Genomic DNA, 144,179 nt, shown 5'->3' on the forward strand with positions numbered 1-144,179 from the left:
GATTGGGTAGGGGAGGGCCCCCCGCTGCCACTCTGCAGGAGATTGATCCAGCCACAGATGTCTGCACTAGCACAATGACGCTCTCTGCTGCTACAGCGGGCTTGCTGGCGATTTAAGCCCCGCCCCCTTCCCTTACAGACAAGGAATGGATTATGCTGATTTTTCATGACTACAGTAGCAGCTTTGAACTCACCCAAGAAACAGGCGGGAAACACTGCCGTTTTCACACCCATCCATTTTGGTAAGATTCCCCCTAAGTGTCATAACAGCGTGAAAATGAGAATTCTCCGCACCGGTCTTCTGGGCAATCTCGGCACTGCAATCACCCAGCACTCTGTCACATTCTTTGACAGCTGGGATCTTTGTGCCAACAGGCAAAGTGGAGAGTAAGTGCGCCAGGGAAGCTGCTTTCAGAGCACTCGGGCGGCATTGCAGAGTGTCCCGATCTACTCGCACACCAGGAGACCTCTTCCCAACTCCCCCAAAAATTGAGAAGTCTTATAGTATTCATGTTAAAGAAATAATGGTAAATTTCAAAATTGTAAAACGAATTACTGACTACAATGAGCAATGGAAACAAAATGGACCTGAGGAGTTGGGTTATGCAGATGCGAGAGTGGACAGGCAGTCTGTGCAGGCAATCAGTGAGCAGACAGGCATCAGACTAAAACTAATCTTCTAATGGAAGTGGCACCATTTGTATTTAAAATGCATCAATATCCTTCACTGGAAGTCAATATAATATCATTTTTTTGCATTAAGGAAAATCAAAGTAAGAAGAGTGAATTAAATGACAATGAATTTCACCCAAATCATCTACAGGGTACAACTTTTAGAGTATGAAAGAAATGCATCAGTAGCACAAGTCTTACCTTCAAAGGCGATGACCATCGTCGCGATTTTATGACCTCGCTTGGACGTGTTTCATAAAAACCCGCCCCAGGCCAACAGAGAATTCCGTTCTGCAAGCCTCACCCGCCCCGATTCTGGGGTGGGCGAGGCGGTAATTTCTGTTTCAAAAGTTTAAGAGACAAAGATTTACACTGGTTGAGAAATGAATTGCTTTCGATACTTTACATAACTTTTATCACGTTTTGTATGCGGGGGGCTAAAGGTGTTTGTGAGGCAATGGATTTTTTGCGAGTGCCTTCAGTGCGTCAAGCTGTTGATCGGTCTAAACTCAATTTTTGTGCATAGCTTTATTTTTGGGGACCCTTGTCATTTGGGGCCCCTCATGATTTGTTTCACAGTAAATCTGCTGCTGAATCAACTACAAACTAAATAATCAACTCACTCAGTGAACTCAAACTTCTCAGCTCGCTAACAGAGGAAGAATACAGACCAAGTATACTTATCAATGAAACTTTTTCAACTCCACACTTTCAAATGGAGTGATCAATACAAAAGAAGCAGAACCCACAACTTCAACCTCTCGTGCCTGCAGATACTGTCTCTGCCTCCAAGAAGCATCCTGGGATCTTGACTGGCATGGAAGCTGCCACTCTACTAGTTCCAATACAAACCACTTAATGCTTAACGGCCCCTGAAGTTTGTTTAAAGCAATCTTTGCACTGATGGGAGAAGCTCAATTACCCCCAAAGATCTGAAGTGGTTCTTCCGCACTTGATGAAGATAAATTTGGTTCCCATAGACTCCTATTTTAATACTCAAAAGATGTTGTAAGCTACATTAACCAAATTGTTGGAAATGGCTAATTGATCTATAATTTGTCAATAATGTGATAAAGGTAACTCTATTGGTTCTAGCCAATTGCACACATTGACTGAAACTCTACCACCTCGCCCACGATGGAGTCGGAGCGGGCAAGGGCCCGACAACGGGAATCTCCATTGACCTCGGACGGGAATTTCAGGTATCGACCGATCAAGGCTGTAAAATCCCACTCATTATCTTATACTTAGAACAATGTCTTCCTTTATCTTGATGTCTTTACAGGAGTTATATTCATTAAGACAGACTTCATAGTTAAGGACAGTATATATTCCTCATAGGGTCGGAGTCCCAGGCTTATACCATTTCTCTTCCAGCTGTTGCAGCATTTCAATTTTCCCGTAAGAAATGTTAATAGAGAAATACAGAAATAAGATAAACTGGCTTCTAATTAGCCTGCTAATTATTAATTACTTATCCTTCAATTACCAGCGTAAATGAGGTGCTTCCTTCTGATGAAATCATCGGTTTGCCAGTTGGTGGCTGTTTTGTAATACTATTTTGAGTTAGTTTGTAGCTTAGGTTAACAACATTAAACAGAGCTTCTTTTCTGTTTACATGTTAGTGTAAAGTATTCAAGATAAGCAAGCACACTAAATCCTACTAAAATAAAATCTAAAACCTAGGCCAACTTACAATGTACATTTGGAACTTGCTGATGGAGAACTTTGGTCTTCTGAATGTTATGTGAAAGTTCCATCTTCAATGCCTCAGTGAATATATCAACAGTTCTCTGGAGATACATTTCCAACACAGTGTGTACTGCAGCATCATCAACATTATGGAGACCAATGACTGAGGTGGGTGGTCTTATTTTTTGATTGCAGTCCTCTGAGATTAAATAGTTTACCGTCCACTGGATATCTAGGCGGCACTCTATCAGGTAACTTGTCTCCAGTCAGGTGGAGCATAGCAGCAAGGAAAATCAAAAAAAGAGTGGGAGTGATGACACAACCTTATTTGACTCCAGTCTTGACCTCAAAAGGGGCTGTAATAGATCCATTGTTGAGAAGCACTTCTCCCATATCACCCTAAGGCATGCTGGGATGGTAACAGGTTTTGGGAGACATCTAAATAGCAGCAAAATGTCTCAGAGTGCTCACAATTTACAGACTGAAAGGTCTATTGCAAGTCAAAGAACACTATGTGGAGAAGCTGATGATGTTTCTGACATTTGTCTTGTAGTTGTTGAGCTGTAAAGATCATGTTGGCCGTCCCTCTTGATGACTGAAACCCACATTGAGGTTTGGGGAAGAGCTCCTCAGCAAGTGTAGCTGGTCAATTCAGAAACGTTCTTGGAATGATCTTTCCTGCAATAGAAAGCCAGAAAGATACCCCTGTAATTTCCACGGTCCACAGCCCACGGCACGGTAGCACAGTGGTTAGCATTGCTGCTTCACAGCTCCAGGGTCCTGGGTTCGATTCCTGGCTTGGGTCACTGTCTGTGTGGAGTTTGCACATTCTCCTCGTGTTTGCGTGGGTTTCCTCCGGGTGCTCCGGTTTCCTCCCACAGTCCAAAGATGTGCGGGTTAGGTTGATTGGCCAGGTTAAAAATTGCCCCTTAGAGTCCTGGGATGCGTAGGTTAGAGGGATTAGCGGGTAAAAATATGTGGGGATAGGGCCTGGGTGGGATTGTGGTCGGTGCAGACTCGATGGGCCGAATGGCCTCCTTCTGCACTGTAGGGTTTCTATGATTCTATGATATCTGACCTTTTTCTTGACTGTTACAATCGTGGTATCCTAGAGGTCATTTGGGACTTCCTCTTTATTTCAGATTGGTTAAGGGTATGGAGTTGTAATGTTAGTTCCCCTCTTCCATGCTGAAAGATTTCAGCGGGGATTCCATCATCTCTGGCTACTTTGTTGTTCTTTATTTGTATGAGGGCTTTCATCACCTCCATAGTAAGAAGTCTCACAACACCAGGTTAAAGTCCAACAGGTTTATTTGGTAGCATGAGCTTTCAGAGCGCTGCCTTCATCAGGTGAGTCACTCTGAGTAGCGCTCCGAAAGCTCGTGCTACCAAATAAATCTGTTGGACTTTAACCTGGTGTTGTAAGACTTCTTACAATGCCTACCCCAGTCCAACACCGGCATCTCCACATCATGATCACCTCCATAGACATGGCAGAGTTTCAAGGTCATCTCTAACTGGGTGTTGAGGGATAGAGTTCGAAACATTCTCATTAACAATTGATTCTCGATTGAAAAGGTCTTGAAAATGCTTCCTTTAATGGATGTTGACAGCTTCCTTCTCCTTGATTGTATCTCTTGGGTGGTCTTTGTGGCAGTGAAGAAGCCATAGGTATCATTCATATCAGTGAGATGTTGAATTTCCTTTGCATTGTCTGCCCATTACTTGTTCTTCATGTCATGGGTACATCTTTGTACTTTGGCTTTTGCTTGTTGGTAAGTCAGTCTCTTTTACTTTGAGATTGGGTCATTCCCCCAGGCGCAGAAAGTCTTGGGTTTGCGATCAAACAGTTCATTGATATCCTGATCACTTTCACCAAGCAAATTCTGATGTTTCCTGACAGAAAATCCCAGTGTGATGATATTACAGGTAAGGACATCCCAAGCACTGTAGCCACTCTGCTTCTGTTCTTTGTTGAAGTTGAAGATTTTTCGTAAGGCACTGTTGGAATTGTGCTCTTTTCATTGGAGCCTTCGGAACTTCAATGCTGCTCTTTCGTGGACACCTCTTCCATTGCAGCCATCATTTGGGAGACAGTTTGATGGACATAATTGAACAACAAAGTCAGTGATTGGTCCAGCAGTCATCAGTCCCTGTCATTGCTGTGGTAGTATGGACACCTTTGTGATTCCGGGCACAGACTATAATGTAATCAATCTGGTGCCAGTGCTTAGACCATGGGTGCTACTATAATGTTTTGTACTTGCTCTTCTGGCAGAGCAGGGTATTGGTGATGATAAGCCCATTTCTGCTGTGTTTGGTAAGTAGAGGAATGCTGTTGGAGTTGATATTTCCAATGACTTCCCTGCCAAAAGCTCAATTCCACAGATTTGAATCTCTTCCAACTGGGCATTGAAGTCTCACAGTGAATGTAACATATGCTCTTTGTGTGTTGCCCAGGTCTAGTTTCCCTTTGAATTAATCCATACATTAGAAGATTATCACTGGATTGGTTGCATAGAGAATTTTACTTACTAATAACTTATTCCCTAAAGCATACACTCTCCAACCAATCAAAGAGTAACTATCCTATGTACGGACCTACCATTACATTTTACTTGGCTGTCAATTATAGTGGCATTTAAATGAGACTAAATTGCTGAACCAAGTTCAAATTCAGCATTGCATTCATTTACAGGTTCCATTCACAATGTTCAGACCCTAAAGAGGGCAAGAAGATAAATAAACTTTGTGAATGTCTCGTTAATGACCATGAAGAACTTGGCAAATAATTTTTTTAAGTTGCAAGTAAATGGGAATGAAATAGGAGCAGAAAATGTTGCTTGTTCCCATTCAGAATTGAAATACAAAATATACCAATGTATAGAATTTATGTTTGCTTGTATGTGAGTCATTGCAGTGAATAGCATTGCAACATGTTCTGGAGCAGTGCGCGTACCTGTTGTTGGGCAAGGTCACTTATCCATCTGCTGCTTTACAATTTGCTGACCTACAATTGATACAACACCTGCTTCTTGCTACTAATAGGCTCCAACTGTGAAAAATGGCAGTCTAGTGCCTTCACTGACACACTCTTCACAAACTCATACCAGGTGTGACTGGAGGGAAGCAATTTCTGTTCCAAATGTATTTTTCTCTGACGAAAGCTGCATGTGTAATTTTCCATCCAACGTCAATAGTTATTAACAAACTTCTGTTGCCATTGCCGCTTCTATTATTTGCCTTTCAGCACTTTACCCAGAGAGAGAATTCTCAGAAAGATGTAAATTATGATGTCTGGAATAAATTTATGAAGACGTGCAGCAATTCTTTCCAGTGCACTTACACTTCTGATTTTGTTGCACTTCAGTCCATGAGGGAAATGCACCCCTTGCAACCTTAGCATGGAACCTTTTGTGCACTTCCTGCCAATCTACCCTTGTCTCCGAGCTGGAGTTCAACAGTTTGGTGAAATGTTTCTGTGTATATTGTCTCTGATGCACTATTCTGTGCTACTAAATAGATAATCTCATTTGGAAAAGTCATTGTAGACAATCAACACTAAACCTGACTTGTGAGTTCTTGTTTTGAACCATTGCTAATGAGTATTCCTTTCTACAATCCATAGCTGGTTCAACAAACATTTTGGGTGGAATTTTCCCATCCTGTCCACCACAGGAATCATGGAAAGATTCAGTGACCTTGGGCGGGATTTTCCGACTTGGGACAAGCACGGCCGGAAAATCCTGCCCTTTGTGTTTAAAGAAAATATATGATACTTCAGAGCCACTATAAACTGCCAACGTTCCAAACAGGTGTGAACCTGTTTGCAACATTTTTGTTCTTTAGTGGGATGTGAACAGTGTTGGCTAGGCCAGCATTTATTGCCACCCTGAATTGCCCTTGGGAAGGTGGTGGTGAGCCATCTTCTTTAACTGCTGTGGTCCACTGAGTGTATGTCCACCCACAGCGCTATTAGGGAGAGAGTTGCAGACCTTCGACCCAACATCAGTGAGGAGTGGCGATATAGTGTGAGTTGGAGAGGGACTTGCAGGTGGTGGTGTCCCCATGTATCTGTTTCCCTTGCCGTTCTGAATGGTAGAGGTCACAGGTTTGGAAGGTGCTATTGAAGAAGGTTTGGTGAATTACTGCAGTGCATCTTGTATAAGGTGCACAGTGGATTTCAGAGTGGAGGGCTGCTGATCAACTGGTATGCTTTGTCCTGGATGTTTCAAGTGTTGTAGGACCTGCACTCAGCGAGGGAATTGGGGAGTATTCCACCATACACCTGACATCTACAAAAATACTGAAATCTGAAATAAGAAACAGAACAGGCTGGAAAATACTCACTAGATCAGGCAGGAAATGTGATGAGTGCCAGATTTGTTTTATGTCACTTGTGCCATCTAAACGGTGTTCACTTCCACCCATGAATGATACAACCACACGATTTGACGCTGGCTGGCCACCCAGCATGAACCGCGGCAGGACGTTGGTGCAGTGCTGTTGGTGGAGGTGAGCACCAGGTTGAATGGAGATCTGGGAGGGGGAGGTATAAAATGAGTCGAGCCAGTTCCCTGAAGGCTGCTGGGAGTTGGGGAGGAGCCTAATAGAGCTGTCAACAAAGAGGTTGGAAAATCTGGCAGAACACGTTTGAGGGGAAACCAAATAGAGGTCTTAAACAATGATAAAGGGGTTTGATAGGCTAAACAGAAAGAAGATACTTCTATTTATGTGATAGGCCAATGCTATTATAGGCCATAACTCTGTTGATAAATCTAGTAAAATATGAAGGAGGCATTTCTTTACCCAGTGAATGGTTACAATTTGGAACTCACTATGGACTAGTTGAGGTGAATAGATGCTTTTAAGGGGAAAATAAGTAAGTAAAAGAGAAAGAATGGAATGGGAGGATATTCAGGCAGCTTGGGATGCAGTAAGGTAGGAGGAGACTCGTGAGGAGGCATACACCAGTTGGCCTGTTTCTACAATGTGAGATGTAATTCTGTAATATCCCATCACACTCTTGTCTTTTTAAATGGCGAGAAAAATGTAAATGTTGACGTTCAGTAAGATTTGGATGTTCTGGTACAAGAGGCACAGCACATTTGCACATGGGTACAGCGGATGTTACAGCTCTGGGCATCTGTGTGTGCTGTCATAGTAATTGGGAATCAGGAGAAAGCTCTCCAGTGCCTAGAGACAGACCACAAAGAAAAATGATTCTGGTTGTTGGAGACTAATCATTTCAGCTCCAGGACATCACTGAATGTGTTCCTCAGGGTAATATCCAAGGTCCAATTATCTTCAGATGCTTCACCAATGATCTCCCTTTCAATATACCTGATTTTTAACCACTCAAAAGCCTGTCATCTACACAGAGATAACACCAGGCCCCAGCTTAGAAATAAGTTCATTAATGATTATACAGAGGTCAGCTCCATTGCAAGTTCCTCAGACAATGGATGCAGCAAGAATTGAACAACAATAATATGTGGCAAATAACATTTGCATCATACAGGTTTTAAACAATGACCACCTCCAATAGCAGAAGAAATTCACCCCGTATTGTCATACTATCAGTTGTAGGATATCCCTGATAATGGTTTTGATTTGATTTGATTTGATTTCATTTCATTTATTATTGCCACATCTATTAACATACAGTGAAAAGTATTGTTTCTTGTGCACTATACAGACAAAACGTACCGTTCATAGAGAAGGAAACGCGAGACTAGGGTGTAGAGAAAGATCAACTTAATGCAAGGTAAGTCCATTCAAAAGTCTGACAGCAGCAGGGAAGAAGCTGTTCTTGAGTCAGTTGGACTTTTGTATCTTTTTCCTGAAGGAAGAAGGTGGAAGAGAGAATGTCCAGGGTGCGTGGTGTCCTTAATTATGCTGACTGCTTTGTCGAGGCAGCGGGAAGTGTAGACAGAGTCAATGGATGGGAGGCTGGCTTGCATGATGGATTGGGCTACATTCATGACCTTTTGTAGTTCCTTGCGGTCTTGGGCAGAGCAGAAGCCATACCAAGCAGTGATACAACCAGAAAGAATGCTTTCTATGGTGCATCTGTAAACATTGGTGAGAGTCGTAGCTGACATGTCAAATTTCCTTAGTGTTCTGAGAAAGTAGAGATGTTGGTGGCTTTCTTAATTATAGTGTCGGCATGGAGGGACCAGGACAGGTTGTTGGTGATCTGGACACCTAAAAACTTGAAGCTCTCGACCCGTTCTACTTTGTCCCCGTTGATGTAGACAGGGGCATGTTCTCCTTTACGCTTCCTGAAGTCGATGACAATCTCTTTCATTTTGTTGACATTGAGGGAGAGATTATTGTTGCTGCACCAGTTCACCAGATTCTCTGTCTCATCCCTGTGCTTTCTCTCATCATTGTTTGAGATCCGACCCACTACAGTGATGTCATCAGCAAACTTGAAAATCGAATTGGAGGGGAATTTGGCCAACAGTCATGGTGTATAAGGAGTATAGTACAGGGCTGAGAACACAGCCTTGTGGGGCACCAGTGTTGAGGATGATCGTGGAGGAGGTGTTGTTGCCCATCCTTACTCATTGTGGTCTGTGAGTTCGGAAGTTCAGGATCCAGTTGCAGAGGGAGGTGCCGAGGCACGGAGTTTGGAGATGAGTTTCATGGGAATAATTGTATCGAAGACTGAGCTGTAGTCAATAAATAGGAGTCTGGCATCGGTGTCCTTGTTATCTTGGTGTTCCAGGGTTGAGTGCAGAGCCAGGGAAATGGCGTCTACTGTCGACCTGTTGCGGCGGTAGACGAACTGTAGTGGATCCAGCTAATCCGGGAGATGATGTCCGTGAGATGATCAGCACTGTATCTAATAGATATTTGTACTTAACAGCGATTGACTTCCATGGGTGTGCCATTTCTTCTGAATAATTGGATTCAATTAAATATTGAAAATTCTGTTTAAGTATAATTTCGAGGTAGACTGACCTCTACTTAAATGAATAAAAACGCTATTATATTTTTAACAGCTTGCAAATGATACTTTGCCATCATCCCTCATTGCATGAATACACATTATAGGAGAAAAACGCATTTTGTTTAAAAATAAATCAATATACTTTGGGAATTGATTGAAGTATAAAATTATTAGTCTGAAACTGCAGATCTCTTCCGTGGGGAACTCAGGTTTTAAATTACAATACAGGTATCGCTGTCTCAAGTGATGGGAAACACTGGGGTGAATTTTCTCATTCCGCTCACCACAGGAATCGTAGCGGGCGAGGGGCGGGCCATGGAAAGGTCCGTTGACCTCGGGTGGGATTTTCCAGTTTCAGGACGAGCATGGCCTTAACTGTCTCTGAAAAAGTAATATTTAGGCTCACTATTTACAATTGCATGGAAATATTACCACAGAAAATAGTTGTACTATTTCATTTACTGAACTAAAATTAACCATACACTGAATGTTAACCACTAAAATAATCTTGACCAAAGTTTGTAGCATTTATCTGGGCTGGCCAGTGTCACTAATGGTATAGTACAATAACCTGTGCAGGGTATAATTCATATGAGGGTCTCCAGATAAACATAGTGAAGTCAGTGAGACAGAGTAACTCTTGTGGTCAATGTCAAGATAAGCCCAGAGACCTTGAATCAGTGCTATCAGAAGCTCAATAACCTCAGTAAATGCCATATCCACAAAATGCACCATCAGCGCGGTGCACTGTTGAATGCACCACACCCCCACCATTCTGCACTAACAATCTTTACTAAACAAATTCATCCCTCACATTTGCAGCTTCACCTCATCTTTACACAGTTAGCATTGCTTCAAGCCTCACAACAAGAAGTTTAAAGTTTTTAAAGTTTATTTATTCGTGTCGTGTCACAAGTAAGCTTACATTAACACCGCAATGAAGTTACTATGAAAATCCCCTAGTTGCCACACTCCGGCACCTGTTCGGGTACACTGAGGGAGAATTTAGCATGGCCAATCCACCTAACCAGGATATCTTTCGGACTGTGGGAGGAAACCAAGCATCCGGAGGAAACCCACGCAGATGCGGGGAGCATGTGCAGACTCCGCACAGACAGTGTCCCAAGCCGGGAATCAAACCCGGGTCCCGAGCGCTGTGAGGCAGCAGTGCTAACCACTGTGCCACTGTGCTACCCAGGCATGCAACTGACAGCTTGCAAAGGTTTTGCTGTAGTGGGTAAGGACTTCCTACAGAGAACATGGATGCAGAATTAAATGCTTGGCAGGTCTGTTAGAAGGGCTGTTGCCAATGTCAAATAGCAAGGAGGAGACCAGGACCAACTTGGCATGGGGTTTCATACAAAGCTTGGAGCGCACTTTTGAGCATTGAAACGGTGGCCAACTCCATTATCTTATGTGTGGACCCAACCATGCTGCCACATCTAATGGCTGATGTCTCAGCTTCCATTGCCACAGGAGCCACCCAAGACTGGGTGCTGCATTGGAAGCGCAGACTGAAGTCATGCATGCTCAGCTTGCTGCCTCACAAGCTCAGATTTTAACTATGATAGCTGGAGATTCCAGTTTTCAAACAGGTTTTCAGGGTCTCCAACACATTGCTGGGATTGTTGCAGCACCACCCCAGGGGAATGGCAGTGGAAGTGGTAGTGTGCAGTTTGAATCTGATGTCCTTTCTCAAGATAATAGCAGTTTACTCCATCATTGTCACTGTGCCTGCTGCTACCTTTCAGCCAGCCAGCCCAAACTGCTGCCCTCTAGACCCAGATGAAGCAGTCCAAAACTGGGCCTTCTCAGAGTAGACCTGCGCGAGGTCATCCTGCAAAACCATTTGCAGTCTTCTCCACTGAGTGTCAGCAAACGTGCACCAGCCATCCTTCAGCTGCTTGGTAGCACTGCATAGGTACACTAGCATAGGCAAAGGCCGGCACTAAGGGAAAGCACGGACTGGTTGGCCTTCAGATGCAACTTTCAAGGTTTGACTTTTGAATTTGTTTTGGAACTTTTATTTTGTGGTGGCTTGACGGCTTTTGCATTTGCATTGGCCAAGTAAACGTTGTGCTGGTCAGCAACAGAGGGAAGATTACTAATGAATGCTAACTCGAGGTTGCAGTTATTGATACTGCTGTGTTCATCACAGCTCAGACATAGAGCCGCTGTTTGGGTTGTCTCCTCCCTTCCTCCTCGTCCTCTTCCTCTTCAACAGACCACTGCAAACCTTGATATTTACTCTGCCAAGCACTGCATTACTCTTCTAGATATGTTCACACAGTGATAGCATTGTTTTAACACTCTTACTTTGTGTGGTAACATGATAACCAGTAACCACCCTCTGATTTGTCATGATAATTCATATGCAGCTAGTACAGCAGACTGACAGAGAGTGAAAGGCTGTCATTGCCCCACACGGTAAGTTGTATATAATCGCATACCAGCTGGACTTTGAGGGAGTGGAATCCTAATTCATTCTGCTATATCTCAGAATTGAGAGGGGCACCTGGAAAGTCACAGTCAAAGTTACCCCGCACCTTGTAGAAGTCAGCAATCCTCTTGCAGCCATGCATTCACTCTGCCTGCTTCTGTTTAACAAGAGAGAATAAAATGTAAAAAGCTATCTTGGAATGCAGAAACTGAGAGGATGGCAACTAAGAGATATTGCAAAGATCTCCTTCTCCAGGCTGGAAGAATGTGTAAAGCCAGGGTCACCATAACAGGGGAGGCAATGGTATAGTGGTTTTGTCACTGGACAAGTGGAGACCTGGGTCCAAATCCCACCACTACAGATGGCAAAATTCAAATTCAATTTAGAGCAGCATGGTGGCACAGTGGTTAGCACTGCTGCCTCACAGCACCAGAGACCCGGGTTCAATTCCAGCCTTGGGTGATTGTCTGTGTGGATTTTGCACCTTCTCCCCATGTCTGCGTGGGTTTCCTCCGGGTGCTCAGGTTTCCTTCCACAGTCCAAAGATGTGCAGGTTAGGTAGATTGGCCATGCTGAATTGCCCTTGGTGTCCAAGGTGTGTTGGTTAGGGGGATTAGCAGGGTAAATACATGGGGTTACGAGGATAGGAGTAAAGGAGTAAGTATGGAGATAGAAGTAAAAGTAAGGGCTGGGATAAGATGCTCTGTCAGAGAGTCGTAGACTCGATTGGCTAAATAGTCTCCTTCTGCACGTTAGGGATTCTACGATTTTATGATCACAGCTACTGACAATGCGGTCCTGCTGTTGCTCTAATGCTGCACTGAAGATGCACCAGGTGACAGATCTCAGTAAGGTAGTGAATTGGCTGGACCACAGACATCACACACAATTTTCCCTACTAAGGTTCGGATAGGAGAATTGCTCCCAGAGCACACTGGATTTTTAAAAATTTATTTGTTCATGGGAAGTGGGCATCGCTGGCTAGGCCAGCACTTACTACCATTCATGGTTGCCTCTGAGAAGATGGTGGTGAGCTGTCTTTTTAGACCACTGCAATCTATGTGGTGTAGATACAGCTATGGTGCTGTTAGAATGGCAGTTCTAGGATTTTGACCCAGCAACAGTGAAGGAACAGTGAGATAATTCCAAGTCAGGGTGTGTGTCCTGGAGGGGAACTTACAGGTGGTCGTGTTCCCATGTATCTGCCGCCCTTGTCCTTCTAGCTGACAGAGGTTGCGAGTTTTGAAGATGCTGTCAAAAGGGATTTCGCAAGTTGCTGCTGTACATCTTGTAGATGGTGCACATAGCTGTTATTGTGCATTGGTGGCAAAGAGAGTGAATGCTTAAGGTGGTAGATAGGATGCCAATCAAGTGGGTTGCTTTGTCCTGGATGGTGTCGAACTTCTTGGTTTTATTTGGGGCTGCACTCACCCAGGCAAGTGGAGAGTTTTCAATCTAATACCTGACTTGTGCCTTGTAGATGGTGGACAGGCTTCAGGGAGTCAAGAGGTGAGGAACTCCACAGAATTACCAACCTCTGGCCAGCTCTTGTAAACACAGTAAGAAGTCTCACAACACCAGGTTAAAGTCCAACAGGTTTATTTGGTAGCAAAAGCCACTAGCTTTCGGAGCGCTGCTCCTTCGTCAGCTATCAAATAAACCTGTTGGACTTTAACCTGGTGTTGTGAGACTTCTTACTGTGTTTACCCCAGTCCAACGCCGGCATCTCCACATCATGACACGCAAACTGCCGGCTCCAAGGGGAGAGGATCTCCAAGAAGATCGCGCATATCGACACAGACCATGCCCTGTTTGTGAACAGAACTCCCACTTACCTGACAAAGGAGCAGCGCTCTGAAAGCGAGTGGCTTTTGCTACCAAATAAACCTGTTGGACTTTAACCTGGTGTTGTGAGACTTATTACAGCTCTTGTAGTCACAGTATTTGTATGGGTGATGCAGTTAAGTTTCTGGTCAATAGTAAACCTAATAGTGGGGGAATCAGTGATGGTAATGCCATTGAATATCAATGGGAGATGCTTAGATTCTCTCTTGTTGAAGATGGTCACTTGTGTGGTGTGACTATTACTTACCACTTATCTCCCCAAGCCTGAATATTGTCCACGTCTCACTGCATATTGACACAGACTGCTCTGAGTAGTCGCAAAATGTGCTGAGCATTGTGCAATCACCCGCAAACATCCCCACTTATGATGTTATCATGGAGGGAAGGTCATTGATGAAGCCCAGACCACTACCCTGATGAACTCCTGCAGTGATGTCCTAGAGCTCAGATGAATTGACCTCCAACAACAACAACCATCTTCCTTGTTGTGTGGAAATGCCGCCGTTGGACTGGGGTAGATACAGTAAGAAGTCTAGCAACACCAGGTTAAAGTCCAACACGTTTATTTGGTAGCACAAGCTTTCGGAGCACTGCGCCTTCATCAGGCGAGTCTCACCTGATGAAGGAGCAGTGCTCCGAAAGCTCGTGCTGCCAAATAAGCCTGTTGGACTTTAACCTGGTGTTGTGAGACCTCTTACTGTATCTTCCTTTGTGCCAGACATGATTCCAACCAGGAAAGAGTTTTCATCCTGATTACCATTGACTTCAGTTAATCTGGGGCTCCTTGATGCCATACTCAGTCAAATGCTGTCTTGATGTCAAGGACTCTTGAGTTCAGCTCTTCTGTCCATGCTTCAACTAAATCTGTAATAAAGTCAAGAGCAGAGTGACCCTGGTGGAACTCAAACTGAGCATCCGTGAGCAGGTTATTGCTGAGTATGTGCCTCTTGATAGTATTATCAATGACTCTTCCATCACTTTATTGATGATTGAGAGTTGCTGATGGGGTGATAATTGGTTAGGTTGGATTTGTCCTGCACTATTTTGGTGGACGGGACAAACCAGGGCACTTTTTCACACTGTTGGGTAAATGGCATTTGATACAGCCTCCTGTTACAAGCCCTCCCACCTTTTCCTCTACCCTCTTCCAATAGCTGGCTGTGCTCTGGATCACCTTTGATTTGATTTGATTTGATTTATTATTATCACGTGTATTAATATACAGTGAGAAGTATTGGTTCTTGCGCGCTATACAGACAAAGTATATCATTCATAGAGAAGGAAATGAGAGAGTGCAGAATATAGTGGGCCCGATTTTACCAAACTTTTGCGCCTGTTTTCGGGGGCAAAATCGTGGTAAAGTTGGGCGTCGGGCCTAAAACGCGGTCCAGACCTGACCCAAGGCCAATTGCGCCTTTACTAATGGCCGGATCTGGCGCACGCCCGAATTGGCCTGCATGCATTTAAATTGGCATAATGAAGCCCGCGCCCAACTTATCCAAGGATTCCCACTTTACGAGGCTCCAATCCGATCGGCGCCCGTGCATTTACCGTGTTGCTGAATTCAAGTCCGATAGGGCTTCAACTCAGCAACTGAACCGCTGAATCGCCCCCGACCACCCTTCGCCGACCGCCCCCGCGAACCACCCCGGCAGCCCACCGCCGCCCCCCCCATCCCCCTCCCACCGGGATCGGACCCCCCGGGCTCCCGACCTACCTTGATCGCTGGTGTCCGTCGAAAGCATCTTGCAATCCTGGATCCTGGCCTTGCTCCGGGGGTCCTGATGTGTAGAATGACGTCTCTTCCCTGGGTGGGGGCGATGTGACATTTCTTCCCTGAGGAAGGGGGGGGTAGGGTAGGGGGGGAATGTGACGTCTCCTACCTGAGGGGGGAGAGAGAGGGGGGGGGTTGTGACGTCTCTTCCCTGAGCGGGGTGTTAGGGGGGGATGTGACCTCTCTGCCCCTGGGTGGGGGGTGGGGGGGGCGGAGACATCACATCCCCCCCACACCCCCCCCTCAGGGAAGAGATATCAGATCCCCCCCCTACCCCCACCCCCCCCCCCCCCCCCACCCCGGGAAGAGACATCAGATCCCCCCCCCCACTCCCCCCCCCGCCCTCAGGGAAGAGATGTCACATCCCCCCCTACCACCCCCCCCCCCCCCCCCCATGGAAGAGACGTCAGATCCTCCCCCCTATCCCACCCCCCCCCCCCCCCAGGGAAGAGACGTCACATCCCCTCCCTACTCACCACCCCCACCCCGCCCTCAGGGAACAGATGTCAGATCCCCCCCCCCTACACCACCCCCCCCACTTCAGGGAAGAGAGGTCAGATCCTCCCCCCTACCCCCCCCCCCCCCCCCCCCCGACCCGAGGGAAGAGACGTCTGATCCTCCCCCCTACGCCCTCCCCTGGGAAGAGACGTCACATCCCACCCCCACCCCTCCCTCCTTTACCAGGGAAAGTTAAAGGCAGCGCAGACAGCACTGCTGTCTGCGCTGCCTTTGACTTTCGTGTTCGGGCGCGCTGAGTGCTGACAGCTTTGAACTGCGCATGCGCAGGTCGGTGCTCCGACAGATGCAAATGCGCTAGGCCCCTCCCACTGTACCCACGCTGAAAAAAGGCGTATGGGGGCGCTGGAGTGCGGCTGCCGGGCGCGGGTCTGATTTACGACCACACCCGGCACTTAGAGCCGATTTGGTACAATCGGCCCCAGTGTTACAGTCATAGCTCGGGTGTAGAGAAAGATCAACTGAATGCAAGGTATGTCCATTCAAAAGTCTGATGGCAGCAGGGAAGAAGCTGAGTCGGTTGGTGTGACCTCAAATTTTTGTATCTTTTTCCCAATGGAAGAAGGTGGAAGAGAGAATGACCTGGCCGCGTGGGGTCCTTAATTATGCTGGCTGCTTTGCTGAGGCAGCAGGAAGTGTAGACAGAGTCAATGACTGGGAGATTAGTTTGCATGATGGATTGAGCTATATTCATGACGTTTTGTAGTTTCTTGCGGTCATAGGCAGAGCAGGAGCCATACCAAGCTGTGATACAGCCAGAAAGATTGCTTTCTCTCGTGCATCTGTAAAAGTTGGTGAGAATTATGGTTGACATGCCAAATTTCCTTGACTTCTGAGAACGTAGAGGCGTTGGTGGGCTTTCTTAACTATAGTGTCGGCATGGGGGGACCAGGACAGGTTGTTGGTGATCTGGACACCAAAAACCTTAAAGCTCCCAACCATCTCTACTTCATCCCCGTTGATATAGACAGGAGCATGTTCTCCACTGCGCTTCCTGAAGTCGATGACAATCTCCTTTGTTTTGTTGACATTGAGGGAGAGATTATTGTCACCACACCAGTTCACCAGATTCTCTATCTCATTCCTGTACTCTGTCTCATCATTGTTTGAGATCTGACCCACTACGGTGGTGTCTTCAGCAAACTTGAAAATAGAGTTGGAGGGGAATTTGGCCACACAGTTATAGGTGTATAAGGAGTATAGTAGGAGGCTGAGAACACAGCCTTGTGGGGCACCGGGGTTGAGGATGATCGTGAAGGAGGTGTTGTTGCCTATCCTTACTGATTGCAGTCTGTGAGTTAGGAAGTTCAGGATCCAGTCACAGAGGGAGGAGCCGAGGCCCAGGCCATGGAGTTTGGAAATTAGTTTTGTAGGAATAGTGGTGTTGAAGGCTGATCTGTAGTCAATAAATACGAGCCTGAAATAGGTGTGTTTGTTATCTAGGTATTCCAGGGTTGAATGCAGGGCCTGGAAGATGGCGTCTGCTGTGGACTTGTTGCGGCGGTAGGCGAACTGTGGTGGATCCAGGCAGTTCGGGAGGCTGGAATTGATTCATGCATTCTCATTCTCATTTGCTCATTCTCCCTGTCACATTGCAGACCAAGTGAGGTGATAGCTATTGCACCCATATCAGGGAACAAGTGATTTGAGCAGTGCACGTGAAGTCAGGCCAAAATTCTTCAGTAGTTATCACATTCCTCCGTAAACACATTCCAGTGACCCGAAACAGCACTGGAAACCACCAAACACTTCTATAATTATGTAAAGAACCAGTAGAAATGAATCAGTAAAACACATTGGTGGAGGTGGGGGGATGCCCTCCTGCTGCTGATCACATATTCTGCTGTGTGCATTTAAGAAAAGACTGATACCCTCACCACAGTGGTATTCAGCACCAGAATTGTACCCATGTGGTGCTAATCCCATTTTGGAGACAAACCAATGTGTGTGGTGCCAAATAAAAGGGAGCTGCAGAGCTGAACTTTGCAGCCCCAGTGTTTGATTTTCAAACTGCTTCAGAGCGATAGAAAGGTTCTGATGAAATGCCATTGACCTAAAGTGTTAACTCTGTTTCCCTCTCCAAAGATGCTGCCAGACCTGCAGAGTGTTTCCACTACCTTTTATTTTTAATCAGTGAACAGTAAATGCAGGTTATAATTGTGGTGAACCATAGTTGGTTACCAATAGGAGTGCTGAGCCATGGTTGGTCAGCACTATGGGTGTTTGTAGATATGTTACTCTTGTCACTGTTGGGGTTAGGGTTGGGCTGTTCTACCTGTTGATATTGTTCTGTGGTACACTCCAGTTGGCTCCGCCTACCTGGGGAAGTATAAAGGTCACTGCACTGCCTGGTGACCCTTTAGTCTGGGATTGTATTGTATATAGTGGCTCCATTCTTGTTAGTAATAAAAGCCTTTATTTCCCGGGTAATCCAGACTCCCGTGTGATTTAATCGCGCATCAATAATAATGAACATTTTGATTCTGAAATTCCCCAAGGATTTCACTCACCTCCTGCAGTCACTTGAGGAAAAGACAATTGGACTCCACCAGAGGCTGATGTATACAAAGTCACAATGAATCTCTGCCATTTCCTCTTCCCCTTTTAAGGTGATGGAGCTCTGTCTCTTATAAAACAAATGATGGGCCAGGAATAAAGTCAAAGGTGGGGAATGCTTTCACTGGGTGTTCCCATTCCTTAAGCTCCAGAGCATTTCAATGGTGGCCAATATGTTTTTCCAGTGGAGATGCAGTGGCCTGCTCAAGGGCCAAGAAAACTAGCCTGAGTCCCTTGTTTAAGAGATTGAGGGTGCTGTGGGATATCTGGAGGCTGGTGGCGAGTGAGGGGTTGAGTAGGCCCCACATGAACACCACAATTTCTAATCAACATGGGAAGATGACACCAAAGATACAGCTGATTGTGCCCAGCCACAATAAACAGATACCACCTATTAATCAAATGAATCCCCAGAGGGTTAGTGCTAGTGCTAAAAGGCAACAAGGGTGCAATCCTGGTGCATCTGACAGGACAGTTATCATGGATTATTGAAGTCTTGCGTCTAAGAAATGAATGAGCCAAATATCCAGACCTTGTTTCCTAAGGTTTTACAGTGAGCTGTCATACTAATGACAATGGTAAGAAAGATGTGTATGACCCACTGCCTCATTTGGCAGTGTGATATGAAATGAAAAATCACTAAATGAATTTTTAATATTTTAATTTAAATACATTTCCACTTCCACTGCCATAACTGTGTTCAGTTTATTTATAGCGGCAATTCCCCTGCCAAGATTCCCTGAATGAAAAATAATGACATTAGAATGCTTGCTGTTCAGTATTGTTGGCCATTCCGAGATGATATGAAGGACGGCTTGAAGTTGAAGCTGCCCACTGTTGGAGTACTCCAACTAATTCCCCAGTCTGGCAGGGATGAGGCTGTCCCAATTGTGAGGCCTTATTTGGATTGGACAGGCCAGCTGTGGAAGCCAAATGGAAGTCCCAATGCAGCTGTTTGCTTTTTGCCTCAGGTCAGCAGATGTCTGTATGTAGGCCCTTAGACATGATGCGGAGATGCCGGCGTTGGACTGGAGTAAACACAGTAAGAAGTCTCACAACACCAGGTTAAAGTCCAACAGGTTTATTTGGTAGCAAAATATATAGAATAGAACTTCCACTCACCTGACGAAGGAGCAGCAAGCGCTCCGAAAGCTAGTGGATTTTGCTACCAAATAAACCTGTTGGACTTTAACCTGGTGTTGTGAGACTTCTTACTGTGTAGGCCCTTAGGACAGGGTGTAATGTAAGGGGGACAAGGCTGAGGTAGACCCAGACCAGGCCAGCAGCAATCCACTGCATCTGCATCAAACCAGGAGGAGCACCGCTTCTCATTCTTACTCTAGAAAACATTCTTGAAAATGTTATGACCTTTTCCAGATAACAACGTCGGTGTCCATGGATTCAATGTGTGTGTCGCAAGCTCTGCCCATTGTGACCCTTAAGTCCCTAATTACTTCATTAGCACTCTGATTTCCATGGAGAGTGGCCTGCTGGTTGTTCTTGACAGGCTTTTTGGAATTCTGGGTCCCTATGAAGGTAATAGCAGGTCGATCATTGAGGCTAATGGGTCAGTAATGCCACTGTACCTGTTTTTTAGGTCCTTAGCGTCCCAATTAATGCTGACCATGCCAAGTGAAAATTGCCACTCCTAAAATCCATTTTCAGTGCACTCATGTTTCAAATGCTGATACACTAACATTGACGGAAGGTTTTCCATTCTGCTTCTACCTGATTTCATGCTGATCTAGGGCTAGGATATTGGCCAGGGAGCAATTCTATCACCTCCCTGTCACTTCCAAGAATTTTTACTGGAAGTTCCCTGTTAATTCCTGGCAAATATTGGCACAATAATGGTAGAATAAAATCATATTTTATATTTTCTGGTCTTCCATCGTGGCAATGCTGGTTGAAAATGACACATGTTCCGGGCATATAGAATTGCCATGATAAATAAAAGTGGTTTAAAACTTTGATCATCTTTCCAGGATTGCTGAGTAACCTTCTGCACTTACACATCCATTGATGTTTAATTTTTGTTAACAAGTTTGCTCACCTCTTTGAGTTCAGCAGTGGAGAAGTTGGCCAAGGAAGTCTGACCCGCTTACTTCACTCCGTCTTTCAACCAAAGGAAGAAATCTTATCCCCCTGAGGGCGCAGACAATGGGTGGGATATCCGCGCACCCCTCCGTTCCCCCCCCCGCCACAAACAGTGTGGTGTCCACTGGTAGAAGCGGTTTACCATTGGTTGCCAGCGGGATTTTCCAGTGCTGCCCATGTCTACGGCGTTTTGCCTGGTTCGCCTTCCCCACTGCTGGGGAACTGGTCATTAGGGGTCATTTTTGACCAGTGGGAAGGCCTGGAAAATCCTGCCCTATGTAAATGTAACTCCAGTAGCTGTCATCACATTACATTAAAAGGGACGTGACTGCCACAGGAGCTCAGTTCTAAAGTTGATATCATTTGAAATGGGGGGTGGGGCAGGGTGGAGGGTGAAACTCATCACCATGTTACCTTCAAAGTTATGTCCCAAATCTTTGCTGTTCCAATCCACCTATTTTAGAAGGCAATTCAACATCTTAATTTCTCTACTTTATGCAAGATTCACTGAACCCAGTGCAACATCTTTGAAGGATGAATCTGCTGCAAGCTATCAACATTCTCTTCACAGCCCCACAGTACCTTTCCCCGCTCTTAGTTCTACCAGCTTCAGAATCCCAAGTACATTGTAAAGCCACAGAGCCCCACAGACAATTGAGTCATTTTGAATATATTAATGGTACCAGGTTCACACTCTATCAAACACTTCCATTCAAATTCCCTCCCTCCCCAAAGGTATTTTAAATTCAAATACAGTAGAGCATGCTGATGCTGTATGCTGAATAGGAACAGAAAAAGAAAGCGGACATTTGTCAATCAACCTGCTGTTAATCCTATGACTGATCGTGTCCTCTGCTGCATTTTTCCACCGTACGCAGGGTGGTGGGGAATACACTTGTCATCAATTAAATTAGAGAAACTAATATCCCGTTTTCGCATAGCTGAGCTAATGTTCTATCTTTCAAATTAGAGAAGGCAATGAATGCTCACATAAAAACGCAATCATGCTGTACAAATACTGTAAGTGAGACTCGCAATGCTGGATCCAAACCTCAGTCGGCCACAAGGAGCAGATTGCTAATAACATAGTGATGGACCAACATTAGGAAAAACATTAATGTTTCTTGACTTAGTCCAGACCATGATGCACCCTATCCCCAAATTAGGATGCAAGCTGTTGTCTCACTTTGATGCAATTTATTCTTTCTTTCATTTTTCCATATTGAGTTTCATTGGCTATTGCTATTTCCACTTCCAAAGTCTTCCTACATTTCCTTGACTGTCCTTCCCGTTAGCATTGCATTGTATCTAAATTATACCAATTTGCATTTCTTTTGAATTACATTACAGTTTTGTAGAATAAGGATCCCCATACTAATTCCTGCATTATTTCACCCAATACATTGCCGCAACCTAACAACACTTCCTGTTTTTTATTCATTCATGGTATGTGAGTGTCGCTGGCAAGGCTTGTGTTTATTGCCCAACTCTAATTGCTCTTGAGAGGCTGGTGGTGAGTTGCCTTCTTGAACAACTGCTGTCTATGTGGTGTAGGTACATTCACAGAGCTGTTAGGGAGGGTATTCCAGGATTCTGACCCGATGGCAATGCAGTTCCAAGTCTGGAACTTGCAGGTGCTGGTGTTTTCATGCATCTGCTGCCCTTGGCCTTCTAGATGGTAGAGGTCATAGGTTTTGAAGGTGCTGTCAAAGGAACCTTTGGAGATTTGCTGCAGTGCATCTTGTATATGATACACATTGGTGCCAGTGTGCATCAGTTGTCGAGGGAATTCATGTTCAAGCTGGTGGATGGGATGCCAATCAAGTGGGCTGCTGTGTCCTGGATGCTGTCAAGATCCTTAAGTGTTGTTAGAGCTGCACCCATCCAGGCAAGTGGAGAGTATTCACACGCCTGACTCTGGGAAGTCAGGAAATAAGTTACTTGCCTCAGAATTCCCTCTGACCTAGTCTTGTAGCCATAGTATTTATATGGATGGTCCAGTTCAGTTACTGGTTAATGGTAATCCTCAGGATATCAAAATACTTTGGATTCAGCAATGGTAATGCCATTAAACATCAAAGAAAGATGGTTGGATCCTCTCTTGTTGGAGATGGTCATTGCCTAGCACTTGTGTGGCACAAATATTACTTGCCATTTATCAGCTCAGGCCTGAATGTGTCCAGGTCTCGCTGCACATGGGCACAGACTGCTTTGGCATCTGAGGAGTCATGAATAGTGCTGAATAATGTGCAATCATCAGTGAACATTCCATTTCTGAACTTCTGACCATATGATTGAGGAAACGTCATTCATGGAGCAGTGAAAATGGTTGGGCCTCAGACACTACACTGAATAAGTCTTGCAGTGGTGTCCTAGGACTGAAATCATTGGCCTTCAACAATCACAAACATCTTCCTTTGTTCTAGGCAAGACTCCAACCAGCGGAGAAATTTCCCATTTATTTCCATTGACTTCAGTTTGGCAAGGGATCCTTGATGCCGTAGTCGGTCAAATGCTGCCTCGATGTCAAGGACAGTCACTCTCACTTCACCTCTTGAGTTCGGTACATTTGTCCATGTTTGTACCAAGACTACATTGAGGTCAGGAGCTGAGTGTTCTTGGCAGACAGGTTATTGCTAAATAAATGTCACTTGATTGCATTGTCGATGACCCCTTCCAGCTGATGATCGATAATGGGGGCGGGGTGGGGATTGGCTGAGTTGAATTCTTCCTGCTTTTTGAGAACAGGGCATACCGTTGCAATTATCCACACAGCTGGGTAGATGGCAGTGTAGCTGTCTGAGAACAGCATGCCTCGGGGCATGGCAAGTTCTGGAACATAAGTCTTCAGTATTATTGCCGGAATGTTGTCAGGGCCTTTGAAATACCCAGTGCCTTCAGCTGTTTCTGGATATTATGTGGAGCGAATTGACTAGGCTGAAGACTGGCATTGGTGATGATGGGGATGTCAGGAGGAGGCTGAGTTGGATCCATCCATTTGGCACTAATGTGCTGGGCTTCCCCATCACTGAGAATGGGGACATTTGTGGAGAATCATCCTCCAGTGAGTTGTTTAATTGTCCACCACCATTCATGGCTGGATATGGTAGGACTGCAGAGCTTAGATCTGATCTGTTGGTTGTGGGATCGCTTAACTCCGTCTATTAAGTTTTAAAAAATTTTTTAGTGACGCAAGTAGGCTTACATTAACACTGCAATGAAGTTGCTGTGAAAATCCCCTGGTCGCCATACTCCAGTACCTATTCGGGTATACTAAGGGAGAATTTAGCATGGCCAATACACCTAACCAGCATGTCTTTCAGACTGTGGGAGGAAACCGGAGTACCCGGAAGAAACCCACGCAGACACGGGGAGAACGTGCAGACTCCACGCAGACCGTGACCCAAGCCGGGAATTAGACCTGGGTCCCTGGTGCTGTGAGGCAGCAGTGCTGACCATTGTGCCACCATACCACCCTACTGTTGCTGTCTGGCACGCAAGTAGTCCTATGTTGTAGATTCACCATGTTGACACCTTGTAGTTAGCTGTGGCTGGTGCTGCTCTTGATATGCCCTCCTGCACTCTTCATTGACTCTAGTACCTGTTCCTAAACTAACTACATCCTAAATTAGTACCTGGTGTTTTCTCTTTCTCAGTCAATTTATTCATCACCAGAAAGGTTTGATCACGAATCGACGCTACCTAAATCCCTGTCTGTCATCCACAGCTCCAAGATGCTTCGAGTCTTTAGACTGATTTGATCCACTGCTTGACTATATTTCAAGCTGTAATTCATGCCTGGGTGGCTCCAACATACAATGTCCATCATTTTGATTGATGCCTTCCTTCACTTGTGGGCACTGAATGATATTACTGTTTGTCTCTACTAAGATTGCTATTTTGATTTAATTGGTTATTCAGTTTGTTTTAAAGTAGATTTTGATAGGCCAAATTAATCAGGGTAAAAATAAAATGTAACGGGAGCTATTTGTTTGTGATACTTTGGAGTTAGGTCCGCCTGAACAGCTTTAAAGTAGGACCCACTGCCTTAAGTTTTTAGCAGCAACTGCCTGGAGGAAAAGGTAGACTACATCATAGAGCCTTCTCTCATGTCAGTGAGGGTCTTATCTCAAGATAGGTTAAACGGTGAGAAATTCAATTGAGTGCCACCAAAGCTCAGCTTGTTTCAAGGGAGCAGGTTGCACCACACGTCATCACCTGTATGTCCCTCCTAGGTTTTTCCACTGATATGGATCCATATAGTGGCAGCCCCTAAGTGTACTCGAATATATTCAATTTGTGCCAAGCTGACATACTACAGCTCTATTGGCTTGTATGACAACATCGTTATGGGTAGCATGGTGGCACAGTAGTTAGCACTGCTGCCTCACAATGCCATGGACCTGGCGTAAGGGAACCTTCTCGGGGCATCCCCTGGGGGGTCTTGTATTCAGCTGATCTCAGCTAAAACAAAGACTTTGTGAAAGACAGTATGCCATTAAAGATGTACTTTTGACTATTGGGAGAGAGATAGTCAGAGGATTACAACTTCCCTCTGACGTTACATCACATGAGCACAACAGATATACATTTCTGAAGATTCGATCCTCCCGCCCCACCTGTCATCCAAGCTGGATGGTCCAATTACATTAATACACCTTAGTTACTTTGGCCAATAGCATTCTACCTTCCAGCAGAATTAGGAATTCATTGGTCAACCAAACCCAGAGATCCCTCCCCCGTTGCCTAGAAACTTCACCTATGCAAATCCGGTAGGTTCAAGGGTCACTTCTAGCACCTGCAGTGCTGGGGGAACGAGAAGGGAGTCATCTTCTCTGGTCTGTTTTCTGTCCCCTTATCAGTGGAGGGTGAATATGTCTATTTATTGCTGCTAGAGGCTGAATCCTTCTATTCATTTCAACAACCGTGGTAACGTGCAGCTGCCTAGTCTGTCCCTGATAACAGGGTTTATGCTGTATGCTTCATTGTTCCAGAAGAATGCAGTCTGTCTAACTAAACTTATTTCCCATTGTGCTAAGGGGTAAATTACCTGTTGGCCAAGTCTCACAAGAAAATACAAAAATATAGTTTAAATCCATAATACTTGTTCAAAAATGATTATATATGTGCTTATACAGACAATACCTTCGTATAATATGGATGTGAGGCACACTGTGATACCTTTGATATATAAAAGGCACACTGTGGTCCCTATTCTAAACTAATCTACTTTGCTTTAATAGTCTCAAAAAGCAGGGGTTTCTGTACCCCCAGCTACACCTGGGTTCGATTCCTGACTTGGGTCACTGTCTGTGTAGAGTCTGCACGTTCCCCCTCGTGTCACCGTAGGTTTCCTCCGGGTGCTCCGGTTTCCTCCCACAGTCTGAAAGACGTGTTGGTTAGGTGCATTGGCCATGCTAAATTCATCCTCAGTGTGCCCAAACAGGCGTCGGAAGTGGTGACTAGGGGATTTTCACAGTAACTTCATTGCAGTGATAATGTAAGCCTACTTGTAACAATAAATAAACTTAAACATAAACATAAACAGCAAATTAGAGGAGTAAATTGGAAGGAGGTATTCTCGGGGAAATGTACTGAAGAGAGGTGGCAGTTTTTCAAGGAATGTCTGTCTAGAGTTCTACAGGACAACGTTCCGAGCAGACAGGGAGGTGTTGGTCGGTTAAAGGAACAGTGGTGCACGAAAGCTGTGCGGGACCTAGTTGAGAAGAAAAGGAAAGCGTACAAAAGGCTCAGAGAGCTTGGCGAAGATAGGAATTTAGAAGAGTATAAGGCTTGTAGGAAGGGACTAAAGAAGGAAATTAGGAGAGCCAGAAGGGGTCACGAGAAGGCCCTGGCAGGTAGGATTAAGGAGAACCCTAAGGCGTTCTATAAATATGTGAAGAGTAAAAGGATGAGACGTGACGGAATAGGGCCTATAAAAGGTGAAGGCGGGAAAGTCTGTATGGAACCAGTAGAAATGGCAGAGGTACTCAATGAGTATTTTGCCTCGGTTTTCACAGAGGAGAAGGACCTGGGTGGATGTACTGCGGGCGTGCGGTGGACTGAAAGGATTGAGTATGTGGACTTTAACAAAGAGGTTGTGCTGGAATCTTTGAATGGCATCAAGATAGATAAGTCGCCGGGTCCGGATGGGATGTACCCCAGGTTACTGTGGGAGGCGAGGGAAGAGATTGCAGAGCCTCTGGCGATGATCTTTGCATCGTCGATGGAGACGGGAGAGGTGCCGGAGGATTGGAGGATTGCGGATGTGGTTCCTATTTTCAAGAAGGGGAATAGGGATAGCCCAGGTAATTACTGACCGGTGAGTCTAACCTCAGTGGTTGGTAAACTGATGGAGAAGATCCTGAGGGACAGGATATATGAGCATTTAGAGAGGTTTAGTATGCTCAAGAATACTCAGCATGGCTTTGTCAAGGGCAGATCGTGCCTTACGAGCCTGGTGGAGTTCTTCGAAAATGTGACTAAACACATTGACGAAGGGAAGGCGGTAGATGTGGTTTATATGGATTTTAGCAAGGCGTTCGATAAGGTCCCCCATGCAAAGCTTCTAGAAAAAGTGAGAGGGCATAGGATCCAAGGGGCTGCTGCCCGGTGGATCCAGAACTGGCTTGCCCAAAGGAGGCAGAGAGTGGGTATAGATGGGTCTTTTTCTAAATGGAGGTCGGTCACCAGTGGTGTGCCCCAGGGATCTGTTCTGGGACCCTTGCTGTTTGTCGTTTTCATAAATGACCTGGATGAGGAAGCGGAGGGATGGGTTGGTAAGTTTGCCGACGACACGAAGGTTGGTGGGGTTGTGGATAGTCTGGAGGGATGTCAGAAGTTACAGAGGGACATAGATAGGATGAAAGACTGGGCGGACAAGTGGCAGATGGACTTCAACCCAGATAAATGCGTCGTGGTCCATTTTGGTAGGTCAAATGGGATGAAGGAGTACAATATAAAGGGAAAGACTCTTAGTACTGTAGAGGATCAGAAGGACCTTGGGGTCCGGGTCCATAGGACTCTGAAATCGGCCCCGCAGGTGGAGGAGGTGGTTAAGAAGGCGTATGGTGTGCTGGTCTTTATCAATCGAGGGATTGAGTTTTGGAGTCCGGGGATAATGATGCAGCTATATAAGACCCTCGTCAGACCCCACTTGGAGTACTGTGCTCAGTTCTGGTCGCCTCACTATAGGAAAGATGTGGAAAAGATTGAAAGGGTGCAGAGGAGATTTACAAGGATGTTGCCTGGATTGAGCGGCATGCCTTATGAGGATAGGCTGAGGGAGCTCGGTCTTTTTCCTTGGAGAGACGAAGGATGAGAGGAGACCTAATAGAGGTGGTATAAGATGTTGAGAGGCATAGATCGGGTGGACTCTCAGAGGCTTTTTCCCAGGGTGGAAATGTCTGCTACGAGAGGACACAGGTTTAGGGTGCTGGGGAGTAGGTACAGGGGAGATGTTAGGGGTAAGTTTTTCACACAGAGGGTGGTGGGCGAGTGGAATCGGCTGCCGTCAGTGGTGGTAGAGGCAAACTCAATAGGGTCTTTTAAGAGACTCCTGAATGAGCACATGGAGCGTAATAGGATGTAGGATTATAGGTAGGTCTAGAAGGTAGGGATGTGTTCGGCACAACTTGTGGGCCGAAGGGCCTGTTTGTGCTGTAGTTTTTCTATGTTTCTATGTTTCTAAACTTAAACTTAATATCCCAAATTTTGGTGACTATGATCCTGGAAAGATCTGTGTTGCCCATTCTTGAAGCATAAAGTATAAAACAGTAAGATGGGCCCCAGCAGCAGTGTTATTTAAAGGGCCAGGCACCCTGATAGCAAATGAATTAAGTACTTGTATCTGTTTCTATTGCAAGATGGCTGAAAGTATTCTGGAGCAATTATTAAGATATTTTGGTGAGTTCCTACATTTGCCAAAGATTGCATCCTCAAAGAGGTGGAGGAGGAGTGAGTGACCTGTCCACACAGAGGCTACAACAGGTACAGCAAGTGTCTGTGCCTCTGCATCGATAGCATGGCAGGACATTGGAGCAGGGGTTGTGGAGGGGCACACTCTGCATGCTGACCTCTGCTAAGTTAGAGGCAAACTTCTCCGTGCTCCTTGACAATGGCAGCAGGCCACTTGGTAGGCCAGCCAATGCACCCAGCATTTCAGAGTGGATGCTGTCGTGATGACTTGTACATAAGTGATGTCAATCTGTAATTTCATTGGCTGATAACATGTATATTGAACTGTTTAAAAGGATAATTTTACAAGCTAGTAAAGTTACTGACTTAAGATGGCTGCCAAAAGTCAACTGACACCTGGGCCGCGATTCTCCCAAATCCGTGCCCGCCACTTTTCTGGCGGGTCCGGCCAAGAGACGCGCATCTGCGGCCTTCAACGGGGATTTGCGCATGCGTGGGGAACGCATGCGCATCTCCCAGAGCCGGCGAGCAGTCGCCAGCCAGACCATGCTGGAAACCGGCGGGAAAGCAGGTAAGTCATTTAAATCTTTTTAAAATCTATTTTAAATAAGTAGATGTGTTAATTATCAGGATTTTTCAGGTCCCAATTGAATCTCCCACCCTGACAGGAGTACTTCATTCCGGCGGGGTTCAAACTAGCTCCCCATATTTGGGGAACTAGTGGGAGATGCCACCAGAATGAGGGGGGGCAATCGGGGCCCCCAGGGAGTTGGGCGGCAGTGGAGTGGTGCCCCCTGGGCATGGGCACCCTGGCAGTGCCAGCCTGTGCCCCCTGGCACTGCCCAAGGGGCAAAGTGCCCGTGCCCAGGAGGCAACTTGGCACTGCCCATCAGGCATCGGGCAGTGCCAAGGGGGCAGGGCCTATTGTGGGCAGGGCCTAGGTGCGATTGGTGGGGGTGGGAGGGTCTCGCCACCACACGGCATTGGGATCAGTCTGGGATGGAGGGAGGGCAGCGATTGGGGCAGGCTGGGGGGGGGGGGGTGGTCTGCCGGGGGGGTGGCTGCCTCCGGGGGGGATCTGACCTCGCGGGGGGACAAGGGGGGTGGTTTCTGCTGGGGTGAGGGGAGTGGGGGGATCGCCACTGCTGGGGGTGGGGCCTGGGCATCAGGATGCTCCAGGACAGGGGGGGGTCAGGGCTGGCCCGTGAATTGTTGTGGGGGCCGCAATCGGGCCATGGCAGGGGGGGGCTGGAGGGGCAGCACTGTGAGGGTCCCGGGCTGGCCAGCGATTGAGCTAGCCAGCAAACAGGAGTTTGATAGTTTGGGGCCACCGTGCATGCGCAGAGCTCCAGAATTGTCAAACTCTGGCACGAATAGGCTCCGCCCCCCTGAGTTTTTAATGAGATTCACAACTGGGACCTCTTCAGTGCCCAGAGTGTGGAGATTCAGGTGAGAAGCTGAACTGTCAGAACTGTCGCAATCTAGAACAGTTTTCCCGTCAATTCAACCCTTTTGGGAGAATCGCCCCCTTGGTTTCTGGGAAATTCCAATGTGAATTACAATTCAGACATGCCATGACATTGTTCTATGGAATTTCACACCTGCTGAAGTCAGAACTATTTCAAAAGTTTTATTGAAATGGTACTGGAGTCACATTTGCATTTCTATAAGTCTACATCTCAAGTGGGAACAGAACATCAATGAGGACAATATCTACATGGACACATGGGACATGGGCATCATTGGCTGGCCAGCATTTAGTGCCCATCCCTAATCGCCCTTGAACTGAGTGGTTTGCTGGGCCATTTCAGAGGGCAGTTGAGAGTCAACCACATTGCTGTGGCTCTGGAGTCACATGTCAGCCAGACCAGGTAAGGATGGCAGTTTTCCTTTCCTAAAGGACATTAGTGAACCAAAAGCATTTTTCTGACAATCGACAATGGTTTCATGGTCATCAGTAGAACATAGAACATAGAACATAGAACAGTACAGCACAGAACAGGCCCTTCGGCCCACGATGTTGTGCCGACCTTCATCTGAAACCAGTAGATTCTTAATTCCAGATATTTTTTATTGAATTTAAATGTCACAATCTGCCATGGCAGGATTCGAACCCGGGTCCCCAGAGCATTAGTTGAGTTTCTGAATTAATAGTCCAGCAATAATACCACGAGGCCATCACCACCCCATCTCATCAAGATGGATAATCAATCAGTCAGAAGTTAGGGGCTGGGACATTATTGCCTATGGGTCAATAGTCAAAGTAAGTTCACACATCAGCTAAGCAAATGTCTTCCTCTGAAATCATCATGGGGTGATGCTGACTGGAGTAACCATTTTTGAAATCTCTTTTAATAAGGCATTCAAACTGCTAAAACAGTACTCTGGAAAATCTGCCAATGTAGCAGTAGCGAATTCCCTCCTCTTCTATCCCAAGTTCAGAACCATATCTCTCTATAGTTTAAAAATCCAGCACAGAGATAGTGAATTTCCATCACAAGGCACTTCAGATGCAAAAATCATTGACTTCCAGAAAATTTAGATTATGTTTCAAAAATAAGTTGTCTCCAGCAATTGTATTTTACATGGGCTTCAACTTTGGAAATCTCAAGAGGAAAAATCTGCCGCAGCCACAGATAGAACATAGAACAGTACAGCACAGAACAGGCCCTTCGGCTCACGATGTTGTGCCGGGCTTTGTCTGAAACCCAGATCAAGCTATTTCCTCCCTATCATCCCGAAGTACTCCATGTGCCTATCCAATAGCTTCTTAAATGTTCCTAAAGTTTCTGACTCCACTATCCCTGCAGGCAGTCCATTCCACACCCCAACCACTCTCTGAGTAAAAACCTACCTCGGACATCCTTCCTATATCTCCCAGCATGAACCCTATAGTTATGCCCCCTAGTTACCGCTCCATTCACCCAAGGAAATAGTCTTTGAACGTTCACTCTACCTATCAGATATGTCAGAACTGCAATGGGAGTTGACTCTCCTGGCAATCTGCTCCCATTCTTTTCTGAGGATGGCTCTTGAGGATCCCCTGATTCTCTGCAGGGCTATACTTTCTCTCCTCCTGCCCATTTACCACTTCTATGGCCTTCAGTACAGTATATTTCCATTGCAGCAATCTTTTTGCGTACCTTCCCTTCAAGAAGCTGTCTGCCTCTGTCCTATCTGGTCAGAGGCCCAGTTCAGATATGAGCAAAGGACTCAAAACAGTGAACTCTCTATCTTTTCCTTTTGCATTGGACTTTAATTTTGCTAAGAAATTAACTACCTACCATATAACTTACAATGCTGCGTGTTTGTGAGTGTGTGTGTTGTGTGTTGTGAAGGTCAGGTGTGTGTTTACCTTTTAAAAGGCTTTATATCTTTATTTGAGCTTCAAACTCAAAGAAAACAAATCATTTTTTGTTTTAAACTCAAGAAAGCCTGCCAGAAGAGTATGTTCACAAACAATACACAAATGGTTCAGTGTTGATAATTGAGTAAATACTTCCATCTTTACAAATTCACAAAAAAACCCTGATAAGTTCACACATGTGGGAGTAATTTTGACCCCTCCTCACATGACCGAAATAATGCCCATCAACACTGTCCTGTGTTACATTAGCAAGATTCTCTTCTGAATCCTCTGTGGCAGTATCTGTCCACCCCTTCACCATCCGGTGAGGCAAGCAATCCTTTTACTCTGGCCTAGTTACAATCCACTCGCGCCTGATGTCTCACAGGACGGCACGGTAGCACAGTGGTTAGCACTGCTGCTTCACAGCTCCAGGGACCTGGGTTCGATTCCCGGCTTGGGTCACTGTCTGTGTGGAGTTTGCACATTCTCCTCGTGTCTGCGTGGGTTTCCTCCAGGTGCTCCGGTTTCCTCCCACAGTCCAAAGATGTGTGGGTTAGGTTGATTGGCCAGGTTAAAAATTGCCCCTTAGAGTCATGAGATGTGTAGGTTAGAGGGATTAGCGGGTAAAATATGTAGGGATATGGGGGTAGGGCCTGGGTGGGATTGTGGTTGGTGCAGACTCGATAGGCCGAATGGCCTCTTTCTGTACTGTAGGGATTCTATGTACTCATCCCAACTGTGTGCTAGCCTCAAAGCCATGCCAATGTCTGACCATGGCTGTGATTCTGAATCGGGTGATGGGGTCTCTTACTGCTGTGCCCCCGCTCTTTTTGTTCTCACTGTGGCCCCTGTGGCTGGCCAGGCAACAGGTATTGGGTGTCTGAAAGCGGGAATTCAGAAAGGGAAGGTTAATGGGAGGGATGAGAAAGAGGATGGATAGCAGAGGGTCTATGGTGCAGATTGCTCATCATGCCAGATAGCAGGATGAGAGAGAGTTGAGAGTCAGCAAGGTGCCCTCATCATCAATGATCTCGGGAAAGCTGCATGCTTTTCCTGTGGCACTGCTGCCATTTTCCTGTGCCCTGGCTCTGTTGACTCTCCTGGCAATCTGCTCCCATTCTTTTCTGAGGATGGTTCTTGAGGATCCCCTGATTCTCTGCAGGGCTATACTTTCTCTCCTCCTGCCCATTTACCACTTCTATGGCCTTCAGTACAGTATCCATTAGTCTTGATACAGCATTCTGCCTTGGTGTTGCAAATATTTCCATTGCAGCAATCTTTTTGTGTACCTTCCCTTCAAGAAGTTGTCTGCCTCTGTCCTATCTGGTCAGAGGCCCAACTTGTCCATGCCACCCTTTTTTTAAACTCCGAAGCTAGTCCCAATTGCCCGCATTTGGCCTATATCCCTCTATACCCATCTTACCCATGTAACTGTCTAAATGATTTTTAAAAGACAAAGTTGTACCGTCTCCACCACCACCTCTGCCAGCTTGTTCCAGACACACACCACCCTCTGTGTGAAAAAATTGCCTCTCTAGACACTTTTGTATCTCTCCCCTCTCACCTTAAACCTATGCCCTCTAGTTTTAGACTCCCCTACCTTTGGGAAAAGATATTGACTATCTAGCTGATCTGTGCCCCTCATTATTTTATAGACGTCTATAAGATCACTCCTCAGCTTCTGTGCTCCAGAAAAAAAGTCCTAGTCTATCCAGCCTCTCCTTATAACTCTAACCATCAAGTCTCGGTAGCATCCTAGTAAATCTTTTCTGCACTCTTTCTAGTTTAATAATATCCTTTCTATAATAGAGTGACCAGAGCTGTACACAGTATTCCAAGTGTGGCCTTGGAATGTCTTGTACAACTTCAACAAGACGTCCCAACTCCTGTATTCAATGTTCTGGCCAATGAAACCAAGCATGACGAATGGCTTCTTCACCACTCTGTCCACCTGTGACTCCACTTTCAAGGAGCTATGAACATGTACCCCTAGATCTCTTTGTTCTGTAACTCTTCCCAATGCCCTACCATTAACTGAGTAAGCCCTGCCCTGGTTCAATCTACCAAAATGCATCACCTCGCATTTATCTAAATTAAACTCCATCTGCCATTCGTCAGCCCACTGGCCCAATTGATCAAGATCCCGTTGCAATCCGAGATAACTTTCTTCACTGTCCACTATGTCAGCAATCTTGGTGTCATCTGCAAACTTACTAACCATGCCTCCTATATTCTCATCCAAATCATTAATATAAATGACAAATAACTGTGGACCCAGCACTGATCCCTGAGGCACACCACTGGTCACAGGCCTCCAGTTTGAAAAACAACCCTCTACAACCACCCTCTGGCTTCTGTCATCAAGCCAATTTTATATCCATTTAGCTATCTCACCCTGGATCCCGTGAGATTTAACCTTATGCAACAACCTACCACGCGGTACTTTGTCAAAGGCCTTGCTAAAGTCCATGTACACAACATCAACTGCACTGCCCTCATCTATCTTCTTGGTCATCCCTTCAAAAAACTCAATCAAATTTGTGAGACATGATTTTCCACTCACAAAGCCATGCTGACTGTCCCTAATCAGTCCTTGCGTCTCTAAATGCCTGTAGATCCTGTCTCTCAAAATACCTTCTGACAACTTGCCCACCACCGATGTGAGGCTCACTGGCCTGTAGTTCCCAGGCTTTTCCCTGTAGCCCTTCTCAAATAAAGTCCCAACATTTGCCATCCTCCAATCTTCAGGCACCTCCAATCTTCAGGCATTTCACCTGTGACTATTATGATTCAAATATCTCTGCTAGATCCAACAGGTCAGACCTGTTGGGTCTTCCTGCTGTTTACAACGACACTGAAGGGGGCACCAACCAGAATCAAAATCATTTAGATGAGGTGAACAGATCTGGTATACCACAAATCACAGCCTCTGCACTCAAAAATTGGTGCAGGTGGATTTAACACCCAGTTTGGTCAGGCAAGAACCCTTTCTTCTGAAACCAGTAATGCAGTTTTCTGGATTTTTTTAATGCGTGTATTTTCCTGGTTTGTTTCGGATGTTTAATTCCACTATCTTGCTCATTGTTAGTGTAAGACTAGTGATTTGTTTTGTCTCTTTTCTTTTCAAGTTAGATACCACACAACTTGCATCCCAAAAAACTCATTGGTTTGCTTACTTAAAGCATTTGCACAAAGGATAGGGCAACACAGTGGTTAGCACTGCTGCCTCACAGCGCCGAGGACCCGGGTTCGATTCCAACCTTGGGTGACTGTGTGGAGTTTGCACATTCTCCCCGTGTCTGTGTGGGTTTCCTGCAGCTGCTCTGGTTTCCTCCCACATTCCAAAGATGTGCAGATTAGGTTGATTGATCATATTAAAGTTACCCCTTAGTAACCCCACAATATATAGTTAGGGAGGAATTAGTGGGGTTATGGGGTTAGAGTCGGGGTGGGATGCTCCAGCGGAGAGTCAGTGCAGACTTGATGGGCTGAATGGCCTCCTTCTGCACTGTAGGGATTCTATGATTCATTCTATTCTATAATCTCTGAAGTCCAGAAATGTATAAATCAGTCTCCCATTACAGGTTTCATAAGCAAAGGTCTGAAATAAATTTTGGAACAGCGCAACAAGCCTGGGGCAAAACTTGTTATTGAAATAATTTATTCTCCCAAAGAGCCACAGATAAATGGAGTAGCCTTCAAATTGGCATTGTTAATACCATGTTGGTTAACACTACAAAGACAGTGTGTAATGCTCATCATTGAGATTATAAGGATAAGTCCAGTTACAAATACTGGTGGACTGTGTAGAATATATGTAATTCTGAGCACTGAAACAACAGAAATCTGATTTTAAGGAAGGTAAGATGTAAGGTTGGACGATAAAAATATGCAGAATCCTTGAGGGAGAAACATACAAAACATAATTGACTTGAAGATGGAGTCAGTCGATCTTCTTTCCTGTTAAACTTGACACACTAGGATAGAATTGTCCTACGAATTCATACATATTTCACACTGAAAAATGGGCACAATAGATAGCAGTTTAGCAGTGGGATGGCCTGCACCCAATCTGTGCAGGTGTTGATCCTATTGCTAAATTTGTGCAGCCCATTTCCTCAGCCTTCTTGGTCCAGTGGCATTAGCTCCCTTGAAAATGTTAATTAAGAGTAGCGCAATATGTGTCGAGGAGAAAATTGCCATTGATCAGTGGGGCAGGAATTAGTGCCAATGTTCAAAATTCTTCGGTGACCCAGCTAATGATAAATTTACATTTTTGTTCTGGAATAATAGCCTTTTCTGTGGTGTCAGGAGAAACAAGAAGAATGACTGCTTTCCCTTAATTATCTTGGACTTTTATTACAATGTTATTGGAAAAAAATGTTGTATCATTAACCTACAGCTGTTCGCTTGCAAGAGATCCTGCACTGCCACCTAATGGACTTTACATTTTACACAGAATGGCAGATTGTGCTTGGAGCAGAAATGGAGAGAAATTTATTTCCCCCATGGAACTGTTATAAAATTAAAAATGTGTGACCAAAGGTGGAGGCCCAAGACCTCAGGCCTTATTTCCATAAAATCAGCAATCTGCTGGCATCAATCAGATATTCCAATATCTCTGCCAGTCCAGGGGCTGAGTTTTATGTGTCTGGACTGGGCACGTGCCGGACCTGGAAGTGTATAAAATCTTGCGAGAAGATATCAGGAGTATTTCCTGATGTCATCGTGCCTGTGCGCCATTTCGAGATTGGCGGATGTGCGCCCGCTGACAGTCAAAGGGTCAATTAAGGTCATTGAAACTCCAATCGACAACCATTTTACGTTGCCCCTTTGATATTTTGTTCGTTGCACGAGACAATGGGTGGACACCCATCACGTTTTGTGCATGTCCTCATCCAAGGGCAGGATAACAGTACAGTTACAACACTGGCATCTACCCGACAATGTGGAAAATTGCCCAAGCATGTGTTGTACACAAAAAGCAGGACAAATCCAACCCGGTCAATTACCACCCTGATGCGCGATTAATTCACTCGGGAGGCTAGGTCGTACCCGGGAATATAGGCTTTTATTCACAACAAGAATAGAGCATACTGCTTAACAATACTATCCCAGACTAAGGGCCACTAGGAAGTAGCAGTGACCTTTATACTCCTGTAAGAAGGCGGAGCCAAACGGAGTGTACCACAGAACAATGCTAACAGGTGGAACACCCCAACCCTAACCCCAACAGTAACAAGAGTAACATATGTACAAGTACCCATAGTGGTAACCATCTATGGTTCACCTCACACCCAATCAGTCTACTCTCGATCATCAGTAAAGTGATGGAAGGGGTCATCAACAGTGCTATCAAGCAGCACCTGCTCAGCAATAACCTGCTCAGTGACTCCCAGTTTGGGTTTTGCCAGGGTCACTCAGCTCCTGATCTCATTACAGCCTTGGTTCAAACATGGATGAAAGAGCTGAATTCCAGAGGTGAGGTGAGAGTGACAGCCCTTGACATCAAGGCCGCATTCGACTGAGTATGACATCAAGGAGCCCTAGCAACACTGGAATCAATGGGTATCAGGGGACAAACACTCCGCTGGTTGGAGTCATACCTGGTACATAGGAAGATGGTTGTGGTTGTGGAGGGTCAGTCATCTCAGCTCCAGAACATCTCTGCAGGAGTCCCTCAGGGTAGTGTCCTTGGCCCAACCATCTTCAGCTGCTTCATCAATGATCTTCCCTCCGTCATAAGGGCAGAAGTGGGGGTATTCGCCAATGATTGCACAATCTTCAGCACCATTCTCAACTCCCAGATACTGAAGCAGTCCATGTTCAAATGCAACAAGATCCAGGCTTGGGCTGACAAGTAACATCCGCACCACATAAATGCCAGGCAATGACCATCACCAATAAGAGACACTCTAATCACCACCCCTTGACATTCAAGGGTGTTACCATCACTGAATCCCCCACTGTCAACATTCTTGGGGTTAGCATTAGCCAGAAACTCAACTGGACTCACCACATAAACGCAGTGGCTACAAGAACAGGTCAAGGCTAGGAATCCTGCGGTGAGTAACTCACCTCCTGACTCCCCAAAGCCTATCCACATCCACAAAGCACAAGTCAGGAGTGTGATGGAATACTCCCCACTTGCCTGGATGGGTGCAGCTCCAACAACACTTAAGAAGCTTGGCACTGTCCAGGACAAAGCTGCCCGCTTGATTAGCACCACATTCACAAACATCCACTCCCTCCACCATCGCGCTCAGTAGCAGCAGTGTGTACTATCTACAAGATGCACTGCAGTAATTCACCAAATATCCTTTGACAGCGCCTTCCAACCCCTTTTCATCTAGAAGGACAAGAGCAGCAGATACATGGGAACACCAGCACCTGCAAGATCTCCTCCAAGCCTTTTACCATCCTGACTTGGAAATATATTGCCGTTCCTTCGCAGTCGCTGGGTCGAAATCCTGGAATTCCCACCCTAATGGCATTGTGGGTCAACTCACCACACATGGACTGCAGCGATTCAAGAAGGTGGTTCACCATCACCTTCTCAAGGGCAACAAGGGATGGGCAATAAATGCTGGCCGGCCAGTGATGCCCATGTCCCACGAATGAATAAAAAAAATAAAATAAAAGGCCCCTGGAGCTGCAGCAGTTTCTCTGTGGTAGTGTTTATAGCTGTGAGAGTATAGAGTTCAGTTCAAATTTCCTAGTTATTGTTTAGCGTTTGATGGGTGACTTCCAGCATTTCAGGACTTCCCTGGGAGGTTTACCTGAGGATTGGAGGGCCGTGTTCCATCGTTTGCAAGGCAGTTGTCCTCTGCATCTGATCCAATGGAGATAATCTACTCTACTGGTGGGACCACCTTTGAAGGGGCAGGAGGGAGAGGAGGCATTGTGGTTGCAGGCAGCATCCCAGGCAGGGACGTGTAAGAGGAGAGGAACAGGCTCAGTTGGTGCAGGGCCAGAAGGGAGGCTGAGGTGTGAAGGGATGCCAAAGACATCACCACCCAGGGGCTAGAGTATACAAGCAGCTCACCAACTACCTCCAAATGTTTGAGGTTCAGTGCCACAGGAGGCTCCACCTCCACCAGGAGGACAGTGGCATCGATTTGTGACATGATAGGTCCCAAAATCGCCTCCAAATGCATGGAAGGTCACAGTGGCCCTGAATTTCTACACCTCGGGTTCATTGCAGGGCTCAGTGGGGGATTTGTGCTGCATTTTGCAATTAGCTGCACACCATTGTGTCGATCTGGTGTCACCTTCAGACATGCCCGCACTTTTGTCAACTACCAGCCAGACAAGGGCAGTCAGGCAGAGAAAGTATAAGGGTTCGTGATGATGACTAGGTTTCCCCACATCTCTGGTGTCATAAGCTACATGCATCTGGCCATCAGGGCACCAACAGGAGAGCCGGGAGCATTCACCAGCACCAAGGGGCACCACTGGGTGAATGTGTAGATTGTCTCTGACCACAGGTTCTGCAAGTCTGTGCCCATCATCCAGGGAGCTCACATGGTTCCTGCATCTTGCACATTCCAGGTAACAAGGCTCTTCGTGGCTCTGACAAGATTGGATGGATGGCTCATGGGTGACAAAGGCTAGCGCTTGAAGGAGTGGCTGATGACTCCATTCTGTCATGGAAGAACTGAATCAGAGAAGAAATACAATAGCTCTGGATGAGAAGGAGCATCCAGCTCCCTGGCTGGGCACTCCTCAGATGTCAAGGCATTGACAGATGGCAGATGGGCGGAGGAGTTGTTGCCCTCATCCTGAGCCCCTGAAAGCTCATCTCTCAACGTTTGATGCTTCTGCTTACCATTGATGGACGGGCATCTAGCAGAGAGACTAGGTGCCTTATTCATCTCTCGCACTGACATGGATCTCCAGAGGTCACAGCTGTGGTGCTGGCTTGCAAGTTCGAGCATGGCCCCTGGAACCGCTGAGGGCATCCCTGAAATAGCCTCTCCATGTGATTTTCCACCTCTTAGTGGAGGGGGGATGTGCGCTCAGCGCTCAGGATCAACACAGTGCTCATGTTCCGTATGGACTCCTCAGTGATGGAAGCCATGGCACACAGACCCTCCGGGATCTCTGCCAGATCCCTCCCCACATCCTGCTAGACATCCGGCATTTGCCATCTGATGGATGTCTCAGAGGTTCATCATCTACCTCAGAATCAGCATGGTCCTGGTCTCCAGCCATGCTCCCACTGTCAGTGCCCTGGGACCTCTCTGGGTCTGCCACTTCCTCATCTAAGTGATGTGTCCTCACCACTATTTGCAGAGCTGATAATCTAATGCTCACCAATGTGTGATTATCTGCGCTGGAGCCTGATTCCGAGAGAGGGTGTGCCGATGGTGAAGGAGTGATATGTAGGGGTTGAATGGGGGGGGGTCCTTGGGGTTTTTCAGCTGCTCCTGCAGATGGCACATCTGCAGAAGAAAGGAAAAAGATCAGTAAGTTCTGATAGACAGGCTGAGGAGACGATGGAGATCTGCTTCATGGTGCCATCTGCAGTGGAGCTCCGATTGCCACTCTGACTGCAACAGTTCACTTTCTGATGACAGAAACTGTAATGTTTCCAGTATCCGTGGCACACACATCTGTCGCCTGGACTCTGACCATCATTCCAGATCTCCCCTCACCACAATGGAGGAGTGAGCTGGCCAGAGGCACTCCAGCTCCAGTGTATCCCATCTCACTTTCCTTCATCCCACCAGGTTTTTTTCTCATGATTTACAAGCTGCTGGCATGATATTTCTGCTTTCTACTACTTTTCTCATCTCAGCTCAACCCTTCTATCTTCATACTTCCACACATCTAAGGCCTGCCACCTGGTCAGGCAGTGTTGAGGAAGGCTGAAGTCCAAGAGGAATAGAATGTGGATGAAGAAGAAATACTGTCATGCGATCTCACACTTGCAGCCACTAACCCAGGGATTGGCATTGAGGCAATAGGGTAGCGTAGAGGTGGGACCTGCACGTAGTGAGTTATTGAGAACAAGTGAGCTGCAAGCAGGCCAGGTGGACAGGTATCATGGGTACTAGCTCCCAGAGGGTATGTTTGCACACAGATTCTGATGCAGTGGTCTCAGATGAGGGCATCATTGGGACAGTGTAGAGAATATGGCTGAAGGGTGGGCCCACTGAATTTTCTTGGTGCATCAGTAACTCTGCCAGAATGCCTGCAGTCACTGTCAAGGAACATGGAGGAGTCCAGCACTGACTTAGCACAGGGCATCACAAAGAACTTGGAATCTATCCTTTCCGGTGTAGAAGCAGTGGCCAACTCCATGTGAGCACTTGTGGACTCACCTGTGATGTAGCACCTGATGATCAGTGTCTCATTCTCCATCACCACTGCAGTGTTAGACAGAGGTCATGAAATCTCAGCTTGTTTCCAAACAGACTCAGACTATTATGGCTTCAAGTACCGATGTTGAAAAGGGCTTTCTGGATCTTGCATGAGTCCATACAACAATGTGTTGTAGTGGATTACTCGGGGGCTGAGGGGTTGCCCCAGGGAAGTGACAGTGACTCCGTGGCATATAAACCTGCTACTCTTTCTCAGGATGACAGCATTCATTCGCCCGCCACTACTAGCAGTGCCCTTTGCTCTAGCCTCTCTGTCAGTCAGCCCGGACTGCTGCCACACATGTTGAGATACCATGGTCTGAAGGTGGTCCCTCTATACCCAGACTTGTCTGAGGTTGTCCTGCAAAACCAACTGAGATCTCCTCCATTGACACCAAGCAGCTTTCCACCAACCAAACCACAGTCCCTGCATAAGAACACTTGACAAGGTACACAGAAGATAGGTACTGAGGGAATGCGTGCATCGGGCCAGTTAGGTTTGGTTCCTGCACTGACTGAGGTAAGTCTTAGGGCCTATCTATTCGACGAGCCTCATTTTGACATGATGGCATGATTTAGCCATGATTAGCAATGCATGAGCAAAGGATGCTACATGAAGAGAGAAAGAGAGAATAAAAGACGCAAGTTTGTATGGATTGCTGGATAAAGAGGGTATGGAATGCTTGCTTTGGAGGTGATTTTTATTTCAAGATTGTGGCCATTGAGGTGCTATGATATCCAGAGCAGAGGAATGGTAAGGTGTAGAACTATTGTTCAATGGGGATCTGGCGTTGAATTCTTAGGAACTGGAGTCAGTTGAGGTACAGGCTTTCCAGAATGTGGATGTGCTGGCCATCTTCTCCCCTGCTGTTCCTGCTTTCCTTCCTCTTCTTCTTGACATGCCCATTTAGGATATTTCAGCTCCCTATGTAATCTTTTTTGTATGACATAATTTTTATTTCATTTCACTAAAAATACCTCCTGGTTTGCTGTCTGCGAGAATATTTCAACTGAGTTTATTTATTAGTGTCACAAGTAGGCTTACATTAACACTGCAATGAAGTTACTGTGAAAATCCCCTAGTCACCACACTCCGGCGCCTGTTTAGTTCCACTGAGGGAGAATTTAGAGTGGCCAATGCACCTAACCAGCATGTCTTTCGGACTGTGGGAGGAAACCAGAGCATCCAGAGAAAACCCCCACAGACACAAGGAGAACTTGCAGACTGCACAGACAGTGACCCAAGCTGGGAATTGAACCAAGGTCCCTGACGCTGTGAGGCAGCGATGCTAACCACTGTGCCACTGCGCTTAGCCTGCTTGATGACCTCACTGTTACTGGATGCCCTGATCCTTGATAGTTGCTACCAGAAAGAAATTAACTTTGGGAAAGGTAAAATTGAAACACAAATGTTTACTAAACCTTTGTGAGCAGTTTTTTCAAGGTTAGTAGAGAGCTCTATCATCTTGCAACTGAGTGTAATATCTTAACCATTATATTTCACCAATAGATCAATATTTTAAGTATATTTTACCATAGGAACAATGTGCCCCCTGTACTTACAGACCATCTGCTTGGAGCAGCATCACACTGGCAATGAAAATCTTAATACAAGTGTGACAACCTTTGAACTGGGAGCAGTAACAGAAGGAAAATTTGTAATTCATAGAAGGCCTACAATACAGAAAGAGGCCATTTGGCCCATCAAATCTGTACTGACCACAATCCCACCCAGGCCCTATTCCCATAACCCCACACGTTTACCCTGCTAATCCCCCTGACACAGCCAATCAACCTAACCCGCACATCTTTGGACTGTGGGAGGAAACCGGAGCACCCGGAGGAAACCCATACAGACACAGGGAGAAAGTGCAAACTGCACACAGACAGTGACCAGAAGCCAGAATTGAACCCGGGTCCCTAGTGCTGTGAGGCAGCAGTGCTAACCGCTGTGTCACCGTGCCGTCCAGTACTTTACTGTAAAATGTTTTGGAATACTAACTTTCTAAGGCTTAAAAATGACATTTAAGAGTTTGTATCAATTACTAAGGGATCATGAGAAATACTAGTGCATGTGAACTAGCGTCCCTTGACCTGGAAGCAGTGTCAACAGGAGAGAAGTTAAAATATAGAGGCCGTGTGACGACCACAAGAACAGGGAGAGGAAAGAGCTGGGAGTTGAGGTTCCAGAAAGAATTATGCTATTGTGTGGAAGATTGCATGGGTAGAATACTGTTTACATGGATGCTATTGCCTGAAGACAATCAGCTAAATCCTTGAAGGAAAGAGATTGGAATCCTGCCATACGAAGATCAGAGCTTGGAAGACCTTTGCGGCTGGTAATACACGTGGAATGGATCACCTACAAACTCAGAGAGACAATCTTTGTTGTATCTGCTATTCCATGTGCAATTTTTGGTTCATAAAGACTATTAATTCATGTTAAATTTACACTGATTCTGATTTGTGTTAAAGTAAAAGTTACAAAAAGTGAAGTCTTGGCTGGTAAATTGGGGGTTTTAGCTAAATTTGGTTTGTTTGGTTTATGGGTCCTCATGGGGATCCTATCATAAGACTTTCAGGTTGGGGATTGTGATTGTTGGGGTGGATATGAGAGAGAGAGAGAGAGAGAGAATGAGGAGGGGAGAGGAAGTTGCTTGTTACAGACATCTTACTCTGTGGGAAGCCATTTTTCCCAAGTGTACCAACATAATTCTACACACCCCGCAGGGTCTGTGAATCAATAGTCATTTGCTTTTCACACTTTGTATGGCTGCTGAATGTTGCCCATATTTTATCTTGTGCAGCACATAATTGTACTTTATATCTGTTGCTGGTTTCAATTCAATTCAGCCATGTGTGCCATACCATTCAACATACTCAGAAAGATCCAGAAATAGACACGATGGCAAGAATTTTATACATGATGAACACGCAGGGCAGGCGGGGTCGGAAGTGGCCACATTGCCTGCAATGGAACAAAAGCAATCCGTGATCATGATATTACCCCAGCTGGCTGCTTAAGTTTTGGCCAGCGTAAAACGTGTCCAGATGGGGTCAGTATGGTGGGCATGGGTCCACTGGTGGTCTGGTGCAAAGTTTAAAGGCAGCTACCAGAAACCTCTGAAAACAAGGGAGGAGGCAGAGGGAGGTGTGCATCATGGTGGCAGCAGCACCCAGAAGACACTCCAGGCGAGTGGGCACTTCAAGTAGGCAACAAGCCCCCAGAGGTTCAGTTGAGTGTTTGAGCACCTCAGTGGAGGTGGTGACAGCCAGGACGCACATCATCATGCCACAAGATGGAAGGAGGAGCCCACCCCACTTAACCAAGAAGGCCTAGGTAGAGGTGGCAGCTGAGCTCAGTGGGCATGATCTGGTCTGGCACACATGGACACAATGCCCGAAAAGAGCCAATGATCTTCTGCGCTCTGCAAGGGTGAGTTCAGAGTTCACATTGTCCAGTGTGGAGAACTGAGGAAGGGTGTCTGTCCCTAGTTGCACTCACGGGTGCAGGAATCAGGGAGTCACGAAACACAACTCCGCCCGTGCGTGTTATGGCTGGAGAGAAGATCAGAAACTCTGGGTCCAACAAAGGGTCAGAGGTGCGAAGGGGTTGTGAATGTCCACATGGTTTGTGGGGTGACAGGGATTGGGGTCCAGTGTGGTATGCTGCTGGAGGTGTAGGGTTCAGTACTGAATGGAACTTTGCACTTTGTGGACCCGGGTTCAAATCCTACCACGGCAGGTGAAATTGTGGCCATAACAGCGCTGAGAGAACTGGCACTGGGGTGGGTGGCTGGGGGTGGGGCGTGAGTGAGGAGGTCATGGAGATGCTGGAGTCTCTGAGGAAGATAAGAGCCCAGTGAGCAGAAGCGAGTCAGGCGGAAAGTGAAAAGAATGTCTGGGTGTCTGATCCCTCACAAGGGTTTCAGTGATTCTCCAATCCCTGAGCCACTGTGATGCCACTGGGATCACTATCATCAAGCTGCATATCATACAGTCACTCTGGGTGGAAGTTTACCAGATTTTTTTCTAAGTGTCCAGCTAGTCTGAAAATGGGAGAGTTCCAGATCCATTTTTTGGGCCAGTTTCCACACCCAATCTTGTGTACTCTGTCTCTAAAAAGATGAGCTGGTCAGTTTCTACCCAGAGAGGATGTGGGCGGGACTTAATTCTCCAGCCAGTATGTAGAGGGAGGTATTGCGCATGTGCAGACCTTTGATGCTGCACATGCACATTAACAGCATGTTCATGACATGCTGTCAGGCCCCTGCTACTGCAGGCAGCCTCAACTAGCTCCCCTCCCCACCAGCAATCATGGGGGCCCGCGGCCTGAGGTGCAGCCCCTGCTCCCACTTGCCGCTCCACTCCTGCCGCCCAGACCGATTGCGGCCCCGCCACCCAGATTGATTGCGGCCTCCCTCCCTCCCCCACTGATCGCAAGCTGAGTGGCAGCGGGCCCCCTCCCTCCATTGGCCCACCTATCATTGGCCCCGCTCCCAGTCTGCCCCATTGGCATTGCCCTATGCCCCACCCACATTTGTCCTGCCCCTGTTGGCCCTGTCCCTGGTCCATCCCAATTGGCCCCACCCCTGTCCTGTCCCTCATTGGTCCCATCTCCTGGCACTGCCCAGGTGCATTGGCAGTCTGGCACTGCCGAAGGGGCACCCCCGCCTTGCACCCGGCCTCCCCGGGGGGGCCAATGGCCTCCGGTTCCACTGGTGAGGCCAAGTCGACTGTTCCCCATTCAAGGGGAGCAGGTGTTTTCCTCGCCAGAGAGAACTTCTCCGGGCGAGGCCATAAAGGCAAGGAGTCCGGACGATTGAGTGCCGGGCTCACTAAACACATTGAAATAAACATTAAAATAAACTTAAATAAATTAATCAGCCTCTTACCCATTTCTGGCGAGAGGCTGACTGCGCCAGAAATCCGGGTGTCGTAAGATCGCGACAGACGCGAAAATCGATGCCATTTGCGCTAGCCACTTTACGCCCAATTTTAGGACATCTTCCTGCTGCAAAACAGGCATAAAGTGGCCACAAAATTCCACCCAGAACCATCCACCAGAGGCTGACGATCCTGCATTGACACCAGAGCAGGCACGGATGGCAGATTCACCTGTGTCACACCCTCTCTCTTCACCAAGCACCAGCGCAAACACTGGCATCTCGATGGGCAATAGAGCGCTGGATCAGTTGGCAGAGCACAGTGGAGAGGGCAAACCTCACACTCACATGAGCAGATGGTGGAGGCAGGTTGCCGGCAGGTGGAGGATTGCTGGAGACCAGGACCATGCTGAGTCCGAGGCAGATGATGGTCCTCTTCAATGGTGAAGTTGTCAATCAGGCAGCAAACGCTGGATGTCCAGCAGGATGCACGGGGAGATCTGGCGGAGACCCCCCGAGGATGGTCTCTGTCATGGAGGAGTCCATGCGGAGGATGAGCGCTGCGTTTTCCCTGAGCTGGGAGCGCTGAGCTTCATCCATTGAGAGTGACAACCTTCATGGCGAGGCAGCTCCAGGAACAGAATGAGGAGGACCTGGGGCTGAGCTCGGACCTGCAAACCCTCACACAGGCAGTGAGCTCAGGAGGTCACTGCCAGCGTGGGAGAAGGATGCAGCACCCAGTCTCTCAGATCAGTGACCATCAATCAATGGTGAGCAAAGAGGTCCAGGCACACCTCACCATGGCGGCCGAGCTGCCTGTCATATCTGTGAGCTCCTCTCATGACACCGCAGTTGAGGGCAGCAGTTCCTCCACTCTCTGCTAGTCACCATGTCATCATTAGAGACCGCAGCGACTAAGGAGTGCCCAGTCAGATTGCTGAGTGCACCCTCCAAGGCGGAACCTACCCAGATCCCGACTTCCTGAAGACCACCACCAAGGTCATCTGTGCCAATAGGATACTACAGTCTGCAATTAGCCTCAGTCACTGTCAGTGAGGCAGGGAGAGGGCACCAAGTTATAGCACCCGCAAACATAAGTTTATGACACAGTCAGCACAGCAATGGGTTTGCATTGGCGGCTTATGTTTATTCGTAAATATCACGTGTTTAAATCAATTCTTATTGGAAGTTCTCTGTTATTTTCACTTAAATGTCATGAAGGAAAATGAGATCTTTACTCACAAACCCTGATAGGTCTTTGCCTCATCGGTGCCTGGTGAAAGGTTTGGCAAGGAAATGTTGGTAAGGAGGTGGTGTCCTTGCTCTCAGAAGGCAGCCGATCTGAAGGAAACTAAATCAAGGCCTCTCTGGTTTACCCACCACCCTGAAAGTTCCTCATTTCTGCCTCTTTGTCCTCACCATTTGCTTACCTGGGTTCTCCATCTGACTTATCATGGATTCCTCCTCTGAGGCAGGTGCCCCCACCTCAGTGACCTCCTAGCCCAATGGTTCCTCGCTAGAGAGAGCAAGATTCTGCAGAGCACAGCAGACAACGACGATTAGTGACCTCACTCTGGCAGATATACAGGGCACCCTGGAATGGTCCTGGCATCGGAACCTCAATTTTTATCAGACCTATTGTCCTGTCCCCTACTCTCCTTGTGGAGACAGGGCAGCAATTGTAACTCTCCTCTGCCTCTGTCCTCAGTGCCTGAGTGGAGTCATCAGCCACCTTTCCAAGCAACCATTCGTCAAGGAGTCATGAACATCTGTGAGTGTCTTTGGGGATCATGGTAGCTGCCAGGGTACCTTGCACAGACTTGTACAATCTGGGTCCTGGTGACATTAGCTATCTGAACAATCATAGATCATAAAATCCCTACAATGCAGAAGGAGGCCATTCGGCCCATCAAGCCTGCACCGACAAAGATCCCACCCAGGCCCTATCCTTATACCCAATATATTTACCCTGCTAATCTCCCTGACATAATGGACAATTTAGCATGGCCAATCCACCATCCCACACATCTTTGGAGTGTGGGAGGAAACTGGAGCACCCGGAGGAAACCCACGCAGACACGGGGCGAACATGTAAACTTCCATTAAATGAAACCCCTTCCTATTGACAATATTGCCTGGCTGGCACCTTGATGGTCACATGGGTGCAATCAATGGCTCCCTGTATGCGGGGGAACCCTACAATTGCTGAAAAAATCTCTTGCTTTCTCAGCCTAGCTGGAATGGTCCATCCTGAAATGGATGAATGTACTCACCCGCCTGGACAAAGCGCTAGTCACCAGTCTGACATAACTGTGTACAGCTGTCTGGGAGACTCTGCAAAGATCATCCACTAACCCTTGGAAAGGTCCAGAGGCATAAAGGTTAAGGGCTACAGTAACCTGAGAGTCACGGGTATTGAGTGTCCACCCAGACAATTGAAGACAATCCCCAGCCCAATCATCTGGCAAGTGGATGTGATGGCTTCCCTGGAAAGCCAGAGCATCCTGCAGCACTGGACCTCTGTCATGTCAAGGTAGTTGGATCACTGCCTGTACACCCTGGCATCTTCTGCAGGGACGTCCTCCTCACCCTCCCTTTTGGCCCTGAATAACCTGTGTCTTTGCCTGTCCTCTGAGGTGATGCCTGTGACCACCTGGCCTCCTCTCTCTTTGGCTCCTGTTATCCACCTCAGAGGAGCTGCTCCCAGCTGAATAGACAAATGGGGCTGACCCTGCACTGAGGGTGCCAAAGAGTTGGAAATCTCAGAGAGATGTCACAAGACTGAAATTTCCTGACAGGTGCAGACAAATGCACAACCTCCAAAAAAAGCAGTGAAAACATTCACAATACTCCAGTCAAAACCCACACCAAACTTCCAATAACTTTGTTCCAGCCGCCTTTTATCCTGTCCTTTGAAGACAAATCGGCAAAAGCAGTTTGGCCGCCTGCCCGTGCTTCCCGCGCACCAACCTAAAAATCTCATGGACAATGTAAAATCTAGGTCAGTTGGAGTTTTTAATCCTCTCAATGAGCTTCCTAATTGTAAACGGATGCGTACCCGATTCATGCTCGGGCCTGCTAACTGCAATATTGCGCGAGTATTGTTGGGATGTACGCCTGATGTCTTCTCGCAGGGTTTCATGGCACCGCTAGGTATGGCGCACACCCACCCACCAGGACAGTGTCAAATTCTGCCCATAATTTAGCAATAAAAGGCAGGCGCACAATCTTACCTCAACTATTCACCTACCTTTCTGCCTCTTTCGGCTGCTGAATGTCCTGCTATGCATTCTTTGTATAGTTTCAGATTTCCTGCATTCAGCTTTTCTCTTATTTGTAGTCCAAATGTATACATTTATCTACCTATTGAAAATACTAATTGCAGGCTTTTACTAGATATACTTTGTATCCATTCAGGCAAACACATCCCCCCAGAGCTATTGAGTAGATTAAACATTATCTTGCTACAAACAGACCTGTCCATTATGGAGATTTTCAAGCTAAAAAGTTAGTTCAACGAGCCATATCTACATTCCTCTTCAACCCATAACTACTCATCTAATTATAATAAATTTGTTATGTCATCCTCCACTACCGTTATATCACTTACCAGCTTTCAGACATTTAACATACTTCATTCTCCTTCAGACACATCCTGTAGAGCTGGTATCATTGGACACTTATTAAAAGGTTTATCGATTTCAAGTAAGGAATTATGGAATACATTTTGTTGGTAGCAGGGTTACAGAAAAATCACCAGGCAGAAATAACAAGTGTTGTTATGCCAGAGGCCAGAACACTACGTTGTTATGGTAACTCGTGTTCCACTATAATGGAGGTTATGAATAGCCAATAACTGCTTCTTGTTTAGAAATAAGGTGAACACAAAGATAAAGAGGAGAGATTTAATGATGAATAAATAAATATCTAAGTATCTATCCAAAGCAATTCATTATCTTAATGAAGAAAGATGCTAATAAAACTACATCTATAGGGTTATGAACATAATGTAATGCCCCAAGTAACATGAGAAACTTATTCGTCTGGAAACTGGAAGTAGCAGTACACAGTTTGCTATCCCAATAAGATGAATAGGGCATTCACGCATAACCAGAAATCTCCCACCCATCATACTGGATAAAGGCTATTAAAATATGTCCGTTTAGAGATGTCCCTGCAGCTCCTGGTTGCCTCCAGTACTGAAATGCCGGAGCAGTATTCTCCCGGCACCAACTTCCAAACACTTCAACCTGATTTGCTTGTCCATCCCTGGAGAAACCTACTCCACGTTTTTATCCCGTGAGCCACCTGATAACATAAATCATCCACACGAGCCCTTCAATCCACTCCTGAACCCTTCGATCCCTCCCCGCGACTGTTAATCACCGCCCCCCCCCCCCCCCCCCCCCCACCCCGCCGAGCCCCTTGATTTCTTCCCTGGGGAAGGAGTTGAAAGGATTGTGTGTGGATGCTGGTGATCCTGATGGAACCAAAGCCTTGAGAGGTAAATCATGTGGTAACAGTGCTCTGAGCTCTGATTGGTGGAGGATGTCTTCCAAAAGTGGTCTTCAATGAGACGGCAGTGAATATCTGTCCCAGCTTTGGACCTACCACCTGGAAACCTCTGGTGCTCTCTGTGATCACCCTCATTTTCCTCGACCTCCTCCTCTTCTCGTGGCTCTCTGGTACTCTTGGAAAGGTTGTTGGCGGTAATGTTATCGCCAGATTATGTAAGTCACCATGAATCTGAGGACCTTCTTACCAGGCACTGCAGGGCACCTTCTGGCCTCCTGAATGGTAGCACAGTAGTTAGCACTACTGCCTCACAGCGCCAGGAACCTGGGTTCAATTCCCAGCTTGGGTCACTGTCTGTGCGCAGTCTGTACATTCTCCCCGTGTCTGCGTGGGTTTCCTCTGGGTGCTCCGGTTTCCTCCCACAGTCTGAAAGACGTGCTGATTAGGTGCATTGGCCATGCTAAATTCTCCCTCGGTGTACCCGAACAAGCGCCAGAGTGTGTCGACTGGGAGATTTTCACAGTAACTTCATTGCAGTGTTAATGTAAGCCTACTTGTGACACTAATAAATAAACTAAACTAAGCTAAAACTCTGAGAATCCGAATGATCTGTTCAATGAATTTCTCAACAGCCACGAGTCATGACACCTCATAAAGTGTCCTGTGCTAATGGTGGACTAATTGGGTGCTTCAGCTCAAAACCCCATTTTTGCTCCTCTATAGCCTCTTTATTGCCTAAACTACAAGAACCATGGCATGGAAATTAGCCCCCCTCCTGCCCCCACCCCCCCCCCCCTCCCCACACCCTCCCCCATCCATGTACCCACCCATGTGTGATTAGTGTCTTGTGTCTTATACAAAAAAAAGCTCTAGAACTTCTATCATAACAGCACAACGTGGTGATCAGGCAAGTGGCAGCAAGATTAAATACAAATACAAAGTGGTGAACAGATTGTGCTACTTGACATGGGAACACCCTTGATATTCTGGTCAGATCATACTCGCAGCATCTGAGAGTGCTGAAAACGCAGAATGGGACTGCGAAGCTTTGAAGACCGGGCTGAGCCCAATAAAGAGCAGGTAAGCAGACGGATCCCTCATAGTGAGATTGCCTGACAGTTCCATGAGTGGCATAGTGTGTTGAGGGGACCAGCACTGCATGGCTTAGCTCAGTCGGGACGGTGCAGCATGGTGGCACAGTGGTTAGCAATGCTGCCTCACAATGCCAGGGACCCAGGTTCAATTCCGGTCTCGGATCACTGTCTGTGTGGAGTTTGCACATTCTTTCCGTGTCTGCGTGGGTTTCCCCGGGTGCTCCACATTCCTCCCACATTCCAAAGATGTGCAGGTTAGGTTGATTGGCCAAGCTAAATTGACCCTAGTGTCAGGGGGATTAGTAGGGTAAATGCGTGGGGTTACAGGAATAGGGCCTGGGTGGGGTGTGGTTGGTACAGACCTGATGGGCTGAATGGCCTCTTTCTGTACTGTAGGAATTCTATGGGAAAGGCGAGTGAACAGTGTGTGGACTGATCGATAGGGAGCAATAGTGAATCGAACAAAAACACCCAGAAAGACAGTCATAAATATCAGGCCAGAGCAGGTAGTGATTACAACAATGGCTTTGGGAGTTGTTGAACAATAGATTGAATAAAAAACAAAGATGCCATTACTCCATAGTATGTTCCTGCCACAACTCGTCTTTGAGCGCAGAGCTTCAGCAATGTACATGGAAGTGGCCACTCATCCCAAGAAGGAAGGTCAAAGGGATAGCGTCAGAATGTGCAAAAGTTCCCCAGGATGAATCTTGAAGCAGCTGATCTAACATCCAAATTCAAAATGCTCAGGCAGCGTGCAGAGCTATGGTTTCTTGATTCAGGTGTACCTGAACCAGACAAACAAGCAATAAACATTCACCCAGCAATTGGGAATGAAGGTCTACACAGGCTGAATATGTCAGGATTAACAGCAGGAGAAGAAACCCTACAGTGCAGAGGTAGGCCATTCAGCCCATCAAGTCTGCACCGACTCTCGTTGGAGCATCCCACCCAGACCCTATCCCCATAACCCCACATATTTACCCCACTAATCCCCCCTAACCTACACATCTTGAGACACTAAGGGGCAATTTTAGCATGGCCAATCAGCTTAACCTGCACATTTTTGGATTGTGGGAGGAAACCGGAGCACCTAGAGGAAACCCATGAAGACTTGGGAGAACATGCAAATTCCACACGAACAGTCACCCAAGGTTGGAATTGAACCCGGGTCCCTGACGCTTTAAGGCAGCAGTGCTAACCACTGTACCACCGTGCCACCCCATTTTTTTAGGTTTTCAAAAACATCTGGTCAAGTGACATTTGCGTAAGATTTGCTATGTGCAGCCGCTCACTGGCTTCTTGTAATTTGGATGTTTCCCTTCAATTTTCCACTTTCCTCAGTCAGGCATAAAGTTCCATCTTGGGATAGGATTCCAAGAATATTAGCAGCATGAACACCTAATGAGCTGCTTTCATGTTTATCCCAAGATAAATTTTTACCATGAAAACTATTCCTAAACCCCCTTGCTTCATCCCATTTTCACCCAATATCCTCTCACATTTCCACTTCCAGCATGTGATAACTTTCAGGACACACCAAGTTTCTCCACTCCCGAGACAAGCTTTGGCACCTCATTGTTTTTAGAACCAAGATAGTTAATTACAAGGTTTCCACCTCAAGCTTTGCTAATGGTGTGTGCTTAAGATACCGTTCAGGTTCTGTTCAAGTTCGTATTTGAATCACTTAATTTCCTGTCAACATTGGGCATTGTGTTTTGTATTTAAAATTGCAATGCAGAAGAGATAAAGGATTTCCAAAAGATATGGACTGCATTGGAAGATTGAAAAGTGCCCCACCCCGAAAAGGTTGGACAAGTCTGCGTTCGATGGACTATACCATTCTCTCTGTCGTCACAGACACGATGCAGGGAAGGACTGTCAGTAGATCACAGACTTTCTATTACTCTACAATGGCTGTCCTCAGGATGTGGCATCTGTATCCAACTGAGCAGAGCTTGGAGAGTGCTGCACCCTCCACAGTGGCTCTCCACAGCTGTCCTTGTCTGCTCATGCTCAGTTGTGAACTGTGAATCACCAGGCAAAATACAACTATCCATTGACAGCCACTGAAGTGTGAATCTTTGAGCTGGTGTACGGTAAGTAGCAATCCAGGAATGAAGCATGTTCAGAAGGAATCAGCTTCTCTCAGCCTTTACCATCCAGGAGGTTCACCAACTGTTGCAGCAGATCCTGAAGGAAAGAGAAGATGAAGATTAATTCTGCTGCCAAGGTAAGTACCTTATCAGTTACCATTATGAAGATGATATTTCATTAACTGCTGAAATTAAGTCAGCATGACTGAGTATTGCAATGCATATGTGTTATGTATTTTGGGGGCTTAGCCCCTTTAAAGAAATTGGTTATGTGACTCTGGGTATCTGGAGATCTGCCGGGGACGTCCTGGGAGGGCAGCAGGAATTGGAGAGTGAGGCCTGCAAATAACTACCTGTGTTTCCCATCTGTCTATGGAGTCAGTTCTTGGTGTACACCCCAGGAGCCAAATACACAACAATATGATTTGAGTATATTTAATTCCCCCAACAGGTAGCTAGGAGGTGCCCATGCCCCCTGGCCAGATGATGCTGTAATGCCACTAATCTCCTGTCCCCCTCCTCTGCAGTTGTCAGTAGTCTCGCTAATGCTCTGTTCCCTCTTCTGCAGCAGAGTAAAATAATAGAACCATAAGAGACTGTAATGACCCTTATTCAGCCAAATGAATTGCATTTGATAAATCATTAGCAGGGAGAGGCATGGGATTGCACAAGGGTGAGGAGTGGTCGCATTGAATGGATAGATGGGGATGTGAGGAAATGCAGTGAAGGGGGAGGCCTGCAATGTAAATGGGTGTGGGAAGTGATGTAATAGAGTGGGCATGAGAGGCAGGGTGAGGGGGAGGGGTGGGGGGGGGGGGCGGCGGTCAGGGAATGTCCACAACAGGACATTTCCCAATCTGGAAAGATCATTAAAGTGCTTCTTGCACCAAATCCAGGTGTATGTTCATAACATTCCTGCTGCTGACCTCCGGGGCTACCACCAGTCAAACCTTCTTTATGATGGCAGCAGGCATCCTCCTCGCATTGCTTGGGAAGATTATCTCTCTCCAGCTCCTCACAGCCCCGAGCAGCAGATCAAGGAAGACATTGTTAAGGCAGTGCAGAGGCTTTATGGATCCTGACTCCATCTTCTACGATGACCGTCTTTGTGCAAAACTGATTGAAGCTTCCAAAGTTCATCTTTGTATCAGTGTTTTAATGAATCGAGTTGAGATCATGTCATGAGAGTCTGTGGGTTGCCTGCTGCCTACGTTTGCTGTCAAACCTGGAAGTCATATTCTAATGAGGTGGCTGTGTTTAAATGTCACAAACAGAAATTCTTTCCAGATTTCCCACTGGGCCCCCAAGTTAATGTCGGTGACAGTGGACATTTTAACTCCTGGTCTGCTTGCAGTTGGTGAGCAGGAATACAAGTTAAAACCTCACCTGCAGTTCCAGAAATAAAAATTGGAGTAAATTTAATTTGGGGCATTCTTCAAATGTCATTGGTTGACAGGAAGTCAATGTAAAATTGCACAGCCTAAATGCTGCTTGGTGAGAATAGGTGATAGCAGGATTAACACAAGGTTTGTTGAGCAATTATGAGCTATGCTGCCTTAAGTGTCCTCCCTTGCTTATTAATTATTCCACACACTGTACATCCTGCTCACTTGATGTGAATCCAATACTACCATCTTGTGGACAGGCAGAGTTGTACATTTTCAAATCTTAAGGATTTGTGCTCATCATCGTAAAATAAGTAACTCTATCAACTTGTGAGGTAGTATCTGTTATGTTCTTCGTTTTGATGTAAATGTATCAGTCATACAACAAGGATAGGTGAACAAATAACGTAGGTTCTTTATTTGAAAGTAAGGTTACACATAGATAGTGTTAACTGGGAGACTATACATAGTACACCTGACTCCTACTCCTGCTTATAGACTGAATACAAGTCATGGGCCTAGTACATCACATCCTGTCAAGGTGGTAAGTGATTAACAGCAGTTCATGAACACAACCTTAAAGGGACATGAACCTCATATCAAAAACATTATCCTTTTTTCTGACTAAAAGTTTACCTTTAAAGAATCAACAAATTTACATGATGACAAAATGTCTGAATAAACTATTGTAAAAAGCCGTACATTTATAAATCTCTGAAACATATCAGAGGTTTTCTTATCCATCCAGGCTTAGTTATGGTAATCTTTTCTGGAGACTGCTGTGGGTTTTCAAGATGCTGGTTCAAGCTGCCCTGTTTCCGTTGTATCACATGTTGTATTCTGTTTCTCATAGGACTATGTGATGTGGTATTGTTCTGATTTGGCATCTATTTCATTGCACTTGATGTTTGTACTTGATATGATCCTGGTTCTGGGTATCTGCTGACTATTTCTGCTGGATTCCATGTACCATCAGTTGGGTGTTGGACTCAAACTTTCTGTCTGATGTCCAGGTTGGACAATTTGTTCCCCATATGCTGTTCACTGGCATCTTTCATCTTCCCTATTACTCGATTAATGCATTACCTACTCCTGGGAGTATCAGCGAGTAATGACTGGGGAGGTTTGTCCACACTTGCCTGTCAAATAGTAATTCTGCAAGTGAGGGAACAGTCGCACTAGGCGGTGTTGCTCTAAGATGTAACATGGCCATACTTAGATCGTGTTTTGTTTGACAGCACTTTATGATTAAGTTTTTGACAGTTCGAAACATATGTTATGCCATTCCATCGAATCTGGAGGTAATGAAGTGGTGTAGTTGACAGCCCACCTCTCACACATCGTCCAGTGTATTGGGGTCTAATGTTCCAAAAAGACTGTGTCTGTGTTGGTTGCACTAGATGTTCTGTCTCATTGACAAATAATGGGAAATTTGGAAACATAATCCATTGCAATCAAGAAATTATCTTCATGATTGCTTAAGAGATCAGTTGCCTGTCTGTATGAAGTGGAAGGATGTTTACACATGCACCATAGAGCCATAGAGGTTTACAGCATGGAAACAGGCCCTTCGGCCCAACTTGTCCATGCCGTCCTTTTTTTAAAAAAACCCTAAGCTAATCCCAATTGCCCGCATTTGGTCCATATCCCCCTATACCCATCGTACCCATGTAACTGTCTAAATGCTTTTTAAAAGACAAAATTGTACCCGCCTCTACTACTACCTCTGGCAACTTGTTCCAGACGCTCACCACCTTCTATGTGAAAGAATTGCCCCTCTGGACACTTTTGTATCTCTCCCCTCTCACCTTAAACCTATGCCCTCTAGTTTTAGACTCCCCTACCTTTGGGAAAAGATATTGACTATCTAGCTGATCTGTGCCCCTCATTATTTTATAGACCTCTATAAGATCACCCCTCAGCCTCCTACGCTCCAGAGAAAAAAGTTCCAGTCTATCCAGCCTCTCCTTATAACTCAATCCATCAAGTCCTGGTAGCATCCTAGAAAATCTTTTCTGCACTCTTTCTAGTTTAATAATATCCTTTCTATAATAGGGTGACCAGAATTGCATACAGTATTCCAAGTGTGGCCTTACCAATGTCTTGTACAACTTCAACAAGACGTTCCAACTCCTGTATTCAATGTTCTGACCGATGAAACCAAGCATGCCGAATGCCTTCTTCACCACTCTGTCCACCTGTGACTCCACTTTCAAGGAGCTATAAACATGTACCCCACGATCTCTTTGTTCTGTAACTCTCCCCAATGCCCTACCATTAACTGAGTAAGTCCTGCCCTGGTTCAATCTACCAAAATGCATCACCTTTGTCTAAATTAAACTCCATCTGCCATTCATCAGCCCACTGGCCCAATTGATCAAGATCCCATTGAAATTGGAGATAACTTTCTTCACTGTCCACTACGCCACCAATCTTGGTGTCATCTGCAAACTTACTAATCATGCCTCCTATATTCTCATCCAAATCATTAATATAAATGACAAATAACAGTGGACCCAGCACACTGTTGGTCACAGGCCTCCAGTTTGAAAAATAACTCTCTACAATCACCCTCTGGCTTTTATTAAGAAGCCAATTTTGTATCTATTTAGATACCTCACCAATATTGAGTTTTGCTTATAGGTGATGCTGATCCTGCATCTGTGGACATATAATCTGGACAGCGGTAAAGGCTTCTCTTGATACCACTGTGCCGATACATTCTTTTCTGTTCACTGTGTTGGATGTTGGTTCACTTTCTGTGTTAAAGTGCTGGTCATCTTTATTAGCTGATCATACAGCTTGGTTAGATACTGAGTGAATTCTGCCTTGACACTCGATACTGGTGTATGTGGAAACATCCTTCCACTTTATACACTGAAATAGATGTACACACAGAGGTTGCACTTGATGATTCAATTAACCACTGCCAAAGATACCATAATGTGGAGATGCCGGCGTTGGACTGGGGTAAACACAGTAAGAAGTTTAACAACACCAAGTTAAAGTCCAACAGGTTTATTTGGTAGCAAATGCCACTAGCCTTCGGAACAGGCTGTCCCTTCGTCAGGTGGAGTAGAGAAATGGTAGGGCATTTCTCCACTCCACCTGATGAAGGGACAGCCTGTTCCGAAAGCTAGTGGCATTTGCTACCAAATAAACCTGTTGGACTTTAACTTGGTGTTGTTAAAGATACCATATACAGTGACTCAGAGTTTATACTCCAATGTCGTTACAAAATCTTACCCTGGTCGCTCCATTTGCTTCATGTTGTGGATACCATGGATTCTATGCTCACAGGCCTACAGCATGCAGGGATTTAACCTGGTTTCCATCCACTGCGTGCACAAATCAATGAGAAAGGCAACTGTTTGGTATATACTGTGGCTTTTGGTTGTGGCTTCCCGTGACTGATGCTATCTAGAAGCTGACCCATGGGAACACGACCACCTGCAAGTTCCCCTCCAAGCTACACCATCCTGACATGGAAATATATCACTGGCCCTTCACTGTTGCTGGGTTAAAATCCTGGAATTTCCTCCCTAATGGCACTGTGGGTGTACCTATACCACGTGGACTACAGTGGTTCAAGAAGGCAGCTCACTGCCACTTTCTCAAGGGCAGTAAATGCTGGCCTAGACAACAATGCCCACATCCCATGAACGAATATATTTTATGAATCATGTTGAACCTCTTGTTTCAGCCTTTTCTTAATGCACTGGTGCTTCCAGCATCTGCTGTGCCACATGCTTGGCACACAGCATTAAAAGCTGGGCAATTTCTTGGTGCATATGTGAAGCCATACCGCATGCAATCCTTACTAGGCTTGCCTGTATTGGCTATTGTGTCAATGGTGGATAAATTCCCACAGCGTGTAGACTCTATCTACCCATTAGTATCATTTATGTATCACTTTGTAATAGAGCTTCCAGGGTGTAATCTTTGGGTTGATCCAAGAGGTCTTTATGGAACATTTCATCAAGATAGATGCTGTCACATCTTCATTCTTCTGTCACGTACTTCTAATGCGGTAAGGTTGCAATCTTGACCCTGATTGCTGTATCTATTTCTTAATAGGTCAGAAGCCTCTGTCAGTTGCTTCTGAAAAGACATGAATTCCAGATGGTGTGTTTTGGAAGGTGAACTTCAATCGTAATTGATCTTTGACTATTGATCATGTTGTATCTGGATTTTTATGATGACCATCGGACAGATCTGATGTGTCCAGTCTGTGGAGGCCTTCACTTTCTAAAGCAATTGAAATTTTAATGGCTTGTTTATCTGGGCTCAGACATAACTGGGTCCAGAAAGCACAGCTCAATGTAATCTCAGATAGGTGGTCTGCTGCCTTCCCAATGTGAATTCAAAATTTTATTTTGTGGCTTTTTGCAGGGTTAATAGCGCCTTATCTGATACAGGACAGCTATTTTCTTTACAGCTTTGCAATGTGTAGAGTCATGGAGGTTTACAGCATGGAAACAGGCCTTTTGGCCCATCTTGTCCATGCTGCCTTTTTTTTTAAGCCCCTAAGCTAGTCCCAATTGTCCACATTTGGCCCATATCCCTCTATACCCATCTTACCCATGTTAATGTCTAAATGCTTTTTAAAAGACAAAATTGTAGACAAAATTGTAAGTTAGCTCCAAGTGACCACTGCCTGAACTGATCTTAGAATTCTGCTTGACTGCAATGGACGACCTCTTTTTAATTTTTTCTGGGTTTACTGAAGGTCCACCGACAAAACAGTGACTTTAGGCATGAAAAGGAACTGCAGACTTCTAAAGTAACAATAAAACAGCGAGAAGAGTTTCCTCTAGCCCTTAGGGAGCTGTTACTGGATGGGTTTCCTTTCTTCCCAGCTCAGCCTGCAGTGTTTTAGCTTCCCCCTCCTGAAGAGACAGTAAGCAGTGGTAATGGAGTCTCACTCTCTCCCTTGTCAGTGAGTTCTGCTTCGAGTTAGAATTTCAGAGTCAGCTGTTTAATTTCTGTTCCTGCTTATACTTCACAGCAGGTTGTCTTCTGTTGATTGCGCCAACCCAAATTTGAAAAATTTTACCCGGACCCTACCTCGATCAAGTCCGGTCCCAGAACAAATACAGTGGGCAGAACTTTTCTGTCCTGTCTGCCATGGGAATCCTAGCAGGCATTCAAAGGTCCATTGATCTGGTGGGATTTTCTGGTTTCGGGGTGAGTGTGGCCAGAAAATTCCACACAATGTGTTTCTACAGCTGCAGAATCACTGTGATCCAGTGAGTTCTGATAGTTTGATAACATGCAACAAATAGTTTGAGAGATGGGTGAAACTCGAGGGAGAATATGGTTATCAAGGAACTTCTCGACACCATGCCTGTCATGGCAGAGCTGGATGTCTCTCTGGCGCAGATGTTTTAGTACTCTAATGAATGTTTGGACTCTCAACCAAGAATACATAAGGTGGCTTGGTTCAGAGCCCAGAAATCCATTAGTCTGTTGAAACACCTGTTGCTTGATTGATAGCTCCAGCTCTTTGATCTCTGTTAATTTCACATTGTTAACTATCACAAGTTAAAGAGGTTTCACATGCTTGCAGTTTCAGCTAATGAAACTTTAAAGGATCGGGATGACTGACACATTTATTGTCAAAATGTTTTTGTTTAAAGATGAAAGATTATCAATGAATGACTTTTTAAAGAAAACATTTTTATATATCCTACTGTCACTCTGATGTTCATTACTTCTATACAGTGCATGGTGTGTAAATAGGAGCGCACAGCTTGACATGGACATGAGCAAGCCAAAGGTTGTGGGGGGCGGGGGAGGGCAGGAATTGGCAGGAAACCTTGGCCAAGAAATATCCCCAATGAAGAATCTATTTTCTTCTCTGAAGCATCTTTCAGGGTACATGTCTTGCGATCATCAGACTCTATTGAGTCATCGCTGGCAAACAAAGGCTGCGCATGTCTTTTATCCACAATCCTCCACTTTCTTCCAAAAGATTCTCTGTCATCCAGCCAACTGTGTAACCAGAAACTGATCACATAGCTCGAACATCCAATAAAATTATTTGTGAATAACGTCATTATGCTTAGTTCACTTGACATATTCCACACATAACAGTAATAAATCAAAGCCACAAGGTTAGTTCGATTGTAAATAACTTCCCTTATCTGACCAATGCAGGTCGCTTCAGATCACAGCTCCCAGACCAGAGCAACGTTACAACTTACATCTGGTTTTAATTATAAATTGACCAAAAATACCAGCATGCCTAACTCTTAGCCAGAAAAGCCGTTTTAAAGCCATGGTTGCCATTATTGTTGTTGAATCATTGGTGTAGCCATTCTTTATTCGTCCACACCCTCTTCGCTACTTTAAACACTTTTTCAAAATATTTAATCAACATCGTTACACCCTATCCATTGAAATGCCATGCTGGTGATCATCTGGAAACATCCACGGTGTTACTCACCCTATCCTTCATTATAGATTCAAGATATTGCCCAACTGCAGATATTAGGATAATATCCTCATTTTTCTCTCTTCACCTTTCTTAAAAAAACAAAGTGACATGCATGGTTTTCCAATCTAAATGAATGGTTCATGAATGAAGAGAGTGTTGGAAGATTATACCAAGTGTGTCTGGAATGTCCTCACCTACTGCCTTTACAACCCTGGGATGGAAGCTATCTGTTTGATTTACCACTTTTTAGAATCACAGAATCATAGAATGCTTACAGCACAGAAATATACCATTCGGCCCATCATGTCCATGCCAGCCAGTGGCCACGGTTGGGACTGCAGGCAGTTCTGACAAAGAAGAGATTATGGATTCTGGGCTGACAGGTAAATCAGCAGGGGAGGGTACGTCTTTGTGGAGGGTGCCTCTGATGGGCTCAGGGAACACCCCCCCTCCCCCCCTCTTTCTTACCCAACACCAGCTCTCGCAGTTAAGGCTGGTGCACTACACATCTGGTGTGGGCCTCACCCTGCTGTGGGTAATATAACAGTGGAGGCAGAATGAGGCACTTAAGTGGGCAGGGTTGCAGTGGGAAGGCCAAGCACTGTATTTCACATGCTCCCATCCCTCAGGCTTTCAATACGTTGGTGGAGCAGCTATAACAGCCAGCTCCTCGACTGGCCACCATATCATACCTTAGATTTGAATCTATAATTCATTTAATTTGTTCCTTCTACTTCATGGGTTTGTTTAAAGAAAAATATTTATTTGGGTCACACACCCAGGCCTGGCCCTTCTGCTCCAATCCTTTATTTTGTGAAAATGGGATAGACACAGTCAAGGACCCTGTCAGGATATATCCAGGATCCATAAGGGTTTTCATCGAAACAACTTTTATTTAAAGACCGTGAGTTGAGTCAGAGGAGAAGCTATTCAACATGAGAACAAATTCAGCCATGTAGGTAAAGGTAGTAGCGGATGTTCACTCCATTTCCAGTCACCTGTCATTTTAATTCCCTGCCGCACTGCCAAGCTGACCTCCCTGTGTCTGGTGTCCGATACTATTCCGATCAATCTCAGTGGAAGATAGAGGAGCAGTATCTTAACGTAGGCATTTTACCGCCTTCCAGACTGAGCACCGAATTCAACTATTTGAAATAGTTGGTGATGATGCTGCTCTTCCCATTTACACCTCCTTTCAGCTCAATATTCATTTCTTTACTTTTCCCATTACCAACACTCCTTGCCCTCTACCATCATTGTTTGAATCAAGTATTGTTTTTAATCTTTTGTTCTTTAATCTCTCCTACCTTCCATCTGATCACAGACATTCCGTTTTGTTTGTACACCACCCTTCCCCCTTCCCCACCTCAATATTTTCTCACCTCAATATTTGACTCAAACCTACATGTCAGACTTTTTCCAGCTTTTTGCTGAAGGGCTGTTCATCTGAAACATTGGGTTGAATTTTATCAGCCCTTTGGTGATGGCATGGGAGGCAAGACGGCTAATAAACTGACAACAGAAGGCGTCAAGAGATGAAGCTGATATCTTCCCGCTGCTGTAGCAATTTGTCAGAATTGAGGACCTCAGCGTGGCCACCCACTGAGTGGCCAACGTGCCAGGTTCCCACGTAAGGCATTTTGCTGGCATTGGGAGGGACCACTGTCAGGCAGAAACACCAACAGCTAAACCCACGTGGCCTCCCCAGTGACTTTTGGGCAGGGGGAACCTCTTTGTTTGTCACTCCATGGCCCATGGAAGGGCCCCAGGAAATAATGGTCACCCCACCGCCCCCCCCCCCCCCCCCCCCCCCCCCGCACCCCGCCATTACCTCCGTGGTGACATCCCACCCCCATAATTATAATTGCTGGAACTTGCCTGACTGGCCCTTGTGCCATACTTAAATAAACCTATCCTATGTTTGATGGGACCTCGACATTAAGGCTTGTTCTCCCTTCCGCAGCCTCAGCATTGGCCGTCATTATTGGTGACACTGCCGAGATTCCGAGCTGCTGGTGCTCTGATTGGCTCAGCAAATCTGGGAGGTGAGCTTTTATATTCAATTGGATTGTAGCCCCAGCAATGACCTCCAAATTGGCCAGTAAGATGCCACCCTGAGTCCTGACACTGGTCCACATGGAGTTCGGTGCTGCTTTCAGTCATGGCGACAGGATTTCTTACCTTCTCAGAAAATCTTGCCCATTAACTCTTGTTTCTCTCTCCACAGATGCTGCCTGCGTATTTCCAGAAGTTTCTGATTTTTTAAATTCAAATTTTCACATTAGCAGTTTTTTATATCAGGTTAGAGGAATGCACTATTTCACTTGTTCGGATCTTGAGACCCTCACAGATGGCATTGAAAACATGACCAGTTGTCTCCTGGCAAGATTCACTCACGCCACCAGGAGCAGTTGACACTGACACTGGCAGCCAACTCCCTCACTTACAGGGCTACAAAGCAGTGCGACAATTTCTATGCCCCCAGCAGGACAGGAAAGGAAAACATACGAGGCAGAGTTTTACATTGCCCCACCAATGGGTTTGTAGGTGGGGACAGTCTGTAAAATTCCTCTGGTGGCCTTCCCACCGAGCTCCAACCCACCACAACCTCTCTGCATTTTTATGATGGGATGGACGAGCCATTTCTCTAATTGAGGCCCTCAAGTGGCCAATTAATGACCACTTAAGGGCCATTTCTGGCTGGTGGGAGGAGGTGAGGGGCAGCCCAGAAAGTGACTCTGCTCAGGCCTTGATGGGAAGGGGGTTGGCACTGCCATCACTGGCCTCCCTTCAACATTCCATTAAACACTTGTTGGAGGGTTAAATGTCTGCAGGGAAGCCATTATCTGCAGGGATGTATTAACCACGGATTGTTTGGGTGGGAAGAGAAACTCCACCTGCTTAAAAATTCTGGCCGCAGTGTCTAATATCTTGCTCACTCACCCCGAACACCAACACACTTTCCATCTTCTGAAAACTAAACTTCCATAGTTAATCTTTCAGAATACTCTGAGATTAGGGGAATTTCCATTTTTTATCCTGCCTTGCGGCTGCAACTGCCCTAATGCCCAACTATCTGTCACCATTCCAAGACCACTCATGGTCCCATATGTCTCCCTTTACCTCTCTCTGGCCATTTGCAACACACATCTTAAATACTAGCCAGACCCTTATTTATACATCACTTTGTTTTTCTTCTGAATTTTAAAGTGTATTGGTGTCACGAATAGGCTTACATTAACACTGCAATGAGGTTACTGTAAAAATCCCTGGTAAATTGCTGGTATCATTGGCATCCAGTGCCAGCCAAAAGCAAATCACCGAGGCAGGCATTTCCACCTTGAAACTCATCACCTCTTTCAAGGCCTCAGCCACATAACTCCTGGGATTGTGCTCAGCTTTCGCCACAGGAGATGCAGGAGGTGACAGCATCTTGCTGTAGGCAGGTGACTGACTGAGCACCCGCACTCTCCCCTGAAATCCCTGTGAAACAGTCCACACGATTCGTAGGAATTGTTTGTCTATTTCTCTATCCCCTTAACCCTGAGTTTTTCCCAGGGTGGAAGAGTCAATTACTAGGAGGCATAGGTTTAAGGTGTGAAGGGCAAGGTTTAAAGGAGATGTATGAGGCAGATTTTTCATACAGAGAGTAGTGGGTGCCTGGAACTCGTTGCCGGGGGAGGTAGTGGAAGCGGATACGGCAGTGACTTTTAAGCGGCGTCTTGACAAGTACATGAATAGGATGGGATTGGAAGGATATGGTCCCCAGAAGGGTAGGGGGTTTTAGTTAAGTCGAGCAGCATGGTCAGTGCAGGCTTGGCGGGCCGAAGGGCCTGTTCCTGTGCTGTAATTTTCTTTGTTCTTTGTTCTAGATGCTTACCTATGTTTAGATTTTCCTCTCCCTTGTTGCAGACTCACCATACGACATAAGACAATAAGATATAGGAGCAGAATTAGGCCATTAGGCCCATGAAGTCTGCTCTGCCATTCAATCATGGCTGATAAGTTTCTCAACCCCATTCTCCTGCCTTTTCCCTGTAACCTTTGTTCCCTTTACCAATAAGAACCTATCTATCTCTGTCTTAAAGACACTCAATGACTTGGCCTCCACAGCCTTCTGTGGCAATGAATTCCATTGACTCACCACCCTCTGGCTGAAGAAATTCCTCCTCATCTCGGTTCTTAAGGGGCATCCCTTTACTCCGTGGCTATGCCCTCGGATCCTAGTCTGTCCTACTAATGGAAACATCTTCTCCATGTCCACTCTATCCAGGCCTTTCAGTAATCTGTAAGTTTTAATGAGAACCCCCCTCATCCTTCTAAACTCCATTGAATAGAGATCAAAAGTCCTCAAATGTTCTTCATACGTCAAGCTTTTCATTCCCAGGCTCATTCTCGTGAACGTCCTCTGGAGCCTCTCCAAGGCCAGCACATCCTTCCTTAGATACCAGAACAATGGCTGACACAGGGAGGAAGATGTTGAGGATGATGAGGGCTAAACCACTGCTGATCATTCTGCAAACCCTCAGAAAAGTTACGAGCCTTTCACATTTTCCATGACTTCCCCCATTTAGACGAACTCAGCAAAGATCAGGAATCAAATATTGGAATTTTTAATATATATGGCTCAGTATAACACCACATAATACAACACTCAGCTGTCAGGGGAGTCTATTTGTCTGATAAGAGACTTTTTCAGTATTATACAACACTTTTTATTCAGATTTTATTCAGAAATTATGAAATTCTATCACTGCATCACTTTTTAAATGCTTGAAAGTTATTTCTGTAGGAATAATGCCTGTTAAAGCTATCTATCAATGTTTTATATTACGAACATTGTATCAGTGAGAGATGATTAAAGGCACTGCTGTGTCAATTTAAAAAAATGTATGGATATTGTTGTATAACAAAAGGACTATTAAAACCATTAAGGCCATTTCTGCTGTACATTTTCTTTTAAGCGAGTATGTTATTGATGTAAAATGACTATTACAGATGAACAACCTATTACTGTAGAAAGAAACACCTGCAACTGCAGGTAATGTTCATTAAAGAATGAAGAGAACACTTTATGCTGAAACCTCCTGGGATTCTGCACTGAATAATGAAACTGCAGCAGTTTACAATATATTTTTACTGGCCTCATTGCTTATAAAAAGAGCCCACATCACATATTTTATTTGACACTTTGCTACAGATAACAAATGTGTTGATGCAGTTGCTGCCCAACACATTGGGGACATTTTATTACAAGAATGCCAGTGTCAAATATCACAAAGGCCACCTCATATTGTTAATGGATTTATTACATTAGGATGCAGTCTTTAAAATCAACTCAATATCTTCCATTTCTGAGATGGTTTACTGGAAATCAAGCTAATACAATATATGACAGCAAATACCAAAGAAGCTTAGTAAATTTCTAGACATTTGCAAAGAGTCAGCGTGGCCAGTGGTAACCCTCTCACTACTGAGTCAACCGGTTTGGAAGTTCGCAGAATCACAGGGTTGTTACAGCTCAGAAGGAGGCCATTCAACATCTCTGTGCTGGCTCTCCAAAGAAACAATTCACCGAGTACCTTCTCTCTGAAACTCTACACTTCTTGCTCTTCAGATAATAATCCAATTCCCTCTTAAATGCTTCATCTGAACCTACCCCCACCACATTCCCAGCCAGTGCATTCCAGATCCTAACCATTCTCCGTGTAAAAATGCCTTACCACATGTTGTCATTGCTTTTTTTGCCAAATAACTAAAATCCATACCCTCTTCCCAATTCTTCCACCAATAGGAACAGTTTCTCCCTGTCAAGATCCCTCAGGATTTTGAATATCTCTATCAAATCTCCTCTCAATCTTCTATTATCCAAGGAAAACAATCCAAAATTCTCCAATCTATCAACATAACTGAAGTTCCATATCCTTGGAATCATTCTCAAGGATTTATTCGGCACTGTTCCCAATGCACTTACATCTCTCCTCAAGTGTGCTGCCCAAAAAAAACCCAATTCAAGATGGCACTGGAGTCTGGTGACTTCTTGCAAGCTATCTCCAGCATATCCTCTAATACCATCTTTTACTTTCATTCTATGCTCTTAAAACTGCACTCTAACTCTTTTAAACGCTCCAATAATGCTTTTTCTCTGATTTTTCTCCTCACTCTATTGATAACTGCAACATTTTATTTTGCACCCTATCTTTTATTTCTCACCTATTTACTGTATGAACAGTATGTTTTGTCTGTACAGCTTGCAAGAAACAATATTTTTCACTGTATCCCATTACATGTGACAATAGTAACTCAATTCAATTCAATTCAGAACGGGACACAAACTCAGCTGTGGCCAAACCAGGGTCGTATGCAAGTTTAACATAACTCCTTTGCTTTTGTACTCATCGGATGCTCTATACTTTATTAATAGCTCGCTCAATCTGTCCTACCACCTTTAATGGTTTTTGTGCTTTTACACCCAGGTCCCTCTGCTCCTGGAATAAAAGCAAAATACTGCAAATGCTGCAAATCTGAAATAAAAACAGAAAATGCTGAAAGGACTTAGCTGTCTGGCAGCATCTGTGGAGAGAGAAAAATAATTAATATTTTGAGTCCAATATGACCCTTCTTCAGAACCTTGTCCCGTACCCTCTTTAGAATTTTTTGAAATATTTTATTTTGTATTGTCTCTTCCTGTTCCTCCTATCAAAATGAATCACTTCATAATTCTCTGCATTGAAATTTATCTGCCATTTGTCCGTCCATTCCTCCAATCTATGTAATCCTTCTTATGAACTCACAAAGTACATTGCTTCTAGTGCAATCTTTTTATTAGAACTGAATGTAATATGACTGCCTTCAGCCTCTCTGCCTCATGGCAAAGGTCACATGACTACATCAAGCCAAGGAGGACCTTTAGTATAAGATTGCATTTCAATCCAACATTCCCTTTTTTGTTACAAACAAAAGACAAATTTATGTGCACAATCATGTGTAAATGTGAGTTCCCCAAGTTACCCACTATACAACAACTGTTCTCATGCATTAACAAACTCATGCATTCTCATCAGTCCCTGCACAGATATTGCAGATTGCGTTGCGGACTGTCAGGCAATGCTGCACAGGATACATGACTCAAATACATTTCTGAAAGGTACAATATCGTCCCGTATGTCATGTCCAAATGATATCTACATAAATGAAGTAAAATTCTTTGCAGATGTTTTGGAGGCAATAATAGTGATTTGAGTAAAATGCTTTGAAGTGGCTTGTGGTTGGACTCCACTGTTACTTTGTCCCTCCCAAGCAGGTATTGATGAAAATGCTCACAAGTAAAAACAGCGGCCAGGCACTTTTTCTCAATCCAAGCATAGCATCATTCCCTTTGGATTAGCGCCCTGGATACAAATGTGATCAGTTACTCTTATTATATTAGCATTGCTTCAAGACCTAACTCGCTGGTGACACATTACAAGGTGATTTCATCATTGATAGCATTGTACTTACATAGACTTTCTGCTGTCAGTACATTGTCTATGTAATTGACTTCAGCTACTCTACTTGCATTTTTTTTTGTTGAGCTTCAGGTTCATCTGGCAGGCTCTCTCTTGCAGTTGCACTAGATTCTGATTGTGGTCAGCAGTAGCTTGTTTCATTGTGCTTCCACATTGACGAGTAGATCACTCACCATGCCTTCCAATCTGGGAAGATCACTGACTACCTTTTGCTGAATGCATTGATACTCTTCTGAAACCATGGAAATGTCAGATGGCATGCTTAGTGTTGTGAAATTGAGTTTGTAAAGATGCAAAGAATGTTTATAAAGATGTAAAAATGTAAAATACTGAAGGGAAAACAACGAGGCAGGGTCTCTTTAAAAGCTGATTGCGTTAGTGCCTGCAAAAACTGTTTTGTTCAATGCTCAAATGTTTAAAATGCAGTTGTACAGAGTACATAAGTGACAACATTTGTTTCAGACCAAAAGTATCAGGGTTGCTTTGGTAACCGGTTCTGCAGATTTTAGCATTTGTGTTAACCTATGTGTTTAAAGAAGATAGTCAGCTCACAACCTATCAGTTTAAAGAAAACCCTCAACTATTAAGAAATTATTGTTATTGTCAATCTCAAGCCAATCCGAGTACAGGAATGTTAATAGTCATAAGGATTATAAGAGAGGAACACAACTGCCTTGAGGGGAGTTGAACCAGAAATTCCACCAGGGGTTGAACCAGGAGTCCAACCAGAAGCAGGGCCAGACCACCTGAAACAGTTAAAGGCAATTAGATTAGCTGGAGCAGTTAATTTTTAACTCTGCCAGGTCTTAAAATATAATTCACCCTCTAACCAGTGAAAGGTAAAAATCTCAGCGGTGCTTATGGACAGTGGCCTACTATAGAAGAACTCCAGAAAGCTTACGAATTCCATTAAGTCTGGTAGTATCATTTCTTTGAGAGTTACTAGAATTCCATTATTTCTGCTTTGAGTAATGATCGTTCCTTGTATTATCTGAACAGCATTTCAGTCAAACTGTATCTTAGTTAATGTGTTGCTTGTTTAGTTAAAGTTCCTGGTTATTTAAATAAAAATACCTTGTTTATTCTTCACTTAAAGCAAGTGTCAGGCCTTGATGTTAATGCATCTCTAACCGTTAATCAAGAACAGATAACACCTTCCCAAAATAATTAAGCAGATTATGACACGAGGTGAAGGGGATTATAGATAAGGGAAATTGGCCTTAATTGACCCTTTAGTTATCTTAAGTGACCCATCACTTGCAGGTAAGTAGCTATTTGGACATCGGGTTCCTGCCGGCAGGAAATTAGATTGGGAGTCAGATGGTTTTAGAAAACTGGTTTACCAGCTGGTGGTGGGGATTTAGATATTTCTACCCTAGTATCAAGGCAAAAATCCAGCCACCTCCGTCCCACACCAATATCAGGTCTAAAATCTAGCCCAATATTTCTGAAATTCTTCAACAATTGTAAACGATTTTACAGATTCTAAGCTTGTAGAAAGTTTTATTTAAAGGCAAATATTTTCATTACGTCATAATCTGCCACTGTTTTTCATAGGATTCTCCTTTCCAGACCCCAATAAACTCAGGGAAACCAGAGCTCAGTGCATGCAGATTTCACCGCACTTACCAAACTCTAGGCTGCATCATGGCACAGTGGTTAGCACTGCTGCCTTACAGTGCCAGGGACCTGGGTTCGATTCCAAACTTAGGTGACTGTATGGAATTCACACGTTATCCCTGTGTCTGTGTGGGTTTCATCCGGGTGCTCCGGTTTTCCCCCACAGTCCAAAGATGTGCAGCTTAGGTGGATTGGCCATACTAAATTGCCCCTTAATCTCCCAAGATGTTTAGGTTAGGGCGGATTAGGAGGGTAAATATGTGGCGTAATGGGGATAGGGTCTGGTTGGGATGCTCCATCAAAGAATCAGTGTAGACCCAATGGGCCAAATGGCCGCCTTCTGCACTGTAGGGTTTCTATGATTTCTTGGATAAAACTCCAGCAACACAATCCATGACCTGTCCTCTATTCACTGCTATTTACCTGGAAAGTGATTCCAGTCACCCTGTGCCCAAACCTGGATTTCAATTTCACTGATCCATTCCTAGCATTATAAAACAGAGAGGAAGGTCAGTTTTAAAACAAAACAAACTTACAGGCGTTTTAGGTTCAAAGCAGGGATATGGTATTTGGTTTACTTCCAAGAAATTTTCAGACATCCTGTTCAAAAACAAGATAGCCCAGTCCAAAGCTCAATAGATGATACCCTCAATAAAGACTGACAATCACTTGTTTCCATCTAAATGATGACCTACTTTGATGCATGTCACTCTGAAAAATAGACACGCTTTCCTTCTGTTTCACTCATGTCAATTACAGTCCTTCTCCAGCAATGGTAGCTCTGCTTCACAAACCTCTTTGACAAGATTTGAAAACTCAGCTTTAAATTGACTTTGAAGGTTTTATGAATAATTAACCGGAACAGCTAGACTCAGCACCTACAGCTTAAGCATAAACTGAGGCTAAAGGTGGATGAGTATAGACAATAAGGGAGCTTACTTTAGACAAATTGGGCACCTACCACTAACGGGGGCAGCACAGTGGCACAGCGGTTAGCACTGCTGCCTCACAGTGCCAGGGACCCGGGTTCGATTCCCGGCTTGAGTCACTGTCTGTGTGGAGTTTGCACATTCTCCCCGTGTCTGCGTGGGTTTTCTTCGGGTGCTTTGGTTTCCTCCCACAGTCCAAAGATGTGCGTGTTAGGTGGATTGGTGATGCTAAATTGCCCCTTAGTATTAGGGAGACTAGCTAGGGTAAATGCATGGCGTTATGGGGATAGGGCCTGGATGGGATTGTGGTCAGTGCAGACTTGATGGGCCAAATAGGCTCCTTCTGCACTGGAGGATTCTATAACTCAATGCCTTGACCAGTCTTTCTCTCCTTCCACATTCAAGGGGACTGTCACTCGCCACATATTTCGCAAAGCTCCATGCAACTGAAGGTGGCAGATGTGGCCATTGACCCCGGAGAATTTCCCTCCTAGTCACCCCACTAAATGGCACCTCCAAATATGATGGTAGGCCCAGGGGATCAACAGCAAAGTTCTGAAGTCCCCACATGAAGGGAGAAGGCCTTGTAGTGTCATCCTCTTCTTCCCATTCAGACCCAGCAGCTTAATGTCCCAGACTTGGCTGTTATGTCACCAATGGGAGCTTTAATGCTGTCTTCATCTTCAGTCCCTTTTGACATCCTTGTCCACCTCTTCTGGTGCTGTGGCAACCTTATTACCTCTCTCAATTGCTGATACCCATAGTTTGCGAATTGGATGTCTTCATGATTAATGCTGTCCCAACATCAAGCTTTGAATGTTAAATGTCAAGAGGATGCACCTTTGTTTCCTCTTTTACTTTGGTGTTAAGAGAATTCCACTTGCTGGTTGTTAATCACTTCCCCCTGCCCAACAGGATATGGATTCAGCTCCTTCTTTGCCTTTCTAAAAAGCTTGTAACGAGGAAATAGGGCAAATCCGAAGAAGGCTGGACTCAGATACCTCCAAGTTGATGATGGAGAGAAATTTCGGTTGAGGTTTTGTCTCTTTGCTCACTTGTCAAGCAATAGAACATGGCTAAGAGGGTGTGACAACACTTACAATTGATGTGAAGAAGCAAAAAGTCTGAGGAATCTTCAAGTTAAATGTTGATCGAGATATTTACCATTAATATATGTCCAATTAACTGTGACTGTTCAAGCCCATGACCTGAATTTTCTTTAAAAGAAACAGCATCAATGATCTATTGTGCACAAGACAATGGCTTTGAAGGTGAGATATATTTGTAGGTAAAATAAGCATTTTAAAGTTCCAAAACCAAATGATTGGATTCTGATAAGGGTTCACTGCACATCACTGGATGACTGCATATTGACTGGGGGTCTGAGTGAGCGCTTGTGCAGGCAATCAACTAATTAGCTTTTGTTCCATTTAGTATTGTTTTTATCATCAAGTTATTTTTAGAACTCAGTTGATGCAAAGTTCAATGAAGAATGGTCTTTCTACATACAATTCTGCTGCCACTGCTGTGAAAATGATGAACAATCTACTGCAGCTTAAAACAAAAGACTGCAATTTTCCTTGAGTTTATTTGACTCCGCCCATTTATATCTTCAAATAGTATTGCTCTCTACAACGGGGGAAATATCAGATTTAAACAAATAAGACTTGGGGTTTTTATGTTTGTTATCAATGTAAATACATCTTTTCCAGAAAATTTCTTTGTAGTATTAAGCATGGTGACGTCTTGCGATCTGTCCCCAGCATACCCTCTCATTCTATTTTTTGCTTTTAAAACTCTACTTTATCTCTTATAAACTCTCTAACATTGCACTATTTCAATCACTTACAGATTTGGCGACACCCTAGCTATGACTGTAACACTACATTCTGCACCCTCTCATTTCCTTCTCTATGAATGGTATGTTTTGTCTGTATAGTGCACAAGAAACAATACTTTTCACTGTACGTTAATACATGTAACAATAATAAATCAAAACAAGCCAAATCATACAACACCTTTTCCTCTCATTGAATGAAATGGTCTACAAGACATAAAAAAACCGGACACATACCACCGAAGAAGACAATATTGGAAACAATTATTTGGGTTAATTTACTATTGGAAGCTTCAATTTATTAAAAACTATTAATTTTTCCTTTCATTCCCAAAGTTTTTCTTCATAGATTGGCCTGCAGTGTGGAAGATGAGATTTTCTAAAGTGTTGGGTGATTAATGCCGCACTGTGATTGATAGGCACAAAGCACAATTTAAAAGCACAATATAGGCAATGCCAAGACGTTTCTCTTTCTGAGGTAGAACAGCTCACTTTTGCACCATGGTCCACGGACACTCAGTGGCAACTGAGACAAGCAGGTTGAAGAGACAAGCACCTTTGGAATTCAGCTCTATGACCCTTTGATAGTAGGTGATCAATCCAATATAAATGTGATTCACTTCAATGATAATCACAAGCATTCTGAATAAAAGCAACTATCGGTTGTTTTGTGACCATCCATCAATATTGGTTTCTCTTCGAAATTATTAACAGTCATTTACTCATTTTGTTAGATGTAATCAGATTACATCAGTTTACTCCAATTTGTGTCTGATTTATGTGAGCAATGAAAAAAAATTATTCTCAGTGTGACTTATTCAAACATGGGCTATCTGTTTGGTCTGTTGACATTGTTAATATGCTTAAAATATACAGTATGAGTGGACGTGACTATGTAGCCATTTATATCATTGCGCTAACACTGTAAAGATGCTGGAATTCAGCTTTTCGATGCCCCATGTTGTTCTCTGGATTTATCTACAGGAGGTACCCAGCAATTAGTCCCTACTTAGTCACTCATTGAAGAGCAGCATTTGAAGAGGTCTGGATACAGATTCAATGTTTACATCTTCAGTCTTTGGACATTGAATGGCACAGAGAACGTAGGGTGGAATGCTCCCTAAAACATTGTAAGTGTCATAACGGTGAGAACAGTGGAGTGATCCGCATCAGTCTCTCGGGTGCGCTCTGCACCACAATCCGCCCATGCTCAGTCACTTTTTTCGAGCGTTTCGTGGCAGTACTGGGGGTTGGGGGTGCGGGGCCTAAACACGTCAGTGAGCCTGGCTTCAGAGCGCTCAGGTGACACTTCGCACTGGCGCCCTGATCTCACAGTGTACTGGGAGACCACTACCCTGTCCCCATTGATATCAATACCACCCCCCCCTCATCGGCGGCATGTTCCCCCACCCACTCCATGATGCAGGTCGCCAGCATCAGGGCATCGGGGCCATCCTGAAGGGTCCCCCTGCCTGATCCCCGACATGCCCTCCAATTGTGACTTCCAACATGCCCCCCCCATTATGACCACCCTCATGATCCATCCCTGCACAATTACTCCGCTTCTTCCACATAGCCCTTCCAATCAGACTTCCCCCCCCCCCCCCACTCCACCACCTCACACGGCGACTTCCCCCGTCATGGCCCTCACTTAGGCCCCACTCCCCCAACACTGTCCCAAGCACACTGGTAGTGTCCATCTGGCACACTGGCGCAGCCCAACTGGTACCGCCAGGGTGTCTGGTGGCACTGCTTCAGTGCCTCCTAAACCCCCCGGTGTGACCATCATGCCAGGCCTCTGCTGTTGGAGACCAGTAATGATTTACGCCGGTGTGTATCCCTGCCAGAGCGGTGGAAGCATTCTGGGAGGGGGGAGGGACACATACCAGACTCACTAATGGGATTGAAATCCAGTCACTCTCATGCAATTTGGCCTCGCACCCTTTCTGGGTGCGATCCAGTTTACATCTTTGGAAAGGGACCTGGAGAATCACAAGCTCTTTGGCACCCGGTGCAAAAGCGATCTTTAGGCCCAGATGCTATTCTCTGGGATCAGCGCGACCTCCAATCAGCACAACCACCTTCATTTGTGCCAACCTGGGGGGAAGATATTTTATCTTAAGACCAAATCTATAGGGCATCGCAGTGGCACAGTGGTTAGTACTGCTGCCAGGGACCCAGGTTCAATTCCTGGCTTGGGTCACTGTCTGTACGGAGTCTGCACATTCTCCCAGTGTCTGTGTGGGTTTCCTCCGGGTGCTCCGGTTTCCTCCCACAGTCTGAAAGACATGCTGGTTAGGTGCATTGACCCAAACAGGTGTGGCGAGTAGGGGATTTTCACAGTAACTTTATTGCAATGTTAATGTAAGTCTACTTGTGACACTGATAAATAAATAGCTAGCATAGATGACTGACAGTTTCCCTGGCCCTGCACTCAACCTTGGAACACCTAGATAACAAGGACACCTATACCAGACTCCTATTTATTGACTACAGCTCAGCCTTCAACACTATTATTCCCACAAAACTCATCTCCAAATTCCATCTCCTCGGCACCTCCCTCTGCGACTGGAACCTGAACTTCCGAACTCACAGACCACAATGAGTAAGGATGGGCAACAACACGTCCTCCACGATCATCCTCAACACTGGTGCCCCACAAGGCTGTGTTCTCAGCCCTGTACTATAGTCCTTATACACCTATGACTGTTGGCCAAATTCCCCTCCAATTCAATTTTCAGGTTTGCTGACGACACCACCGTAGTGAGTCAGATCTTAAACAATGACGAGACAGAGTACAGGAATGAGAATCTGGTGAACTGGTGTGGTGACAATAATCTCTTCCTCAATGTCAACAAAATGAAGGAGATTGTCATTGACTTCAGGAAGCGTAGTGGAGAACATGCCCCTGTCTACATCAATGGGGACGAAGTAGAAAGAGTCGAAAGCTTCAAGCTTTTAGGTGTCCAGATCACCAACAACCTGTCCTGGTCCCCCCATGCCGACACTATAGTTAAGAAAGCTCACCAAAGCCTCTACTTTCTCAGAAGACTAAGGAAATTTGGCATGTCCTCTACGACTCTCACCAACTTTTTCAGATGCACCACAGAAAGCATTCTTTCTGGTTGTATCACAGCTTGGTATAGCTCCTGCTCTGCCCAAGACCGCAAGGAACTACAAAAGGTCGTGAATGTAGCCCAATCCATCACGCAAACCATCCATTGACTCTGTCTACACTTCCCACTGCCTCGGAAAAGCAGCTGGCATAATTAAAGACCCTACACACCCCCGGACATTCTCTCTTCCACCTTCTTCCTTCGGGAAAAAGATACAAAGTCTGAGGTCACGTACCAACTGACTCAAGGACAGCTTCTTCCCTGCTGCTGTCAGACTTTTGAATGGACTTACCTTGCATTAAATTGATCTTTCTCTACACCCTAGCTATGACTGTAACACTACATTCTGCACTCTCTCCTTTCCTTCTCTATGAACGGTATGTTTTGTCTGTATAGCGCGCAAGAAACAATACTTTTCACTGTATGTTAATACATGACAATAATAAATCAAATCAAATCAAATGAAGCACTTATGATGATTAAAAAGCTCTTTTAGTTGAGAATTTAAGCTAACAATAATTTAAACTGCATAAATTTACCTTGCTGGGGGTTTGGGGTGCAAATATAGCAGAACCCTAACAATGTATGTTTTTTATTTACAGAATATGTTTGGAACTTGCTGTGGATGAATAACATTTTCCTGTATATTTGTTTATTATTAAATATTGGATGATTGCAATGCATTAATATTGACATATTAGCTCAATTTGAAACAACGATGCCACCTATGGTAAAAATGGTGGGCTGGATTTATGGAGTGGAGATGCCGGCGTTGGATTGGGGTAAACACAGTAAGAAGTCTGGTGTTGTGAGACTTCTTACTGGATTTATGGATGCAGCGGGGTCTTACCCTCCAGCGGGTGTCCCACGTCTGTCCCTTCAGAAAAGGCCCTCCACATTAAGTGCCGCTCAGACATTTAACTGAACTGCGGTGGACCTTCACTGTGATTTAGGACCCTGGGGTGGAAGTCCCCAATCAGACTAGGAAGCTCTATTGAACAGCAGCACCATGAGAGAGGCAGTGGCTGCTGCTGGTACTGCACCCATCTGAGGCCAAATGTCATCACTGGATCCCAGGTCCTTCCCACTACAGACTTAATCAGGGAAGAGGTGGAAAAGGGGTGGGGTCCCATGATTAAATGCTCCCCGCCACCAAATTTCACCACAGGCCGGGGCATTGAATCCTGCCTGGTCAATTCTATTGGAAATGTTCAATTCTTCCAACTTATATTGAAATGATAAGCATCATTTTTTTAATTAAGTTTCGTGTTGATAATATATTCTTGTGAATTTATTTTAGGAAAAAGGGAGATGTTCCAGGAAAATGAGATCCTCAAACCTTATTAAATGCTGCCATTAATTTGACAGAAGAATGTTTAATTGAAGAATATTTTACAACTGCAGCATCTATAGCTTAGGCACATTATAGATTGGAACAGCTATGCATGAATAACACATTCACCGATAGTCTTCATTCTGAAATGATCCTAGCAAAGACCATTAGACACGCCTGCAAAATAATGCTTATTTTTAAAGAACCACTATATTCCTTGATATATTATTAGCCAGTAGAATGGCTGTAGTATTGCAAACAATTGAAAAATACACCAGATGCAATATATTATTCTGTTGCTAAGGGACAGCTGTATGTAAATGATTGTAAATAAACACTTAATTAAGCATTCCTTTAATCAGTAAGGAATTAAAGGCCTAAGCTGAATTATGGTCATCGTTTCTCTGTAGGTTGCAGCAAGATCTAACTGGTTGTCACTAATGTGAAATGTCTTTAAGGGATAGCAGCATGACATCAATAGAAGGGACATATGTCACGTGATCAAGTTGCACTTTCACTTTGGCGTGTGAACAGAGCACAGCATACACAGCTCTGCTGCTGATGTCTTCCTGTTTTCTATCCATGTACATAAATTCTCCTGTGCCTAGCTTAAATAAATGAACCCACAACATGTTTACCTAATTCCCCATGAGTGATTGTTGCCTTTATATCCTTATAAAAACACAACATGATGTTCAGCGGTGGGCAAACAGCAGCCAGATTAAGAACAGGTACAACATGGTAAAGAGCCTTAGATCGTACTACATTACATGAAAGACCTTTGGTATTTTGGTCAAACCGTAACAAAGCCGCAACGCCAAAGTGTTGAATCCGTAACTTGCTGACTGTGCAGTAAAGCTTTGAAGATGCAGTGCTGAAATAAATGGCTGGTAAATGTTCTGTTTTGTTTTTTTAATGGGCCAGGAAAATGTTAAATAAGAGACAGGCTAGAATTATAATCTCTAAACTATTATAATTGTTTATTGAAAAAGAGTAAATAATATGAAAAAAATACAAGAGAAATGAAAACAAGCAATGAGTCTTATGGCCTCCTGCCCATCGGGGACCCCGGTAACGATGGCTGGTCTGGAGCTTGAGTGGTCCTAGCACCATTCACAATCATGGTCCAAGGTGAAGTCCAACATGCCAGGCCAAAGATCCCTCTTTTACAGTGAGGTGCAACCAGCTGTGTGAGACTTGGTATAAACACACTTGGAAAACAATATACAAAGATAGTAGCAGGTCAACTTGACTTGTGATTACAGCGATACTATCATACGGTGCAAAACACAGCTGCATCCCAAACTTAGATTCCCACAGCATGGATATTGCGAAGTTGGCTGGAGAATATATTAACTCTTTACTTTCTATACAGTAAGCAGGTGGATCCCTCATGGTGAGATTGCAGTGCATAGCCTCTCAGTTCTGTGAGTGGGAAGTTGGCAACTATTCGTTATTGGCCAATACTGATACAGAGATGAGTGCCAACATACCATCCCTGCAAATTCTAAACAACATGTATCTACAGACATGCAGGGCCATGGTAATAGCTACTCCTGTGAAACTTCCAGCATACCATTGTTCACTGATTTCCTGAGCTGGATCCATGATGAAATGGACACGCACCTGACCCAAACCTGCATGAAATCATGCGAGACGATGTCGGCCAAGTGTTGGCGCACACATAAGCAATGAGGCAGAAACAGACTGAAAGATTGGGTCTACTGGGGCAGTTCTATTTTAGATGTTGGGTAGGAGGTAGACAGGAGTTATTCAGGGTTGTGAGAATATGAGATTGGAGGCCATGGAGGGAAGATCACCAGAGAAAATTAATCCATTGAAACTTTTGGAAATGAAGGGAAGATCAAGTGGTACTATATTATCATGAAAATCCGTGAGTGCTGGGCTTCTGATTGGTTACAATTGTGCAGAACATTGTGTCTAGAAGATTAGTTAAACTGGTCAGTTCATTAAACACTTTTCACGATTGCAACTAGGCCAATTGTCCAGTCATCGATCTCCTCTGCCACCTATGTCCATTGTTGCCAAGCAACTTGACAGGATACCTTCCTGTCACAGTGAATCATAGAATCATAGAAACCCTACAGTGCAGAAGGAGGCCATTCGGCCCATCGAGTCTGCACCGACCACAATCCCACCCAGGCCCTACCCCCACATATTTACCCGCTAATCCCTCTAACCTATGCATCCCAGGACTCTAAGGGGCAATTTTTAACCTGGCCAATCAACCTAACCCGCACATCTTTGGACTGTGGGAAGAAACCGGAGCACCCGGAGGAAACCCACGCAGACACGAGGAGAATGTGCAAACTCCACACAGACAGTGACCCGAGCCGGGAATCGAACCCAACACCCTGGAGCTGTGAAGCAGCAGTGCTAACCACTGTGCTACCGTGCCGCCCACCCAAAAACAGTGGGATGAGGACTTAGCTCCTCTTATTAGTCCCTTCAATCAAGGACTCCAATGATGTATCTGAAGATTGGCGGGGCCTTGAAGTTTTTCTTTGGCTTGCCATCGTAAGAAATGCCTTCCAGTTGCTTGTGACCACTTCCCCTTAGAGGTACAGGCTGCCTTTAAATATGTTAGGAATACCAGTTCAGGTGCGCAGTTCAGAGAACTGTCAATCAACGGTGTGACAAGTGTTGGTGGCCATCCAATTTCATGATAACGAGAGCCCTTGGCTAATTTTGTTTCCTAACTGAGTTCATGTGATTAGGACCATGCTGTTTGGAGAGTGCCAATTCTGTTCTGTCTATTTGTTCAAAAGCAGAAGCAGCTTTAGAATTTCTTCATGGGAAACATACATCAAATCCGTGAGTATGGAAAGTGAGAGCGTGTGGAATGAGGAGGAAGCAGGTACAGACAATAGTGAACAAAGGACAGTGGTAATTGGGCATGTAGCTTTCTTGTGGGAAAAAAATGTGAAGCTTATCTAGGGACAGGGAAGCGAGGACAATGGTTAATGCATTCAAGTAAATCATAGCCAGAGATTGTTGCAAAGTAGAAGAAACAATAGATGTTCAGAAGGCTTGAGATATTACCTGGGAGACCTCTAAATTCAAAGGTTCCAAAAAAGCAATTGCGCCATTTGAAATCTGTAAGATATTCTGATACAATCTGCAGGAAATTTCAATGAAATATGCTTTGTATGAAATGAAATTATCCTTGTATTTATAGCTGCAATAAACACAAAAACATGCAACTGCAAAATGAAAAGTCTACAGTTTGAAATGAAGTTTGTTAGCAATGACCATGTTTAGGGAAATAATTGTTTCAATATTGACTAAGGTGTGCAAAGGGTGGAATTTATATTGCTGCAGAATACCCTGATTGATAAATAAATTCAGATACCTAGGCACCCTGTAACACTACATTCTGCACCCTCTCCTTTCCTTCCCCCGATGGACTCTATGAACGGTATGTTTTGCCTGTGTAGCACAAGAAACAATATTTTTCACTGTATACCAATACATGTGACAATGATAAATCAAATCTCAATAATGAAAGCTGAGTAATTGAGGGTGCACCAATATTTTGTATTCTTTAGTGTCATCATCTTTTTCTATTATTTTTGGGCTGTTCTTGCAGGTGGACCTCTGTCCTTATGATCTGGAAACTGTACCCATTTCCACACGCTGTCCCTTAAAGTGATGTAACAATGGAGCTCACTGTAATCCCGCTGCATTTAATTTACAACACACGTTAGATATTTAGAGACTAAAGTAATTGCTAGTTTTACTAACAAATAATATGAAGCACAATGATCAGTGAGTAGTACATACAATATATATAATGTGGTGTCACCAGGGGCTCTGTGCTGGAAGAGCGTTACTTTTCTCACAATATTCTCCACAGTTTCCCCCAACAAAGATGGTCACAGGACATTAACCTCGTGTCTGCGTGGGTTTCCTCCGGGTGCTCCGGTTTCCTCCCACAGTCCAAAGATGTGCGGGTTAGGTTGATTGGCCAGGTTAAAAATTGCCCCTTAGAGTCCTGGGATGTGTAGGTTAGAGGGATTAGCGGGTAAATATGTGGGGGTAGGGCCTGGGTGGGATTGTGGTCGGTGCAGACTCGATGGGCCGAATGGCCTCCTTCTGCACTGTAGGGTTTCTATGATTCTATGATTCACATGGCAGACTGTTGGAAAACCACAGGGACGATTCTCCCAGAAGTGCTGAATTGGTGGGAAAACTGGTCTAGATCATGACTGTTTTTTCAGTGCAACTTCAGACTCGAATCTCCGTACTCTGTGCAATGCAGAGGTTACAATCATGAATACAATTAAAAGCTCAGGGGGCGGGGCTTATTCATGCCAAAGAGGCTGAAATCAGCAGGATGAGCGGGAACCCGCATATGTGCACATCTCTGGGAGATCACTGAAAAGACCTCCCAGCATCCGGATCACTGTCCTCAAACACCCACAGACATCGCTGGCCTCATCGCTAGCCCCCACAACCCCCCAAACAGACATCACTGGCCTCCTGTCTCCCCCCACATACAGACATGGCTGCCTGCTCACCTCATGCCCCCATGGTTCCGGATAATGCAGGTACCTAATCCCTCCATCCCTTGAACATACTGTCCTCACTGCTGCCCTGCAGAGAACTAGCGTTGTGCTGACATGCACAATCCCAGCTTGTGATCATTCCCTCACTTGAATGGGAGCCCTGAGTATTGCACCACCCCTGGACACAGCAGCCTATTGAATGGCAGCCAATCAGCACCCTGAGGGATGAATGACACTCAACTGAATGCAGCCTTCAAAATCTCTGACAAGTATTTGTTGCCAACGGGCCCTTAACTGGCTGCTCTCACTGCACCTGCACTCCCCTAATAAACCAGAGCTGTATATAAGCTGTAGGAATGGACACACAGCCAGTCACACCACAAAGATGTCTGCACGCAAAGCTGCACTCAGATTCTCAGAGGCCGACCAGGAGCACCTGCGAAATGCTGTGGAGGAGAGACGTGAGCGGATCTTCCCCAGCCACGGTCCTCACCCAAGGGATGCATCTGCCATGGCATTGTGGGAGGAGGTGGCAGAAGTGGTGAATGTCAGGAGCCTGACACCGCACTCTGGCCTGGCAGTGTCGGAAAAAAATGTACGACCTTCTGCGAGCAGCAAGGGTGAGTGAGCATCCCACTTGGAACCCCGCACATGCTTGACACGGATATCCAACCCTGCTTAGACACCTGAAGGGCATGCAACAAGTGACCCTTCCCCCAGGAACAGAATCTAACCCCTTCCCCTCACCCCTCAACGAGCACCCTTCAGTGGTGACTGCATTTCCCGAAACTGTCAGCACAACGCCCGAGACACAGGCACGCATTGCGCACCATGCACTGCAATATGTTAATGCTTGCTATCCACCTTATGTTCCCACAGGAAAAGAACATCCACAACGCACAGAAAATGACACAGACTGGTGGTGGTGTGCCTGACCTGCAGCAGCTGACCAGCATGGAGGAGCGTGACACGGAGCTGGCAGGGGGGGATGGGCCATACTGAATGGTCACCGACAGCCAGGTCGGCTTACAGCATGCGAGTAAGCAGAAGCGCACCCTCAAACTAGGTCCTCCTCGAAGTAAGTGCGATGCTGCATAGAATGTTTTGCCTCCCTCCCCCAAACATGTGTGTTCTTTTTTACAACTTTGGACCCAGAGGAATCCGGCCTTTCGGGTGTTGCCGCCGCCCCTGCTGCTCTGGAACAAACTGCTCACGACCCCCTGGATGACACCTCGGAGGGAGGCACTGAGGAATCCTCCGAGGGCAGCACCACTGAAGCATCACCAGCATGTACCACACAACCCACCAACACAGAGACGATCGACACGGTGGGTACCTTTAGTGTTGAGGCTTCTGGTTCACGAACTGGTGAGCACATCACAGCCGCTGATGCACATTGGGTGGAGGTGGGCACATCCGAGGGCTCGGGCACATGGAGGGCTGCCGGAGGGCAGGATTCAGCTGTCCCCAAGCCAGCTGCTGGGCCTCGGGGTTTGTTCCTCCCAAGGCTGGTGGAGATGCATCAGGAAACCCGGGGAGTTGTGGAAGGGCTGTCAGCAACCATGCTGCGACTGCAAGGCTGTTTAGGGGAGTCCAACGGAGTGCTGTTGCAGGAGGTGGTACCAACACAGCGTGAGACCCAGGCCAACACTGCAAGGGTGGCGACCGCAGTGGAAGGTCTGGCTCAGGGGTCTGTCCTCATGGGTGACAGGGTCCAGGCCACCCTGGAGACACTACAGGCCACGGGCGGGTATGTTTCCAGCATCCAGGAGGCACAGCTCTTGATGGTCATGGGTGTCGGGGGCATGTGGGAGACTCTGTTGCCACGGCAGGGCCTCTCACTGGCATTCTGGAGACACAGCAGACTGTGGCTGTGAGCCTCGACAACTTAGCCCAGGCTCAGAGGATTACTACTGAGGGGCTCCAGAGCTTGGCTTGCTCACAGAATGCTGTAGCGGAGGGGCTCCAGACCTTGGCATAGTCTCAGAGGGCCAGGGCTGAGGGATCACCAATCAAGGGGCAGACGCACCTAGGCCTCCAGGACTGGCAGAGCCAGGTAACGCCGGAGCTTCTGCAACTCAGTCCAGCTACCCTGGCGTCCCATGGAGTGTCCCCGGCGCCTCTGGGCACCCCAAGGGAGGAGGAAGGGTTTGAGCCCATGCCGGAGCCTTCCACCCAGGAGATCCCGGACGTCCCGAGACCTTCCAATTCCCCCCTTCCTCACGCCGGGGCATCTCCGGGCCAGCGAGATGAACAGGGTGGCACCGAAACAGTGCCATCTGCAAGTCAGGCCGGGGCCCTCCAGGTCCCGGCCACCCAGGGGATGCCGCCAAGGGCATCACAGGCAACGGGGCATCACAGCCGGACACCTCCACCTCCGATGTGCATCCTGGGGTAGCACCGAGAAGAAGCAGTAGATGGCAAAAGTAAGAAAGTTATAGTTCATTAGAGGGCATGGGTGAAGGTCACCAGTAGTCAGGGTTTATTAATCAATCATGTTAAGAACACAATAAACTGTTAATTGCACCTCACAGCTGTGACTAATGTGTCTGTGATTCTCCACAACCAACCCCCCCCCCTAGAGCTCAGTAGTCCCCTTCCCAAGCATAGAGGTTCTGTTTGCTGTGCCTGGCAGACTCAGCCACATGTTTCAGAGTGCCTGCCCTACCTTCCCCAACATCCACCAGACCCTTGGTGCAAGTGCCCACCACCCCCACTCTCCACCCCCCCCCCCCACCACCACCCCCCCCCCCCCCCCCCCCCCCCCCACCCCCAACCCTCCCCCATTGGCCAAAAAACATGTGTGCCCAACCCTTACAGCTTCGTGGGCCAGGGTGGCAGCGTGCATTCGGAGTACAGGTAGGAGTCAGATTTGAGTGGCACCAGGGGCAGGATCCCAGTGAGCACAACAGCGAGTCGTCATCATCCTCCAGCCTTCAAACAAGACTCTCAACCATTGCCAGCCCAGGCACATTAATAGGGTCGGATGTTTCTGGGGGATAGGGTGGTGGGATGACAGGAGCAGGGGAAGGGTGATGTGGTGGTTTGAGGGCCCAGATCAGTTTAGAGGGGGAATAGCGGCTGCACTTGCTCCTGGGCTCTGGTGGTTGCAACCCCCTCACTGCACAGCACCAGCTGGGTGAAGCGGGCTGCAATCAAGGCGTCCCTCGCTGCCCTTCCCTGCTGGACACCTGCCATCACTGCCTGCTGTCTTTCGTCCGGCTCTTTATGTGGTGGGGTGCCCACCTCGCCCCCTCGCTCCTCCTCCTGCTCCAGCTGGCCTCCCTGCTGCTGGGCGATGTTGTGCAAAGCGCAGCAAATGATGATGATGATGCGTGAAGCACGCTCAGCGCCATACTGGAGGGCCCCCCCAGAGCGGTCCAAGCAGCGGAACAGCATCTTAAGCAGGCTGATGCAGCGCTCAACAACAGATCGGGTGGTTGCATGAGGCCTCTTTGTAGCAGGTCTCCGCCTCGGTCTCGAACCTCCGCACAGGCGTCATCAGCCATGACCTTAACAGGTAACCCTCATCACCCAGTAGCCATCCCGGGAGCCTAGGCTGGTCTTCAAAGAGCCCAGGGATGTCCAACTGCCGGATCACAAAGCTGTCATGGACCCTCCCTGGGTGGCATGCATCGACCTGCATGATCTTCATTTGATGGTCGCAGACAATTTGGACATTCAGGGAGTGGAACCCCTTCCTGTTCATAAATTGTTGCGGTCCAGCATGTGGGGCCCGCAAGGCGATGTTTGTCCCGTCCACTGCTCCCTGGACATTCAGAATCCCAGCAATGGAAGCGAAGCCAAGAGCCTGGGCTTCCTGCTGTGCACGGCCCATTTCGAAATTTATGTAGTGCCCTGCCCGGGCGTAGAGGACATCTGTGACCTGCCGCACACATCTGTGTCGCCACTGGGTGCCTAGAATGAGCCGGAGGCCTAGAAATTGGGGGCAGCCGTCACCTTCACATTAACAGGGAGCGGGTGGTCGCCTCTCCCCTGAGGTGCCAGGTGTGTGAGCACTTCACAAATGTGTCGCACCGTGGTCTTGGAGAGCCGCAGCCAGTGATGGCACATCTCCTTTGAGAGGGCCTCGAAGGAATTGAGGGGCCTGTACCTCCTTGGCCTCAGCACCCTCCGCCTTCTGTGCACCTTCTTGGGAGGTGGCCCACCCACCCCTTGGCCCTCAGCAGCAGCCCCCTGCCCTCCTTCCTGAGGGTCTGGTGGTGGCTGCTCCTGCGGTGGTCTCCCCACGCCCACCACCTCCTGAGCCGTCGCCTCCTCCTCCTCCTCCGCTCCTGCTGCCACCAACATGGCCAGCTCCAGATCGAGCAAACTGAGATCCATCTGCACAATGGAGTTTGGAAAGAGCATAGAACGACGGATTATTCTCATTGGCTGCATAGACCCAGCACCACCCCAATCCCTCACTTGGGCCAGAACCCCCACTTGTGGGAGCTGGGAACCCCACACAATCCATGGTGCCATGTATGGCCCGATTAGGGTTGTGTGAGATTCCCATCATGACAAATGCTGGCACAGATTATGCAGGTCGGTGTGCAGCTGTGGGCAATGCGCACCCTTGAGCCATTGCTATGTGTGTAACTGCAGCATCCGTTACAGGCATGTGTTGCTGGTCTGTGTCACAGGACAGGGACAGACTGCAAATCAGCACCAGATGTGAGCCCAGTGACAGCAGATTCCATGCAGTCCATTTCTGAACCTCTGCACCCCGGCCTGGAGCAGCAGCTGCTTCATCTGGTTAGGCCTCAGTCAGCACATGGTGCACTCCTCCTCCACCCCGGAACACCAGCACTCAGTCGAGTCCCTGACCACACCCCGCGGCAAGACAATTTCACTGCAAAGTGCCCTGGAGGGGAGGGGTAAGCAGGGCTCCTGGATGGGGCCTCCCACACTGAGCGCTGTGAAAATAGAAGCCCCCACCCCCCCCCACCCCTGATAGAACATAGAACATAGAACATTACAGCGCAGAACAGGCCCTTCGGCCCACGATGTTGCACCGACCAGTTAAAAAAAAAACTGTGACCCTCCAACCTAAACCAATTTCTTTTCGTCCATGAACCTATCTACGGATCTCTTAAACGCCCCCAAACTAGGCGCATTTACTACTGATGCTGGCAGGGCATTCCAATCCCTCACCACCCTCTGGGTAAAGAACCTACCCCTGACATCGGTTCTATAACTACCCCCCCTCAATTTAAAGCCATGCCCCCTCGTGCTGGATTTCTCCATCAGAGGAAAAAGGCTATCACTATCCACCCTATCTAAACCTCTAATCATCTTATATGTTTCAATAAGATCCCCTCTTAGCCGCCGCCTTTCCAGCGAAAACAATCCCAAATCCCTCAGCCTCTCCTCATAGGATCTCCCCTCCATACCAGGCAACATCCTGGTAAACCTCCTCTGCACCCTCTCCAAAGCCTCCACATCCTTCCTGTAATGTGGGGACCAGAACTGCACACAGTACTCCAAGTGCAGCCGCACCAGAGTTGTGTACAGTTGCAACATAACGCTACGACTCCTAAATTCAATCCCCCTACCAATAAACGCCAAGACACCATATGCCTTCTTAACAACCTTATCTACTTGATTCCCAACTTTCAGGGATCTATGCACACATACACCTAGATCCCTCTGCTCCTCCACACTATTCAAAGTCCTCCCGTTAGCCCTATACTCAACACATCTGTTATTCCTACCAAAGTGAATTACCTCACACTTCTCCGCATTAAACTCCATCCGCCACCTCTCGGCCCAACTTTGCAACCTGTCTAAGTCTTCCTGCAAACTACGACACCCTTCCTCACTGTCTACCACACCACCGACTTTGGTGTCATCACTGGTAAATGGACCAACACCTGAAGACAGCAGGAAGAAGCCCACCAGGCATCTCCAGGACCTGTCTGCAACATCCCCCGCGCTCCGCTAGCAACACTTACCCCCTCACCCCAGTTCAAGGCTGCCACACCAGGTTCAGACTTTTATATACCTACTCTGATTCGTGCCAAAATGCCATCACGCCAAAGAGGTGGGAGACCCTAATTTGGGTGGAGATTGCCGTGTCGATCCCGATAATGGCATGCTGGGGTATAGAAAGTAATGCAAATCAGCGGCATGCTGGTTTTCTGCGCGGTCCCGGCGGCGCCACTTTTTTCCGGTTGGAAGATGTTTGCGGGGAACCCGCGAAATGGCCGACACGCGTATCACCCGACCCGACTCGCCAGAAAATTTGTGGGTCGCAATGGGAGAATCGCCCTCCACAAATTAGGGTCTCCCACCTCTTTGGCGTGATGGCATTTTGGCGCGAATCAGTACAACGAGGATCAGCTGCATAGCCTTGCTAGACTACATAAGCAGAGCACTGAGTCCTCCTAAAGGGGATGCCAACTTTGGTGAATGTGGGGAAGATGCTGAGGAGAGTGAAGAATTTTCTTTGTGCATTAATGTGCGTTTGTTGCAGACCTTGGACTGTGTGAAAACCCTGATGTGGATTGAACTTTAGCCTGTATGAAAGCCTGCTCTAGTAATCTGGTCTTCACCCATGTTTTGACCTTGTTTCTTCAACTCCCTCCTGAAGGACTGTTACTGTTAAATACTGTGTTGAGTTTTCCCTGGAAAACAGATTAGCCATCCAGGTTTAAATAGGGATATATTGTGTGTAAAGTTAGGCTCCAAGAGCTAGGTGTTTATTTCCTTTATTTTCTGTTTTGCTGAGTATCTGAAGACCTTTAAATAAATGTTCATTTTGGACAGCCCTGTGAGCTATTGAACTCCATCCTGCCTGTCTATCACATTCCCCAGCCCCTTGCGACATCACAATAAAAATACATGCAATGGGGAATACCAGATTCTTCCAATTGCCTTTCAGAAGAATTGCTCCTGATGGGATTCAGATGTTTCAAAATAGTTCATCCAAAGTTCCCATCAAAAAGCAATGGCAAATATAACAATGATGCAGATGTTTCTGTAATAATGCCCACGACACTATCATTGCTTGCCATTACTACATGGTAAACCTTCTGGTTTCTAAATATGGAAATCGAAAGTTACTAAAAGTGATGCACTGCTCCCACAGAAGATGCACTGTTGCTGTTCTTGCTAATGGATTGGGCTCTGAAATCACTGTAAGGTCATCTCCTCAGGGTACCTACCCAATAGTTTCACGCTAAAGATGCCTGGAAAAAGTTGGTGCATTCAAGAGTAAGTGAACTTTTAACAGGATAATATGTGACAATTACTGCTGAACAACTTCCCTGGACCTGAAAATGTAATTGAAATAGTTTATTACAGATGCTGCCAGACCTGCTGAGATTTTCCAGCATTTTCTTTTCTGGTTTCAGATTCCAGCATCCGCAGTAATTTGCTTTTATTAAAAAGTTTATTTATTAGTCACAAGTAGGCTTACATTCACACTGCAATGAAGTTACTGTGAAAATCCCCGCGTCGCCACACTCTGGCACCTGTTCGGGTACACTGAGGGAGAATTTAACATGGCCAATGCACCTAACCCGCATGTCTTTCAGACTGTGGGAGGAAACCGGAGCAGCCAGAGAAAGCCCACGCAGATACAGGGAGAACGTACAGACTCCACACAGACAGTGACCCAATCCGGGAATCGAACCTGGGTCCCTAGCGCTGTGAGGCAGCAGTGCTAACCACTGTACCACCGTTCTGTCCTACACAAGTATGATGTTCTCATTCTTGGTGAAAGATATTCAGGCTGAGAGCAAAATTGTGTTGGCAATCTGAATCCAATAAGTGATATGGGGCCAAACTTTATCCTCAGCACTCAGCAGGAATGGATAATGCCACGTGGACATTGTGGTCAGTACTCGCAGTCCCATTCCCACCATTGTCCATCCGTGATTCTGAAGCAAACAAAGAAAAAAGTAACGTCATCTCACCCAAAACAGATGTGAGCTTACTTAATGAAATGACTAGAATGGCTGTTCAATTTAATGTTCCTACTTGTAAAATACGTGTTTAACAAGTCCTACCCACCGAAGCTGTACTCAACAATAACTAACATTTGTATAGCAACTGTAAAATAGCAAAACATCCTCAGGTTCTTCACAGGAGTACATTTGAACAAAATTTGACAGAGGACAAAAAGCTTTATCAAAGGTGTAGTTTTTAAATTGGGATCTATCACAGAGAGAAAAGTAGATAGGTGAAATGTTTAGGGCAGGAATTCAAGAGCTTCAAGTCTAGAGTTGAAAGCGCCATTGGCAATTATAGAATAATGAAAATCAAGGATGAGCAGGAGGTCAGGATTGGAGGAGTGAAGGCAAGTTGTGGGGCTGAAGGAGATTACGTAAGTAACAAAACTGGAGCTCTTGGAGGAACTTGGAAAAAGGATGAGAAATTTGAAATCGAGGCATTGCCACACCAAGAGCTGATGTCAGTCAGTGAGGATGGTGGTGCTGAGTGAATGGTGTGAGCTCACGTTTATGAAGATGAGAGGCCAATCAGGAGAACTGAACAGTATTTCTTAAAAAATAAATGCTCCAAGTCGCTCTTTGAATGATTTCTGTGCAGCCAAAAGGAGCCTGAGCCCATCACCTGACCCCTGCCTAACATCCTGACCCCTGTCCAACACCCTGACCCCAGCCCAGATCTCTGACCCCTGCCCAACTCCCTGACCCCCAGCCCCCTGACCCCCCGTCCCCTGACCCCAGCCTCCTGACGCTCACCCCTGACCCCCACCTAGTCCCCTGACCTCTTCCCCCCTGACCCCAGCCCAGCCCCCTGACCCCTACCCAGTCCTCTGACCTCTTCCCCCCTGACCCCAGCCCAGCCCCCTGACCCCAGCCCCCTGCCTCCCCCGCCCTGGCCCCCAACCAGTCCCCTGACCCCTGCCCCCTGACCTCAACCCAGCCCACTGCCAGTCCTTTTATGATTCCTACTACCTTTGTTTGTTCTCCTTTTTAATCTGTTTCTGGTGATACCACAGCTCGAACGTTTCTTATCATTTAGAACAACACTGTGCTGTGCATTGACCCACTGAATCCAACAGGATGAGATATAAACATGACAGAATCATCATATCGATCAAACATGGAGAAAACTGGATATTATATTTGTGGATAATGGGGGCGGTTTTATCAGCTCGTCACGTTGGGCGATGGGAGGGATGCGCTGGTAAAATTGTGAGAGAGGCGAAAAATCAGGTTCATGCCCTGTTTCTTGCCTCTTGCGATCTTACTGGCCCTGGATTTCCGGCATGATCAGCCTCGCGCTCTTCCCGGCGCGTAGCTGATTTGAATATTTAAATTAAAATTTCAATATAATCAGTGAGCCCGGGACCCAATCGTCCGGGTTTATTTACCTTGACAGCCTCGCCCGTGAAGGTCCTCTCTGGCGAAGATCACATATGGTCCCCATCAATGGGGACTTGACGTGATGGCCTCACTGGTAGGCCCAAAGGCCATTGAGGCCACTCGGGTAGGCGGATGCGGAGGGGAGGGGCAGTGCTCATTGGGCAGTGCCAACTCGGCACTGCCAGCCTGGAATCCTGGCAGTTCCAGGCTGGCACCTTGGCACTGCCAGCCTGACACTGCCCACTGGGCACTGGGGAGTGCCAAGGGCAGGGCCAAGATGGGGCAGGGCCTAAGGGGAGGCAGGTAGGATGAAACTGCGCACTCTGCAATCAAGGATTGGCTGTTGGGGGGGGACGGGGGGGGATTTGCGAACTCTGCAACTGGGGATCGACTGGGCTGAGGGGGGGAGGTTTGGATGGCGATCAACTAAGTCAGAGGGGAGGTTTTCGGATAACGATCGACTGGGCCAGCAGGCTGGGAGTTGATCAACCGGGCTGGGGGGGGGGGGGTGGGGGGGGGGGGGGGGTGTGGGGGGGGGGGGTGCAATTGGCTCAGCTGGGGATGATCGGCTGGGAAGGCCAGCAATCAGGGGTGGGTGGATGCACGCAGTAACCGGGGGGGAGTGCCTGACAGATCTTTCTCTGTTCTGTTGCAGAGAGATCTGTGCATGCATGTTAACACCCTCTCGTGTCAGCTGGCTTTTCAGCCAAAATACACTCTGTCCATTGCCTCTACTGGCAGGAATCAGATTGTGCATCATGTTTTGCACTAAATAGCGTAAGATTTCACTTGTGGACCTGTCAAAAAAATGTATCTGAAACTCTCTTGTTTTCACGCTCATTCGGCACTTAGAATTTTCTCGGTAATATCGCCCCTCCCCCTCCCCCCCCCCCATCCCTCCCCACCCCGCCCGCCACCATGACTTTCATTGGATTATCAAAGTTGCATCCAGTGAGTGATACTGTTTGCAGGTTGTGAACCCAGCTGTGTAATCTCCTAAACATTTCTTCAGTTCTTCAAGGGGCTGCAATTTTCAAATATCTGAGATGGTGAACTTAGATTGCTGTATATTTTTCGATTCATGGCCATATTATCTGTACTCTCACAAGAAAAATGTATTTGGTTTAGTTCCCTGATGCTTTCAGCTGAGTATTCTTTTTGACATTTAGATAAATGGAAAGAACTTGCACTTATATCTTCTACCATCTCAGGACACTCCAATGGGATTTACAGTTGATGAATTGCTGTCAATGTTTGTTGGATATTATCATGGTTACTTTTGTTTTCCAGTCTGCAATTTGATTTTGGTCAAACCTCCAGTGGATTGTGCTTTGGATTTTCAACAGTGTAACAAGTTGGGTAGAAAATTTAAGCCACTTGCCCAGTGTAACTGGTACAGTCGTGTCCCCAAAATGGTGGGCAATGAGATCCTGACTTATCTCCACCATTGGTGTATCTGCAACAATTCTTCCCCTGGCTCACTGCTGGAATGCTGCAAGACCCCATGAGTAAGGTCAGAGGCCTGTTCAAAGTTCACATCAATGTTCATTGTTTTGCAAAACAATGCTGGGACACTGCAATTGAAGATATTGGAATCCCGTCCATTCTGCTGGCCCAGAAAGGATGGGCTGAGCAGGGCACTCATTCCTCAAGCACTGCCTGTCATTGCTGTGCCAATGAGAGCCAACTTTCAAAATGAAGCAGGCCTTCCAAGCAAATGGTTGGACAGCCAACTGGCATGCTCTAATTAATAGGCAGTGTGGTCAGTGTGGCATTTACCCCGTTCTTCCCGCAGATTTATGTGGCAAGAATTGGCATTTGTCCTTGCTACTTTGTGGTATATGAATTAGTGAATAATAGAACAAAGCAACTCAAGGGATGGGATTTTATGGCCTCGCTTGAGTAAGATCGGAAATTCCTGCCTGAAATCAATGGACATTTCCGTCGTTGGCCCCTCACCCACTCCGATTCTGTGGTGGGCGCAGCGGGAGACTTGCAGTGATTACATTTCTTCATTATACAGTACCTGCCATTGCCATTATTGAAGCATGAATTGAACAGCAGCCGCCAGCTCATGCTCCGTGAGTAGCCAAAGGCAGGAGGCTGGGGGAAGGGCAGTTGAAAGTCAGAGGTCATGTCATGACATTTCCTGGAATTCATCTCGTCAGAGTTGGTAGCCCTATTCGGTACCCAATTATTGAAGACAGCAGCTATTATGGACAACAGACTTCTATTTTAATGCCGTTTGTGCCTCATTTTCTTAACAAAGCTGAACCAAGGCTTGTCACAAGATCCCAGAAACCTCCAGCTTGTGCATTGCATCATAAAAGTAGAGTAATTGTAAGCCGAGTGTCCATTTAAAAGCCTAATTTATTTTTGTTTGCACATTTGGTTCCAATAATGAACATTTTCAGTTAGAACCTGAATTTTAAGCCAGCGAGAGTGGAAGATTTTGTTCACACCCAGTGCTGCAAGCAGGAAAGCATGTGATCTTTCAATGAGAAATTTGATTTGATTTATTATTGTCGCATGTATTAGTATACAGTGAAAAGTATTGTTTCTTGTGGGCTATACAGACAAAGCATACTGTTCATAGAGAAGGAAAGGAGATAGTGAAGAATGGAGTGTTACAGTCATAGCTAGGGTGGAGAGAAAGATCAACTTAGTGCGAGGTAGGTCCATTCAAGAGTCTGATGGCAGCGGGGAAGAAGCTGTTCTTGAGTCGGTTGGTACATGATCTCAGACTTTTGTATCTTTTTCCCGACGGAAAAAGGTGGAAGAGAGAATGTCCGGGGTGCGTGGGGTCCTTAGTTATGCTGGTTGCTTTTCTGAGGCAGCGGGAAGTGTAGACAGTGTCAAAGGATGGGAAGCTGGTTTGTGTGGTGGACTGGGCTTCTTCACAACCCTTTGTAGTGACTTGTGGTTGCCTGCGAACTTCCTCTGCACTGATTGGCAGCTTATTGATAGGTGGAGGCAGCTGAGGGACTTCAGTGGTGCATTCTGGGAGAAGTCGGACCAGCAACATTTACCAAGAAGTGGGAAGCAGAAGATCTGGGTGTCGAGGAGTGGTAAACCCGAAACACTACATTCGTGTTTCCCTCCCTCCCTCCTCCTCTAACCAAAAAAAAAGGCCACTGTGAGAAGGTAAAAGTGAAGGTAAGAGTGTTATAATTTTTTTCAAATAATTTCATTGGTGCTCGAAATGTCGGTCAGTGGGGTCAAGTGTTGCACTTGTGAGATGTGGGAGATCCGTGACGCTTCCAACGTCTCAGACAACTATGTCTGCAGGAAGTGCACCCAATTGCAGCTCCTTACAGAATGTATGGATAGGTTGGAGCAGCAGTTGGATGCACTTAGGAGCATGAAGGAGGCGGAAAGTGTCACAGATAAGAGCTTTAGAGACGTGGTCACACCGAAGGTACAGGCAGATAGATGGGTGACCGCCAGAAGGGGCAGGCAGTCAGTGCAGGAATCCCCTGTGGTCATCCCTCTCTCTAACAAGTAAACCATTTTGGATACTGTTGGGGGAGATGGGCTATCAGGGGATACCAGCAGCAGCAGCCAAAGCAGTGATACCACGGCTGGCTCTATTGTTAAGCAGGGAGGGACAAAGCGGACTAGAGCAATACTTATAGGGGACTCTATATAGTTAGGGGTACAGATAGGCGTTTCTGTGGATGTGAAAGAGACTCCAGGATGGTATGTTGCCACCCTGGTGCCAGGGTCCAGGATATCTCTGAACGGACAGAAAGCATTCTGAAGGGAGAGGGTGAACAGCCAGAGGTTGTGGTACATATTGGTACGAACGACATAGGCAGGAAGAGTGATGAGGTCCTGCAGCAGCAGTTTAGGGAGTTAGGTAGAAAGTTAAAAAGCAGGACTTCTAGGGTTGTAATCTCAGGATTACTCCCTGTGCCACATGCTAGTGAGGCTAGGAATAGGCAGATAGTGCAGCTCAACACGTGGCTAAACAGCTGGTGTAGGAGGGAGGGTTTCAGATATCTGGACCATTGGGGTCTCTTCCGGGGCAGATGGGATCTGTACAAGAAGGACGGGTTGCATCTAAACGAGAGGGACACAAATATTCTGGCCGGGAGGTTTGCTAGTGTCATACGGGAGGATTTAAACTAGTTTGGCAGGGGGCTGGGACCCAAAGCAAAGGTGAATTAGCTGAAGGGGAATGAAAGAGTAGGGCCAGTAAGGTTCAGAGAAACAGGAGGCAGGGTGGGATTGCAAATCAGAGAGGGTCTGGTGGACTGACGTGCATTTGCTTCAATGCGAGAAGTGTAACAGGTAAGGCAGATGAACTTAGAGCTTGGATTAGCACTAGAAACTATGATGTAGTTGCCATTACAGAGACTTGGTTAAGGGAAGGACAGGATTGGCAGGTCCTCGTAGTCCTCAAGTTAAGGTGCTAAATTGGGGAAAGGCTAATTACAACAACATTAGGGAGGAACTGAAGAATGTAGATTGGGGGCAGATGTTTGAGGGTAAATCAACATCTGGCATGTGGGAGGCTTTCAAGTGTAAGTTGACAGGGAATCAGGACCGGCACATTTCTGTAAGGATGAAGGATAAGTATGGCAAGTTTTGGGAACCTTGGATAATGAGAGATATTGTGAGCCTAGTCAAAGAGAAAAAGGAAGCATTTGTTAAAGCTAGGAGGCTGGGAACACACGAAGCAAGCGGGGAATACAAGGAAAGTAGAAAGAAACTTAAGCAAGGAGTAAGAAGAGCTAAACGGGGTCATGAGAAGTCATTGGCCAGCAGGATTAAGGAAAATCCCAAGGCTTTTTACACATATATAAAGAGCAAGAAGGTAGCCAGGGAGAGGGTTGGCCCACTCAAGGACAAGGAAGGGAATCTATATGTGGAGCCAGAGGAAATGGCGAGGTATTAAATGAGTACTTTGCGTCAGTATTCACCAAAGAGAAGGACTTGGTGGATGATGAGTCTGGGAAAGGATGTGTAGATAGTTTGAGTCATGTTGAGATCAAAAAGGAGGAGGTATTGGGGTTCTTGAGAAACATCAAGGTAGACAAGTCTCCAGGGCCTGATGGGATTTACCCCAGAATACTGAGACAGGCAAGAGAGGAAATTGCTGGGGCCTTGAGAGAAATCTTTGCATCCTCACTGGCTACAGGGGAGGTCACAGTAAGAAGTCTCACAACACCAGGTTAAAGTCCAACAGGTTTATTTGGTAGCAAATACCATAAGCTTTTGGAGTGCTGCTCCTTCGTCAGATGGAGTGGAAAAGTGCTCTCAAACAGTGCAAACAGACAAAATCAAGTTGCAGAATACTGATTAGAATGCGAATCCTACAGCCAGCCAGGTCTTAAAGGTACAGACAATGTGGGTGGAGGGAACATTAAACACAGGTTAAAGAGATGTGTATTGTCTCCAGACAGAACAGCTAGTGAGATTCTGCAAGCCCAGGAGGCAAGCTGTGGGGGTTACTGATAATGTGACATAAATCCAACATCCCGGTTTAGGCCGTCCTCATGTGTGCGGAACTTGGTTATCAGTTTCTGCTCAGCGACTCTGCGCTATCGTGTGTCATGAATGCCGCCTTGGAGAACGCTTACCTGAAGATCCAAGGCTGAATGCCCGTGACTGCTGAAGTGCTCCCCCACAGGAAGAGAACAGTCTTGCCTGGTGATTGTCGAGCGGTGTTCATTCATACAGGGGAGGTCCCAGAGGATTGGAGAATAGCCAATGTTGTTCCTTTGTTTAAGAAGGGTAGCAAGAATAATCCAGGTAATTACAGGCCGGTGAGTCTTACATCAGTGGTAGGGAAATTATTGGAGAGGATTCTTCGAGACAGGATTTATTCCCACTTGGAAATAAGTGGACATATTAGTGAGAGGCAACATGGTTTTGTGAAGGGGAGGTCGTATCTCACGAACTTGGTCGAGTTTTTCGAGGAGGTGACGAAGATGATTGAGGGTAGGGCAGTGGATGTTGTCGACATGGACTTCAGTAAGGCCTTTGACAAGGTCCCTCATGGCAGACTGGTGCAGAAGGTGAAGTAGCATGGGATCAGAGGTGAATTGGCAAGGTGGATACAAAATTGGCTCGGTCAAAGAAGAGAGGGCAATATGGATGGGGGGATATATATTTTGAAATATTTTCCCAAATTTTTGACTGTCAGGTTTTTAGTTCCTGCGATAATTTTGACATTATCTTCCAAAGGGAATTCCTCTAATTCTGTGCAATGTCCAAAGATGTGCGGGCTAGGTTGATTGGCCATTCTAAATTGCCTCTTAGTGTCCCAGGATGCATAGGTTAGAGGGGTTAGTGGGTAAATACGTAGGGATATGTGGATAGGACCTGGGTGGGATGTAGTTGGTGCAGACTCGATGGGCCGAATGGCCTCTTTCTGCACTGTAGGATTCTATGATGATTCAGATGAAAACAAGATGAAAGAAAGGATCCAAGGCTGCTCCAGAGGCAGATTAGCTGCACCCAATGTTGCCCATGTAAATCACATTCGTAAGTAGGGGCACATCTGCCATGGAATGTGAGAGAAGAGTTGCCAATACAAACTTCTTTTCACTATGGTTGATTTCCCAGATTTAGTAATCTCCTTGAATCTTATTTCCAACCAAGTTCCACCATGGGGCCAATTCTTCCAGGTTCACCACATGACTCTGAACATTTGAGCACCTGGCTCATGGCTACAGGGGCATCAACAATCCAGTTACAGATCACAAATGTATTATACAGGTCACTAATTGCTCACTAGGACACTGTAGTTTAATTACCTTTCCCATAGATAATTAGGCAGCACAAAGAAGATGCTACATTATTTTCAGTTTGCAAGATTCTCCCAAGTCCATCCTCTCCCCCCCTCTCTGCTCTCTCTGCTGTTTTTTTCTTTCGCACCCGGGCGCGCTGCTTCAGATTTTTTTTCGAACTGCGCATGTGCAGTTCAGAGCTCCGATCGTTCCGGCAGCGCTAAGCCCCGCCCACTGCGCGGATTGGACTGGAGCCGGCAAAAAGCGTATGGGCGCGCTGCAAAGAGGATTCCAGGCTCGGATCTGCATTATGCCCAGATCCGGCCCTTAGACTCCAAATGGTAAAATCGGGCCCAGAGGGTAGCAGTGAGTGCGTTTCTGAATGGAGGGCTGTGACAAGTGGTGTTCCTCAGGGATCAGTGCTGGGACCTTTGCTGTTTGTAATATATATAAATGATTTGGACGAAAAAGTAACTGGATTGATTAGTAAGTTTGCGGATGACACAAAGGTTGGTGGATTTGCGGATAGCGATGAGGACCATCAGAGGATACAGCAGGATATAAATCAAATGGAGACTTGGGTGGAGAGATGGCAGATGGAGTTTAATCCGGACAAATGTGAGGTAATGCATTTTGGAAGATCTAATACAGATAGGAAATATACAGTAAATGGCAGAACCCTTAGGAGTATTGATAGGCAAAGGGATCTGGGTGTACAGCTACACAGGTCACTGAAAGTGGCAATGCAGGTGGAGAAGGTAGTCAAGAAGGCATACGGCATGCTTGCCTTCATCGGCCGGGGTATTGAGTTTAAAAATTGGCAAGTCAGGTTGACACTTTATAGAACCTTAGTGAGGCCGCACTTGGAATATAGTGTTCAATTCTGGTCGCCACACTACCAGAAGGATGTGGAGGCTTTGGAGAGGGTACAGAAAAGATTTACCAGGATGTTGCCTGGTAATGGAGGGCATTAGCTCTGAGGAGAGGTTGGAGAAACTTGGTTTGTTCTCACTGGAGCGATGGAGGTTGAGGGGAGACCTGCTAGAAGTCTGCAAGATTATGAGAGACATGGACAGAGTGGATTGTCAGAAACTTTTTCCCAGGGTGGAAGAGTCAATTACTCGGGGACATAGGTTTAAGGTGCGAGAGGCAAGTTTTAAAAGAGATGTACGAGGCAGATTTTTTACACAGAGAGTGGTGGGTGCCTGGAACTCGTTGCCGGGGGAGGTAGTGGAAGCGGATACGGTAGTGACTTTTAAGGGGTGTCTTGACAAGTACATGAATGAGATGGGAATAGAGGGATATGGTCCCCAGAAGCGTAGGGGGTTTTAGTTAAGTCAGGCAGCATGGTTGGTGCAGGCGTGGAGGGCCGAAGGGCCTGTTCCTGTGCTGTAATTTTCTATGTTCTTTGTTCTTTGTGTCATCAGACAAGTGCGGCTTGCTGTTGACAGACACCACTGGCAATCTTTTGTTATTACCCAGAGGCCAATTCCATCTTGGCTCACAGGTGGTCATGGAGTCAATTTGTAGGCAGTAATGGCAGTAGATTACCCCCATGACCTTCTGTACATTACCCCAAGTAACTCATATAAATTAATCCCAGTACATCAGTGCCTTCCCTCCTCCACTCCCACACTGGGCACCCGCTGTTCCCCCACTGGCTTCACATCACACCCACCTCCATCCAGGCCACTGGCTCTCCCCCACTGTCGCCCACAACCCATCCGCCAGCCATTCGCCACTGCCTTCCCAGTTTCCCCACTGTTCCCTACAAGCATCCCGCTCTCTCCCACACTGCCCTCCCGCTCTCTCCCACACTGCCCTCCCGCTCTCTCCCACACTGCCCTCCCGCTCTCTCCCACACTGCCCTCCCACTCTCTCCCACACTGCCCTCCCGCTCTCTCCCACACTGCCCCCCCGCTCTCTCCCACACTGCCCCCCCCGCTCTCTCCCACACTGCCCCCCCCCCCCGCTCTCTCCCACACTGCGCCCCCTGATGCGCGTTATCACACACGAGGCTTGAGATGCTCAGGAAATAAAGGCTTTTATTTGCTGTAACAACGAAGCTACTAATTATATACACGATCCCAGACTGAGGGGTCCCAGACAGAGCAGAGACCTTTATACCTTTCCCAGGAGGCGGAGCCCGACTGGGATGTACCACAATAACTATAATACAAGGTGTAACAGCCCAACCCTAACCCCAACAGCAACAAGTAGAACAACCCATCCCTAACCCCAACAGCAACATATATACATACTTGTAGTACTGGCCAGACCCTGTCTCAGTACTATCTAGTGGGAACCAACGATGGTTCACCACATTCACTCCTCCTTTGAAGACAAAGGCCGGCGGGGTACAAAAAACAGAATAATTTGTCATCAGTCTATAAGTTCAGACGGTCAGGGGGACCGCACCGTTGTTGTGACCTCCTCAATACCGGCGATGACACCGGAGTAGGCACTCGCGGTGGCGTTCTCCCCAAGGCGATGTCCAACTGTTCCTCCACAGTTTCACGGGCCGGCTGACCCTGAGGTGATGGTAATCCATGGAGTTCCGACACGCCCTGAAGTGGCGACCATCCTCTGGACTCAGGCAAGCTGTACACGGGAGTAAAAGGGTTAAGTAATGGTCCCGATGCTGCCCGCGCCGTGTCCGGAGGGGAACCAAGAGTTATGGGGTTTGTAACAGGGGGTATGGGAGCGACAGGGGTTTCTACGTCCCCTGCTGGCGCCAGGTCTCGGATTGAGACCGTGTCCTCTCGCCCGTCAGGGTATGCCACAGAGGCATACTGAGGGTTGGCGTGGAGGAGATGGACCTGTTCGACCAACGGGTCGGACTTGCGGGCCCTTGCATGTCGCCACAGGAGGACAGGTCCTGTGTACGTAAACCAAGACGGTAATGAGGTCCCAGAGGAAGACTTCCGAGGGAATGAAAACAGCCTCTCATGGGGAGCAGCATTGGTTGCCGTACACAGGAGTGAGCGTATGGAATGGAGCGCATCAGGGAGCACCTCTTGCCAACGGGAGACTGGAAGGCTTTTTGACTTCAACGCCAGTAAGACAGGCTTCCAGACTGTAGCATTCTCACGTTCCACCTGTCCGTTACCCCGAGGGTTGTAGCTCGTGGTTCTACTAGAGGCAATCCCGTATGAGAGCAGGTATTGCCTCAAGTCATCGCTCATGAACGACGAGCCCCTGTCGCTGTGAATGTAGCTGGGGTACCCGAACAGGGTAAAAAGATCACGGAATGCCTTGATAACCGTGGCACCGGATGTATCAGAGCAGGGAATAACAAAAGGGAATCACGAGTACTCATCAATGATGTTGAGGAAGTACACATTCCGATCTGTTGAGGGAAGGGGGCCCTTAAAATCGACATTCAGGCTTTCGAAGGGACGAGTGGCCTTGACTAATTGTGCCCGGTCAGGTCGGTAAAAGTGCGGTTTGCATTCCGCGCATACCCGACAGCTTCTTGTTATGGACCTGACATCCTCCACCGAGTAGGGCAGATTGCGGGCTTTTATAAAGTGGTAGAGCCGAGTGACCCCAGGATGGCATAGGTCATTATGGAGAGCCTGCAAACGGTCCTCCTGTATACTGGCGCATGTTCCACGCGAGAGGGCATCCGAGGGCTCATTGAGTTTCCCTGGACGATACACGATGTCATAGTTATAGGCGGAGAGTTCAATTCTCCACCGCAAGATCTTGTCGTTCTTGATCTTGCCCCTCAGCGTGTTATTAAACATGAACGCCACGGACCGCTGGTCCGTGATCAGGGTGAACCGTTTTCCCGCCAAGTAATGGCGCCAGTGCCTAACGGCCTCCACAATGGCCTGGGCCTCCTTTTCCACCGCTGAATGCCGAATTTCGGGGCCTTGGAGGGTGCGGGAAAAAAGGCGACGGGCCTGCCCGCCTGGTTAAGTGTGGGGGCCAGGGCAAAATCAGATGCATCGCTCTCCACCTGAAAGGGGATGGACTCATCAACAGCGTGCATCGTAGCTTTCGCGATGTCGGCTTTTAGTTTATCAAAGGCCAATCGGGCCTCTGGTGTTAGGGAAAAAGAAGTGGACTTGATGAGCGGACGGGCTTTGTCCGCGTAATTGGGAACCCACTGTGCATAATAAGAGAAGAAGCCTAAGCATCTTCTCAGTGCTTTTGCACGAGTGGGCAGGGGAAGTTCAAAGAGGGGACGCATACGGTCTGGATCAGGGCCAATGACCCCGTTTTCCACCACGTATCCGAGGATGGCTAAACGGCGCGTACGAAACACACACTTCTCCCTGTTGTAGGTCAGGTTCAGGCGAGATGCAGTGTGTAGGAAATTCAGGAGATTTGTGTCGTGGTCCTGCTGGTCATGGCCGCAGATGGTGACGTTATCCAGATACGGGAAGGTAGCCCGCAGCCCGTTCTGGTCCACCATTCGGTCCATAGCACGCTGGAAGACCGAGACCCCATTGCTGACACCAAAGGGAACCCTGAGAAAGTGATACAAGTGACCATCCGCCTCAAAAGCCGTGTATTGTCGGTCCTCTGGGCGAATGGGGAGTTGGTGGTAGGCAGACTTGAGGTCTATGGTGGAGAACACCCAGTACTGCGCAATCTGATTGACCATGTCAGATATGCGCGGGAGGGGATACGCATCCAGCTGCGTGTATCTATTAATGGTCTGACTATAGTCAATGACCATCCGGGGTTTGTTCCCACTCTTGACCACATCGACCTGCGCTCTCCACGGACTAGCGCTAGGTTGTATGATCCTTTCCTTGAGGAGCCGCTGAACTTCAGATCGAATGAAGATCCGACCCTCAGCGCTGTAACGCCTACTCTTAGTCGCAATGGGCTTGCAGCCTGGCACAAGATTCTGGAACAGGGAGGGTGTGGTAATCTTCAGCATCGAGAGGCTACAGGCGGGGCGCGTTGGGCAGTTTGGAGGCTGCTGTTCTCCCACTGAAAGCGAAGGGAGTGGCCCACCGTACTGTAAGGTTACACTCCTCAAGTGGACCATGAAGTTTAGTCCGAGAAGTATTGGCGCGCAAAGGTGCGGCAACACCAGGAGCTTGAAACGCTCGTAAACTGTGCCTTGCACCGTTAAAGTTACCACGCAACTCCCTAGCACGGTGACAGACCGGGACCTTGATGCCATAGAAATTGTCTGTTTGACAGGTTGAATCCGGAGTCCACACCGCTTCACAGCGTCTGGGTGGATAAAACTCTCAGTGCTCCCGCTGTCAAACAGACAATAAATCAAGTGGTCGTTTACCTGAATGTCCATCATAGACTTGTCAAGTCTATGAGGCTTGGCCTGGTCCAGGATGATCGACGCCACCGTTGGTTCATGAGCGCCACTGCAGGCGGCTGAGATTGACGAGGATGACCCCTGCTGGTCGTTCGCGGTCGGTGCCGACCAACATGGCCGCTCCCATAGGTCGCACGTGGGTGATGGCGCCAAACTCAGCGACCCCTGGTGGTCACACCTCTCCGACTCCGTCGACCGTAATGGCGTCGTCCTGGCCTCGCACGTGGACGAAACCCTCGACGATGTCGACGACGAAGAACCGGGCTCTGAGGAATCGCAGGCCGCACTGCTGTTCTGAGAACAGATTTAGATCGGCACACTTTCGAATAGTGCCCCTTCTTACCGCAGGCGGAGCACAACACAGCTTTAGTGGGACACCGTTGCCGAGTATGCTTCGCTCCCCCACAGAAGTAACACCGCGGGCCGCCCGGAGCTGCTGCCGTCGTCTCGCCCGAGTGTGAGCACGCCATCACGCAGCTTTTCGAACCCGAGAGACGGGAGGGATCAGCGACTGCTCCTGCCACGTTGTTTCCACGTGGTCTTCAGGATACAATACTAGGCTTTTGGAGGCCGTCTCCAGCATCTCCGCTAGTTCTATTGCCTGGGTGAGGTCAAGATTACCTTTCTCCAGTAGTTTGAGTCGGAGGTACGATGATCCGACTCCCGCCACAAACGCATCTCGAGCGAGGTCGCTCATATTCTGCTCTGCCGACACTGCTTTGCAGTTACAGCCCCTGGCTAGCTGTAGGAGCTCGTTCGCGTATTCCTCCGTCGTTTCGCTGGACTGCCGTCGTCGAGTGGCTAAGAGGTAACGAGCATGCATTTCGTTGGGCGGTTTAATATAACGCTTCTTAAGAAGCTCGAGGGCCTTTGTGTAGTCGGTGGCCGCACGGATCGCGAGGTAGACAGTGTCGCTTACCCTCGCATGGAGGACCCGGAGTCTGTCATCATCTGTGGTGACCGCTGCGGAGGCTGCCAGGTAGTCCTCAAAACATTTCAACCAGTGGTCGAAGGTGTTAGAGGCGCCCGCCGCACGTGGATCCAGTGTAAGGCGTTCAGGCTTCAGTATCTGCTCCATACTCTCTCTATCGTTTTTTTCCCGACGAGAGTTTATTTACAGCAAATAAAATTGATGCGCGTTACCACACACGAGGCTTGAGATGCTCAGGAAATAAAGGCTTTTATTTGCTGTAACAACGAAGCTACTAATTATATACACGATCCCAGACTGAGGGGTCCCAGACAGAGCAGAGACCTTTATACCTATCCCAGGAGGCGGAGCCCGACTGGGATGTACCACAATAACTATAATACAAAGGTGTAACAGCCCAACCCTAACCCCAACAGCAACAAGTAGAACAACCCATCCCTAACCCCAACAGCAACATATATACATACTTGTAGTACTGGCCAGACCCTGGCTCAGTCCTATCTAGTGGGAACCAACGATGGTTCACCACACACCCCCCCGCTCTCTCCCACACTGCCCCCCCCCCGCTCTCTCCCACACTGCCCCCCCCTCTCTCCCACACTGCCCCCCCCTCTCTCCCACACTGCCCTCCCGCTCTCTCCCACACTGCCCTCCTGCTCTCTCCCACACTGCCCCCCCCCCTCTCTCCCACACTGCCCTCCCGCTCTCTCCCCCTGTTCGTCCCTACTGTCCCCCTCCATGAAATTCCTATTGGCCAATCAGGGCACCCACCAAAATGAGAATCAACCTGGCAGCAAAAAGCTACCCATTGAGAACCACTCCATTTGGAGTGGTGCTGGTTGGTGGTGGGGGCGGGGAATTGCCTTCAGTGGTAACTCTGGACAGCAGTGAGAAAGATTTCAGTGCACGTGGGAGGGGCCCCGCTCAGCAGCTTAACAGTTGGCGACTGGGCGACATTTCAATTTGCATCGGAAAGGGCATTTTTTGTGTTTGCCAAAAGTAAATGGATCGTGAGGTAAAGGAGGGAGGATAGGAAGTGAAGCCAAGAAGCATTGATGTTGTGTAAAAAGGTGAAGTACTGATGGAAATCTCTGATAGGGTTCCTGCAAAGAGGGGAAAGCTGCAAACTGGACATTTGAACTGTTGGGATTCTGGGACACTTAATAAAAAACCGGAAGATCTGCTCACCATATTTAGTCACCCGCTGCGTGTTACCGCTATGGAGTGGTCTTTTTTTGTAAACAAAGAAATGTGCAGCACAGGAACAGGCCCTTTGGTCCTCCAAGCCTGTGCTGAACATGTGGGATGGCTTTTCTTTTCAGTCGGTCAGTTTGTGACTGACTTTCATAAAATCCATCCCATAAAATGGGCTACCGAATCGCTATCACTCGTATCGCTACAGCACAAAGTCAAGAATTATCCCGTTGAACTAAAACACCAGCAAAATTGGGTACCAATTCAATTGATTCCACAGCAGACGCATCCTTTATATATTTGGGAATTAAAGGTAATTCACATTTTATGATTATTTCTCAACAACTGTCCACCTTTACTCTTTTTGCCACTGTGTTTCTGTCGTAGATGTGATACATTGGGTGACAGTGTTGCTGATGCGATTCGCAAGTTTCTGGAAGATCTATGAATTTTTTATCATTAACTGAATAGGTGAGAGTCAATATGTGCTTGAAGAGCAGAATTCTGAGCAGCGTTCTGTATGCAGTGTGTCCGTGGAGATCCATTTAGTGCATAATAAACGGGGAGACTAATGCAATATTACACACCATCGGTAAAAAGAAATATTTAAGCAAGGGCTTCCAGGAAAGAAATAAGAACTCAGAAGTGTAATCTACTAATAGCTATTGAAAAAAGAAAGGTCGCTTCCATGATAAACATGTACATGCAAGGGCAAACAATGATAAATTTACATAGACAGGTACAAGCAAATTGCTTTTGAGAAGCAGCATATTTCACTGTTTAAGTAGTTTCCACAGACCCCAAAGAGATGAGGCTGGGATATTATACAATAAGACTGCCAGCGCCCCTGCAGCTAATTGTTGGTGGAGGTACAGCAATTATCATTAAGGCATGTGTCGTGGAATGAGAGAAGCTATTGTTGTCAAAAGCATTGTCATAATTCAAAATAATTTCATTGCTGTTTGCCGGAGATCACTTTAATCTGATCTATTGTGGGCTGCATTTGTCAGTCATGTGACTGAGTACAAAGTAATTGGCTGTCTTACAAGTTGCCCATTGCACTCATGACACTCAGCATGTGTAACCTCCCTATCATTTACTGTGGGTCAGCAGTCACTTCCACCGCAGTAATTGCATCTGAGAAGATCAGTCGAGACAAGTGCTCTTCTCTCACTCTGCCAATAGGGACCAGGACATTCATCAAGCTGGGCAGATTGAAGTCTTCTCTTCATTAGGACTCCTTTCTGAGCCCAGAGCATAGATAATTAGTGCTGCACGCTTGTTTACTCAAGCCTAGTGCTCCCTTGTGTCCCACTACCATGCAAAATAATCTTCCTAACTTTCAGTCGGGCTGAACAGGCTGTTAACTCTCTTGTTTTAAATGAGGCTGGTAACAGAACCAATAGGAAAACCACCTATGAGGGTTTTTTAAAAAGTATAATAACTTATATGTTCATCCAATAATTTTATTTGGGTTTTTCATCAAGAGGACTCAAAGTGGTAAAACCAGGAACTGACTGTTAAACATTGTGTTCTTGCTTATTAGTCCATCAACTACTTACTCCCTCACAATCTCTGTTCAATAACGTTCAGTACCTTTGTAATATCCTGCTTCTCTCAACAACAAGTGATTCATGGGAACAATCAAGCTCTAATTTGTCAAATATCACCTTTAATTTGAATGATTGCATGTTCCTGCAAAGTAAACCTCCAGAGAGCCAACATATGTTGTTTGCCATTTTAATTGCAATTAAAACTATTTTTCACGTAGAACAGCAATTTTACCTAATGTTTGAACATGGTTTGTTTAATATCTCTGGTGATCATGTCAGAAGCCTGGTCTCATGTCCCATTTACTCCATTCCATCTTTCCCACAGCTACGGGTTTTTCCGACTGCAGGTGTTGAAAATAAACCGAAAGACTCACTTGACGGTATGCAGGGGAAAGATATGCCAGCTTGCCACTCTTTGAATTAGCATTTGCTTTGTGAAGCGGCAACCAATTATACAACTGACTCATAAAAGGTGACTCCAGCTCTCAAGGCTTTAAATGATTTTGTGAAAATGTAGTATTTTAATACCAGTGTTTTTACATACTGGCGCATAGTCAAAAGGTTCCCTTCTATTGTTGAGAATGGTCCATTTAAAAGAAGAAATTATTCCTCATCTTTTGTATGTCACCACAACTCGTCGAGGTTTGTGGAACCTTTTGTGAAAATGACATTCCTTAACTAATGAGAAAAGAGCCCAGTTGACAGTCTGTATATTTGAATGAAACCCCAAAGCAACAAAATGTACTGTATGCAGCAAATCTCCAAGTGTCAGGGAGCTGGGTTCTTAATATTCCTTATCAACATACTCCAACAGAAGACAAAGGCTGATTCATAAGCATACGATTTGCCACATTTCAGCAGCCTTGCATTCAAAGTGTGTATTTCAGGTTTATTTCACGAATTGATAGCTTGGACCCTGCCATTGGAAGCCATCCATCAGGCTCTTGGTTTTCAGTACTTGTTCTACACTATTCCCATCTGTGCCTCGCATTACTGAAAATAACATCATTTTTTCTATTCTCTACAGAGAACAAAATGCAAAAGAGAAATAACTTATGAATTCAGTACCTTAACCCATGTCAGATGAATGTCAGGCTGATTGCTTTTCTCATTTGCCTGAAAGGGAGAAAGCGCTGAGCACATTCTGCATATATTTACTGCAGGTGCTCTTCAGTAGCCAATCCCACACTCAATTGCATCGCGGGTCGTGTGTCCAGCTGCTAAAGTTGACTTTTGAAATTACAATGCGTGAATTGTTGTAGCTCTGAACTGAAGATGAATTCATCGTTATTAATTGCCCTATATTTTACATCTGATGGCACAGATGCCAATAACCCACTTTGGCCTCTAAATACTAAATTATTATTATTAAACCATGATTGACATCTATGGTTATTAATTATAATCCTGTGCACATATGCAGTGTGATTTCGGAGAATAATCAGCTTTGTCTGCCAAATTGGCAACACTGAGGAGCTAATTTGCTCTGACACACTATCAAAGATTCTTCTTAGAAACACACTAAGTCACTAATACTGCATGTATTATTCCAGTCATCAGATGCTTTGAAAGTTGACTTTATACTGCAATGATTAGGAATAAGTGGTAATCATCTATCTAGTCAAGACTGTACAAAGTGACTCAAGAGTTCAAAGTAATACTAAATCTTGGTTTCTTAAGTTTATCGTGGGTGGCACTAGCATAGCAACAGTGTCTTCTTCAAGCTCTACAACACCAATGGCTATAAAACAAATAATGTTGACTCCAAAGACCTGAAATTTCATGATTTGGCAACTGAAATACATGCATGATTACTTTCATTACAATAAATATTCTATTTGTTGTTTTTAAGTGTTTAGTGTAGCAGCTAGAAACAACTAAGCTTCTTTGCTTATTTCACAACTGGCTCAGCAAGTTTATCAAGCAAGAGGAGTTCCACAAGAAAGACTCACGAATATTCCCTAAATCCAGTTTATTTCCTGGCTCCATAACTTGCTAAAGAAATAATCATACTTTATGCAGCTAAAGTCAATGCCCATCTGGCTAAGGTTACATTTATAACGAGATATTCCTTTCATTTTACAAACTAAATTATAGGTTAAATTCACTGATTTATGCTCTTCATCTGGAGCTGCCCTTGAAGTGAGTTTCACAATCAGTGTATTGTAAAGTATTATAGCTCTATTTTCAGTGTACAGTGACTTTGCATGTAATTCCCTTCTGATGGCTGAAATTCCTTTATATTTGGAGTACGTTATTTAGATTTATATGTTCCCCCTTATTTAATGTGCCAAGATGTAAATAAAGGCAGCATTACCACTATCAAAGTTCTTGTGTTCACTCTAGATTCAGCCGTTTCCCATAAAACCACTAAGCGTGCGACTATAGTTCTAAAATTATGTGCTTGCCCATTACTTTAAGATGTTGAATGTTAACATATGCCTTTTTTTTAAAAGGGTCCCTGTATATCACAAAAATAAGAACTGAACCCAATTCTGTGACAAATTATAAAAAATTTCTTGTTTCTTTGGTGTGTGACAATGGTAAAATGAAGCTAATGGATTATGGAAGACCTGATTCTTGTAGTTGAATAAACAATGCAGTGGAGGAACTATGAAATAATATACATTTATTTTCTACTTGGATCCATGGATTTTGGCTGTTCATTACACAGGGCCTCAATAACTCAGCCTCCTGGAGTGCACTCCTATTCCACTGAACATGGCAATTTGAATGTGGTAGGACTGATTTTAAAAAGTGCTAATGGTCATTCCCTCAATGCAACTGTTGGATCGACAAATGGGGTCCCAGCATGCAAACATTTATAGTTTTCCCATCAGCTGACTGCGGTAAGAAGAGGAGTAGAACATGAGGAGAGCTCGAAAGATAAGTTTTTAGTTTTTCTTTTTGGAGACAGGGGTGCAGGAATGCTCATCCACAAGAAAGATTTAGGTGCCCCTTGCTCCGCACTACCCAGTCTCATACACCAACTTTCAGACCAGCAAATCTTTGTGAGGCTGGCAGGCAGGAAGTGTGCCTGCCTCAGTGTAAAGAGGCCAACAGCTAGTAAGATCAACAAGTGGATCAGAAACTGACAGCTGCACTTTTTCACTGGGCTGGATGTTAAAATTCACCACAAGTAAACAGTTGAAGGACTGGGTTCCACAGATGCTGCCTGACATGTGAGTATTTCCAGCATTTTCTGTTTTTGTTGAAGCACCAGGAACTGCCCTCCTGTCTGGCACACCGCTCCTCCTATCCAGCGTTCATTGCAGCGGTGATCCTTATACATGTTCATTAATTGCGCCTGTTCAAAATTTGCTGATCTTTGTGCTTTATATCTAAGTTTCTATTTTGACTTTAGAGAGTCTGTTCTCAGTGGAGGATGTTAGAACATGTGGTCTGTGTTGAACAGGCACTCACCTTCTGTACACATAGAAGTGGAGGGAGAGTTATATTATGTTGTATGAATGATAGTGCTGAAGTCTATTGCCCCAACACTGGTAGTCCCAGCAGGGGAGAATATCAGTAAGTCAGCCTAAGCATTCATTAGGAGCACAAATATTCTCAGAACGTTTTCACTGCTACTGCAAGAATTAATCGCAATTAGTTTCAATTCATTAGAGAAAAGATTTCAGTGACTTGGGGGAAGGGATTCCGAGACTTCACAAATGCTCAATGTTCCACATTTATACAGATCAATAGACATGATGCAGAAATGCCCTCTGTAGTGTCAATTCTGCAATGGTGCAGGTACAACTAGTCCCCAGTCATATCAGCAGCCATTCGAAACAGATACAGAGCTCTGCACAAATGACAGGAGATAATGGGGGAATTTTCCCAGCGCCTTGGAGATGGGTTTAGAAAGAGGAGGGGGGCTGGGATAGGGAGGCAGGGAGTAAAATGGCAAAAAAATACTCTTGACATGTTCCTGCCCTCAACAAACTGATGGAGTGGTAATGGCATATCCTTACCCAATTCTTCTTCTCAAATCCCTTATCCCTTTCATCCTACAATGTCTTCTGATTTACAAACTGCAGATGGTTTAAGGATACGCCTCTTGCTTTTTCCCACTTCCCTCGCTGCAGTTCTAGTTTTGTCCCTTTCTCCATTCCTATACCCAAGGACTGCTGCCTGACCAGGCAGTGGTTCAGGAGCAGGACGTGCAAGAGGAAGAGGAGGTTGTTGTTAATGAAGCACCGTCACTCAATCGCACACTCGTAACGCCACTCCAGATACTGGCACATGTGTACTTTAAAGGGAAGAGTAAAATCAGCATCTGCACTCGTCATGAGTGGCCCACAGCCAGCACAGGGAACAAGGGTAGTGCGCATGCCAGATTGCCAGAGTTGCACATCCTTTTTCTGCAGAGGACTTGGGTGAGGGCTTCAGAAAAATCTGACTGGCATACACAATGAAATGCTTGGTACATTGGCTGGTCTGCCAAAAAAACTGCTGCCCTTACTAAAGAGCATGAAATGGTCTGACACCAACTTGGCACTGGGCTTAGTGCAGAGTTTGAAACCTATCCATTGCAGTGTGGAGCTGTTGGCAGCAGAGGAATGTCGATTAAGATAATTATGGAAGCAATTAGTGGGTGTATTTGGATGGCTGTAGAACTATTTCAGTGTGCACGGGACCCCCTTTGTGCCTGCAGCTTGACTCGCAGGAGTTGAAAGCAGAATGGGAGGTCAGAAATGTACTTTAAGGACAAAATCGGCAATCCTCAGGGCATTTTCCTATCACCTACAGAAGGATCCACTGGATATTGTGAGGTGTGGGGAATTGTCTGCCAGTCTCATTAGCAGTATGGCTGCCCTATCTTGTGCAATGCCTGCCTTCTCCATTCACCACAGCAACCACAGTGGCTCTATCCTTCACTTTGTAGGCCCTGATTGGCCCTCCTGCATCCATGCTGTCTGCCATCCCTGACTGAATGGTGCTGTCCCAATCTGCCTCTTCCAGGAACATTGCAGTCCCGTGGGAGCAGAGATGGTGGGGTAGCGGTATTGTCACTGAACTCATAATCCAGAGACTCAGTGCAACGTTCTGGGGATTTGGGTTCAAATCCTACCGCAGCAGATGGTGGAACGTGAATAACTCATGAAACCATTGCCAATTGTTGCAAAAACACATCTGCTTCACTAAATGCTCATTGGGGAAGGAAATCTGCTGTCCTTATCCCATCTGGCCAACATGTGACTCCAAATCCACAGCAGAAACACCCTTTGAAATGACCTAGCAAGCCACTCAGTTGTATCAAACCAATAGAAAACCTATAAAGAAAGACATTGGATGACCATGTGGCATCAACCTAGGCACCAGAAAGATCTGGTGCAAAGACTTCCTTCCAAACACCTGGGGGTTTGTGCCAAAATTGGGAGAGCTGCCTCACAGACTAGTCAAACAACAGTCTGATATAGCCATATTCATGGAATTATACCTTACAGACATTGTTCCAAACACCACCATCGCTGTCCCTGGGTATGTCTTGTCCCACCGACAGGACGGAACTAGCAGAGATATGGTTGAGAGGGGTTTGCACTGTGAATTCTCAATATTGACTCTGGACCCTATGAAGTCTCATGGCACAGATCAAACATGGGCAAGGAAACCTCCTGTTGATTGCCACAAAACATCATCCCACAGTTAATGAATCAGTACTCCTCCATTTTGAACACCACTTAGAGGAAGCACTGAGGGTGGCAAGGTCCAGATTGTACTCTTGTTGGGGGACTTCAATGTCCGTGACCAAGAGTGGCTCGGTGGCACCACCACTGACCAAGCTAGCTAGTTCCTAAAGGACATAGATGCTAGACTGGGTCTGTGGCAGATGAGGAGGGAGAAATATACTTCAGGAAACATATCGCCGTTCCTTCACTGTCACTGGATCAAAATCCTGAAACTCTTCCTAATAGCACTGTGGCTGTACCTACAGTACATGAACTGCAGAGTTTTAAGAAGGTGACTCCCCATCACCTTCTCAAGGGCAATTAGGGATGGGTAATAAATGCTGGCCTAGCTAGTGATGCCCACATCCCATAAATTAATATTAAGAAGAACTCACATGCTTGGGTTCTTGACCGATAAATCAGTCTGTTTTCACGACTTGAACAGGAAAATTCAACCCAATGGCACTAAAACCAAACAGCTTACAACTACGCCAGCAAAGTTGCAATATCTTCAGAACTAATACAGATAGCAGGACACCTGTATTCTATATCTGGCCAGGGCACGCCTTCTGTCAGGAAGCATCTGTGAAAAGGCCTCAGAAAGTAATGTTCACTTCCTATTGTACTATCCTGGGCAATCAAAAATAAAATTGTTTGCTTTCTAAATGACCTTGTCAAGCTGTTGGTGAGCATTGGATAATTTATTAGTTATGGCCCCCAGGTCCTTCTCATACTCCATGAGGTTTTCTGTGTATTGAAAGAATTGTTAGTTAACAAATAAACTCACAGATTCCTCACAACCTGAGTTCAGAATTTCAACCATAGCATCCAGAGTAGAAGGTTACAGAGAGGAAGAATCAATGAGTTACTTCCCCCCGGGCAGCTCTAGCTGTGGAGATTTTGTTTTCTGTTATTCTTCTCAATCTGTGAATGGTGCATGCTATGTGAAAATTAAGGAGGAATGAAATTATTAGATGGAAACAAAGGTACTTGAAAAACTTGTTGGGTGGGGAGGGGGGGGGGGGGGGTGGGAGCGGTTTCTAGTTAATGTGAACCAATGACCTGGGCACAGATTGTACTTGAAATTCCATTGGTGGGCGGCACAGAGGCACAGTGGTTAGCACTGCTGCCTCACAGCACCAGGGACCCAGGTTCGATTCCTGGCTTGGGTCACTGTCTGTGCAGATTTTGCATGTTCTCTGTGTCTGCGTGGGTTTCCTCCGGGTGCTCTGGTTTCCTCCCACAGTCTGAAAGACGTGCTGGTTAGGTGTATTGGCCATGCTAAATTCTGCTTTAGTGAACCCGAACAAGATCTGGAGTGTGGTGACTAGGGGATTTTCACAGTAACTTCATTGCGGTGTTAATGTAAGCCTACTCGTGACACAAATAAATAAACTTTAAACTTAAAACTGGTTTTCCAAAGTGAGGTTATGGTTCAGAACTCTGCACAAACCCATTTGCATAATCAATGACAGATCTGGCATTGTTGGGCATCGGAAGAGCTTTTTGTGAGAGTTACATTTAGAGGTATTGATGTATTTCAGAGTTCAGTTTTACTAACATGGGTGTCATGGTGGCACAGCGCTTAGCACTGCTGCCCCACAGCGCCAGCGACCCAGATTCGATTCCCGGCTTGGGTCACTATCTGTGCGGAGTCTGCACGTTCTCCCCATGTCTGCGTGGGTTTCTTCCGGGTGCTCCGGTTTCCTCCCACATTCTGAAAGACATGCTGGTTACGTGCATTGGCCACGCTAAATTCTCCCTCAGTGAACCCGAACAGGCGCCGGAGTGTAGCGACTAGGGGATTTTCACAGTAACTTAATTGCAGTGTTAATGTAAGCCTACTTGTGACACTAATAAATAAACTTTAAAACTTTAAACTAACACAGCTGAGAATGGAATTGGCACAAAAAGATCAGCATTTTAATAAGATTTCCTCATCCATCATTGGTGAGTAACCTGATTTTAAATAACTAAACATAACTTTAAAAATTGTAAAAAAAATACATTTACCTGTTTCCTTGTCCTCATTTTTAAAAGTAAATTAAATAGGTTTTAATATTTATAACCCTTTACAAGCTCCCTATTAGTGCCCTTACTCTTAAGTAATCAAGCTTAATTTGAAGATCCTCTCCAAATGGGTGCAATCAGGAGAAGTTTGATATGCTCGCTTCAGCTGCCTCTTCTGCCTTGTTTGTGTTGGCATCACAGATTAACATCCACATTCTGCCACTTCTTCAGTCCAGGAACACGGCCAGTTTTGGGGGTGGGACTGGCTTACAGTGCAATGCTTTTTTAACATAAAAGATTGGGGAAACTCTTGGATCTCCCTTGGTGAATAAATTGACCTATCCCTTTGGAAAGAACATAAACTAATTGTGATAGTGGAAGAAAAATACATGCATCCTTGTACTGCGATGGCAAAAGGGGCAGAAAACTGATTTATGGAAAGCACTTGTATTTCGAACTGCAATGCAATTATAATAATCATAGAATCCTAACAATGCAGAAGGAGGCCGTTCAGCCCATTGAGTCTGCACCGACCATAATCCCACCCAGACCCCATCCCCATAACCCTACATATTTACCCTGCTAGTCCCCCTGACACTAAGGGGCAATTTTCCATGGCCAATCAACCTAACCCGCAGATCTTAGGAGTGTAGGAGGAAACCGGAGCACCCGGAGGAATCCACGCAGACACAGGGAGAACGTGCAAACTCCACACAGACAGTGACCCGAGGCCGGAATTGAAACTGGGTCCCTGGCGCTGTGAAGCAGCAGTGTTAACCACTGTGTCACCGTGCCGCCTAAAGCAGCGCACAGGTAGATTTTTAAGCATCTTTGCTATCGACTTTCTACACCGTGTACATGAACATGGTTCCTGCAATATCCAAACCCATTTGAATCAGCTTTACATATTTGTTCTCACTGCACATTATGATGCTGGCATATTATGAAATAAATACTGCAAAAGCAATTACAAAACTATTAATACCTATTTATGTTACTGTGCTTTAAAAATATAGAGGAGATAAAATCAAATCATTGTGCATACAGATTTCATCTTCATTATGAAGTGAATCATTTGAAATTATTTAAGAGTTAACAAACTGATTGTTCAAGCTAAGAGCTTCCATATTAAACATTAAAGTTGGATTGCATTGATGTTCTTCATTCATTTCACTATCTGTGGCAGTACTCTTAATTTTCTGTGCTGCATTCTGCAATACATTTTTATATGCCAATAAAAAGCAATAAAATTTTATAGGACTTTGAGATTATTGTATGAAACAGCCTTGACATTTATATGGCTGATTTTCAGAAAAGCATATACAATATTGATTAACACACAATGACTTACACCGTAAAATTATATATGCATATCTGGCAGCAACATTTTATGGACAAATTACGTTTAAAGCTAATTTTAATTAAGTGACTGCTCAGAGTATCAGCAGTGAATTCCAGAGCATGCAATGTCCTATCATTTGTTACTTGGATTATGGACATTCTACTTATAATTGAATTAATGTATCATTGAATGATAAAATCTAAGGCACTGAAAATTGGATTCTGAGGAAATAGTTAACAGATAAATATGCATGGAAATACAGTCACACACCAATGAGAACGACACACTGTACGTCAGAGATTGCACTGTAAGGGTCTATCAAATCTGTTGAGAAAGATTGTGATATGGCTCCAATTCCAGGAGGGTTGTGCACGCTCTCCTTAGTACAGATATTCTGCTCTCTGGCTTGATAGTCAGTCCTGATGTGGCAAATAAGTGGCAAAGTGGGTAGGTAAGCTGATAGAAAAGTTAGAATTCTCAGGGAAATTCTGTTCTACTTGTTCGTTGTTGTTGTTTTAATATTCCGCAAAAATCTACACTCATCTAGTGGTCGAATATCATCTCCTTAATTGGCACCCCTCAGCAAAAAAATCTATCTCTTGCCAGTGGACTTAAAGATAGCAATCAAGTCGCAGAATCTACTCCATATTACCTTGGAAAAGCAAAGTACCTCAAAAACGTGAACAACAGGTTAAGCAAGCTATTTCACGTTGCTTCTAGACAGTGGCTATGCAGATGGTATTTTCCACTTGCAAGATACTGCCAACAGTCTGCCTAACATACAACTGAGCAATGTTATGTATGAATTTCAGTGTTAATGCAATATCAGGCTTCGCATCCCAGTGATTAGCTGATCGAATCAAACAGCACGTTCCTTCATTTTTTTGTAGATGTCAGAATACGGACTGTACTCAATCAGCCCACACTTGCGAAACCCAAAATAAAATGTCTACCCTTAGATGTGATTCCACGAATGGGCAGCATTTGCTGAACAATTCTGAATGGGATAATAGTTACACTAACAAGCGATTTAAGATAATCAGTTGGGTTCATGACATGGTTCATTTACGCTTGCTGGAAGCAACAAATATTTATAAGTAGGGACCTGTTTTCTGCAAACAAAAGGAATATGTTCAATCCTCGTGTCTTTTTTGAATTACCTCAAAGCTATAGTTCCCTATTGCTTTTCTTGAGGCTAAGCTTCAACCAAAGTCAACTGGCTAACCAATCGGCACCCTTTTCCCCTGCAGTATAAATGGTTGCGATTGTTTGAAATTTGGCATTCTTGCATTTGTCCTGATGAGTGCAAGATGAAAAGCTTCAGCAACCTGTTTCTCCTTTCAGCTATATTCAATAGTCTACACTCTACAACATTGGAGAATATTAGAAAAAGAGTCAGTTCTGTATAACATCGGCTGGATCAGCAGCACAAATGGACTTAGTACTCAAGCACTCCTCCATGTTTATCACAGGAACACAAGTGTCATAGAAACATAGAAAAACTACAGCACAAACAGGCCCTTCGGCCCACAAGTTGTGCCGAATATATCCCTACCTTCTAGACCTACCTATAACCCTCCATCCTATTAAGCTCCATGTACTCATCCAGGAGTCTCTTGAAAGACCCTATTGAGTTTGCCTCCACCACCACTGACAGCAGTTGATTCCACTCGCCCACCACCCTCTGTGTGAAAAACTTACCCCTAACATCTCCCCTGTACCTACCCCCCAGCACCTTAAACCTGTGTCCTCTCGTAGCAGACATTTCCACCCTGGGAAAAGGCCTCTGAGAGTCCACCCGATCTATGCCTCTCAACATCTTATACACCCCTATTAGGTCTCCTCTCATCCTTCGTCTCTCCAAGGAGAAAAGACCGAGCTCCCTCAGCCTATCCTCATAAGGCATGCCACTCAATCCAGGCAACATCCTTGTCCTTGGAGCTCACCTCGATATTTTCTATCAGTGCTAAAAATTCATGCGAAGTGCGAAAGATAAGTGACCTCCATTGTTAACCCTCTTTCTCTCCCACAGATGCACATGACCTGCTGAGTATTTCCAGCGTTTTTGGTTTTTATTTCAGCTTTTCAGGAAAGTTTCTCCTGCTCACACAATTCTCAGACATAAAGTGCTTTAATTCTAGAAATGTCTTCCCTCTAGGCACAAATTTAATGGAGAGTTAACCACCAACGTTGTACAAAGGTTTTCTGAAGCTGCATTGAGTTCTGGAAAATCTGTGGCCGGCGCGGTGGCACAGTGGTTAGCACTGCTGCCTCACAGTGCCAGGACCTGGGTTCGATTCCCGGCTTGGATCACTGTCTGTGTGGAGTTTGCACGTTCTTCCCATGTCTGCGTGGGTTTCCTCTGGGTGTTCGGGTTTCCTCCCACAGCCTGAAAGACGTGCTGGTTAGGTACATTGACCCGAACAGGTGCTGGACTGTGGCGACTAGGGGAATTTCATAGTAACCTCATTGCAAAGTTAATGTAAGCCTTATTTGTGACTAATAAATAAACTTTAACTTTATCTACAAACTGTCTCTTGACACCCCAGTGTCATTCCACTGCATTGTGTTGCGTTCTCACAGCTATTGGGTTCACATATTTGTGGTTTATTGCAGTCTTTGTAGCGAGACTTCAGTCACAGTGTTGTGCTGTATTAACCATTTAGAGTATTTGCTTATTGAACATGATAGAGGAGAAGCATGTGTAGGAACTGATCCTCTTTGGAGCTCACAGCCAGGGGAACACAAATTAGGGTGGGTGGTGAAGTTGGGGGGAGGTGGGTGGGAGTGAAGATTTGGAGGAGAGGCGTTGGGGATGGCTGGGTTGCAGTGTGTGCCTGGGGAAGTAAAATATGCCACTGATCAATTGCTCAGTGAGGGACTGAATGAGGCCATTAAAGAACTCGAAGCTAAGGATAAGGATCCTGAAGTCAATAACTATGATTGCAAGCCAGTGCAACTTGGCAAGCAGAAAGACACTCGACAAGGATGAGGTGCTGCTCTGAGTTAGCGAGCTGCTTTTAGATTTCCGGGAGTTTGATTTCCATCTCGCCACCACCCCGTTTTTAAGAATGAACGGGAGTTTCTGCCAGGGAGACTTTTCAGTGTGATTTTCAAGTCAGCTTCAACTTAGCCAACCGGCGCTCCTGCCAGATGCAGACAGAAGATTAGGTAATAGGATGTTTTTGGGATGCAGATACATGTTTTCATGTCAGTGTGTGTTGTTGCTGCTTTTTTGAAACTCGATCATAAATCAATACTGGAGTCTCAATACTTCCCACAGTGTTGAGTGCAGGGCTCACCTGCACTAACTTAAATTCCCATGAACATTTTGCATATATCATGGAAGTGATTTTCCCAGCCTGCTGCACAACTCGAGTAGCGCAGTGGGCCGGGAGATATCAGTGGTTGCCATTTCGCAGGATTCCCGCTGGGCGTAACAACCTCCGTGAGTCTCCCAGCATAAGATTTTTGGCATCATCAGCTCTGCGCCAGAAATCGGCACGAAGCTGATTATCATATGGAACTGGACGGACTTCCCCGGGCCCGCTAGCATCTCCCCACCCCACCGGGAGTGGTTCCCTCCAGTGGGGTTTACAACCGCTCCCCATTAACGGGGACCCTGCTGGAGGGAAGAGAGGCCATTGACATCCCCCTGGGAGGTTGGGGATAAGGAGGGTGCCCCTTGGGCAGTACCAGCCTGGCATTGCCCAAAAGACAAACTGGCACTGTCCAAGGGGCATGTTGGCACTGCCCACTGGCACCAGTGATTGTGTGGGGGGTGGGGAACCCACTGCCACTCTGCAATTAGAATCCAGGGAGAGGGAGGGAGTGAGGGCGAACAGAATTGGCCATTTGGTTGGGGGAGGGTCAGTTCTGCCGGGATGGACCGATGTTGATCATTGGTGGGGGGGCAGGGCTGGCCAGGGGCATAGGGGCTGGCCTGGAGAGGCCAGCGATCAGGGATGGGGTGGGGGGGGGGTAGTCGGAAGGCCAGCGCTCGTGGATTGTGGGGCTAGCCAGTGATTGGGCTGACCAGCAATCTGGTAACAGCAATCTGGTAATGGGGGTGGGGGGTGGGGGGCGGCAGGGGCGGTGGGGGGGGGGGGGGGCGGTCACTGTGCATGCGCCAATCCCGGCATTGACAGATCAGCGCATGCACAGCGCTATGCTGCCAGGCTCTTGGGTGGAATAGGACCCTCCCACCCGCCACATACCAAAGCGAATCCCGCTAGGACACTCTGTGATGCATAATGTGTCGGAGACTCATTCTGGAAATCACGCTAAAACAAACCGATGGGAGTTACTCCCGTTTTCCCGTACGTTGGGAACATAATTTTGGGAGAATCCTGGCCCTTACTTTTCAATTGTTTATGGGTGCAGGATCATTTGTTTGTATGGACTGGACACTTCATTTAAATGCTCTGTTTCACATTGCTGGTTAACACAGAACCTCTGATTCCTCCCAGGCTACAATGGGAGATACCAATAACCTCAGTTAGCCTGTAAACTGGTGACTGATGCTGTGATGGTTAAAATAAACAACTTCATCATATTCCCCACGGGCACTGGAAGAGGAGGAGGAAAGGCTGATGGAGAGTTAAATGATAGTAGTGTTGATCGGAAATTAACATTTCACAGGAGTTGAAGAAGTTTTGCTGCAAAAGGCAGGGGTGGAAGAGTTAAAAGTGAGCAGTGAGAAGAAAGGGAGAAAGAGATAATTGGATAATTGGCCTCTCGATGACCGAGATCTTATAAATACATGGTAGGGTCATGGTGTGAAGAGGATCCTCACTGAAACTAATTACACAAAGATGTAGAGATGCTGGGGTAGGCACAGTAAGTAGTCTCACAACACCAGGTTAAAGTCCAACAGGTTTATTTGGTGGCATGAGCTTTCGGAGCATTGCCCCTGACTCGTCTGATGAAGGGGCAACGCTCCGAAAACTCGTGCCACCAAATAAATCTGTTGGACTTTAACCTGGTGTTGTGAGACTACTTACTGTAATTACACAAAGGACAGGGGACAAATATAAACCAAAGCTGGGGTTTATAATCACCCATTGGAGCGAGAACAAGAGCGGGCATGCTTTGAAACTAAAGTTCCTGGATGGCATGTCGGTGTCCCAATGTGGTTGGGACACACTGGGGTTTTCAAAGAAAAGGTAAAGCTTGGTGATGGGAGTCAGGAACCTGTTTGTCTCCAGCTCACTAACAGGCCAGAAAGCAATTCTCAGTTCACACATTGTCAAAGACAAATAGTCTGCTGCACATTTGTGCACAGTCCTTGGACTTGATGCGAGGAACAATTTGGAAATGTTTGAAGAAAAGTTTTAACCACTGGGGGTTGATGTGCGAAATCAGGTACAATACTAGTAGCTGCTCAATTGGGAATTCTCTTTGCAATGAGGCTGCTGTTCCTCCAACGTCCAGCCTCCCCTCTTCTGCAAGGCATCCTGGCTAATCTGCGTATGATAATCATGCTGTGTTCTATATTGATGTGCCCCGCCTTCTGACAGAATTCGTTGGGTGCCATGCTTGCTGCCGGTCCAGTTATGACGTTAACATTTGAAGACAGCATGGCATGAGAGATGCAGTGCAGGGTCAGGACCAAGAAAGTGTTTAGTGGGCAGGTTCCACACTCTGGGTTGAAAGTCAAGCCTATATTTTGACATAGCCAAAGGTTGTTCAGTGGATTCTGTTAGGACCTGACTCCATATTCAGTGCATTTATAATTAGCTCCTCAACATCTTTTCCTAATCTTTCCGTGCACACAATCACCTGATTTTGTGAAGTTTTTCATGCGGAGGAGGGTGGGGAGAATTCAACTCCTGTCTTGATTTCTACACACAAATGTGTTTGCAATATTTATTCCAAAAATGTGATCTTCAAGGCATATGGAAATTCTTGATTTTGAATGTTATGCTGTCGACTCCTGGAAGGGAAAGGCAATTTGTTGCAAAGCTGTCACAGTAATACAGTATCGTCAACTTACGAAATTATTCCCATCTGAAGAATACCACCGATGAGGTACCTTAAAAGGACATCATTGAAATGTAAACATACACCTTGGTGAGAAAATATTTGCATATGTCAGCTGTAATTCCAAAGCAGTCAAACCCAAATGTGCCTTACCAAATGCCATTTGTCTCAATGTCTGAATCACTCATAGTCACTGCTATTTCAATGTTTTGCTTAGCTTGCTAGTATGAATGACTAATTACTTCGACTGGTTTAGCATTGAACCACCAGTCAATATAGAACACTGCTAGTCATTCTAAACTTTGGAAGCAAGACAATCAGATGGGGTGCGGCTCTTTTTGGTATCGCTGTAGTTGAAGTGCAAGAAAATAACAAGAATATATGATATGCATTATATTTGCATTTTACGAAGTGTGCCCAATGTTTTCAAATATGGTGATTCAATATTCTGAATTAATTTTCCCAGACATTAACTGGATTAAATAATCGATATAGAATTTATTGTTTGACACTGAATTCTGTATTCTCATAAACATATTTCAAATTAGATTCTATGGGCGGGATTTTATGGCCTCACTCGTCCCAAAACTGTAAAATCCTGTCCGAGGTCAACAGACCTTTCCATTATCCGTCCCTCGCCCGCTCTGATTTCCGTGGCTTCTATGTGCCTGCCAGGGATGGCATTGTGGAAATGAAAAGAAGAGAGAAGGTAGCCATTTTAATGGATCTAATTCGTTCGAACACATGATATAACCGGTTTACCTCTCTCCATTTCCAGATCCATGAACATTACTCATTTTTTGCTATCCTTAAAATACAAAGCTTTACCTCCATAAAAATGATGAACTAGAACAATATAAGACCATAAGATGTAGGAGCAAAAGTTGGTCATTCGAGTCTGCTCCGCCATTCAACGAGGTCATGACTGACCAGATGTAAAGATATTTGGCCGGAATTTTCAGGTTGTTCACGCCAGCAGTGGTCTCTGGTCCCGGCAATGGTGCACTCCCCGTTGTGGGTTTCCCGGTGGCGTGGGGTGGCTTCAATGGGAATTCCCATTGACAGCGACAGGACCAGAGGGTCATGCCATCAGCGTGCCATCTCCCAGCACCAAGAAAAATGCTGAGGGGAGGCCAGAGGAGCTCACCCATAAACTTTACAATGACAAACATCAGTTGTTGATGCAAACCAAACCATAGCAATTCTTAGGATGAACTTAGGTCCCAGGGATTTGTCAGCTTTTAGCCCCTTAAGTTTCTCTCATACTTTTTTTCTCTTTTGATATTAATTTTCTTAATTTCTTCACTCTGTAAGCCATAGATTACCCTCTATTTCTGGTGTGCAACTTATGTCTTTTGCTGTGAAGACAAACAAAAAATATTTGTTTAAAGCCTCTACCATTTCCTCATTCCTCATAGTTCCTCCTGTCTTTGCTGTTAAGGGACCAATATTTACCTTAGCTACTCTCTTCCTCTTTACATACTTACAAATGCTCTTACAATCGGCTTGGATATTCTCGGCTAATTTATCCACATATTCTATTTTATCCCCTTTTTATCAATTTTGGGTGACTATTTTCTCATTTTGAAAACACTCCCAATCCTTACACTTAATACTGTTCTTTGCAACATTTTAAGCCTCTTCTTTTAATCTCATACCCTCTTTAACTTCCTGAGTGAGCCACAGATGGGTCCATCTTGCTGAGTTTTTGTTTTTCAACGGAATGTATTTTTGTTGAACATTTTGAATTGCTCCTTTAAATATTTCCCACTGCTCCTTTACCTCCATACCTTTTAGTCTACTTACCTAATCAACATTAACTAGTTTTCCTCTTACCTGTGTAATTGGCATTGTTGAAGTTTAAAATTTCTGTTTGTGATTGGAGTCTATCACTTGTAAACTTAACATGGAATTCGATGGAATATGATCATTATTGCCTTGTGGGTTGTTTACTATGGCTAAATCAATGGTATCTTTAGCTCTAGTTGGTTCCGGGAATCTTCACAAAACCATTCTATGAACTCATTTTCTCGACAAATCTTGCCATTTGATTGTCCTAGTCTCCATTACTACATTGTCCATGTTACAAGTTCCAATAATTTCTCTGTCTAATGGTATAACTACAGTTAGGGACTGCATAAACTATTTCCATCAGCATTTTTGACTCCTGCTATTTGTAGCCCTGGGTACAGTCTAAGTATATTTCCAAGCGATGGGGTTGGGGATAGTACAGGGGAAAGTAGGACAAACAAAATGGCAGCTCCCTAAATGAAGGAAGGGAGAATAAAATGAAACAGAGGAAAGGTGCGTATCACAGATGATAATATGAGTGAGAACCAATTTGAATATAGAAAGTTCAAAGGGGAAATAAAAAAAGAAATAACATCAACATTGCCAAAGTACAAGAAGAGACTGGCAACCAACATGAAAGGAAATTGTGAAGTCTTCTATAGGCATACAAAGAGTGAAAGGGTGGTAAAAGGAGTAGAGCTGATTAGGAACCTAAAAGGGGATTTGTGTATTGAGGCACAGGGCATAGCTGAGGCAGTCCAATTACAATTTAAATCTTTTTTGTCTTTAACAAGGACCAAGCTGCTGCCAAAGTCACAGCAAAAGAAGAGATAGTTGAGACATTGGATGAGCTAACAACTGATAAAGAGGAAATATTAGAAGGGCTGGCTATACTTAAAGTTGATAAATCACCAAGACCAGATCAGATCCATCTAAGAATACTGAAGGAAATAAGAGTGGAAATTGTAGAGGCAATGGTGACTACCTTTGAATCCTCCTTAGATAGAGGGGTGATTCCAGAGGACTTAAGAATTGCAAATATTATACCATTGTTCAAAAAAGCATGTAAGGATATGTGGGAGGGACCTGTGGATGTATGTGTATAAATTGTTGGAAGTGCCAGAACAGGTTAATAAAGTGTGCAGGATTCTGGACTTTATGAATATAGGCATGAAGTTCAAAAGCAAGGAAGTTATGGTGAACCTTTATGAAACATTGATTCAGGCTCAACTGGAGTATTGTGTCCATTTCTGGGCACCATGTTTTAGGAAAGATGTGAAGGCAATGCAGAGAGTGCAAAACAATTGAAGTGAATGGATGTGGGATGAGAGACTTCAGTTATGTGGATAGATTGGAGAAGCTGGGGCTGTTCTCTTTGGAGAAGGTTGATAGGGAATTTGATAAAAGTGTTCAAAATTATGAGGGAACTGGGCAGAGTAAATAGGGGGAACAAGAGGTTTCTGAATTAAGGTGATTGGCAAAAGAAGTAGAGGCAACATGAGGGAGAACCTTTGTATGAAGTGAGTGGTTAGGGTCTAGAATACATTGCCTGAGAGTATGGCAGAGATAAATTCAATCATGGCTTTTCAAAAGGGAATTGGATAATTATCTGAAAGGAAATAAATTGCAGGGGGACAGGGAAATGACAGGGGAGTGGGATGAGTTGAATAACTCTTACCGTGAGCCGGCATGGATGTGACTGGCTAAGTAACCTCCTAAACATTCTATGATTCTATTGTGCGATTTCAAGAGATCATCAGTTGCTTTCAGGTAAATTGCAGATTGATTTCTGCAGTCTGGGAATGTGCTTGAGTTTTCTACTGCTGTCTATAATTGGTCAAGTCAATAGGCAGGGAAGGCTTTCGCTCTGACTGTAAAGGTTTTGTTGGGACTGCTTGCTCCTCGTCATGGGTTCTATCATTACCATATCCCTGCACCTATCATTCAACAGAGGCAATACTGAGGAGGGCTAAAGGAAATATTACGCATGCTGAAAATCTGAAATAAAAACAGAAATGCTGGACTTACTGAGCAGGTTTTGCAGCATCTGTGGAGGGAGATGCTCGATCTGAAACATTGGGCGGAATATTTCTTTCCTGCTTGAAACGGCTTTTATGGTGGGTGGGACTGGAAAATTTGAAGGAAGGCCAAAAACCTGGATTCCTGACGGTGGGAAAATAGTTTGGAATTCGCCACCCCCTCCCCCACCATTTTCATGACGGGCTCATGGTGGGTCGGGGCTTCCCGTTGATCCATGGTGGGAACATCATTTGCACACATTGCCATCTCATGAATGCTCATTAAAAACGCAACTCGCCAGAATCATGTAGCCCTACACAATCTAGCTCCACATCACCAGGAAATTAGATCGGTCTGAACCATATTTGGAAATAAGTGAAGAGCAGATCCCAGCCCTCTTTTCACTCCTGACTTAGAAGCAAGTGCGACACTCAAAACCCAGCTACAACAGCACCTCTCTGGGTTTTCACTAATGTCAGTGAGACATTACGCTGTTGGGGATGGAGTGTTGCTTCACTCACTGCCTTTCTCTTTCCTCTGGGAGGATGTTATCTGGAGTCTCAGGCCGGACTGCAGATGAAACAGAGACCAGCATTGTGACCAGGGAGTTGGAGGGGTGGGGGGTGGTGGTGGGGAGAAGGAAGAGAGAGGCACGGGGGACATTAGGAAATGGCAGGGATGGAGAGGTAGGGAGGTGTGGGAAGGAGGAAGGAGACATGGGGGACAATGGGCAATGGTGGGGAGGTGATAGCAGGCAGAGGGGAGACCAAGGGTGGGGAAACTCAAGCCCGACATAGAAGACCAAAACACCGACATAGAGGGGGATGGTTGGGGATTGAACAGCATGAATGGGAGAGGATGCGCTCAGACTAAAGAACATGATGGGAGCTTGTGTTAGTGAGGGCTGTGTTGCACAGAGACTAATGGAGGAGGTGGGGGGAGGAAGATTGTCATCAGTCAAGAAGGAATGGGAAAGCTCATCGAAAGACAGTCATAGTTCCGGCATTTAGAAATCAAAACTAGAAAGGAATTTGCGTGGGGAGGGATTTGAGTCAGTGTGTGAGGAGCCCAGGGCTGCACTAGGTCCCATTTCAGGGCACACCCTTAGACTGCTTGGACTCTAAACTTTGAAATGGAGTCAGAGCTGAGAGAAAAGAGGACAAAGAAGATTTCCTTAAGAAGCTGCATTTGGAGCCACTGTCATCATTGCACTTTAATGAGTCACTAGCTTCACAATACAGTCACTCCATCTGAGGTTTAACAGAGAGGTCTGCGAGAATAGAAAATGCAGGCAACGTGAAAGAAGCACAGCTACTGCATGTCCGCCAAATCATCAATGAAAACCTCTAACATGCTTTCTCCAATTGACTTGGACGATGGGCCAAAGGGATCCGTTGAATGCTGGAGTGCAAGTTGAGCTTGATCAGTGTACAAAATCATAGATTTCTAGAGTGTCTTTGGTATGGTGGCACGTTTCAAGAATGCATCCAAACCTCTCTCCAGCTTTGTGAGCTTGAGAAGTCAAGTATCAGGGTTGGTACAGTAGATATCTAGATACATGCACCTCAGCTACAAGGCTGTATCAGCTGTTTATTGATAAACTTTAACTATTTACAGATCCCAGATATTGCTGTCATGCATAGTGCTGTTACTTCCATGCAGACTGGTTCCAGAGTGTTCTTTCTGAGCCTATTACCATGTGCCTCAATACATCATACCGTGTGTCGGTGGTTCTATTCGCCAGTCTCATGTTAACTCTTGCTCTGCTGAGTGCCTTTACATTACAACGGCATTGAAGTACCACAACATGCAGTACTAACCCAATAGTTGCAGGATGGAAGACTACACTTTAAGCATGAGCTGTGCCTCAGTTAGTAGGACTCATGCCTCTGAGTTCAAGTCTTGCTCCAAGGCTTGAGCACAAAAATCAATCCTGACACCCCAGTGTTGATTGAGACAGTGCTGCACAGCAAGAGGTACCATCTTTTGGATGAGCTGTTAAACTGAGGCCCCATCAAGATGGATTTAACAAAGTCATAAGTACATAAGAACATAAGAAATAGGAGCAGGAGTAGGCCATCTAGCCCCTCGAGCCTGCCCCGCCATTCAATAAGATCATGGCTGATCTGAAGTGGATCAGTTCCACTTACCCACCTGATCCCTATAACCCCTAATTCCCTTACCGATCAGGAATCCATCTATCTGTGATTTAAACATATTCAACGAGGTAGCCTCCACCACTTCAGTGGGCAGAGAATTCCAGAGATTCATCACCCTCTGAGAAGAAGAAGTTCCTCCTCAACTCTGTCCGAAACTGACCCCCCTTTATTTTGAGGCTGTGCCCTCTAGTTCTAGCTTCCTTTCTAAGTGGAAAGAATCTCTCCACCTCTACCCTATCCAGCCCCTTCATTATCTTATAGGTCTCTATAAGATCCCCCCTCAGCCTTCTAAATTCCAACGAGTACAAACCCAATCTGCTCAGTCTCTTCTCATAATCAACACCCCTCATCTCTGGTATCAACCTGGTGAACCTTCTCTGCACTCCCTCCAAGGCCAATATATCCTTCCGCAAATAAAAGGACCAATACTGCACACAGTATTCCAGCTGCGGCCTCACCAATGCCCTGTACAGATGCAGCAAGACATCTCTGCTTTTATATTCTATCCCCCTTGCCATATAGGCCAACATCCCATTTGCCTTCTTGATCACCTGTTGCACCTGCAGACTGGGTTTTTGCGTCTCATGCACAAGGACCCCCAGGTCCCTCTGCACAGCAGCATGTTGTAATTCTTTTCCATTTAGATAATAATCCAATTTGCTATTATTTCCTCCAAAGTGAATAACCTCGCATTTGTCAACGTTATACTCCATCTGCCAGATCCTCACCCACTCACTTAGCCTGTCCAAATCTCTCTGCAGACCTTCTACGCCCTCCACACGATTCACTTTTCCACTTATCTTTGTGTCGTCTGCAAACTTTGTTACCCTACACTCAGTCCCCTCCTCCAGATCGTCTATATAAATGGTAAATAGCTGAGGCCCCAGTACTGATCCCTGCGGCACGCCACTAGTTACCATCTGCCAACCAGAAAAGCACCCATTTATTCCGACTCTCTGCTTCCTGTCGGATAGCCAATCCCCAATCCACGCTAACACCCTACCCCCAACTCCGTGTGACCCAATCTTCTTCAGCAACTTTTTGTGAGGCACCTTATCAAACGCCTTTTGGAAATCTAAAAACACCGCATCCACCGGTTCCCCTCCGTCAACCGCACTAGTCACATCTTCATAAAAATCCAACAATCCGTCAAGCACGACTTTCCCCTCATGAATCCATGCTGCGTCTGCTTAATCAAACCATTCTTATCCAGATGGCCTGCTATTTCTTCTTTAATGATGGATTCCAGCATTTTCCCAACTACAGACGTTAAGCTAACCGGCCTGTAGTTACCCGCCTTTGGTCTATTTCCTTTTTTAAACAGCGGCATAACATTAGCCGTTTTCCAATCCGCCGGCATTACCCCAGAATCCAATGAATTTTGATAAATAACCACTAACACATCCGCTATTACCTCTGACATTTCTTTCAGTATCCTGGGATGCATTCCATCCGGGCCCGGGGACTTGTCCACCTTCAGTCCCGTTCGTCTACCAAGCACTGCCTCCCTGGTAACATTAATTGTATTGAGTACCTCTCCTCCTACCAACCCTCTAACGTTAATATTCGGTAAATTATTTGTGTCTTCCACCATGAAGACCGACACAAAAAACTTATTTAAAGTTTCAGCCATTTCCTAATTTCCCACTTTTAAATCCCCCCTCTTGTCCTCCAAGGGTCCAACATTCACTCTTGCCACTCTATTCCTTTTTATATATTTGTAAAAGCTTTTACTATCATTTTTTATATTTAGATCTAGCCTAGTTTCATAACCTATCTTTCCTTTCTTTATCGTTTTCTTAGTCGTTCTTTGTTGTTTCTTAAAGTTTTCCCAATCTTCCGATTCTCCACTACTTTTGGCCACTCTGTACGCATCGGTCTTTAATTTAATACTCTCCTTAATTTCCTTCGTTATCCACGGCTGGTTATCCCTTTTCTTACAGTCCTTCTTTATCACCGGAATATATTGTTCCTGAGTACTGAAAAGGGTCTCCTTAAAAATCATGTCACTATTTCAAAACAGAGAAGGGGAGTCACACCAAGTGTCCTTACCAATATTTATTCCTCAATGAACATTGCAAACTAGGTTTTTGATCATTATGACATTGCTGTTTGGGGGAATTTACTGAACACAGTTGGCTGCTGTTTCCTACATTACAACATTGACTACGCTTCCAAAAAGGTGCTGAATTGGCTATAAAGTGTTTTGAGATGTCTGGTGAAAGGCACAATATAAATTCATGTCTTTCTTTCAGTCAGGGAGTCTTCTTTGCAGAATGTCTTCAGCTTATGGGCTAGACCACCTCAGAAAGAGTGACAACTGACTTGACTGGCTGGCTGACAGGCTGGTGAAGTGGCAGGAGGATGAATGCTGTCATCCTGAGGGTGGACAACAGGTTTGTGCTCCAGAGATTCATTGCCAATTCTGTAGGTCACGCCTCGGCACTGAAAATAATTTGTTGGAGAACAGGAGACTGCTCTGAGAGCATTTCATCATGTCAGCTTTTCCTGCAGGTTGCCCCATCGAAGCCCTCACCTGAGTCCTCTGCAGCAGAAGTCACGCAACTTTGCACTATGGCAAACTGGCACATGCACTCCCTCTGTGCCCTGTGCTGGCTGTGGGCCGCTCATGACTAGTATCTTGCCAGATGCAGATCCTGACTCTGTGCTGCCCTCTAAAGTACACCCAGTGCCAGTACCTGAACTGGCGGCTATGAGGGTGCGGTCGAGTGATGGTGCTTCATCAGCATCAACCTCTTCTTCCTCTTGCGCTTCACCTTCCTGCACCACTGCCTGGTCAGGCAGTAGTCTTTGGGTATCTCAAAGACGAGACTACTGTGGTGGTGAGGGGGAAAAGCCAGAGGTGCATCCTTAAACTATCTAAGGCTTGTAAATCAGAAGGTATTGTGGAATGACAGGGAAAGGGGAATGTAATGATGTACTTTTGGAGACTTCATTAGTAGAACAAAAAGGGATTTATTTACAAATCAGCTACAGGAGCTGCATGATGGCAGCAAATTCCAAAGTGCCTCTGCACTAGGAGAACTCTTCCCCCTGGGGGTGATTCCCCACTGCGAGTCCCAGTTAATCACCCAGACCTTACACTGCTGTGTTGCCCTCAAAGGGACAATCACAGCAGGGAGCATTAGATCAGAACATGTCAAGACCTTCAATGGTTTTAGCCGGCCACAGCCTAAGCTGTGGCTGCCCCAACATGATGATAACCATCCTCTCCATCAGGAGGAGACCAAGTTGCTGTGCGTGGGCCTACAGGTGAGGTTTAGCTGTCAACGTGTAAGAGTCACCTTCTCTTGCAAAAGAGAGGGAAGTGTGCCGGAGTGTGGTGCAATGTGTTTGGATGATGTGCCTGTCATGTTTGAATAGCTGGCAGTGAGGCTTGAAGAAATGTCAAGTGTGTGAGAATTGAAGTGAAGCGATGAATGTGAAGTATGAATCTTGTTTATTGTAGGCAGGTGAGTGGAGGGGGTTGTGCTGAATGGAGTGATGTGCTAGGGTAGTGGTTCATTTGATAGGATATGGCATTTGTAGATACCAATCACTGACTTTAACCACTCGTGTGAGGTAATTAAATTCCTTTTGTAACTGCATCCATATCACTGGGGCTGTACCGTGACCGTTATCTGGTCCTAGTACCTTCGCAGTGTCTGCTTGGAGGTCCTTTCTGGCTTTAAGTAATGCAGTCTAGTTTTAAACAGTGCTAACTTTTCATGAACTTGGGCCTAGTGGGTGCAGCCATTAACCAACACTTTTGGGTTGGGCTGCATGTTACGAATGTTTAAGTTAGCAGGGAGCATGAAGATTTCTTGCTACCTGCAGTGGAAGGAACAGGCCCCTGTTAATCAGGCATCACAATCATATTTATCTAATATTTCCACCGATGCCTTTAGCAAAACTGATTATAATATCAAAAACTGGTTAAGTTAAAATCTCCCTCACTTTCTCCGGCTGATAAAGAGGAATATTAAGATTGTGCTGCTGCATCTGAATGTCCTTTGTTAGTTCTTTCATTTTCTGTTCTCTGCCAATTTGCATTATAGTCACTGATGCATATGACATAATCTTCTGGGGTTATATCAGTTACAGCAGACAGACTTTGGAAATCTGAAAGATTACTTTGCAAACATAATTATGCACATCTGGTGCTCTGTCAAGGAGAACCTACAATTGCAGCACGAATGATGGAAATCTGTCAGAATATTGTGCACGCTTTTTAAAAAATGACAAATATACCAGACTTCTATCCAGCTAATAGCTCCTTTCACACAAAATTTTATTAATTTATCAGGCGTTTATCCAGGACTACTCATTAAAGTAACTGTACTCTCCATGAAAATTCTTAAACACACAGTTTCACAAAAACTATCATGTCGAAGCATCTGTACATTGACTGGAAATCTCGGAAATTGTGCAGTCTGAAGGATTCATACTTGCGGGAGACTCGTCACTAAGAGTGTTTTTATCAACAGAAATTAATGCACTCATCAAATTGCTTTACAGGACAGCCCAGTGAAGCAAAGGATTGGTTTACTAACACGCTGTGTCATTGAGTGGTAGGGCATGGTTTCACGCCCATGCTTCCTCCAGCACAGAGCTCTGAACTCGGCTGAACTGTCAGTGGGCGATAGTGAATGGAGCTGAAGCTCTGCTCCACAGGGGATGAAGGAAAATCAGAGAGCAGTTCAGCCCCGACTGCCTTCCCTGGCTTCTCAGTGTCTCAGCTCACAGTAACAAAAGGGACCAGTTCAACAGTACATTCATTTGGCCAAGGAATCGGATGCAGTAAAATGTCACTAAAGAAGAAAGCAACTTACTTCTTTTTCTCTTGATTTAGTATTGCCTAGGGTTTAAATTATATATTTTGATAAGGGTGTTATTTGCAGGATAGCATTACAAATTGAAAGCCCATGACCCTCGAGAGTCTGTGCAGAGATCTCAGGGGGTCTACAAGATCATCCCACTTTATAACCAGTATCACATTTCTGAGTCTGTTGATCCTGTTTGTGTAATAATAAACATTTCTTTCAGCGAGAAATACATTTTCCTGACTTTGCTATATGAGGATGGGGCTCCCTGGAATATGGGCAGGACTCTCCAGCCGTTCATGCCAGTGGGATTCTCCTCTCCAGCTGCAAAATTCTCCATCCTCTCTGGCAGAAGCAGCAGGGCGTGAATGACCACCATGTAGGAAATTTGTGAAAGATCCACCACACAGGATAGCTCTTTTTCTCACTCACAAAACCTTAATAAATGCAATCTTCAGAAATCCAGGTAAAGCAAAGTCAGAGACCATGTGATAGATGGACCAGGGCATGCTGATACAATCTTGTTTTGAGGGTTAGGCGTTGAACTTCCACAGGGATTTTTCTGATCATCCATGGTAATCTTGGTGGATGGTTGGGGCAAATCACCATAGGAATTTAACCACATACAGTATGCCCTTATTTTTTACCTTTCCATTAGAAATCCTTATGCTCCCATTTTACATGGGAGTGCTAAATATAATGGGCCAGGTTCCCCGACCTCATCTGCAGATAGGATTCTCCAGTCCCGCTGCAGTGCGCACAAATTTGGCTGAGTACCAAAATCTCCATTCTCGCTGGCAGTGATGGTGGGGTGTGAATGGCAGAGAATTCCACCCAATACTGTTATGTCGTAATTACACTCTCCCACAACTGATGTAGCTTTCATGGTTACCTTTCCTTGATATAAGTTATAAAATATGAGACTCACTTTGAGGCAGCGCCCTTTGTGACACCAGGATCTGTCTCAGCAGTTCACAGCCAATGCAGTACTTCTGAAGTGTGGTTACTGTTGTAATAATGTAGGAAACACAACAGCCAATGTGTGCACAGCAAGATCCCACAACAGTAAGACAATAACCAGATCGTCTATCTTAATGACGTTGGTTGAAGGATACTATCAATCAGGACAGCGGGGAGGACACTCCATTCTTCTATGTCCATCTGAGAAAAAAATAAGATCTCAGTTTAGCATCTTATCTGAAAGACGGTTCTTTCAACTGTGCAGCACTCCCTCAGTACTGCACTGCAGTGTCAAACTAAATTTTCTGTACATTCTAAACAATGTATCGTTATAAGGCAAAGCAAAAAGAACAACAATGATTTAATAAATTAAAGCTCAGTTAGCTGATCACAGTCTAATTGGTATTTCAGCAGTAAAGTTTGACGTCAGTAGCCCTGGGTTAGGGATGGGAGAAATCAACCTGGTTATGGCTTTGAAAAATAACCCAGTGATCCTCATTAAAAGTGCACAGTTCAGGGTGAAAAGTAAAAACAGTATTAGCGGTGAAAGTTTCCGTGCTTGAATAACTCTCTTTGAGAAGGTTCAGACAGACAGCACAGTCACTCGGGTGAAATATGGGAGATCTGCCAGTGTCAATTACGCATCCTCAAAATAGGAAGCAAAAATAGAAATTCTAATACATTTGAATAGGTTAATCCTTTTAATATCATTGTCTAGATAGAGCAGATTGCAAGAGCGATATGAGAGAAACATTTTTTCACACAGAGGGCCTAAACTCTGGAATGCACTACCTGAGAGTGTGGTGGAGGCATAATCAATTGAAGCATTCAAAAGGGAATTAGATGATTATCTGAAAAGGAAGAATGTGCAGTATTACAGGGAGAAAGCAGACGAATGGCACTAAGTGAATTGCTCACACGTAGAACCAGTCCAGGCAAATTGGGCTGAATGGTCTCCTTCTGCACTGCAACAATTCTGTGATTGAATCAATTTTCATCATAATTGATGTTAAATCCCCTACTAGTTGCATCACCACTGGTGAATAATAAATTCTCTGAAATGTGGAGTGTTGACAATTTAAAATGCTTGAGGCAACAAAAACTGTTTGCATTCTTCAAAAGTCCATTTTATAAACATGAACAAGCAAATCGAAAGAGCTTGTTAAATAGTTCAAAATCCATTGCTCTTCTTAATATAATTGTTAAGACTAAAGACCCAGCTGTCACCATTCAAGTTGCATAGAATACAGTCAACATTAGTGAACTGAGATAGAAATTTCTGCAAATATTTGTGCTATCAGAGAAATGCTTTAAGTTTCAAATGCTTTAAAAATTGAAATCTTCAGTGATCTCATACACATTTCCAATCACAAACTGATCTGTGCGTCTACATTCTCAGATTAGACAGTCCAGTGGTAAAATTGGAATTCTGGTTTTATCCTTGGAATCTCGGCTTGATTGTTTTCTGATGCATGCTGTCACGAATGGCACGGCGCCATTACATTTACACCAGGAGATTTTCTCCATTAACATTGAGCTCTCGATAGAAATATCACTTCATTTCTGCAGCAGTTCTTCTGGTCATTGTAACTTCAGCATAAGGTTAAGAAATTAAGGGGTAGCACAGCAGTTAGCACTGCCTTACAGCGTCAGGGACCTGGGTTTAATTCCAGCCTTGGGTGACTGTGTGGAGTTTGCACGTTCTCCCCATGTCAGCGTGGGTTTTCTCCGGGTGCTCTGTTTTCCTCCCACACTCCAAAGATATGCAGGTTGGGTGGACTGGCCATGCTAAATTTTCTCCTTAATGTCAGGGGGATTGGTCAGGTAAATATGTGGGGTTACAGGGATAGGGTTTGGGTGGGATTGTTGTAGGTGCAGGCTCAATGGGCCAAATGACCTCCTTAGTACTGTAGAGATTCTAAAATTCTATGAAACCCAGGAGAAACAGGTGAAGACTGGTTATGTCATCCCCAGGGATTTTCATGGATCTTTCCCAAACATGTGCTGAGGATCCAGTGAAGTGCCAGTCGATTTCAACAGTTGTTATTAATAGAATCTCTACAGTGCAGAAGGAGGCACCCAACCCATCAAGCCTGCACTGACAACAATCCCACCCAGGCCCTATCTCTGTAACCCCATGTATTTTTACCCTGCTAGTTCCCCTGACACCAAGGGGCAATTTAGCCCGGCCAATCAACCTAACTCGCACATCTTTGGAGTGTGGGAGGAAGCCGGAGCACCTGAAGGAAACCCACGCAGGCACGGGGAGAATGTGCAAACTCCACACAGACAGTTATATTTGGTGGGGTATAAAATAACTGAATTCACATTGATAAATAAAGCCAACAAAATGGCTGCCTCAGTGATTGTGTAATTTCAATGTATGTTAACAGAACTGTATTAGTTGTCTTAACCACTTACCCCATTTGAAGAACTAATGTAGTGTGAGCTTTGACCTTCAGTGTCCATTTTATAGTATGTCGACTCTTCCGTCAATTTGCATCTTTCAATTCATTTGATAAGCATGCAAATTCCTACTGAGGTTAGAACATAGGGACTGAAAGGTAGACTATATTTTCTTTATGTGCTGTGGTACTGACATTAAATATGACTTGAAAATTATGGAAAGGTAAAAACTTAAGTCAGCCTTTTTATCAATTTTACACTTTCATATTTCTAATCTTATGAAAGAATAAACGATTAACTTCCATATCAGACTGGTCACAGAGATTTAGATACACTTAACAATTTACAGTGAGATGAACTATCTGTGCTGTTTGACCAGGAATAGGGATTTATGAAACTGAAATGGGATGTTTTGGTGATGTTTCTCATGTTTTATAGGTTGACAGAGAATTGAAAACACACATAGACACATAAAATAAATCAAAGTCTAAAAATACACTAAGCTGTCAGATTTTAAACAATACAACCTTTAGCAAAAATCTATGGTTAATTCAACCGCTGACACAATGAAGGCAAATGGACTCTCCGAGGGTGCTCCTGTCTGCTCAATTACATAATTCATCTTTTGAAGCGGCTTTTTCAATAAACTCAAATCAGAGTTTAATAACTTACCATCAGCAGGAACCCTTTTATTTTTATCTTTCATTTTAATGACAGCAGCGGGCACTTAATTCGGCTGACAGTGTCGATATGAATGGGTACTTGAAATTGTCCACAAAATGCTTTCAGCTGTGCCTGATTTCAAAATCAAACCGGGATCAGATTCTTAGAGAGAAAAAAAACAAGCTGAAGACCTGAAATTAATACTGAATAAATTGGAGCCTTTTATTGAAAAGCACAATTTTTAGCAACTTTATCCCCCCGCATCCTGATCTCAGGTATAACTTGCATAGAAAAAAGATTTGCCTTCTAATGTACAAACTGCGGCAAATTATGCAAACTTGTTGAAATAATTATATTAAAAGAACCGACCTCACTACAAATGCAATAATAGAAGTAATAAGGTCACTCAAATATAAAAGCACAGCAAAAAGTTCTGCATTTTCGTGATATATATTAATAAGCTAGATCTCAGCGTTCAAGGGGACAATTTCAAAATTTGCGGATTTTACTAAACTTGGAAGCATTGTGAACTGTGAGGAAGGTAGTGTAGAACTTCAAAAAAACATAGGTAAGTTGTCAATGCAACGGGCGGACAAGTAACAGATGGATATACCGGTGATGTAATGCAGCCTAGAAGAGCAGGGGACGTGGCATGCAAGTTTGGCAGGATGCAAAATATCGATTAGCAACAATGGGTTGAGATGGAGATAAAGTCAGTGGTGTTTTCGTGGTGTGTCAAACATTATACCAGCCAGTGGCAGCTTCCTCCGTATAATATGTTATCATGCCATGAAGACGTTCATCAATGTGAAGCAGTCTTCAATAAAAGCCTACCCTCAAGATAAAGTTAACAGCGCACAAGAATTGCCATGGCACCTGATTCATGATCATTTGAAGCTAGCATACAACAGTCAGCTTTGTGCACACTTGTGACTAAGGTAAGTGGTTTGTCCATGTTGAACTGTGTGGCACAAGGTAGCGAGGGTTGAAAGGTTGGCTTTCGGGTGTGGGGACGTGTGGCAGAGGGAAGGGAGGGTGGACAGAGGGTGGTGTTCAGGTGCAGAAGGTAGAGTGGAAGGAAAGACCTAGTGTTCTGGGTTTGTGGCCCTGTAAGGGGGTGGAGGCATTTCAAGGCAGGGATTGAAAAACGAGTGATGGGCCTAAAGGGTGGGGTCAGTGCTGAGGTTGGGGTCCGGAATCTTGAATTAAGGGTGCTGGGTGGCAGAGGGAACAGTCACAGTCAACGAGGGGAGGTATTTGGGAATGAGGGCAAGTCCAGAGCCAAGGTCAGATATTTGATATTCTCATGGGGTGAGCAAAGAGAGTGGATGAAAGCATTGAGGATGGTAACGGGAGGATTCAGGATCAAGGTGGGCACTGGGAAATGTAATAGAGTAAGGAGTCTAACAACACCAGGTTATAAAGTCCAACAGCTTTATTTGGTTGCAAACGCCACTAGCTTTCGGAGCACTGCTCCTTCGTCAGGTGAGTGGGAGATCTGCTCACAAACAGCAAACAGGGCATATAAAGACACAAACTCAAGTTACAGAATAATGAATAATGATTGGAATGTGAGTCTTTACAGCTAATCAAGTCTTAAAGGTACAGACAATGTGAGTGGAGAGAGCATTAAGCACAGGTTAAAGAGATGTGTATTGTCTCAGACAGGACAGTCAGTGAGATTTTGCAAGTCCAGGCAAGTTGTGGGGGTTACAGATAGTGTGACATGAACCCAAGATCCCGGTTGAGGCCATCCTCATGTATGCGGAACCTGGCTATCAGTCTCTGCTCAGCGACTCTGCGCTGTCGTGTGTCGTGAAGGCCGCCTTGGAGAACGCTTACCCGATCTCCCACTCACCTGACGAAGGAGCAGCGCTCCGAAAGCTAGTGGCGTTTGCTACCAAATAAACCTGTTGGACTTTAACCTGGTGTTGTTAAACTTCTTACTGTGTTTACCCCAGTCCAACACCCGCATCTCCAAATGTAATAGAGTCCAGGGTAAGAGGGGAAGGTTCAAGGATAACAGAGTGTAGAGGATAGGTTATGTTGGGTGGATCAAGGGTGATGGTGCCAAGCATGATAGTGACAAGAGGAGGGTAGAAGGTTCAGAAAAAGGTCTTAATAGTCACATGTTTAAAGTTTACTATTTAAAAGTTTTTTTAAAGTTTAAAGTTATGTGCCATATTTTTAGAGTTTAGTCTCAAACACAGCTTTTCTGAATTTATCAGTAGCAACAAAATGATGCACTGAAACTCTGCGTGAGTAGGCAAGAGGTCAACGTGGAGATAAACAGTTGAAAGATCAGTTGATTGTCCTTCAAGATTCAGCAACATGAAGAATTGAAAATTGTCTTAAACAGGAGAATGGAAGCACACCAGAAGAAACTCAAGGAGGATCTACTGAATTACAAGAAAGCTCAAAATAAAGCAGGTGACCTTCAGATGCAACAAGAATCCCCAGGCCAAAGTTTATTCCTCTGAAAATGTATGTAGAGAAGCAGGATTAATTTAAGGGATGAATTTTCTGATCCTGCCAGCTATGGAATTGTTACGGGTGGACAGACAATTTAATGGACTATTGAAAGGTCCAGACCTCGGGCGGGAGCTTCCGGTCCCTGGGCAGGTGGGAGAGGAAGATACAAAAGTCTGAGGTCACATATCAACCCACACAGCTTCTTTCCTGCTGCCATCAGACTTATGAATGGACCTACCTTATATTAAGTTGATCTTATCTTATATTAAGTTGATCACCCTAGCTATGACTATAACAATACATTCTGCACTCTCTCCTTTCCTTCTCAATGAAAGGTATGCTTTGTCTGTATAGTGCGCAATAAACAATATTTTTCACTGTATATAATACGTGACAATAATAAATCAAATCAAAGATAACTGATATAATATTTGTTCTCACATCCCTCTTTTAATGGAAATACTGTATTTTGCACCCTCTCCTTTCCTTCTCCCCTATGTACTCGATGAATGGTATGTTATGTCTGTATAGCGTGCAAAACTTTTCACCGTATACCAATACATGTGACAATAATAAATCAAATCAAAATACATGCTTCCACTTAAAATTCCACATATTTAAAATGGTGCATTTCAAGTTTCCTCTTACTGCACATATCCACAATAGTAGCACACTGTAGCTACAGCAGACTGATGTATTGAAGGTACTGAGTGTCGTATCTGGCTAACAATTAGTATGTTACCTCTGAAATTAAAATGTTGAGTAACAGCAGGCAAATGTTTCATGTCAGATATTCCTCTTCTCACGATTTCAATTCAACTCTAATTGCTCGGCCTCTGGTTAAAAAAAGTATCGGAAAGCGATTCAGACAAGTGCACTCAGCATGTGTAGGCTCATATCCTGCAGTGTAATGCCATGCCCTCTTTCTTTGTATCCTACAAACTGGGTTTGGAAAAGTAATTTCATCGGCAGCTCCCCACTGAACGCAGCATTCAGTATCCTAAACATGTCATTCAATATCCCACAGTGAAGGCATCTGACAAGAAAAGAAAGATTATTTTTATGAATTGCTGTAATATCATAATATCAACTCTGAGAATGCTGCCTGCCTTGCTTTCTGGAAGTCTGGGATAATATCAACACAAAAAAATGGACATGTTTGGATTGGGTCAGATACTAAAAATGCAAACCTCAACCCACATCCAACTTTTTTTTTATTCGTTCATGGGGCATGGGCATCGCTCATTGGCCAGCATTTATTGCCCAACTCTTGTTGCCTGAGGGCAGTAGAGAGTCACCACATTGTTGTGACTCTGGAATCACATGTAGGCCAGACCAGATAAGGACAACAGATTTCCTTCCCTAAAGGACATTCGTGAACCAGATGGGTCTTTCAGACAATGGTTTTATGGTCATTAGTAAATTATTAATTCCAGATTTTTTTTTCATTGAATTCAAATTCCATCATCTGCCATGGCGGGATTCGAACACTAGTTCTCAGAACATTAGCTGGATTAATAGTCACTCACTCACTCCCTGATTTACGGAGGCAGGACAAAGGAAAGCAGCTAGCCAACCCGCTGCAAGGGAATGAATTAAATTTAAATATGTTAATGAGAGTGGCAGCTCTGATTGAGCCTCACTTCGCCCCACTATCAATATCACAGGGATTAATATTGACTACAAATGTAACTGGGCTAACCACATCAGCACCATGGTACCAAGAGCAGGCTAACAGCTGGATGCCCTGCAATGAGAGACTTACCTCCTAATCCCACAAATCATCTCTGCCAAGTACAAATATTAAGTTAAAAGTGCAATGAAATAATCACTCCTTATTTGAATGGTTGCAGCTGCAACAACACTCAAGAAACTCAACAAGATGAACAATTTTTTTGATTAGCTTCTCAGCCAAATATCCAGCCTTCCTTCAGCAGTACACTGTTTGCAATATGTATGATCACCTGCAGAAATTTATTAGCACTTCCTTTCCCTGCAATCTCCATCACTAAGATGCTCAGGAGCAACTAAGTCATGAGGCCACCATTACCTCCAGGCTTCCCACCAAGTCACGCCTCAGTATTTGTATCCTCTCCTCCATTCTAACTTGAACATTTTCCATGAGTTTTCAAAATACTTGCTGGGTCAAAGTCCTGCAATTCCCTAGCTATGACCATCAGCACAAGAACCGCAGCCGGAAGGCCCAACATTTTATCCAGTATCAGATCACAGCAGAACAGGGAATTTGAGCTGCCATTGATATGCATGTCACCTGGATGAATATGCACTGTGAATAAGCCTCACCTCCATCGGGAAAAAGATACAAAAATCTAAGGTCACATACCAACCGACTGAAGAATAGCTTCTTCCCTGCTGCCATCAGACTTTTGAATGGACCTACCTCGCACTAAGTTGACCTTTCTCTACACCCCAGCTATGACTGTAACACTACATTCTGCGTTCTCACCTTTCCTTCTCTATGAACGGTATGCTTTGTCTGTGTAGTGCAAGAAACAATACTTTTCACTGTATACATGTGACAATAATAAATCAAATCAATAAATCAAATTCCCTTCCAAGTCTCCACCAAGTGGATAGTAATTAACTGACCATTGGACATGTGTCCAATCTGTATGGTTCTGTTCCTAAATGGATAAAACTTCAAAACCATTGAGGACTACAAAGCATGCCTCTCCCTCTTCCTTCTCATTTGATCACATCAGACTTTTTTCTGTTTGAAAATAATATATTGTCAATCTAGTGAATATTTACTCGCTGTGATCATAAAAGTATCAGCAGGACAGATTTTCTCTTAATAAAGAGGTTCACTTTATTTTACTTAAATCAATCTAAGCAAAATAATAAAATCTGCAGTGCCTTTCAAACAGACACAGACACACACCCAACTAAGAGTATACAGCCTGTAGTGTGGTGACTCAGCTGGTTTCAAGCTGAATTCAATAGGCTCAATGCTTCTGACTTAAAGGTGTACGTGACTGAGTTGGTTGTTCTTTGGGAGATGGCTGTGCTGGGTTGGACTCCTTTAAGAAATCTCAATCTGCATCTCACGATGATCTCAGTCAGCCAACAAGACAGCAAGCTTACCAAGCGGGTCGGAGAAAAGGAGGAGGCCTAAGGGACTCCACTTGGGTCTTCTCCTGAAGCTGCTTGTCCTCCGCTCTGCTCTGAAAATATGTGCTTAAGACATACAAAGATCACCTTGTCATGTGACCTTTCTTCTCCAACTGCCAGGGGTACTCAAAAAGCCTGTGTATTCCAAGGTGAGCCGAATAGCTCATGCCTGGAAGCTAACTCAGCCACGATCCCATTGTCCAAATAATTCAGCATAATGGCCCATTGATAGTGGCGGGACTGGCAGTTCGCCCCGCTGGCCAATGGCAGGTCACCTCCACCTCCACAAAACACTGCGGGGCGGAGGGGTGGAAAAGCCCGCCCACTGCGCCCACTGTCTTGGCTCTTATATCTCCAAAGTGAAGTGGATGGTGCTTAGACGGGATGAGTGGTGGCAGGGCGGTTCCCATGACAATAAAGATAAATACGGGAGGGGGAGTGATAATGGGAGAAGGGAGACAGGGGGATGAAGGGGTGCAACTTTTGATGTGTCACCTGATGGTGGGATCCTTCAATGGAAACCCACCCATACCACGTGTTTCACGTATCCGTCACTGACCCTTTGAATCGCATGGGCACCAACTCCTGACATGAATGCAAAAGTGTCGCTCACATTTGGTTCCACTGTCAGGAATGGCATACCATGTTTAAATTCCTCCCAGGATCTCCTTGATATGTGGCCCAATGTGCAGTGCAGTGCTATCTGCTGTGGTTACTTTCATGAGGCCATTCTCAAGTTCACATTGAGACAGCTGTCTGAAGAAAACAAACTTGAAGTGAGAAACACTCTCTAAGCGAGTCAAGTTTCACCTTCTGTTATTGAATGGTACAGTAGATTAGGTTTGGATTCGATCTTGACCTGCTGAGAGCTTTGGCTATGCCAAATTCAGAATCTAAATTAAATCATTATCTATTTCCCTGAAATATTATGTGATATGCCTTTGGTCGGAGTCTAATGATGTAGAAATCCATGTAGAAGCCGCCTCAATGGATCAGGTGTTTTTGTGAGCAATACGGGTTAAGGATTGTAAACAGAAGTGAAGGATACAGGGCCTAGGGGTCAATTTGTTAAATTGCTCACAATTTCCACGGGCGTTCAGAGAAAGAATAACTGTTCCAATTTTTGTAAATACCTGGGCATGCTGGCACTCTCTAAGATCACCATTTTGATTTGATCACCAGCATGTTGCAATGTGTCATTAGTCAGATATTCAATTAATAGCAGGGGA

This window comes from Mustelus asterias, chromosome 15 (assembly GCF_964213995.1).
Source record: "Mustelus asterias chromosome 15, sMusAst1.hap1.1, whole genome shotgun sequence".
Taxonomy (NCBI): Eukaryota; Metazoa; Chordata; class Chondrichthyes; order Carcharhiniformes; family Triakidae; genus Mustelus; species Mustelus asterias.